At 38.2% G+C, this 116,195-nt stretch overlaps 18 protein-coding genes and 1 non-coding gene across 28 annotated transcripts; 13 read left to right on the forward strand and 6 right to left on the reverse strand.

Moving 5' to 3' along the window:
- Positions 1–5,452: 5,452 nt before the first annotated feature.
- On the reverse strand, positions 5,453–11,212 carry LOC120001320 (lysine--tRNA ligase, cytoplasmic-like). Its single transcript, XM_038849585.1, has 17 exons — positions 10,998–11,212; positions 10,820–10,895; positions 10,544–10,612; positions 10,271–10,436; positions 10,084–10,177; positions 9,415–9,500; positions 8,953–9,071; positions 8,808–8,870; positions 8,601–8,726; positions 8,222–8,504; positions 8,008–8,104; positions 7,707–7,863; positions 6,708–6,851; positions 6,517–6,585; positions 6,274–6,417; positions 6,109–6,160; positions 5,453–5,889 (listed from the first exon to the last, which is right to left on the reverse strand). The coding sequence occupies exons 1-17, from the start codon at positions 11,081–11,083 to the stop codon at positions 5,879–5,881; spliced, it is 1,842 nt and encodes a 613-aa protein (XP_038705513.1). The 5' UTR covers positions 11,084–11,212; the 3' UTR covers positions 5,453–5,878.
- A 4,078-nt stretch (positions 11,213–15,290) lies between these two features.
- On the forward strand, positions 15,291–17,370 carry LOC120010472 (organic cation/carnitine transporter 2-like). The gene is made up of 2 exons (XM_038861289.1): positions 15,291–15,411; positions 15,530–17,370. Exon 2 carries the CDS (start codon positions 15,532–15,534, stop codon positions 17,158–17,160), a length of 1,629 nt encoding a protein of 542 aa, XP_038717217.1. The 5' UTR covers positions 15,291–15,411; positions 15,530–15,531; the 3' UTR covers positions 17,161–17,370.
- A 1,495-nt stretch (positions 17,371–18,865) lies between these two features.
- Positions 18,866–21,624, forward strand: LOC120001342 (7-methyl-GTP pyrophosphatase). Of its 2 annotated transcripts, XM_038849624.1 has the most exons (9): positions 18,866–19,019; positions 19,152–19,223; positions 19,315–19,389; positions 19,586–19,669; positions 20,580–20,649; positions 20,713–20,804; positions 21,053–21,094; positions 21,199–21,279; positions 21,417–21,624. In XM_038849624.1, the coding sequence occupies exons 1-9, from the start codon at positions 18,993–18,995 to the stop codon at positions 21,486–21,488; spliced, it is 615 nt and encodes a 204-aa protein (XP_038705552.1). In that variant the 5' UTR covers positions 18,866–18,992; the 3' UTR covers positions 21,489–21,624. The 2 variants fall into 2 exon arrangements, with proteins under 2 accessions (XP_038705552.1, XP_038705546.1); XM_038849618.1 differs by having other exon boundaries at positions 20,580–20,804.
- A 6,981-nt stretch (positions 21,625–28,605) lies between these two features.
- Positions 28,606–28,712, forward strand: LOC120004300. The gene has a single exon (XR_005469493.1). It is a non-coding gene; the product is annotated as a small nucleolar RNA R71 (small nucleolar RNA).
- Positions 28,713–34,640: 5,928 nt separating this feature from the next.
- Positions 34,641–37,500, forward strand: LOC120001356 (60S ribosomal protein L6, mitochondrial-like). Its single transcript, XM_038849635.1, has 3 exons — positions 34,641–34,867; positions 35,140–35,230; positions 36,029–37,500. The coding sequence occupies exons 1-3, from the start codon at positions 34,722–34,724 to the stop codon at positions 36,371–36,373; spliced, it is 582 nt and encodes a 193-aa protein (XP_038705563.1). The 5' UTR covers positions 34,641–34,721; the 3' UTR covers positions 36,374–37,500.
- A 1,166-nt stretch (positions 37,501–38,666) lies between these two features.
- On the forward strand, positions 38,667–39,816 carry LOC120004087 (DNA-3-methyladenine glycosylase 1). The gene has a single exon (XM_038853331.1). The coding sequence runs from the start codon at positions 38,739–38,741 to the stop codon at positions 39,660–39,662; it is 924 nt and encodes a 307-aa protein (XP_038709259.1). The 5' UTR covers positions 38,667–38,738; the 3' UTR covers positions 39,663–39,816.
- Positions 39,817–45,796: 5,980 nt separating this feature from the next.
- Positions 45,797–47,548, forward strand: LOC120004096 (zinc-finger homeodomain protein 5). Its single transcript, XM_038853343.1, has one exon. It carries the CDS (start codon positions 46,690–46,692, stop codon positions 47,488–47,490), a length of 801 nt encoding a protein of 266 aa, XP_038709271.1. The 5' UTR covers positions 45,797–46,689; the 3' UTR covers positions 47,491–47,548.
- Positions 47,549–51,362: 3,814 nt separating this feature from the next.
- LOC120008794 (transcription factor bHLH63-like) lies at positions 51,363–63,134 on the forward strand. 3 transcript variants are annotated; one of them, XM_038859247.1, is made up of 11 exons: positions 51,363–51,628; positions 55,576–55,677; positions 57,808–58,479; positions 58,937–59,008; positions 59,160–59,420; positions 61,370–61,599; positions 61,910–62,089; positions 62,191–62,325; positions 62,422–62,493; positions 62,598–62,804; positions 62,898–63,134. In XM_038859247.1, exons 6-11 carry the CDS (start codon positions 61,399–61,401, stop codon positions 62,961–62,963), a joined length of 861 nt encoding a protein of 286 aa, XP_038715175.1. In that variant the 5' UTR covers positions 51,363–51,628; positions 55,576–55,677; positions 57,808–58,479; positions 58,937–59,008; positions 59,160–59,420; positions 61,370–61,398; the 3' UTR covers positions 62,964–63,134. The 3 variants fall into 3 exon arrangements, with proteins under 3 accessions (XP_038715175.1, XP_038715242.1, XP_038715111.1); XM_038859314.1 differs by having other exon boundaries at positions 57,984–58,479; XM_038859183.1 differs by having other exon boundaries at positions 55,576–58,479.
- On the reverse strand, positions 51,898–53,726 carry LOC120008976 (protein RADIALIS-like 3). The gene is made up of 2 exons (XM_038859424.1): positions 52,905–53,726; positions 51,898–52,118 (listed from the first exon to the last, which is right to left on the reverse strand). Exon 1 carries the CDS (start codon positions 53,180–53,182, stop codon positions 52,925–52,927), a length of 258 nt encoding a protein of 85 aa, XP_038715352.1. The 5' UTR covers positions 53,183–53,726; the 3' UTR covers positions 51,898–52,118; positions 52,905–52,924.
- A 1,997-nt stretch (positions 63,135–65,131) lies between the features above and the next one.
- LOC119998173 (anaphase-promoting complex subunit 10) lies at positions 65,132–67,220 on the forward strand. Of its 3 annotated transcripts, none has more exons than XM_038845427.1 (7): positions 65,132–65,291; positions 65,437–65,647; positions 65,739–65,799; positions 65,938–66,030; positions 66,159–66,229; positions 66,514–66,618; positions 66,706–67,220. In XM_038845427.1, the coding sequence occupies exons 2-7, from the start codon at positions 65,469–65,471 to the stop codon at positions 66,773–66,775; spliced, it is 579 nt and encodes a 192-aa protein (XP_038701355.1). In that variant the 5' UTR covers positions 65,132–65,291; positions 65,437–65,468; the 3' UTR covers positions 66,776–67,220. The 3 variants fall into 3 exon arrangements, with proteins under 3 accessions (XP_038701355.1, XP_038701363.1, XP_038701349.1); XM_038845435.1 differs by having other exon boundaries at positions 65,184–65,291; positions 65,419–65,647; XM_038845421.1 differs by having other exon boundaries at positions 65,204–65,647.
- Positions 67,221–67,524: 304 nt separating this feature from the next.
- Positions 67,525–70,366, reverse strand: LOC119998162 (tubby-like F-box protein 5). Of its 2 annotated transcripts, none has more exons than XM_038845401.1 (5): positions 70,032–70,366; positions 69,403–69,781; positions 69,225–69,312; positions 68,533–68,662; positions 67,525–68,436 (listed from the first exon to the last, which is right to left on the reverse strand). In XM_038845401.1, the coding sequence occupies exons 2-5, from the start codon at positions 69,754–69,756 to the stop codon at positions 67,764–67,766; spliced, it is 1,245 nt and encodes a 414-aa protein (XP_038701329.1). In that variant the 5' UTR covers positions 69,757–69,781; positions 70,032–70,366; the 3' UTR covers positions 67,525–67,763. The 2 variants fall into 2 exon arrangements, with proteins under 2 accessions (XP_038701329.1, XP_038701335.1); XM_038845407.1 differs by having other exon boundaries at positions 68,533–68,656; positions 70,032–70,365.
- A 2,314-nt stretch (positions 70,367–72,680) lies between these two features.
- Positions 72,681–75,791, forward strand: LOC119999169 (putative glucose-6-phosphate 1-epimerase). The gene is made up of 10 exons (XM_038846684.1): positions 72,681–72,821; positions 72,910–73,029; positions 73,174–73,287; positions 73,632–73,683; positions 73,872–74,009; positions 74,188–74,286; positions 74,517–74,614; positions 74,851–74,958; positions 75,090–75,171; positions 75,462–75,791. The coding sequence occupies exons 1-10, from the start codon at positions 72,748–72,750 to the stop codon at positions 75,528–75,530; spliced, it is 954 nt and encodes a 317-aa protein (XP_038702612.1). The 5' UTR covers positions 72,681–72,747; the 3' UTR covers positions 75,531–75,791.
- Positions 75,792–76,574: 783 nt separating this feature from the next.
- Positions 76,575–78,731, reverse strand: LOC119999185 (syntaxin-112-like). Of its 2 annotated transcripts, XM_038846685.1 has the most exons (4): positions 78,397–78,730; positions 78,111–78,188; positions 77,869–77,942; positions 76,575–77,780 (listed from the first exon to the last, which is right to left on the reverse strand). In XM_038846685.1, the coding sequence occupies exon 4, from the start codon at positions 77,752–77,754 to the stop codon at positions 76,858–76,860; it is 897 nt and encodes a 298-aa protein (XP_038702613.1). In that variant the 5' UTR covers positions 77,755–77,780; positions 77,869–77,942; positions 78,111–78,188; positions 78,397–78,730; the 3' UTR covers positions 76,575–76,857. The 2 variants fall into 2 exon arrangements, with proteins under 2 accessions (XP_038702613.1, XP_038702614.1); XM_038846686.1 differs by lacking the exon at positions 77,869–77,942 and having other exon boundaries at positions 78,397–78,731.
- A 1,790-nt stretch (positions 78,732–80,521) lies between these two features.
- LOC119999149 (transmembrane protein 53) lies at positions 80,522–83,438 on the reverse strand. 3 transcript variants are annotated; one of them, XR_005468345.1, is made up of 6 exons: positions 82,772–83,438; positions 82,575–82,674; positions 81,510–81,715; positions 81,053–81,341; positions 80,859–80,910; positions 80,522–80,783 (listed from the first exon to the last, which is right to left on the reverse strand). XR_005468345.1 is itself a non-coding variant. In XM_038846675.1 (5 exons), exons 1-4 carry the CDS (start codon positions 83,419–83,421, stop codon positions 81,077–81,079), a joined length of 1,221 nt encoding a protein of 406 aa, XP_038702603.1. In that variant the 5' UTR covers positions 83,422–83,438; the 3' UTR covers positions 80,710–80,910; positions 81,053–81,076. The 3 variants fall into 3 exon arrangements, 2 of the variants coding, with proteins under 2 accessions (XP_038702603.1, XP_038702596.1); XM_038846675.1 differs by having other exon boundaries at positions 80,710–80,910; XM_038846668.1 differs by having other exon boundaries at positions 80,710–81,341.
- Positions 83,439–84,346: 908 nt separating this feature from the next.
- LOC120000550 (protein RER1A-like) lies at positions 84,347–87,147 on the reverse strand. The gene is made up of 4 exons (XM_038848672.1): positions 87,026–87,147; positions 86,037–86,415; positions 84,829–85,009; positions 84,347–84,705 (listed from the first exon to the last, which is right to left on the reverse strand). The coding sequence occupies exons 2-4, from the start codon at positions 86,375–86,377 to the stop codon at positions 84,664–84,666; spliced, it is 564 nt and encodes a 187-aa protein (XP_038704600.1). The 5' UTR covers positions 86,378–86,415; positions 87,026–87,147; the 3' UTR covers positions 84,347–84,663.
- A 3,015-nt stretch (positions 87,148–90,162) lies between these two features.
- LOC120000523 (auxilin-like protein 1) lies at positions 90,163–96,109 on the forward strand. Its single transcript, XM_038848638.1, has 8 exons — positions 90,163–90,669; positions 91,072–94,456; positions 94,524–94,596; positions 94,703–94,806; positions 94,888–94,953; positions 95,050–95,139; positions 95,421–95,597; positions 95,914–96,109. Exons 1-8 carry the CDS (start codon positions 90,278–90,280, stop codon positions 95,947–95,949), a joined length of 4,323 nt encoding a protein of 1,440 aa, XP_038704566.1. The 5' UTR covers positions 90,163–90,277; the 3' UTR covers positions 95,950–96,109.
- Positions 96,110–96,880: 771 nt separating this feature from the next.
- On the forward strand, positions 96,881–102,090 carry LOC120000532. The gene is made up of 5 exons (XM_038848650.1): positions 96,881–97,286; positions 97,946–98,760; positions 99,492–99,923; positions 100,710–101,407; positions 101,638–102,090. Exons 2-4 carry the CDS (start codon positions 97,950–97,952, stop codon positions 100,889–100,891), a joined length of 1,425 nt encoding a protein of 474 aa, XP_038704578.1. The 5' UTR covers positions 96,881–97,286; positions 97,946–97,949; the 3' UTR covers positions 100,892–101,407; positions 101,638–102,090.
- Positions 102,091–103,436: 1,346 nt separating this feature from the next.
- Positions 103,437–105,625, forward strand: LOC120000542 (mannan endo-1,4-beta-mannosidase 7). The gene is made up of 5 exons (XM_038848660.1): positions 103,437–103,924; positions 104,031–104,225; positions 104,338–104,460; positions 104,547–104,749; positions 104,874–105,625. Exons 1-5 carry the CDS (start codon positions 103,601–103,603, stop codon positions 105,328–105,330), a joined length of 1,302 nt encoding a protein of 433 aa, XP_038704588.1. The 5' UTR covers positions 103,437–103,600; the 3' UTR covers positions 105,331–105,625.
- Positions 105,626–113,083: 7,458 nt separating this feature from the next.
- Positions 113,084–113,842, forward strand: LOC119996617. The gene has a single exon (XM_038843317.1). It carries the CDS (start codon positions 113,084–113,086, stop codon positions 113,840–113,842), a length of 759 nt encoding a protein of 252 aa, XP_038699245.1.
- The last annotated feature ends 2,353 nt before the right edge of the window (positions 113,843–116,195 follow it).

The raw sequence follows: 116,195 nt of genomic DNA on the forward strand, positions 1-116,195 counted from the left end.
AGGTGAAAAGATGCAAGAATAAATAATTCCAAGTGCATTATATTAAATGTCATTAATCACAAAATACCTTTAGCATGTGGTTCATCACGTACGGGGATGCTAATTTATCTGTAGAATCGTCTTCTCTGATGCCTCTCCCAATTGCAAGAAAACAGGATTTGCTCCCATAGGATTTATTCCCAGGTTTGAAACTTTCTTTGTTTTTTTTTTTTTTTTTATAAATTTGATTTAGTAAAACTTATCTTCAAAACTAAATTTATAATTTTTATTTATTTTTTGAATTAATTACAACAATATTTTGGTATTTGATACCACAACAAGGCGGATTTAGCAACATTGGAGCTGCCTCGTTTTGAGTCAGGTAAGTCAGAAAGTAAGTCAATAAATGGTGAAATGATTGAACATGAGCTGACTCATCCTAATTCAATCGAGCTAACAAATTTTCTAAATGACGAAACTATTCCCCCTTCGGTAGACGATAATAGAGAAAAATTTGGGTGGTTTTGGTTGGTCACAATTGGTTCAAGCGTTTCGAGTGGCTTTGTTATCCTTATTTGATCCAATACAAACATTCGCTAGTATCTTCACTAATGCCCACCCCAAATGACACTGCATCAACAATAACTATTCAATATGCAACCCACACTCCAATATTTGCAACATCCCAAGTCTTCAAGCTCTACTTTTCAATTATCAAGAAAGGCAAAACACTTGAAGGTATCTTCAATGGAGCATTTAGTGTAACACTCAAGTAGAGATTCATATCTAAGTTTCCAACTCCTAATGACATACAAAAATACCCCAAACCGATACAAAATTCCGGCATTAAGGGGAAAAAAAAAGCATTGAAGTGGATGGTGGCACTATAAGTACCCGAATTTTGTATTATTTTGGTATGGCATCAGAAGTTATAAACTTAGACATGAATATATATTTGGGTGTTACACTAAATGTGCTCTATTTGATAGAAAAGTGGAGAATGAAAACTTGGGATGTTGTACATGTTGAAGTGAGGGTTACATATCTAAGAATTGTTGTTGGTGCAGTGCCATTTGGAGTGGGCATCAGCAAAGATATTGATGAATGTTTGTAGTGAATCAAATAAGGATGACAGAGCCATTAGAAACGCATGAACCCATGTGGTCAACCAAAATCACCCAAATTTTGCTCTATTATCTCGTCTACCAAAGGAGGGTAGTTTCATCATTTAAAAAACTTGAAGGTTTGACCGAATTAGATCGAGTCGGCTCATGCTCAACTGTTTCACCGTCTATTGGCTTATTTTCTGGCTTAGCCGACACAAAATGAGGCAACTCTAACCTTGTTGAATCCGCCATATTGTGGTTTCAAATTGTAGAATATCACAACTTAATACTATTTCAAATATTAAATAGAATCCAAATACAAATTAAACTCTATCCTAAAAGATCTCTATATTAGGACGGTTGAAGAGTTTTTGACGTACACTTCTAAGAAGTACGTTAGCTGAAGAATTGGATACTTCCAATTCTTGAAACAGAGAGATCAAACACTTGTGAGAAGAGTGTTTATCAAGCTAACCTGTTTTATTGTTTAGGGTATTTGTGCTGTGTAATCGGTGACCGATCGAGTATTGAATCACCACAACCTGAAAGTTCCTGACAATTCACGCTACAAGAGGTATGTAAATTCCGCTGCGTACTTAAGTTGTGATATTCTACATTGGGGGGTGTTGCGAGAGGTCGCGAGTTCGATTCTCGCAACACCCCCCAATGTAGAATATCACAACTTAAGTACGCAGCGGAATTTACATACCTCTTGTAGCGTGAATTGTCAGGAACTTTCAGGTTGTGGTGATTCAATACTCGATCGGTCACCGATTACACAGCACAAATACCCTAAACAATAAAACAGGTTAGCTTGATAAACACTCTTCTCACAAGTGTTTGATCTCTCTGTTTCAAGAATTGGAAGTATCCAATTCTTCAGCTAACGTACTTCTTAGAAGTGTACGTCAAAAACTCTTCAACCGTCCTAATATAGAGATCTTTTAGGATAGAGTTTAATTTGTATTTGGATTCTATTTAATATTTGAAATAGTATTAAGTTGTTATTTACTGATAAGCTCAATTCAAATCCAATTAAGAGATTTGAGCCTTATCATAAATAACAACCTTATGGGCCAAATCAAATTACATACCCTTATTGGGTGCTCCTTATATTGAGCCATTTATTTGGGCCTAGCCCATTTATGATTCCCATATCTTCAACACAAATACCATAATATTGCTGTAATGAATCAAAATATAAATAAAAATTATAAATTTATTCTTGGAGTTAAGTTCTAATAAATCAAATTTTAAGAAGACAAAGAAAGCTTCAAAAACCTGCAATTAAGCCTGACGGAGCAAATCCTGTGCTTGTGATTGGGAAATGCGTCAGAGAAGGATCTATGGATAACCAATCCCCCAAAACCAGTTGGCGACAAACCATACTCGAGAGCTGCTCAATGCTACATCACATGCTGATAGGTGATACCTTTAATTGTTCAGCAAATCTCTGGCGAAAACTGCAAGGTTGCAGAACAATTATACAGGAAGCATAAATTGGAGGCGGAAAAAAATGTGGGGACAATATTTGGCAAAAAACAGAGAAATTAATCGCGAAGTTTCATAAGCTTATTATGCAGACAATCATCTCCAAGAGTCCCTACCGAAAGAGGTGTCTCAACGATAACAAAACAACAAAAAAGACAAAATTCAATCACATGAACCACTAGCAACAGTGAGTCCTGTCCTTTCTTATTCCTATCAAAGTAGTACGTACCCCTCTTTTTCTCCACCGAGACAATCTCCACAGCCCGTGACAAATCCACTGAAGGTAACAGTCGGTTGTTTCGTTTAGATTAATGCAAGCTATGTGGATTTCGTTTACTTGTGTGGATTAATGATTATTGTGAAAATTTGTTTGGTGAGATTGTGGCTTTAGATATAAGTGAATTTGGTATTATTGGAATGATAATTTTGGTTAGGCACTGTACAATGGACACGAGTAGGCTTTAAATTGCTGCCAAGTTTGACATAGGTTATTGGGTTTTTAGATTTGGTTCAGGCTTAACTTTAAATTGCTACCAGTTTTGATATAGGTTTTTGGATTTTGTTCAGGCTTAGACTTTCAATTGCTGTCAGGTTTGATACTTGATTTGTGGGATGATAGCCTAGTTGATATGTTAATTCTGGTATGTTTTGGTGAAGGTGATAATGACGACACCATGGAATCAAACATTTGCACCAATGGTGTGCGTTGAGGATGCTCGAGTATGGAGATCGATCGTTCCCTTGATATGCTTCGAGATAGTCAAGCTTCATTGTCCTGATCGTGTTATGAGACAGTTCGGGCTATCTCAACATATACCTGATCCAGTGGATACCGTTGACAAGTTACATGAAATGACCATAAGGGGTCGCGGGGATGTTAATTGGGTTGACCAGAACGCGGAGTGGCTAGTCCAATGGGATGATCGGTTAAATAAAGTAGTACAAGAGCGGTTCCCGTATACGAGTCTCGAGGCCTACATGTTGTGGTATTCATCTATCACATGTCGATCTATTATAGCTATTGCTACAGCCCCTAGTCATCCGGTATTGGAGTATGAGCCTCACAGAAGTAGACTACAGCGGGTGACAAATCTTTTATCATTTATCTATAAATAAAGTAGTGCATTGTTCCAAATAACTAATTACTTTATCTTTCTTTTGTATGCATGCAATTTTGGCATTGGCGGGTGCTAGGAGAGCTGTTGCATCTTTGAGGGATGCGGTTAATGATGCTACTGACGTTGTTGCCCACAACTGGTTCGCAACTTGTCGCGATATTCCGGATGAGCTCGGCGAGGGACATCGTCTTGCTGATGTTACAACAAATGTTGGGGAAGGTAGAACACCACGAGTACCTTGGTGTACATGAGGTCGAGCACGCGGACGCGGACGTGCTGGATTTGCTACCGACTTCACTATTCAGCAATCACAGTTGACACAAGAAGCTCAAGCTCCAGCACCTGCACCATCTACTACCCCTAGCACTTGACCGCCATGTACCCGGAGGATTGGCATGTAAACCGCTTTGATTGTATTACTTAACTATAGTGTGTGACTGAATTAGAAACCTGACTTGGTATCATATGTTATATGATTTCATGTTGTTCATTAAGTGTTAATCTGCCACAAAATGTTGGTTTTGTTTATGTTTTTGTTACAGGTTTCTTTGTGGTTCTCATAAATAGTTTGTACATTTCAAATTGAAACTAGAATGACGTTGTTTTTAATAACGTCATTATTGTTTTTAAAAATAACGCTATTATTAACAGCGTCTTTGTTGTTTCCAAACCATTATCGCCGTTATTAAAAACGTCATTTGTAAAATATAATGAAAACGCTATTACAAACAACGTCTTTTACTTTAAAAAACTATTAACCTTAGTAACACTACTACAAACAACGTCATTTTTTATGACGCTGTTTGGAACAACGTCAAATATCATTTTTAGTAAAAAATTGTATCTGAGTCCTATAATGGTATTTAAAATCTCTCATAATCCCTCTACGGGAAAAAACTCATTTTTCTTTAATTATTTGCGCAAATGGTGTCTTATTGAATAGACACGTTCCAGTATTGAGATAGGTGAGGTCCCTCGAGAGGGGAATCATACTTTAGACTCGGTGAAATCAGGTCTCCCTAGGCATAGTAGCTAACTAGCGTCTACTCCTCTGTCCTTCCCTAGGGCTTTATGACTCAAAATGTGAAGACTCTTCGTAAGGAGAACCTGAGGGGGAAGATCTACGCTTGGGACTGTAAGCTTTTATTAGTTGACATCACAAAAATATCACAATACTAGTACCATTAATATTGTTTATCAAAAAAAACACTAGTATTAATATTACATGGCGGTGATTTGAACTTTCTTCTTCTTTGTTAATTTTCATTTTAAAAAGATGACAACCATGTGAGACTACCAAATGCAATTGACAAGTTCAATGAAAATTTTAAAAATATATATATCTAAAAAAAAAAAAAGTTGAAATGTCTGAGTTTGGTAGCCCACTCATATTTGGCCATTGGATTAGGTAGTTCAATCACTTCCATGAAATGTCTCTAATTGACAAGCCCATTGGCAGATGTCCTTTTTTTTTCCACCCTCTTTCTGTAGCTCTCTGCCTCTCTCTCTTTGTATTCTGTTTTATTTTCCTCCTCCTTTTGTTTATGCGATTGTACTCCTTGTTCAGGAATGAATCGAGGAAAATTAGGGCCCACGGTGTTTCTCGGACCGCCTGCATATAGGCGACACTCTTACACGAGAAGGCAAGCACTAACATATTTTTTTGCAAAAAAGGTTAACTAAATTTAAAATTACAATTGATTCTGCAAATAAAATCTAAAAAAAATTTCAATAAATTATCTTCTTAGTACCTTGGCGTAAAAAATTAAATTGAGTAATATAAATTGGGTCAATCCAAAAATTGTCTCAAATTCATGACTACCAAAAAACCATGCAAATAACTCAAATCAACTAAGAGTTGGTTCGAATCTGATGACATCACCTATTAGCCATAAAACCTCACCATGCCACATAATCTACAACCAAATATTTCCTCCCGCAAGGATTAATATTGAGATTGCCTAATCAATATGCAAGGTAAGGCAGACTAAACCATTCGGTATCTTTTAATCACTCAGTTCTTGGTAATTTGCACCAGTAAACAATTTCATCATAGATGAAAATGAAGCAAGAGAATATGATACGCCAATAATAAAGCTGGGCAGGATATTTCAGAGGCTAGTCTGTAATTGAGAGCAAAGTTCGGTCACTGAAGCCAGACAGCAAGCTTTAGCCAATCGAAAATCACTCGGTTGCTGCAAAGACCAATGAAACATCCAAGAGCTTGCTAGTTAGGGGAATCCAATAACTTAAAACAAAACAGCAAACATGCAGCTTAAATCCAAGTTGCATGCAAAGTGAACAATGATCTTCAATCCTGTACAGAGGAGAAAGCCCCACACAGAGATGGAAAGATCAAAGAAGCAAGAAGAAATAATTCAAAGTGCATCATATTAAAGGCCATTACAAAATACCTTTAGCAGGTGGTTCATCTTGGGGTTTCATGGCAGGAAAGAGAAGAACTTCCTGTAACAGAAAAACATAAAACAATAAGTAGTTGCCAAAACATTACATCTTTGTTCAACACGTGGATGCAAATATATACGGAGCAAGAGACAGTGAGAAAGAGATGTGCAAACCTTGATATTCTGAGAATCAGTCAATATCATGGCAAGCCGATCGATGCCCAATCCCCACCCACCAGTTGGAGGCAAACCATACTCGAGAGCTGTGCAAAATGTTTCATCCAAGGCCATGGCCTCATCATCACCAGATTGTCGATCCTGATATTCATACAATTTTTAGAGAAAAAATTCCAGATAAAAGACCAAAAAAAAAAACACAATTCCACACTTGCTCAATGCTACATCACATGCTGATACCTTTAGTTGTTCAGCAAATCTCTGGCGTTGAACTACAGGATCATTTAATTCGGTATATGCATTGCAAAGCTGCAAGGTAGCGGAACAATTATGCAGGAAGCATAAATCATTAAATTGGAAAGATAAAAAAAAAGATGGAAAAATATTTGGCCAAAAGCTGAGAAATTAATCGTGAAGTTGCATAAGCTTACCTCATGTTTGTTGATAAACAATTCAAACCGCTCAGTGAGGCCAGGTCTATCTCTATGCCACTTTGCCAAAGGACTCATTATCTCCGGATGGTTAATGATGAAAGTTGGGTTAACACACTTTTCTTCCAAAAAGTGCCCAACAAGCTGCACAAACACAAGTAGGAAGAAAACATGAGAAGGTAATAAAATGTTTCAAAATCCTCTTCTCTACAGGTTAGGTAGTCACTGCACTTCTTTCATAAATGCATTAATCTAATTTTATCATAAGCCTTTATCCCACCATAGTCCACTAATTTAGAGTCAGGTGCACTAATCTGTTAGAGAAATGAGTTGAAATCTACTATTTTATTTTTCTTTGACCCAAAATCCAAATGAGAATACATTATACCAATTCACTTCAATAAAAATTATTAATTGCCGGAGGTGGATGCATAGACAATCATTTACATCATTCAGAATCCCATAGCCTGACACCCCCCAAAAATGCCCAAACAACACATATGGATGGATTTCATCACTGCATAGAAATTAATCGGTATTGATTGATCTAAGAAAAGTCAAAAATCACCACAATCTCCATAATTCAGCCCTTTACATACCCGCCGGCTTATTCCCAATTTTCATATCATTTTTCAGCACTACAGCAATAATTCATACTTTCTACGACATCCTTACAATTCTCCACTATATGAATAGGACAATGGCGAATTTAGGATAAACCATAATTATCAAACAATATTCCCTAAAGCATTCATCAATTCAAAAAGAACGCATCAATCCTGCTTTCCTGTCTGCCTACAGTCATGGTTTCCCTAGCTCTCAACCTCTACGTGCAACTCTCACTTTGTTACTTCAGCAAGTGAAATTAGACAGATGCAACCACAACTTCATCGGCAATATATCACACATGATTAGAAAAAGTATCATCCCATCAAATAAAGTTTCTAAGATGATAGATTCATTGCAAAGGAAATGCATAGTGGGAAGAACAAAATTTACTTTGTCCAATAAGCGAGTTGTTGTTTGAGGAAGGGGGCATTTGATATCAAACTTTAAGCATGCATCTGCCAAATACTTCTTAGTTTCCTCACTTGACAAATCCTTTGGTATATTAAGATTGGCCTCTTTTTCCAAGTCTTCTATCATATCAATCCTCCTACAACAGTCAGAATGCCCATAACTTAATACAAAAATAAAATGTTAAGATGTTCAATGGAATTCCTTGCTACTAATAAGAAATACTCAGGTATGAGGTTTTCACCTCTGAATGTCCAAAATTATAGAATAAGTAGTTGCAAACCTGAATGGGGGAGTGAAGTCAATCTCAATTGGATCCTTGTCAAGGCCATTTGCATGATATTTTATCTTATAACCACCTGTAAGCTCCTTAACCATACCTACGTCAAATCAGCCAGGTCATGAAAACATTTCAAATACTCCTCAAAAGTCCAAACCAAAGAAAATGAGACAAGTGGCATAGCCACCTTATGCAACATCCATCAGTTGACACTTACCACTTAACATTTTCTCAGTGAGACCCATCAAGTCGTCGTAGTCTGCAAAAGCCATATAGAACTCACAAGTGGTGAACTCTGGATTATGCGTCAAATCAATGCCCTCATTTCTGAATTGTTTCCCAATCTCATAAACACGGTCTAGTCCACCAACAACAAGCTCCTTCAGATAGAGTTCAGGTGCAATACGCATGTAAAGCTTCATGTTTAGCTCATTGTGATGAGTCACAAAAGGACGGGCAGCAGCACCACCAGCAATCATGTTCATCATAGGTGTCTCAACCTGGCAAAGATAAATGGACCAGATATTAAAGGCCAAGCTACAATAGCGAGGTGCTGACAGCACAAACTTAATATCAGCAGCCAAAGAAATGCTAACCTCCAAAAAATCTAGGTTGTCAAGAAATCTCCTAACATATGAAATTATCTTTGATCTTGTTTTGAATATTTGTCGAACTTCCCCATTCAACATCAAGTCCAAATAGCGTTGACGATATCTTGTTTCCTATAGTAGAGAAAAAGAAAACATCACTTAAGGAGAATTCTAAATGCATGCAAGAACATCATCATCGCCATCAACAAGTACCTGATCTTTTAAAATATATGTTTCAGGATTACGGGTACTTCCTGGGACCCATGCATTCATTTTCTGCTCAACAATAAAAAAGATTGACATAGTGAAACGACTGCATCCAATTTCAAATTCTTTAAAAAATTGGAAGTTCATTCACCTTCATATTGGCATTCTCAGAAGCAGGAGCAGCTTTTTGCCTTGGCATCATGTGCAGACAATGGGATAAAACTATGAATGTTCTCGGGAAAATGCTCAGCTCCCCTTTTTTAGTTTTTCCTGAAAGAAGTATTACAGATATTGAAAGGTAAAAAGAAAAAAGTAAACAACTCTATGCACAAGGCCCGCAGTGGGCAGGGTCGGGAACTTACATGATGTAAGCAAATCTTACCCCCACATAATATATGTAGAGGTTATTTCAAGGAATTGAATATGTGACCTCTAGGTTGCACATCTGCAACTCTACCTTTGGGCCACATGATATTACAAAAGATGATAGAAAACATCCAAAAAATAAATTATGATAATACAAGAGTCACGTTTCAACAAAAAGGAAACAAAGGATACGAAGACAAAGCATAGGCCTTGCCTAGTAGCATTCCAACTGCAAGTAAAAAATTACCTGGAAACCCTGTAACACCAACAATATCTCCACGCTTGACACTGGCATGGAACTTAGAAAATTCAACTTCATCCATGCCCGACTTGCTACAGTAACAGAAACTTATATCTTGTTAGTCACAGATTAAGATGTGCCAGGAACCATCAAAATACAAGATGATCCATATCAATCCCAGAGATGGAGAAAATAATTAATCAGTACCATCTAAAGTGAAGTAGTGACACCAGGTAATCACCCTCCCTGGCAAGACATGGCTAATAAAGGCTGGGGAATCGATGAAACAATACTCACATATACAAGCCTATGTAATATTTTAGTTTAGCTATGTAGTTGGCAAGCATGAAGCACTTGAAAAAACAGATTCTATTGACAAAACAAAGGTAAGCCATGCCAATGGGCATAAAAGTAACGCCCTGTTCATCTAACATACAAATCATAAAAACCAATATATGATGATATTGTATTTGTCCAAAAATTACTTTGGTATCAACTATCAATTTCTATGTCCCTGTCACAAGATGATCCGCATCCCATGGAAGCACTCACACTCAGAAGCAAGCATGTGCAAATAAACTTGCAAGTGTTAGTAATCTGAAAAAACCAAAGATATTCCCACCACCTCCCCACCTAGACTCATGAGAATTTTGATTTTTCTCCGTTCAAAGATACCTTGCATCAGCCATAACTTGAACTTTAGCACCTCCACCATGTAAATCGTAAAAGACCAGCTTTGAGGAGGAAGATCGTTTACTCATAATTCGCCCTTTCAAAAACAAAGAATGAAATAGTTCAACTTAATGGAACATTAATTCAACATATAACATGCATATGACTAGAAGCTCATGATTCGAAATACCAGCCAAGGATTCTGAGATATCCTCAAGATGCTCTCCATTACTTAAGCCTTCATATTTTTCCAAGTAGTTTAGAATTGACATTGTAACAAAGAACTTGTGAGGATACGGATTCTTCCCTTCGGTCTTCTGGGTTCCAAGATACTTTATCCTGTTCTCAAAGTATTGCTTCACAAGCAAACATAAAATATCCACAACCAGCAAACGATTAAGGTTATAATCCACAAGTCAAATAAAATTCGACAAACATGAAATAAGGGAGAATACACATATACCGTTGGATCCATATTATCGTCATCAGCAGCAGCAGATTTCTGAGCCTGGGAGCTGGGCTTTTCAGCATCCTGACCAGTAAATACATAGTATATCAACGCCAGTGCTAGAAGATAACAATAAATGGCACACCGTACTCAATTTTATCCATAGTTCAACAGAGATAAAGCATGTAGGGAAAAATATAATACAGAATTAAACCGTGACAGTCTCTATCCCAGTTTCATGAAACAAAAGCAGAAAATCAGCGCAGTAGAGGGAAGTACAGTGCATACTACCTTCTTCGCCTTCATCTCATCTTTGAGCCTCTTCTGTTCTTCCCTCTTCAGGTTCTTCTCTGCCTTCTTGAGTGCGCTATCACCCACAGAAAAAAAAATCACAAAGCAAACAAAAAAATAAAGCCAAATCAATCAAGCAACGCATGTAAAACGAAAGAATGTGATAGGAGTCGTTTACTTCTTGCTCATCTGTTGTCCGGAATCAGAGCCTTCCATTGCTAGGGCAGCTACTCCTTTCGCAGCCTCATCGGCAGAGCCTTCCATCCTGTAAGGCCCGAAGATACACGAGTGAAATGTAACTACGATAGAGAGGCAGGCGTTCGCGAACTAGGGTTTTTTGTGTTGGCCGTCGCGAGGGTCTTTGTTCGCTCACTTGGACCGCACTCCTGTTACAATTTATTCCTTTTTCATTTATTTATCAATTTATTTATTGAACTCTTTGCCCGAGTTCCTGAAACGGGCTTTATTCAGTCTTTCTAATTGGGCTTCACGAATTATAATTATGGGCTTTCTTGCAGGTCTCACTTGGCCTTTATTAAGCGAAAATAGGACACAAGTCCAATATGATGAACAGAGAAAAGTCTATGTTGAAGCGGCTTGGGCCCAAGTCCAATCCTTCAAAATGAAGCCCAAACCGCTAAAAACTTGATGGACTTGTGCTTTGGGACAGAAGTGACCAGTCATGCCCATAGAACTAGGCCCAATTTAAATAGTGGCTCGGTACTGGGCTCTTCAATCAATATCACAGAACCCATTTACAGATTTTTCTTAACAAAAATACACCAAGAGACAACCCACATCATTTTACATAAGGGTGGCAAAAAATATGTTCCGAGTCGATTCTGGATCGGATTTCGGACCCGAACCCGGATTAAATTTCAGGGGTACTTAATTGACCAAATCAGGATTTGTTTAAATCTAGACAAATAAATCGGATAATAGCTTAATCAGAGTTAGGGTCCAGACAAGTAAACCGAACAAGATTATGTATTTGGACTCGGACCCTGTTTTAAATCGGACAACAATTTTGTGTTTGAACCCAAATTTCAGATATATAACTTATGTTTAAATTTGATTTAATCTAAATCAGACAAATTCAATTATCCAAATCGAACAGAGTTTTACCGTCCCTATTTTAGAGCCCATGGGGCCCTTGCCAAGGGTATTCAAATTCCAACGGCAAGGGTACCAAGAGCTTACATTGAAATCTGTGATTTTTTTTGCTTTGTTTGCTTGTGTAGAAAGACAGGAAAATTATAGTAATCTGACATAATCTGCCAATAAATTTCTCTTCTAAAGTCATGGGGCTTCATCGAGACATATCATTGTGCACCTTCTTCTTATGAATTATGTCATTGGTCGTGTAAGATATTGGTACTTAAATTTTTGCCAGTTTTTTAAAATTTTATAATTCATTCAACTATTCAAGTCTCTTCAGTTGACCCATGAATGTGCAGCTACCAATGAAATCAGTCAATCGTGTCTCCTGTATTACATAATTGGCATTCAAAACAGTCAACAAAAGAAAGATTATATATATCCTAGTCAAAATTCAACAACCACAAGAAAAGAAATAGTGTTCAAATGTACAAAACAATTGTATATATATGTATGTATATATTGTCGAAGAAGAGTCGTGAATTAATACTATTTTTCTATGGTTTTTCATTTGTCTTCACAAATCACAATATCTTCACGATATATTCTTAGTAAAATAAATTAAGATGGGGTTTTGAAATTATTTTATATCACAAAGGGAATCCGTTAATATAATGAATAAATTTAGTTGAATATCACTTCCTATCAAATCTTTGACGATTTGATTTGATTCTCCCCCACCCCCACTCCTTAAGTGGTAGTTTGAAATTGAGATACGAATCATATGCTTCGAGTTAATTTATACAGTTAATACTATGAACCGATACTCGATCAGACAAGTAGGAGGCACATCAATTTATTTGAAAAATATCAGAAAATATTCAAACACTACAAAAAATATTGTATGTTTTGGGCCAAAGGCCCGCACGACTTTGTTCTTCTTGAGTTGTACCCATTGATTCTTAGGTCAAGAAGACGAGTTGGTTGTGTGAGAGGGCATGAACCATTGCTTATATACCATTTGATTTGGTCATGCCAATTTGATAGGATATGCAACTTTTTAGTCACCAAAAAGAGTTGTCAATTTCCAACTCAACCACCGAATGTTCACATGTTTTAACTTGGGAACCGAAAATTCCAATATACACACACATGCAACTTTCTAATTGTTTGGACAGACTTCTTATGTTCATTTTTTTATGCCACATCAGTTGTTTACTGTCTGAATAGTTGAAAATCTATTCGAGTGTGCATATTGAAACAATTTTTAACTTTGGGTTCTCCAGTCGAAACATTTGAACATGACCGAGTTGGACATGGTTAACTCTTTCACTAACCAAAGTTACATTACCCCAATCTGATGGGATAAAAAAATTTAAAGAAAGAAAAACTAATTAATCATAAAAAAAAAAAAAATATATATATATATATAGGGGCAGTGATATATGTGCATCAAATCAGTCAAGACCTGAAAATCATTCTATAAATTCGAATTTTAACTCTACAAGAAAGTACGTAGAAGAACAGACGAGAAGTTCAAACTTGAAGGGTATTAGAAAATGAAGATCAAACTAACTTTCTGAGATCGAAATGACTATGGAAGATGTTCCCAAGTAAAAGACCACGTGCAAATCGTTTTGTTGACTTGCTAGTCAAAAACAATAGGCTGTGTGTTGTGGCGCCCCGTATATTCGCCAACCTTCGCAATTGTTGCAAGGCAAGTCAACAGTTCACACTCTGCTTTGCTATTGTGGTCCTGGTCTTTGTGTCACGGGTGTCGGGGGTATGCTGTAGTAAAAATTACAGCAGACCCTACAATAACTCTTTTGGAGCACAAAGAATTTTTTTAAAAATTTTTAAAAATTGTAAATGTGTAGTATTTGGTCTAACGAATCCAACAACATTTTTTTGTTCGAAACAAAAATCAAATTCATCGCTATAGAGACATCGAATGTTTTGTGTTTATATCCGACGGTCTAAAATTGTCATGTATTTTTCATGTTTAATATGATTTTTGTTTCGAACAAAAAATATACCGTTGGATTCATTAGGAAGAATACTACACATTTATTATTTTTAAAAATAAAAATAAAAATTTTTGCTGACTTAAAAATATATTACAGCGGGACCTGCTGTAATAAAAATACAGCAGGTCCCCGCCACCCTTTGTGTCACCATCCAGACTCTGTGTGTGTGAAGCTTTCATTATGTGGTTCGAATTTTGCCTAATTTAGAATTTAGATGTTGTGTGGACAGAATGGATTATTCTACTTTGGAAATCGGTTCGTCATATTGACATTTCAATACCACGTAAGGGGTAAGTTGGGGGATTAGAGAATTTAAGTTCAATTATCTCCATTCACAGCTTAGGTATTGTTCACGTTATGAGGCTCAAGACTTGCGTGACTTCGTCTTTCAAAAGATACATCAAGTATTTAAGGGTTGACTCACACTTATAAACTACATCGTTGGTTTACATCAAACCGATACGAAACATTTTAGGAGTTTTAACAACTTAAGGGTTTGGCTTGATAAAAGAGTTAGATAAATTGAACAGGCTACTTCTTAAAAAAATTAATGGAGATAATCTTATGTAGCAATTGTAATCCCAAAGATAACATAATATTATACAGTAGTGACCTTTTGAGTCTGAATATTTGACATTTACCAGAACCGGATTGAACAAGCCACTTGGTAGTAGCATCCTTAATTGAAATCTTGGTTAGGCCTCCATGTTTTTTTAGTGAAAAAGGTTGTTTTATTTAATTTTGGAAAGATCAACATTTAAGAATACAAATATTTGTCTTTTACGTTAATTGCATCGGTAGATGGAATGTTGACTTGGGTACTCATTTATTCCCCTCCAATCATGGATTCAAGTGAGCGAGGCGGAATTGTTTCCTCAAATAAAACTCACAATACCTTACGTTGAGCGTACGTATGTCGACCATCTATATTTCGCCCCAACAATTGGGCATAAACGTGTGCAAGGAGTAATATAGATAAATACAAGTGTATCAACTATTAAGAAGTTAAACAAGTGGGCTATCATAGCCGACCTCAAAACATGCGCACAGCACATGACATGTAGATATTGTATTATTTTAACAGATAACACGTAATCTTATGTGGAACAGTCCAACCCCAAGCCCTTTAAGTGGGCTACATTTATTCATACGTAGTCTCCACGAACTTCAAATAGTTAAGTGTGTAAGTGTATTCCAACCTCAAATTTAGTGGCCAATTTGCCCTTGCACATGCACTCGCCAACTTTGAGTGGACTACCTAAGCCAACTTTGAGTGGACTACCTAACTTCTCGCTGGCCAACTTTTAGTGTCGCACACGTCCATATATATATATATATACCATACCCCCGCTGGCATATACTCACATCCTAACACCTTCAAACTTTTGCATTGCTAGTTTTTCTATAGAATCACCTTCTCCAATCTCAACAAAACAGGATTTGCTCCCTCTGGCTTAGAATTCCCAGGTTTGAAGATTTCTTTGTTCTTAATTTGATTTATTAAAAGTTATCTTCGTAAATAAATTTATAAATTTATATACTTTTTGGATTTATCACAACAATACTTTGGCATTTGGAATCACAGTTATGACGGATTCAGTAATGTTGGAGCTGTCTTGTCTTGAGTCAACTAAGCCAGAAAATAAGCTAAAAGTCGGTGAAACAGTTGAGCATGAGCCGGCTCAAGCTAATTCAGGCGAGCCAACAAGTTTTCTAAATGATGAAAGTACTACCATCCATTCGGTAGACAAAATAATAGAGCAAAGTTTGGGTGGTTTTGGTTGGGTACAGTTGGTTCAAGCGTTTCTAGTGGCTTTGTCATCCTTATTTGATTCATTACAAACATTCATCAGTATCTTCACTGATGCCGATCCTAAATGGCACTGCACCAATAGTAACTCTTCAATATGCAACCCAAACTCAAACATCTGCAACATCCCCAAGTCTTCCTGGGCTTGGAATGGGCACTCATCAGAGACAACTGTGTCCGCATGGGGATTAGAGTGTTCTAGTTCATTCATGACGGGACTACCCGCATCATCATACTTCATGGGTAGTTTGTTAGGCGGGTTCGTTCTGGCTGTATTTGCTGATTCATCGATCGGTCGCAAGAAATTGTTATTCCTATCATGTTTGGCAATGTCTTTTACATCTGCTATCACCGTGTTTTCGACGAATATTTGGGTTTATTCGGCTTTGAGATTTGTCTGTGGCATTTGTCGCGTGCCGATCGGAACATGTAATCTAGTATTGCTAACGGAGAAGGTAGGGAAGGAATGGCGTGGAAGAGTTGGGGTCATGGAAGAGCTGTTTTTCACTTTAGGGTACTTGTCCTTACCTGGTATTGCGTATTTAACCAAAGGTTCTTCGTGGAAATCACTTTATTTGGCCACTTCAATCCCAACATTTTGTTACTGTTTGGTACTTTTATTTTTTGTTAGTGAGTCTCCTAGGTGGCTTCTTACGCAAGGACGTCATGAAGAAGCAATTGTTGTACTCAAAACCATTTCGTCTTCCACAAAAAGTAATCCAGCACTACTAAGCCAGCTCAGCAAATTAGATAAGCCTCTTGAGGGAGAAACTTCAAAACCTAATCATTGGTCAATGATCAAGAAATTGTTCAAGAAAAAATGGGCATTGCAACGGATGGTGGGTTTATTAGTGCCTGGATTTTGTATCGGTCTGGGGTACTTTGGTATGGCATTAGGAGTTGGAAACTTAGATATGAATCTCTACTTGAGTGTTACACTAAATGCCCTATTGGAGATACCTTCATGTGTTATGACTTTCTTGATGATTGAAAAGTGGAGCAGGAAAGGTTCGCTAATCACACTTTGTGTACTTGGTGGGATTTTTGGTATAATGACTCCATTTGCAAGAATTGGAGGAATAGTGATTGGATTGGAATTGGCAGCATTTTTCTGTGCATGTACTGCATACAATGTAATTATGATATACACAGTGGAATTGTTCCCAACTTGTGTGAGGAACTTTGTTACAACAGCTGTAAGACAGACCTTGATGTTTGGTGCGGTGTTTGGTCCAGTAATTGTTTCCTCCTGGAGGAATAATGAGTTGCTGTCTTATAGAGTGTTTGGTGCTCTGTTGTTGGTTTCTGGGTTCTTTATGGTGAGACTGCCAGAGACAAGAGGTGTGGCCCTTTCTGATACAATTGATGAGCAGGAGCAAAAAGACAATAATACGATGCCGGTTTGAAGCTTCAGAGATCCTTCGTTAGTTGCAGGATAGATATTTATTTCTTCAATGTCATCTTGTGTACGTGCATAAAAGAAATATCACTTTGTATACGTTGAGATACACATACGTATATATATGGTGGGTTGAGAATCATGCACGTGATCAAGTGGCCTGCTGCCATGAATTGACTTTTTGTCTCTCGTATAATTAGTTATATTTTTCAATTCATTTAGAAGAATAAATAATTTAGAAAAAGGTCATGAGTATTGATCATATGAGCTGTGGCGCAACGATCAATCTATTCTCAGCAGACATCGATGTTGTCATATTATCAGTAAAAACTCATTTAAATTCCCAATTCAAGATCACAAAAACACTAAATTGAACATATAAAATTGAATAAATTACCACAAAAACCAACACAAACGTCACTAAGTTGAAAAGATAAAATTGAACAAACTAAAACAAAAACACTAAATTGTTGAATATATATATAGTTGAACAAATTACTAAAAAAACTACACAAAATACTAAATTGAACATATAAATTGTTGAATGTATAAAATTGAACAAATTACTACAAAAACCAACACAAAATTGAACAAATTACCACAAAAACTAACACAAAAATACTAAATTGAACAAATAAATTGTTGAATATATATAATTAAACAAATCACTGAAAAAACACAAAATTTAATATATAAATTGTTGAACGTATAAAATTTAACAAATTACCAGAAAAACCAATACAAAAAAAATTGAACAGATAAATTGATAAAAATTTACAAATTGGATATAATGTGAATTGACTTAATTATGTTCACTAAAATAGACGTATCTTTGCCATTGGTGATCCATTTTGGGCCCATAATATATCAAATTGAAAATTGTTTCAAGTCCTATGATGTGGTTTTGATGCATTTTTTGGCCTAAAAAATGGTTCAAATGATTTTCGAGCACTCTATAAGTGGATTGTTCAATGCACATTGGCTGCACTAGTAACTGAATTAGTTGATTACTTTATCAGACCGGACCACACCTTAAATATCTAAATTGAGTATTGTGCATATTTAAATGAGAATGTTCAATGTGCTTTGGCTGTATTAACAACTAAACAAGTTGATTAGGCCAGACCACACCTTAAATGTCTAATTGAGTATTGTTCTTATTTATAGGGTGTGTTTGGCTTGATTTTGACGCCAGATGAACCCATTGTCCCTTTGTTGAATCAAAAATTATGTTGTATGGATTTTATTATATATATGGTACTAATCCAGTTAAGCTCAATTTTCAAGCTTAAAAGTTAAAATAGATGTATTGTCTGTCGTTGTTGCCAATTTGAGCTAAATAAAAAATGCAGTCAAAATTTTTAAGAATCCTTGTCCACAACTTACATATGAAGGCGAAATTCACTATAAGAATAAGGAAAAGAAAGTCAAGATCAACAGCATATCACAATTGAACAATATATAATGGATCTGCCATAACAGAAGAAGCGGAGAGCTAGAGAAATCGCAATTGCTGCTCGCGAAACGAAAATGGCAGTGATGTACGGAGAGAGTCAGAGACACACACCGATCGATTTGAGCGGGAATTACGCGAGGGAAAGTATTTACAAGATTGGAAAAGGGGCAAGCGGATAACGACGTCGTTTGGTTATGCTAAATAAAAGGGTTTGGATCTTTTCTTTCTAAACGACGCCGTGTGTTGTCATACGACACGTGGACTGCTTGGAACCCCATAGGACACGTGGTGACTGCTGATAAGTTTCAGGCTACTACACGCTTCGCTTCGCTCATCTTCGTCATCAAGGTAGCAGCTCCACGAGAGAGCTCTGAAGGAGCGAGATGGCTGCGAGAGAATCTCCGTTCAAGGTTTGTTTCATCCATTCTCATGCTCTTAATGTTATTATTAATTTCTCATGGAAGAATCATAACCCAGAATCTCCTATTTTTAATGGTGCTATTGCCTGTATAACCTAAATCGAGCTTCATATTTCGTTACAGATAATTCTGGGTTCGTCGTCAATGGCTCGGCGACAAATATTAGCTGAAATGGGCTATGATTTTACAATAATTGTACGTACTTGACCAACAAATTTTTTTTTTCATTTTTGTTCTCTTATTGTCAATGAGTGATATGTAATTGAACTGGGTTTGTGATTCTCAGACTGCAGATATAGATGAGAAGCTTATTAGGAAAGAAAAGCCAGAGGAATTGGTAATGGCTTTAGCAGAGGCAAAGGTATGACTTCTTCACTACCAAGTACCAACACCTACTTGTGGATATCCTATTGAAGTTTACTAGTTTAGTCAAGCAATGCTGGGCCTATTAGTGTTTCTGGCAATCTCTTTTTCGTATTTTCGTATTGGAAATTGTCTTTTAAAATTTGTGATTCTTGTATTAATATGGCGTGTTATCTCGATTCTTTTTCCACTAGGCAGATGCCATCATCTCGAAGATTTGTAATATCGGGAAATTGGAAGAGAATGCTCACGCGACACTGTTAATTACCGCAGACACTGTATGCTTCTATTAAAATTGTTCTTTCTGAAATTTACCTCCATTTAATTTCATGGTATAACTAAATGCTCCAAGTAGACATGGTTTATCTAGAAAATCTGCATAAGCATTTAGAATTCTATGGGAATGAGGTTATGACAATGTTGGAGTTTCTTGCTCTCTTAGATAACGGCTAAAGCACAGAATTCTTGTTCGTCAGGCTCAATTTGGAGGGTTAGTAATTGGGAATTTCAAGTTGTTTGGTGATTCTACCTCAATAAATGATTGTCTCTAGATTCTATTAAAGATTGCATTAGATATTAGTAGTTGACTTAGTTGTGAATCCTGTTCTTACTGTCCAGGCAATCCCTTGCTGGTTATATGTTTCCATTTACCTAATTACCCCCCTTCTTGAACTATAATATGATCATTAACACATCTGAAATGGAAGTGGTTGATGATATATTTCTGGCCAATACCATGGAAATAATGCAGCTAATCTATCGCACCCATCTATGAAGAATTTCTTAAAGAGGAATTTCCTTGGTCAACACTTGTACTGATTTGACTGTTGCACATTTGGTTACTTTTAAATTCTCCGCATTTTGCAGCCTTTTCTATCTGATGAACCTCTTGGAATCATCCAATGATCAGTTGTCAAACAAAAAATGTGAAATTTGGCTGAATAGTGATGTCAAGCACTAGTGTCCCTCTTATTACATGAAGTAGTGTTCTTATATCCTGTGGCCGGTTGCTGGGTCGGTCTGTTAGATGTATCACTTTTATACCTCCTTTGATTGCGCATATACATGCCAATAATAGATGGAGCGGAAAATATTAAAATAACTTTTCATCATTTGGCAAAATTGTCTTGGTTGACAAATTAACTTATATGAAGTTATTTCTTAATGCTATATCTAGTGGCTTTTTAGGTGGTGGTATATGAGGGGATAATTAGAGAGAAACCAGGCAACAAGGAAGAAGCACGGGAATTTATCAAAGGTTTGCTGCTGGATCTTTCTTACACCTCATTGCATTGCCATTTGTGTTCACATCTATTTGCAGGTTATTCTGGCGGTAATGCAGCAGTTGTAGGATCTGTGCTTGTAACCAACCTCAAGACCGGGACAAGGAAAGGGGGATGGGACAGAGCAGAGGTACTAATTGTTTTGCTTATAATTGTCTTGTGCTTTTCTGATAAATTTCTTCAATATGGGATATATAATTCCATATCCACGTAAGATATGTATGACGCACAGCTCTGTTATACATCTCACTGTTGTCGATGAACCCCATTGGAACTGATTTATCTATTGTCGTTAGTGCATGCATGATTTGATTCATTGCTGTGAGCCAATGTTCATAAGGGTAGCTTTTGAAGATAAGATTGGTTCTCTCTTTACAGGTATATTTTTATGAAATACCAAATGAGGTCATTGATGACTTGGTAAGTTTTGTACATAAGCTCACTTCTTAGATGTTGTTTCGTTATTGTACTCTTTTCTAAATATAAATTATGAGTTTCTTTGTTTGGTGATGAGCTGTGCTCAGATTGAGGAAGGAATCACCCTAAATGTTGCTGGGGGCCTGATGCTGGAACATCCTCTGACATTGCCCTTTGTTGAAGCAGTGGTCAGCTCTCTCTCTTGAACAACGGATTTTGGTTTATCTGGTTAAAATGCCCCAGGCCAACCCCTGAATCAGGAATTTGAGACTTACCTTCCTTCCTTCACTTCTTTTAACGTAGGCATTGCTTCGATCTTTCGCAGGTGGGGACAACAGATACCGTGATGGGACTTTCTAAAGCTCTTACCGAAAAACTTATACGGGCAGCTCTGTAGCTGTTGTAAATTTGGTGGTGAGATTCCAATGGCTTAACTGTGTCAACAGTGGATCGATCTCCCTGCTATAGAATATTTTTCAGTCATCTGCTGGTGATTGCGGTCTCAAATCCTCTTTTGTTGATTGGCTTGGCCAATGTAAAGAAACGTAATTGTTGTAAAAAAATAAAAAGTGTGTTTTCATTATGATGTAAACCGATGTTATATACAAGAGTGAGATCATTCTAACTCCTAGAAATTAGCTTCCATGACATACGTTTTCCTATTCTAAGTATTACAGTCAACGTATATGATTACCATCAATCAAGGTCTGGTCACTCCCCTTTAATCTGGTGAATCTTCCTTAACTGGCAAATCTTCCTTAATAGATAAAATTGCCAGCTAGCGGTTCTGTCCCGTTGATCTAGTCATCATAATCAGCTGCTTGATTAATGGAGGAATATTAGTATAAAGTTGCCAGCTACGTTATAGGCAAGAGTCAAGCAACAACAGTAGGAGAATAATCCTTAATACTCCCCTTCAAGTTGGAATAGATATTGATCATTCCTAACTTGCATAATAAATTTGAAAATTGCGGGAGACCCAAAGATTTGGTAAATATATCTGCTGGCTGCTTCAATGTAGATATGTGAAAGGTTTTAATTGTTCCAGTTTGTATCTTCTCTCTCACAAGATGACAATCTATCTCTATATGCTTGGTACGCTCATGAAACACAGGATTGGAGGCAATGTGAAGAGCCGCTTTATTGTCGCAATACAATCTGACCGCCTGTGGATGTCTTACTCCCAAATCATGTAGAACATATTTAAGCCAAGTTATTTCACAAGCAACTGATGCCATAGATCGATATTCTGCTTCCGCACTGGAGCGTGATACTGTGGTTTGCCTCTTAGTTTTCCATGAGACGAGTGAGTGACCGAGGAAGATACAAAAACCTGTTGTAGATCTTCGTGTGTCTCGGCATCGGGCCCAATCTGCATCACAATATGCATTCAACTGTAATGAACTATTTGCAGCAAGAAAAATTCCTTGTCCTGGCGTGTGTTTAAGATAGCGTAAGACTCGGTGGGCTGCTTCTAGATGTGGGACCCGAGGCTTGTTCATAAATTGGCTAAGGATGTGCACTACATACACCAAATCTGGCCGTGTGATGGTTAAATATATTAGCCTCCCAACAAGTCGGCGATAAGAAGAAGGATCTTTAATGTACTCGCCTTCATCCTTGCTAAGTGATAGATTTTGTTCCATTGGTGAATTTGCAGGCTTGACTCCCAAGTATCCAGAATCATCTAATATTTCAAGTGCGTATTTTCGTTGAGAAAGAGCAATTCCTTTTGTGGATCGCGCTATTTCCAATCCCAAGAAATACTTCAGATCACCCAAATCTTTTAACTTGAAATGTTGCATGAGATGAGCCTTTGTGTCTTCGATATCTTGTAAATTATCGCCAGTTAAAATAATGTCATCCACGTATACAAGTAGGGCAGTGAGAGAATTCCCACGGGTTCGGACAAACAATGAGTGATCTGATCGGGAGGAATGAAAACCGGCATGTTTGAGAGCAGAGGACAGTTTGATAAACCATTGACGAGAAGCTTGCTTGAGGCCATATATAGACTTGTGTAGCTTGCATACTCGTGTCTCCCCTTTTTGTCCGAAACCGGGAGGAAGGGACATATAAACATCCTCGTCGAGATCACTGTTGGGTCTAAATTAACCTTACTAGCAAGTGTACTAGTCGGCGACTACAGCACAATGATAAGCAAGGGTCGAATCCACAGGGACGGTGTTATATCTAATCCAAATTTATATTTGTATGTACGTATGGACAATGCAAACAAAAGTAAAGTTCAACTCAAGATTGTTTGGTTGGGTAATTAAACTAAGACAAGCAAATAGCAAAGTGTTTTTGGTATTTTCTTAGAATAAAGATGCAACTAATGCAAATGAGATGAATGAGATGAACACCAAGGCTTTGGAATCCCCCTTGGGAAATGACTTGCAATGACACAAATTCACACACATATTTGCTAATTCGGGCATAACGAATCCGTACCTAAGTCGGTTTTAGCGCACTTAAGCCAAATCTCCCTAAAATCGATTACTAGCCATCTTATTGGTCTAGGTCGGATATTCCTAAATACATTCTAGCCATCTTATTGGTCTAAACATGCATAGGAATTCATGGAGTTCTATGGAGATTAGAATTCATACAAATTGTCACCTAATTAAAGGGAGACACATTCATAATCAAGTGTTTCAAGAAGCATAATCTACTTGACATATTATTGTCTAAGCAAATTCTCCAAACAATTTCATCCAAAAACCTAAAGTGTTGGCCAAACACCACAAGCATGAAGAAATTGCAATCAAACATAGAAACACAAGATTTATACCCAAATCAACTCATATATATGTAAATCAAGTCATAAACAAAGTCATCAAACCCAAGGCTTCATCCTAGCCTTGGCACAAGAGGTTTAGTTACACATAATGAGAGAAAAACACAAAAGGAGAGATGAGAAAATCATGAATAAACCCAATTAGTTGAGTAGATCCAAGTTGAGCTGAAGAATCTCTCCTCCTAGCTCCAAGAGTCGCCTCCCCCTCTGCTTTCGCTCTCCAGAAACTCAGTTCTAGGTCTAAAAACTCCTGCGGCTCGGCAAGTTCGCGAATTAAAACATACCAAAAAACTGTCTTGTGCGCCTAGGCGCGTTGTATTCACGCCTAGGCGCACCACGCCTAGGCGCACGCCTAGGCGCACGCCTAGGCGCAATCCTAGGCGTGCACAACTTCAAATTCACGCCCAACTCGCTGGACTGGGCGTGCACAAGTGATACTGGGCGTGCACAAATATTGCGCCTAGGCGTGGAATGATTCCACAATCTCCATACGACGTCCGATTTGCACGATTTTAGCGTCTACGGAAAGCTTGAGATGTCTAGTTTCCAATGCCTTTTATTTCGCTTGATTCCGATAACGTGACAAAAAGTTATAAGTATTTGAACACACGAAGGTCGGTGGACATTTTCTTCAGTTCAGCCCTTTTTTCATCACTTTTCATCCAAACCGCAATCAACCTATCAGAAATACAAATCAAAACATAAATACACTCATTATTTATCAAAAGAAAGCTTAAGAGGGGGATATTTCTACCAAAAACAATAGGTATTATCATACCTATCAAACACCCCACACTTAAACCTTACTTGTCCTCAAGTAAAACTAAACAAAGTACATCTACCAACTAACATCCTAACTCACTAACGCAGGAATCGCGATTGCATTTAGCATATGCAACAAGCCGTTAAACCCCTAGGTGTCCCTAGTGGAGGAGTTTTGTCTCCTGAGGGCTTACAAGAACGACACCCACAAACGTTTCAAGATAACTCAAATCAAACATATGTGAGGGAAATTGCTAGAATCGAAACAATATACATCAATGCCATGCAATCAAAAAGATGTGGAGACCCCACACTTCATCCAAACATATACTCAGTGAAGATTATCCGTCTACTCAATCACTTCATCTAAATTAAGTGCATGCAAAGAAGAAATGTATAAATATTTGGCTTCCAAAAGTTCATAGGCGCCAAACATAGTCACATTCCAAGAATTCCAAGAACAGTCAAGTAGTAATACCAAGGCACTTTTATTTATGTACATACTTCTCTTCTTCTTCTTCTTCTTTTTTTTTTTATTATTTTTTTTTATTTTTTATTATTTTTTTTATTTTCATCTTACTAGGCCCGTGCAATGCTCACTCCTTTAAGCTTTCTAGTCAACCCATGTAACAAGTTCTCAACCAATGACTCCCAACCAGTTGGTTTAGGGCATTATGTGATAAAGCACACCTCGGATCAATCACTCGAGTTGAAAAGGCTTCGAAGTTAAGCTAGCCTAGTATGTTCATCAAGATTGTCTTACCTTTTTACGCGAAACTCGAGTTGGTTAGACAAGAGCCCCGGTTACTCAGCAAGATCACAAGAGCGGAACATGCTTTTATTCATCATCAATTTTTTTTTTAACATGCATGTAATTAACTAGTGCCAAGAATATCACTAACACGGTGTTCTAGATCATCTTAAAGAAAGTCCACATTCAACATCTATTCACCCAAGTCATACCCCACAAGCATACATTCTTGTGCAAGTGAATTCAAGTGATTATCCAATAGAGTAGACGTCAAGCATATAGAAGGATAAGATGGGTTCCACAAACCAAGATCAGCTGCATTTCAATATAGCACTCAATTCAACAGAAAATTCCCATAAATATGCAAGATTCCAGCACTGAATTTTTTTTTTTTTTTTTTTTTTTTTTTTTTTTAAATTCAGCTACAACAAAAATCATGTGAAATTTGGCACAAGATAATCCATATGCAGTCCACCACCCCACACTTTAAAGAATGCATTGTCCTCAATGCAAAACATAACAATGTAATAATGCACTAAAAAGAGGACAAGTTGAAACAATACAACCTGGGGGTTGGAGTCATGCATCGAGTGGATTGGGGTACTGGCCTAGCCACAATTCTTCAATGTCTTCATGAACCCTTTCTTGCATATGACCTTTTTTTTTTTTTTTTTTTTTGTTTTTTTTTTTTGTAAACACACACGCCTAGGCGTGTATAAGGTGCGCCTAGGCGTGCACAATACGCGCCTAGGCGTTCACAATACGCGCCTAGGCGTGGTCTGGCTGTAAACATAATGCCCAGAAATTTAAACTTTCCTGCAGCCAGATTCCAACACATTCAAACTAACATCCACACAAGATTTTGTCAATAAAAATGGAATAATGAAGAACAAAAGGATACACAAAAGGATATACTTCATTGGGTTGCCTCCCAAGTAGCGCTAAGTTTAATGTCTTCAGCCAGACGTAGTTGTACCTACAAAATCAACCATGTATGCATCAACACTTAATAATTTAAGCAAACTCTCACCCCAAACTTTAAGAACATGCATGGTCATCAATACAAATAAATAAAGGGAGGGAGAAAGCTTAAACACAACACTCGTTTTAGATAAGGAGAGAGACAACCTGATTTGGAGAAATCACCACAAGCCTCAACACCTTCACAACAATTCTTGGGAAACAAATCAAGGAGGATGGTGCACAGGATACTTTCCATTCAGAATCCCCGAAACATTTGGCCCACAGAATTGAAATTGACGAGCCACAAATTTCCACCCTTTTTCTATCTTAGAATTCGTTATCGTGAAAGTACCATGGATAGACAATTTCAATGTCTCAAAAGGAGCACACACTTTACCTCTCAACATTGTTTTGGACCGTGCCTTTTTCAACTTCCTTGCTCTTGTCCGCATGCCTTTCAAAGTTGGAGATAGCTTGCTAGTAACAAGGGAAGTAGCCATGAGCTCGTTGGATATTGGTGATGATGGGGTCTTTTTGCCTTCATTGCTATCACCATCCACATATTCAACAACCTCATCACTTGAAGCCGTTTTTGTCAATAAATTCACTCTCTCATGGCCTACCATATCAACATGAAGGCATTCTCTAATGACATCCGGACTCTTCATAGCCTTAAAAATTTTGAACTCAATGGTCTTGTCAAAGACTGTCATTGTGAGCATGCCCTTTTCCACATCTATAATGGTCTTTGTGGTAGCCATAAAACCACGGCCTAGAATGAGTGGTACATCTCTTGTCGGATTAGGTTCACCCTCCATATCAAGCACCAGAAAATCCACCGGAATAACAAAATCACCCACCTTTACTAAAACATCTTCAACTAACCCAAAAGGATGCACTAAAGAGCGATCAGCTAGTTGGAGAGTGACTGAAGTTGGTTTCAACTCACCTATCTTCAAAGTAGTGTAAACAGAATAAGGCATGATATTTACACTTGCACCAAGATCCATCAAGGCCTTTTCAATTTCTTTCTCTCCAATAATACAAGGAATGGTAAAGCTACCCGGATCTTTTAATTTGGGCGGGAGCTTCTTTTGTAAAATAGCACTCGTTTCTTCGGAGAGAAATACTTCTTCATGATCACCTATCTTCCTTTTGTTAGTGCACAACTCCTTCAAAAATTTTGCATATGCGGGAATAGACTTAATTGCCTCAATGAGTGGAATATTAATCTCCACTTTCTTCAAAACTTCAAAAATATCCCGATTATACTTGCTTTTCTTAGCTGGGGCAAGACGAGATGGAAAAGGCACTTTTGGAACATACTCTTCTACTTCCGGCTTTTCCTTCTCAACATGAGGTATTTTGGAAGCACTTGGCTCCACCACTATAGGCTCATCATGATTCTCACCTTCAAGCTTTTTATACTCAATTTTGTTATCCACATTTTTCCCACTTCGCAAAACAGTAATAGCATTAGCATCCTCATACTGCTTAGGATTTACCTCAGGTTGACTCGGCAGCTTTCCTGGCTGTCTTTCACTCAAGGCATGAGCAAGTTGTCCTACTTGCATTTCAAGCTTTGCGATAGATTGAGTATTACTGGAAACAGTTTGTTGCAACTGAGTCATTGACTTGCTCATCTCTGCTTGGGAATGTTGCATTGTGACTTGTGATTGAGCAAGCTGGGAAATAAGGTCCTCCATAGTAAACTTCCTTGCATCTTGAGAAGGTGCTTCTTGTCGTGGAGCTTGCCAAGGTCTGGGCCCTTGATTGAAATTCTGGGGTGAAGCATAGGAGAAATTGGGATGATTCTTCCATCCTGGGTTATATGTGTGAGAAAAGGGATCATTCTGCTGCCTATGAAAAGGTTGAACTGCATTAACTTCCGCTTCAGGAAATGTCCCACTTCTAGAACATACATGAGTAGGATGATCGGTGCCTCCACAAATGCCGCAAGGATCCAAATTTCTGCTCAGCAAAGTCACTACCGCATCCAATTTCCTAGCCACAGATGCCATCTCTGTATTTGAACCACTAGCCTCATAAACCATGTGTCTAGGAGCATCAAGATCACGATTATCCCATTGTGAGGAATTTGCCACCACAGTCTCAATAATTTCATTGGCTTCAGTTGGTTCCTTAGCCATAATATTTCCTCCAGCAGCTGCATCTAACCTATGGCGGCATTCATCAGCCAGATGTTGGTAAAAGTATGATATAATCTGCCATGGCAAGAATTGATGATGTGGGCAACCAATCAATAAAGTTTTATATCGCTCCCAAGCCTTAAAAAGTGGTTCTCCCTTGTTCTGCCTGAAATGGAAAATCTGATCCCTAAGCCTCTGTGTCCTTGACTGAGTATAGAACTTCTGAATAAACTTAGCAGAAAGTTGTTCCCAAGAAGTGATAGAATTTGGTGGCAGAGTCTTGAACCAGATCTTAGCACTTTCCTTAAGAGAAAAAGGAAATAGCTTCAACCGTATGAACTCTTCAGATATGCCTTGAATTTTTTGAGTGCCACAAATCTCCAGAAAATTATCAATGTGATCACTAGCATCTTGATTTTCCGCTCCTGAGAATGATGGGAGCATGTTAATCACATGACATTTAAGCTCATAAGATAGATTTGGCGGAATGGTTGGTAATATGATGCAAGATTGTCTAGTAGAGAATTGTGGCATAGAGTAGTCCATGATAGTAACAGGAGCATTTGCATTGTTGCCAACTTCTTCACGATTTTCAGCCATGCTTGCTTGTTCAGAATGTTCTCCCAAAATTTTGTCACTAGACGAACTAGAGCTGGATGTAGGAGAAATAGAACGAGTGGAAGATTTCTCCTCAAGAAGATCCTTGTCTCTCTTGTTCCTTCGTGCACGTTCCAAGTCTAGATCAACAGGAAGAATTTCTGTATCTTGAGAACGCCTTCCTTGCATGAACTACAAACAAGAAAGAAAAGTATAAAGATCACTAATTATCAAGAAAGAAAGAGCTAAACTAAGTATGTAAGTATCTATGTATATAAACAAGAATGGATCAAATATAAGCAACCCTCCCCGGCAACGGCGCCATAAACTTGTTGGGTCTAAATTAACCTTACTAGCAAGTGTACTAGTCGGCGACTACAGCACAATGATAAGCAAGGGTCGAATCCACAGGGACGGTGTTATATCTAATCCAAATTTATATTTGTATGTACGTATGGACAATGCAAACAAAAGTAAAGTTCAACTCAAGATTGTTTGGTTGGGTAATTAAACTAAGACAAGCAAATAGCAAAGTGTTTTTGGTATTTTCTTAGAATAAAGATGCAACTAATGCAAATGAGATGAATGAGATGAACACCAAGGCTTTGGAATCCCCCTTGGGAAATGACTTGCAATGACACAAATTCACACACATATTTGCTAATTCGGGCATAACGAATCCGTACCTAAGTCGGTTTTAGCGCACTTAAGCCAAATCTCCCTAAAATCGATTACTAGCCATCTTATTGGTCTAGGTCGGATATTCCTAAATACATTCTAGCCATCTTATTGGTCTAAACATGCATAGGAATTCATGGAGTTCTATGGAGATTAGAATTCATACAAATTGTCACCTAATTAAAGGGAGACACATTCATAATCAAGTGTTTCAAGAAGCATAATCTACTTGACATATTATTGTCTAAGCAAATTCTCCAAACAATTTCATCCAAAAACCTAAAGTGTTGGCCAAACACCACAAGCATGAAGAAATTGCAATCAAACATAGAAACACAAGATTTATACCCAAATCAACTCATATATATGTAAATCAAGTCATAAACAAAGTCATCAAACCCAAGGCTTCATCCTAGCCTTGGCACAAGAGGTTTAGTTACACATAATGAGAGAAAAACACAAAAGGAGAGATGAGAAAATCATGAATAAACCCAATTAGTTGAGTAGATCCAAGTTGAGCTGAAGAATCTCTCCTCCTAGCTCCAAGAGTCGCCTCCCCCTCTGCTTTCGCTCTCCAGAAACTCAGTTCTAGGTCTAAAAACTCCTGCGGCTCGGCAAGTTCGCGAATTAAAACATACCAAAAAACTGTCTTGTGCGCCTAGGCGCGTTGTATTCACGCCTAGGCGCACCACGCCTAGGCGCACGCCTAGGCGCACGCCTAGGCGCAATCCTAGGCGTGCACAACTTCAAATTCACGCCCAACTCGCTGGACTGGGCGTGCACAAGTGATACTGGGCGTGCACAAATATTGCGCCTAGGCGTGGAATGATTCCACAATCTCCATACGACGTCCGATTTGCACGATTTTAGCGTCTACGGAAAGCTTGAGATGTCTAGTTTCCAATGCCTTTTATTTCGCTTGATTCCGATAACGTGACAAAAAGTTATAAGTATTTGAACACACGAAGGTCGGTGGACATTTTCTTCAGTTCAGCCCTTTTTTCATCACTTTTCATCCAAACCGCAATCAACCTATCAGAAATACAAATCAAAACATAAATACACTCATTATTTATCAAAAGAAAGCTTAAGAGGGGGATATTTCTACCAAAAACAATAGGTATTATCATACCTATCAATCACCATGAAGAAAGGCGTTGCTAACGTCGAGTTGGCGAAGAAACCAATTCTTGGTGGCAGCAATGGCAAGTAAAAGACGGACGGTGACCAACTTGGCAACCGGTGCAAAAGTTTCCCGATAGTCGAACCCTTCAATTTGACTATAACCCTTGGCAACCAAACGAGCTTTGTAGCGATCAATAGTGCCATCATGAAGGAATTTGATTTTGTAAACCCATTTGCAGCCGACAGCTTTCTTGTTTGAAGGTAAGGATTGAAGAGACCAAGTACCATTTGCCGTGAGGGCATGAAGTTCGTCATCCATGGCAGCACGCCATTTGGGATCCTGAATTGCTTGGGCAAAGGAAGTGGGTTCCCTGACAGCTGAAATGGAAGCGACAAAAACACGGTGTGCAGGAGAGAGTCTATCATAGGTAATACAGGTAGATAAAGGATAAGAGATACCTTTGTGTTCAGTCGACACTGAGTTGGACGAAGGGAGAGACCGAGACGGTAAGGAAGCCTCTACGTGGTAATGCTGAAGGTAGCTGGGTGCTTGAGTTGATCAGCGCAACCGTGGTGCAGGAGAAAGAGAGACTGGAGGAGAGGGAGGCAATGTGGGAGGGGAGGCAATAGGTGGTGTAACGGCAGAAGAAGAAAGGTCAGAATCGGGGATGGGGGTTGGTGTGGGGACAAGAGTAGGAGGAGAGGTTGGTTCAGGTGGGGAAATGAGTGGGGCAGGTGTGTGTAAAGGTGTCGAAGAGGGAGAAGAGGCAGCATGTGTCCAATCTTCATAAGGAGGAGTGGATAGAAGTCGGGAGGGTGGATGTGTTTGGTGGGGAATTGAGGGATAGTGAGGGAAAATATGTTCATGGAAAATGACATCTCTTGAGAGAAAAATTTTTCCTGTATCTAATGCATATACCCGGTAACCTTTGGTGGCATAGGGATAACCAAGGAATAAACAGGGAACAGAGCGAGGGTCAAGTTTGGCTGGACGGTGAGGGTAAGTGGAGGCAAAACAGAGACAACCAAAAACACGAAGGTGAGAGTAGGTTGGTGGTTTGTTAAAAAAAACTTCAAAAGGAGTGCGGCCGTGAAGTACTGGCGTGGGTGTTCGATTAATGAGATATGTAGCAGTGAGGATTGCATCACCCCAAAAATGCTTGGGTAGATGGGCTTGAAAAAGGAGAGCTCGGGCAACATTGAGGAGGTGTCGATGTTTACGTTCAACGACTCCATTTTGTTGTGGAGTAGAGACACAACTGGTTTGATGGAGGATACCCTTGTCAGAAAAAAATTGGGGCATGGAAAACTCAGGGCCATTGTCACTGCGAACGATTTTTACTCGAGATGCAAATTGCGTTGCAACAAAATTAATGAATGTAATGAGAGAATCACGGGCATCGGATTTTCGATGTAATAAATAGACCCATGTGCATCGCGAAAAATCATCAACAATGGTAAGAAAATACTTTGACCCAGTGAGTGTGGGTGTATGGTAACCCCCCCATATATCAACATGAATTAATTCAAAAACTGCATTTGTATTGATAGAACTCAAACTAAAAGGTTTGCGAGTCTGTTTAGCAAGGGGACAAATTGAACAACTATCAACGGAACAAAATGGAATAGTCTTGGTAAGTAAAGACAGAGCTTGCAAACTTTTATTGGAAGGATGACCAAGACGTTGATGCCAAAGATCAGGATTGGTGGAGACGGCTGCCGAAACAGAGAAGCACCCAGATGTCTTTGTGATATCCAAGTAGTAGAGGCCTTCTAGCTCAACGCCCGTCCCAATCGTCTTCCCCGAGTGTCGGTCCTGAATGAAACAAAGATGATTAGTGAAGGTAGCATTACAGGAGGAAGTCTTGGTAAGATTTGCGACAGATATTAAATTTAAGCGAAAAGAGGGAACACAAAGCACATTATATAGGATAAAATTTTCGGAGAACCGTATTGTGCCTATGTGGGTGACACGAGCAAGAGCTTGGTTTGGCAAATGTACATGACGATGGGAAATGGGAGTGCTGGAGTGCATAAACCGGGTTGAGCATACCATGTGATCGGTTGCTCCTGTATCAAAGATCCAATCAGTTTCGGAACTAAAAACATTGACACATGGCGCAGTACCTGAAAGGTTGCTTATTGTTGAGGCTGAGCTCACTTGATTTGCCATGGAAGTTGTCTTGGTCTGATCAATGAGAGCAAGTAAATTATGATATTGATCTGCAGTGAGGTGGTAAGATGGAGATTCTGATGTAGAATTGTCAGGCTTGTATTCAGCATAATGGGCTTTGGAAGAAAAACCCGAGTTCCCCTTTTTGTCTCCATGGAAGTTGGCTCGCTTTAATTTACGGCATGCATCAACAGTATGGCCTTTAAAACCACAATAGTCACACTTTAGATGTGCTCGGCAGTTATCAGTAGTGTGTCCCGTGATATTGCATCGGTCACATTTGAGATGGGCGTTCCTTGGGGCATATGATCTGTTAGAATGGGATGTTCCATTCTTGACAGCGAAGGCCACAGATTCTGGTGTCCTGCCCACAACCTGCGAAGAAACAGCCCGTTGTTTTTCATCCTGAGTAATGAGAGAGAATACCTTGTTGACCGACGGTAGAGGATCCATAAGTAGAATTTGTCCGCGAGCCGGGGCATAAACTTCATTAAGTCCCATGAGGAACTTTATGGTGCGCTGCGTTTGTTGATATTGGAATAGCGCCTTTGCTGTGTCACCAGTGCAAGGTGGAAGAGGGCTTAATGCATCTCGCTTATCCTATAGAGTTTTTAGCTTGGTGTAGTATTCACCAATATTTGTGCCACCTTGGACATAGTCATGAATTTCTTGTTCAATATGAAAGAGATCCACACTGTTGTTTTGAGAGAATCACTCTTGAAGCTCGTTCCAAAGTACTAAAGCGGTGTCATTGTACATGACACTTTCTGCAATGGCCGGGGAAATTGTGTTGAGAATCCATCCTTTGACGAGTAGATTACAACGAGTCCACTGTCGGACTGCTTCTGCTGTTCCAGAAAGAGGTTTTGTGATAACACCATTGACAAACCCGTCTTTATTCTTGGTGGTGAGAGCCATGAGCATGGCATGGCTCCAGATAGGGTAATTGTTCTGAGTTAAGAGCTGTGTAACAAGGATCAATCCTGGTTGATCCGAGTGATGGAGGTACAAAGGATTGTTCGGATCATCGAACTTGTTGGCAGCGGAATTGTTGAGTGTCTCGGATTTCTCCGGTGTCTTCTCACCGTCGGTGGCCATTGAAAAATAGGATGACTGAAGAATGATGATGGTGTTTTAGGAGAAAGAGAAACCTAAAACCTTTGATACCATGTAAAGAAACGTAATTGTTGTAAAAAAATAAAAAGTGTGTTTTCATTATGATGTAAACCGATGTTATATACAAGAGTGAGATCATTCTAACTCCTAGAAATTAGCTTCCATGACATACGTTTTCCTATTCTAAGTATTACAGTCAACGTATATGATTACCATCAATCAAGGTCTGGTCACTCCCCTTTAATCTGGTGAATCTTCCTTAACTGGCAAATCTTCCTTAATAGATAAAATTGCCAGCTAGCGGTTCTGTCCCGTTGATCTAGTCATCATAATCAGCTGCTTGATTAATGGAGGAATATTAGTATAAAGTTGCCAGCTACGTTATAGGCAAGAGTCAAGCAACAACAGTAGGAGAATAATCCTTAATAGCCAATGTACTACGAATGGAAAATTTGTTAGATTCTGTTGTGCACTGAAAATTTGATGATTCATGCAGCTGTTACCGGCTTACCGTCATGAGTTCACAAGCTTCTTATGCAAATGCCATGGCATGTAGACATACTCCCATTATGAATTCAGGATTGTGCTTCAAGACTCAAGTCAATGAGCTTCTTCAAATGCAATTTAGGCTAATTGTGCAAGTTCATGTGCCAAAAGCAAGGTTAATAGCAGCTAAAAACCCAAGTATTTCACTATTTCCCGTAATTTTTTGATGGGCTTTAGAGGATAAGCGCATAGCCCATGTGTTAAAACCCAATGGACAAACCCACTCAATTGGGCTTAAGAGAATAAATTCGCTTGGCTCATATATCAAAATCCAATGGGAATTAGAAAACTGATCTTTGTATATTTTAGTTATTAGAAAATATTCAATAATTGTTCCTAAAATATTAGTAAAAAACTAAGAACTAAAAACTTGATTCATCGAACCAGGAGAAGAAATCCCTTGCTTCAGCCTTCCGATTGCACAGTAGAGGAGCATTCGAGACCTCCATCTTCCGCCTTCAATTGGAACGCCTACCAAGTATGAGCGTAACTCTAATTTTTTTTTTCTTTAGCTTCACTCTTTCCCCGTTTCAGTTAACTGGTCCATGGTCGTTTGATCTAAATGAAGTTTTGGGTTTCATTTCTTTTATCTGATTTAGTATATTAATGGCGTTGATTCAATTAAATGAAGTAGTCTTCGTTCGAAATGTATCATTTCAAGATTAATCAGAGACTCTGTTTACTTTGGTTGCGTTGGCAACATCAGAACAGCAATGATGTGTGTGTATTTTTCCATAGTCTAATGAATTTATATCTTGTTAGCTGTGGTACCATAGAATTTGGTATGAATTTCGTTTGTGACAGAGCTGGTGTTAGTGCTCACGAATAGTTCGACGAAATGTCTGCGCTTGGAATACCCTAATAATTTCTCTTAACATTGTCTTGTTACAAAACTCTCTTCTGTTTGATGAATGAATGTATCTCGACCACTTTATCAACTTGTTCTTTGAGTGTGTCCCTTCAAATTGGATACCGGAAAGACCTGTTAACACTTGACTTCCTACTGATGGTGGGATCTTTTATTGGTTTCTAATTTGAATCATGATGCAGTGAATAAGTGGACTTTTTTGTTGTTCATGTTGAGTCCCTTAATTCAATCTTTATTTAAATTATTTATGTATCTTCTAGTTTAGAGTGAAATATGTCTTTTCATCTGATTTTACAGTTTCTTAGTTTATGACTGCCTACAAGAAATACCATGTTTGAAGAGATTGTGTTCATTTGAAAATAAATATGCAATTCTCCTTTCTTGTAACTGATTCTTTTATTCACTCAGGAGAATCCAGGATTTCAATTCACACTCACTATAATAATGGAATCCAATTTCTTTCGTTTTCTGAAGATTGTTGGTGTTGGATATAAAGCCAGGGCTGAAGCCGAGGGAGGCCAATTATTTCTCAAATTGGGGTACAGTCACGAGGTTGAACTAACCGTTCCTCCTGCAGTTCGCGTTTTCTGTTTCAAGAACAATGTAGTTTGCTGTACAGGAATAGACAAGCAAAGGGTGCACCAATTTGCTGCCGCTGTTCGTAGTTGCAAGCCTCCTGAAGTTTACAAGGGCAAGGGTATAATGTACATTGATGAAGTTATCAAGAAGAAACAAGGGAAGAAGTCAAAATGATGGAAAATGTGTATGCTACTGCCTGCAAATTGCATACTTCGATGGCAATAAGTTAAGGACTACCTGCATCCTCATACTTTATGGGTTGTTTGGTAGGTGGGTTTGTTCTAACTGCATTTGCTGATTCTTCTATAGGTCGCAAGAAATTGTTATTCTTATCGTGTCTGGCAATGTCTTCCATAGAAAAAAAAAATTTAGCACCACTAAGCCTGCTTAGCAAATCAGATAGGCCTCTTGACGAAGAAACTTCAAAGCCTAACCATTGGTCAATGATCAAGAAATTATTTAAGAAAAAATGGGCATTAAAACGGATGGTGGCGTTATTAGTGCCCGGATTTTGTATAGGATTGGGGTATTTTGGTATGGCGTTAGGGGTAGGAAACTTAGATATGAACCTCTACTTGAGTGTTACTCTAAATGCTCTATTAGAGATACCTTCAAGTGTTTTTACTTTCTTGATGATTGAAAAGTGGAGCAGGAAAGGTTCTCTGCTCACAGTTGGCATACTTGGTGGGGTTTTTGGTCTAATAAGTAATAACTCCATTAATAAGAATAAGAGGAATTCAGATTGGATTGGAATTGGCCGCATTTTTTTGTGCAAGTACTGCATACAACATAATCATGATATACACAGTGGAATTGTTCCAAACTTGGTTGAGGCACTCTGTCACAACGGCTCTGAGACAGTCCTTGATATTTGGTGCGGTCTTTGGGCCAGTACTTGTTTCCTCCTGGAGGAACGATGAGTTGCTGTCTTATAAAGTGTTTGGTGCTCTATTGTTGATCTCTGGATTTTTTATGGTAAGTTTGCCAGAGACAAGAGGTGTGACCATTTCTGATACAATTGATGAGCAGGAGCAAAAGGAGAATAATACTATGGCGGTTTCTTTCAACAAAACAGGGCAAAGGGGTCCGGTAATGCGAACACCAACTGTTTGATATAATTACGGTTGTTCTGCGGAAGAGGTGAGGAGGATCGGTTTTTCTGTTAAGGACGCCGATGTTGCAATAAAATGTCTTGCGTGTCTCCCAGCCAGCGGAGACAGAATCCTCATTGGAAGTACATTTGTTGTTATCCATTTCTTTTATTTGTTCTATTTTCTATTGTTAAACAGGTTAACGTGAAACAGATTTTTTTGTTCTTCCTTATCATGTACTCTTTTAATACATTTTGGGGACCAAAGAAAATTCAACCAGGAACAAGAAGATATAATTTTAAATAACTATTCCTTTTCATCTATCATAATTCTAAATCTACTATTGTGAAGACATTTTAGCGACCATAAGAAAATTCAACGAGGAACAACAAGATCTAATTTTAAACAATTTTTCTTTCTCATTTATAATAATTCTAGATGGACTCGATATGAACATAAACTCGGGTTGATGATCAGCATATGTTGGGGGCTCCATAATTCGTTTAAAATTATAGATTCTAAAATTTGAATACAATAGTTTGGGAGGTGTGCAATATCACACCACATTTTTTTTTAAATTTGTATGACTTTTTCTTCATTATTATATGTGAATTGTAGATTTATGGGAATTGTAGAACCCCAAATTCGTTGTTTTCAGTGAAAATCAAAATTGAACCCAAACTTTTCAAGTTCATACAATTTGGTCTCATAGAGATTCATCATTAAGCAATCACCCAAATATTTAAGTTTAGTTTTATAATCCACCAAAACGCTACAGAATTATTTTACAAGGAAATCAAATCAGACTACTTTCTCCTAGTCCACATAACATCAAATAAAAAAAGATGGTAAAGAAGTTTCATCTAGTCAAAGGGGATAGGGGGCTGGAATTGCCCATAGGTGAAATTCTTAAACTTTTTAAAATCTGAACCATTGGTTCAATCTTGTGGCTAAGATTAAAAGATACTCTCATATTTTCTCTCTCCAGACCAGGGTTCTCTCTTCCCTCTAATCTCCCAAAATTGGTTTTCCACCAAATGTCAACAGATAACTGGATATGCTATTTGAGGAAGTATAATACTGGAATTTGCTCCCAAACGAGAGTACAGAATAATCCAAACACAAGAATATGTTCCCTTAGTGTCCTCGTCGTTGCTGCCGCTGGTGAGAGTAGTCGTTATCGTCGTCTTCTCTGGTGAGAGTGATCGCCGTCGCCGTCTCCTGCTGTGCCCTTACTCCCTTAGTGAGGTTTCGATTTAAGAGATTGATGGGAGAGAGTGTTCTCTTAACAGTTTGATTTAAAGATATTAAATCTCAGCCATTAAATGGAATGGATGGCTGAGATTTACTTAATTTCACACAATACCACCAAAAATATTCCAGCCCCCCCTATCCCTAGTCAAAGTATTTGAAATGGTAAAAGCTGAAAACCGTGGACTTCAAGAATCATGCGCATAAACTCACTCATAGAGGGTCGATTGTGCAGCGCCTGCAGTCGCTTCTCTCATTCAATGGCAAAGCGTACTCGAATCAATCCTCCACCGCGCTCTCCACCGGTAGCCGCCGACACCACCTTTGCATCTCACAACGCCCCCTCTTCCTCCACAATCTCATTCCGATCCCGAAAAATCCGCAAAGTCATCAACCCCGCAATCACCAGTAAGGAGCCGCCGGTCAACGCCTCCTCTGAGTCTTCTCCTCAGCCTTTGGCAATCACAAAGCCCTCGTCACTCGAACCCGAGATTAATCAGGCTCTGCAACATCTTCGCAACTCAGATCCTCTCCTCGCTGCCCTAATTGATAAATACAACCCACCCACATTCGATTCTCAATCCCCACCATTCCAATCCCTAGTAAAGAGCATCCTCTACCAGCAGCTTGCCACGAAAGCCGCCAAATCGATCTACGACCGATTCATCACCCTCTGCGGCGGCGATTCTGGTGTCTCCCCTGAAACATTACTTGCCCTCTCCGCCCAACAGCTCCGTCAAGTAGGGGTCTCCGGTCGAAAAGCGAGCTACCTCCACGACCTATCTGAGAAATACACAAAAGGGGATTTATCGGATGCGTCGATTCTCGCAATGGACGATGATATGCTTTTAGCGAGGTTGATTATGGTGAAGGGGATTGGGGTTTGGTCTGTGCATATGTTCATGATCTTCTCTCTGCACAGACCGGACGTGCTGCCGGTTGGGGATCTTGGTGTGAGAAAAGGCGTGCAGGTCTTGTATGGACTTAAGGAGCTACCGAAGCCATTGCAGATGGAGCAAGCTTGTGAGAAGTGGAGGCCGTACAGGTCTATTGGTTCTTGGTACATGTGGAGGTTAATGGAGGCCAAAGCATTGACTGGACCTGCAAAGAAAAAAAAGTAGTACCATCGACCATCGTAATAAATTCACAAGGTGTGAACTTCCATTGATGCTCTGTAATTTGTAATTTTGAGGTTTCAGTTCTTGGATGTTTCGATCCCTGTAAACCCTTTATACGTTAATTCAAGAGCTCTGGTTATGGCCCTTTTTACGTTGATAGCATGGTTTATTGCCTGAAAATGGTGAATTAAATCATCATTTTGAAGTTTAAACTTGAAACTAACCATACGAAATGCCCTTTGAAATGAAATGTAAACTTGTAGATCGAAGATCGGTGCCGATATTTACACACAAATTTGGACTCAATACACACATATTTTTAAAAAATATTTTAGTTTACCAATTTATTCTTAAATGAAATTACTTTAAAAGCTATCTACTTTTTGCACCCATATTTTTTATTCAATACAATACAATTAAATTTAACTTTGTAACCCAAATCTTTTAATTAAATTTTTATACGAATGATCTTCTCCTCTCGTCTCCTATCTTCTCTTAGTCTTCCATCTTTTTCCCAATATTGGATATTCATGGATTACAAGAACAATATTATGACAGAGAATTCAATGTTTTCGCCTAGTTACATTGAAGAAAAGAGGAAACTTGCTGAAAATTATGAAAAAAAAACAACACTACAAAGAATCTCGTAAAAAACAATGAAGAGAGCGATATTGGACAAAATCCCCCCAATAAAGTAAGTATATAATTTTTTATTTTAATATTGTTAATATGATATTGGTAAACCCTTCCATGTTTGACGGCGGAGGACATAAGATTTATCCTCCAATATGGAAATTTTAACTACCATCCTTTTATTTTCGAGTGTGGTGTATATTTAAGAATAGATTGTTATCGTAATTTGACATTCCCTTTGTTGTTTCACTGCAAAAAAGGTATGCAAGATTTTATTAGAATTTTTTCTAATAATATGAAGTATTTTTTGTCTATTTATCCTTAATATAATTCAATAATATCAAGTCTTTTGTGTCTATTTCTCCACTTTCTAAACTTAATCTATAGAATTGATTTTGAAATAACTGTCGAAAATATTTTAATGATTATTAAAGGAAGGAAGTTGAGATATATATGGATGGAGAAAGGGTAGTTTAGGATATTAAATATTATATAATTAATATGTACGAAAGGGTTTTTTAGGAAACTCAATGTGTGTATTGAAAACCAATTAAAAGTGTATTAAGTAATTATGTGCGTTGAGTTCCATATCGTGTGTAAATATCGACTCCCATCAAAGATTCCAAATTCGTCTACCCTTTTTCTGTGGGAAAAATAAATCTGAACATGTGAATTTGGCAATGACGCATTACGCAGCTTTGGGCCCATGGGCTTTCTCAAAAAATAAGCTTTGGGCCCATGGCCTCTTTTTGCCCTCTGATATTTCCCTAGGTTGGTATTTGACTATTTGGTTACTTGGTTCTCGCAAACTCAGTAGTTGGGCCTGCTCTTTGTTTTCTTTCTCCAAAGTTGGGCCTAGCTACTTAAGCTGAGCCCAAAGTTCATATAAAGTCCCTACAAAGTATTAGGAGTTTGGGCCTGGACTTCTGGCCCGCTCTTTCTATTACACGCTGGCTTGCAGCAGCACATCCGAACAAAACATTAGTAAATTAGTACTGATATATGGTAGGGTGATTGTTCTAGAAAAAATAAACAAAAGATAATAGTAGGGTTTGGACAGTTATTTTATGAGGTCTACGCAATACTAAATACAAAGAAGCGCATAATAGATCGATATAAACATCATGAGTTGTCCCCTAATAAATCATGTTGCTTCTATACCTTATACTCGGTTTCTTTTTCTCCTTCCGTTACCTGAACTCATAAAAGGAAGAGATAAAAGGGTTGTGTGAAAAATATGGTCAAAAATACATAGTAGAGTCCGACCACAACCACCGAATTGACTCTCTCATGTGAAACGTTACTTATTCCAAATCAAATTGGAGCTTGTCAGCTTGATATACAACATATGTAAAGTTAGTTATTGACCTTGAGAGCAATAATAGAGGTTCAGTTCGTTACATCTCATATCAGAGTGTCTGAATGTCTGACAGACCATTTAAGTGGACAAGACTTTAGACGTCTCCCATTACATTTCCAAATCATTCTCTAACAAGGTATAAACCTTCACTTTGAGAGTTGTTCGTTGTAATTAAGATTAATTTGTCTCCTCGTTGGTCATCTCGAGTGGCTAAGGGACCTAATAAGTGTCATACAGTTTTCCGCCTAACTAATTCAACCTAACCACTTGATCATAACTTAGTTGATTATCTCTCCGGACTTAAGGTGTACGGTGTCCGAGGTCAAGAGTTCGAACCAACCAGTTAGGATATTTACTTGTGAAGTTCTAGTTCCATGGACTTGTCCCACTTCCAAGTCCCTATCCACATGGGCTTCAACTCAATTTTATCTGTTGTCATTGTAGTGTGTGACATGTTCTGACGACTTGAGATTTAAGCCCAATCAATTCTCCAAATGACGTGTTGAACTGGTTGACTCCTCAATAAATAAATAAAAAAAACCTAATTGAAACTGTTTTGAGTGGAAAAAAAGGTTCAGGACACCCAGGTCTCCAAAATACACAACAAAGTCGTGGTTTAATCACAGTAAACATCAAAATCAGAACAGGAGATTAAATATTGGAGGAGGAGATTCGATAGAACAAGTTTTTGATTTTGGATGGAAGCTATCTCCCATTATGAATATATGCAGAGATGGACCACTTTTTTTTCCACTGTTGATTTTATGTGAAGTTGAATAAATCTTAGTATTTGACATGACAACTCAAGGTATTTGTGCAATATTTGGTGCTCCTAATCTAGTTTTATTGATACAAGAGTTGACTCGCTCACAGCTATTTCACTAGTGCGCGCATTCCTTCGCATGCACCAAGCAATGAAATTGCTACCTTTACAATGCCGACTTAAGGAAATCAAGAGGGGGATTTGGGGTTAGTCTTTTTAGCTTGTATTTCAATTCATTCGTTTTGAAAGTTTCAACTATTATATTTTGCATTTCACTTCCTTTTTTTGGAAGATATGGGATTTAGAGCACTTAACCCTCTCGTCATTCAATAACTCGTCCAATACCATCAAACTTGACACTACAGAGGCTTATGACCCCACCCACTCGAGCGTGATATTACAGGACGGGGTTGAAGACAGGGAAAATGTGGAGAGACATGGTGTACGTAGACTTTATCTCCACATAATCACGAGTCAATCAATTTAAAAAAAAAACACACACATACCTTAATCTATGTGGTTAAGTTAGGAGGTGAACAGTGGCTTTTCTTGGAATGAACAGGGAGGCTTAACTCCCATAGTCCCATTACCTCATGTTTGGCAAAGAATACATATGTACTTATTACTTATTAGACACACATAAAACGTGCCATCCAATAAAGGGACAAGATTATATATATGAAGAGTATTGACACAACCACCATATTACTTTTCATAAACATAAATCTAAAACTGTACTTAAAATCCTTTAAAAGCATGATAATTGGGGAAAAAAGAAAGAAAAAGAAAACTAGTTCCAGTAAAAAACAAAGCATGGGAAAGATAAAGCAAAGGCTTTGTTGGATACCAAAGTTGCTTACATTTGCTGGCAAGTCCACCAGCTATAGAGCACGCACCGGTGTAGTAGGCATAAATCCAGGCAGCGCGTGCATATGGTGATGTGACCATGATCCAATATTAGATTCGCTTGTCTTGATTCTGGTTCGGGAAAAAAGCTCAACCACCCCACCATGTTAACCTTGTACTGTTATATGCCATAGGCCCGTAGCTTCATTTCTTCATAGATGTCTTTTAGCTAGTGTCCAAAGTTAAGTGGGTCTCCCTTCCACTTGGTTTATGTAAAAGATTTGTTCAACTTCAAAATTAATTACTTTTAAGATTTGTTTTTTGGGTTGGTTTTGTGGTGAAACTAAATTAGGACTTTGTGCCCAACTTTAGTCGGCTAGGGTTCTAGAACTATTTTTGGGTATCAAGAATAACTTAGTAGACATGTCCTTTAGACAGTCTACTAAATCTAAACTCAAACTTGGTTAAAAATGCATAAACCTGCCTGACATGTTAAATGAGTCGAGAAACTCTATACAAACTACTTGAAAATAACTACGCATCAGTTAGTTTAGATAGAAATTTCATTATATAAAATATCTACGTTGTTAAAACTTAAAAGCATGCATTTATCTCTTTTAAAAGAAAAAAGTTAAAGTATATTCAATAAAACCAAAAAAGTCCATAACGTTAGCATAATTATTCCACATATCTTTTCCTTCATGAAATTATTCCATTTATATTGTCTAAAAAATTAATCATATTTTCTCTTGAATACTTTCCTTTATCATTAAATTAATCATCGTTATTAATTAATCTATCAAACAAGTACATACCAAAAATGGACAAAGCAGTATTAAAATGTTTATTTAAGATTCTAACAGAACTATCTTACTTGATGACTACACCTTCTACACGTTGGGAAGACTAAATAACACTGATTTAATTAACCGATGATTATATGATAGTCAAAATTAATCTAGATGACTGTGTGCTTGGTTGGGCTTTTTCCACATGTTAAAAAACCCAGATGACACGTATATGCATTAATCAGCAAGGGAACATTTTTTTCGATTGGTATAAAAAATATATTGATTTTGATAGATTATCTTTTTTAAAAAAAATATTGATTTTGATGTTTAATTGCTCGGAAATTGTTCCCACGACACCCAAAAGATGGTTTAGAAGATAATTTAAATAAATAATAGGAAAGATTAAGCAAGATCACGATATGTTTAAATATAGACATTGACATTTTGTTTCCTAATTTGTGACGCTGAATGACCGTCTTTTATACATTGGATTGGGAGGTGATCGAACCCTAAAACTAATGTCTAAGTGTGAAAATATATTACCAATTAAATTGGAGGTCATTCCCGACACTGAACGATCGTTGTGTTAGGAGATAGTAAGAAGTGGAATGCAACTCTCGTACAATAACATAATTAGAGGGAATGGAATGATTAAATTATAATTATTTAATGGTTCCACAATACGTATTCGCATGCCTAGCACATAATTATAAAACATTTATTTCAATTATATAATCTTCATTTCTCAAGAGATAGCAAACCACAAATATGAAATGGCAAGTATTTGATTATGTAATTAAACTATTAACGTTTTCTTTTCTCTCCTATTTTTATAAGCAAATTTTTTTGTGCTAACAGAATTAACGGTCTAAATTTAGGCTTATATTGAATATTTACTTATACGATGGTGTCGTCTTTTCTTTTCTATCTTTAAATTTGGAATTTTTGGTATCTATCTATTATAGTTTCATTTACTTATTCATTTCTACACCTATACCTAGTCAAACCTCCGGTCACAACCCCGACAAAAATTTATGACATGGCTTCCATTCGTCTGGCGACCTGTACACCTATCTAATGACATGACAATGTAATTTTAAAGGGTAGAATAGAATCGAGAAAAAATTGATTGTTTAAGGAGATAAAAAAATATCGCCCAAATGCAAGAATGCTTAGTTAATGATTTAAGTGAAATTCATAGAATTATTAAATTAAATAATTGAAAGAAAAACTAAACAAGAAATGTGTCTCGAAGCCAAAAGTAGAGAGTGGGAGAGACAGACTGAGATAGATGCCAGCCAGCCAGCAATGGTAACAGGAGAGGAGTGCGTCCTTCAGTGATTGGTAAACGTAGACAAAGAAAGATTCTAATTTGCAGAAATTGCAGCAGACGCACAATACAATACAAACACCACCACCGAAATCTTCAATGCGAGCCTAAATTTGTATCGTTAAATCTGCTCGCACAAATTTTGTTTGTTTAACGACAATATAAATTGAATCAAAATGAAATACGTGACCATAACGATCTCAATGGGACTTTCCGAATCTATATAATTCGACTTAAATAAATTTATCATGCTGTGATCACCCAAATATTTAACAGCAACATCACACTTCGAGTAGAGAGAGAAACAAAGAAAGGAGGGATAGAGAGAATCTGACACATAACAAGGACAAATGCTGTGTAGTGGACCATCATTCTCACACTTTTAATTCCTTTCCCCACACACAACACAACAAAAGTCCCCCTCTCTCTCCCCCCACCCTGATCTACCCCTTCTTTGTTCACTAATCCAGGTTTTACAGACCCAAAACCCTAAAATCTAAAACATCAATGGTTTTTTAGGAACTAAAAGAGATTAATTTGGAGAGAGAGAAGGTGGAGGCAGGAGGGGAAGGAGGCAATAATTGGGAGATGGACCATGGACGCAGGGGGAGCTAGGGGGGACTAGGGACTAACATGAGCTTGTCGGTTGTTCTGTGAGAGACCCATCACTGTTTCTTTTGGCAGTACAAACCAAACCCACCTGTGTTCCTTTGATAGATAGTCTTCATTTGGTTAGATTGGATGTTGGGAAACACAGCCTTCTCGCACATCTCTGTCCTCTCTTTTTCACCCCCCCCCTCTCTCTCTCTCGGTTCTGATAATTTAAGATTCTACATCTCTTCCTTAACTGAGATTAGCCTTCTTATATCTCCACATCAAACCTGGATACAGTGCAATTACATCTCTCTCTCTCTGTTACTTCAACTATACTGTTCATACATTACAAGGTAAGTTTTCTCACTTAGCTCTTGTTTCCAGGGACCCAGATAACAAATTTATTCCCTAATTAGGTTTATAGATCTTAGTGTTTTTTCTTTTTAACATTTATAATTTTTTTCTTCCATCGATCGATCACTTGCTCACGCTTGGGTTAGTGGGTTTTGTACTGGTAAACGTCAAACATCAGAATTAGGGCTAGGGGAGAATAATTAATCATTCTGACTTAGCTAGGGTTGAAAAGATTACACTAAAGAGGAGGATTTAATCATGGAGATGATTACAATGATGAGATAGTGAATCCCTCTTGACCGTAGATGAAATAAAAAAAGAAGAAACTTGGATCAAGATTCAGATCGAGCTTTGTTTTAATGGAGGTTGGAGGAGGCGAAGATAAGGAAATAGGGAGACCAAACTCTTTAGTTTATAATGGAGACTCTCCTCCTTCTAGAAGATTCAATCAACCCCAACAACCACAAGATCTGAGCTCACCGCGATTAATCGTGGTTACGGCTGCAACAACCACACCAACAGCCACCGGATCAATAGTAAGATCGCCGACTGCATCAAGCTCAACCACAACCGTCCGATATCGAGAATGTCTGAAGAATCACGCGGCCAACATGGGAGGACATGTTGTGGATGGATGCGGAGAATTCATGCCCAGCGGCGAAGGCAGCTCGGCAGAATCATTAAAATGCGCAGCGTGTGAATGTCACAGGAATTTTCACAGAAAAGAAGTTAATGGAGAGCCCTCTTCAACACAATATGTAACCACCATGGCAGCTCCTCCTTCCCAATTACCTAATTTTGCTCCGCAGCAAGTACCTCATCATCAATTGCATCATCGTAGGCTGCCTACTGCGCCGGTGATGATGGCGTTTGGGGGCGGTGGAGTTGCGGAGTCTTCTAGTGAAGATCTGAATATGTTTCAGTCGGGAGGGCAGACGTCTGTGCGGCAGGCGAAAAAGAGATTCAGGACCAAGTTTAGTCAAGAACAGAAGGACAAGATGACTGAATTTGCTGATAAATTGGGGTGGAAGATTCAGAGACAAGATGAACAAGAAGTGCAAGAATTTTGTTCGCAAGTTGGTGTTAAAAGGCAGGTTTTCAAAGTGTGGATGCACAACAACAAACAAGCCATGAAGAAGAAAACAAGTGTAAGAGACTAATGTTTCTATATCCCCAATTGTTGCTCACAAATATATATATTTGATTAGTTGATGATAATTTAGCAATTTTGATGTGCACAACCTAAAGAACTGGAGGAAATTTTTGGTTTAAAAAATGATATCCGAGTTATGTTGGACGCACATGCCCCACATAATACATATGAAATTATGTGCATACATCTCAACAACTAGGATACCAACTGTTAGGAGCAACTAGGATACCAACTGTTAGGATCATTATTGATATAGGTTAGCTAGGGCACTCTACCATTTTCTGAGTTCAATTTAGAAGCATATTTCATTAATTAACACATTCACTTGATAATTTTACTGGATTAATCCATCACTTAATGACTTCAACTTTCATCTTGTATTGAAACTTGTTGACTTCACACCCTAATTTTGTTTTTCTTCAAGTTAATGTGTTTCATAATTGAAAATACTAGGGGTTTTTTTTTCAAAAAAATTTCAAAATATTACTTTAATTATTATTGACTGAGTAAGTCCTGTATTTCTTCGTCTGAACTCAATTAAGACAAAGGGGGCCAATTTTATTATTTGATGACAGATATTAATTTCAATTAAGGTTTCCTTCCCTACCACACATATCTTATTAATTATTATCGCTAAGAACCTCCATGATTTAGGGATATATAATAGTTCATGTGAGAATGAAATTGATAGATCTGATGTTAACAAATTATAATACATCACTTTCAACAGTTCATCTTTGGACCGATGTTATATATATATATATATATATACATATACACACATATACGTGTGTGTGTGTATGTATATATATATAACATGCATAATTAGAGAGAGAAATAGTGAGATTTGAGAAGATTAATTTTTGTTCCAAGACTAACCGTATGATGATTAAACTGCTCAAGACCATATTAAATTTTTTTTTTTACAAAAAAATAGCTTTATATTTGAATTTAAGTTCCATGCATTTTATTTTCCAAGCATACGTAAAGAGAGTGGAGAAAATGTTAGCTAGAATAACACAAATTGTATCCAAAATAGATTACAATATAATTTTTGTGAAATTTAATAAACTTATGCCAAAAATTAATTATCTAATTAATGGATTCGATCAAAAGTTTGGTCAAAGTTTCACTCTAATTGGAGCATTCAAAAGTAGGCAAAAGTTGATATGATCTGATGAGAAAGGAAGTCGATTGGCTTCAACTTTCGAACATAGCCAAAGGTCTTATACGCAATCCAGAAACAATTATATGAAATAGGGGAACTGCAATATATATACTAAGGAGGACAAGGAAAATAATAATGGACCCTCCAGGGCTCCAGCAGCAAATATATAGACAGCACCGCCTTTTCTTCTTTTCCCTTTCTTTTCATCAGAACAGTTAAAATTATTATGGAACTAAACGACAAAATCTATTGGGTGAAACGACAAAACCTATCTTATTCTTCATTTATAGTCAACATGCTGAGGATTCCTTGCAATAAATTGACTTTTGATTTCTATTGTTTTGTCCACTTAGCGAGTTAGCGTCTAATATATGTCATTTCCTTTCTACTTGCACTCCTAACGATTGCCTAACTCTATGCATGTATATATGTTATCTTTAACTATTTTATCAATAACCTTATATTTTTACACACTAGATACAGTCAAAGTTGAGAATCAGACGTAAATCCACTGGTTAATTACTTTCAAAAATGAGGTTCTCTTTAAGAAAAAATTAAGTAAAATTGGGGGGAAAATGACAATTCCTACAACAGAAGCCTAAGATCCTTATAACAGCAAGTTATTCGAGGAAATTAAGGAATCCATAACTAGGAGTTACAGATTACTTACATGGATGAAGAGCTACTATACTACCTTCGGCACGCAAAGCTCCACGGTACTCTTTCTCATACCAACTCCAATATCTGCTGCTGCCTGCGACACCTTCTCTTTGGCAGCTTCATAGTTACTCTTGGCTTCATCGCTCATGGTCTTCTTGGCCGACTCGTACGCCTCTCCCATCTTCTTCTTGGCCTCATTGTAAGAGTCCGATATGCTCTCTCCCCACCATTTTCCATTGCCTAGCTCACTTGTCTTATCGGATGCCAAATTTGAAGCCAAATTCATAGCATCTTGTGCTCTCTCTTTAATGTAACTTGCCTTGTCCGCAGCCGCGCTATGCCAAGCTTGAAAGTCCTTATCGGAGGGCATAAAGTTCGAAGCCGCATTCATAGCATCTTGTGCTCTATCCTTAATGTAACTTGCCTTGTCCGTAGCCATGCTGTGCCAGGCTAGAAAGTCTTTAACCGAGGGCATATAGTTTGAAGCCTCCTCGTTCCTAGCATCTTGTGCTCTATCTTTAATGTTAATTGCCTTGCCCGCAGCTGCGTTATGCCAAGCTTGATAGTCCTTATCCGAGGGCATATAATTTGAAATCGTGTTCATCGCATCACACGCTCTCTTTCTTCCAACATCCATTATATATACCGATCTATATCTTTAATGTAGTTTGCCTTTTCTGAAGCAGCCGTATACCAGGCTTCGCAATCCTTGTTCGTGGCCATCTTTGAAGCCATATTGCAAGCATCAGCTGCTCTCTCTTTTCCATAATCCATTGCTTCTGACATTGTGTCTCTAGCATCACCAGCCTTGTCAGTGGACATTTGCATACCTTGATTTACCTTCTCAGGACGCATAACTCGAAGCATCTGTAAGTAAATAAATGCAATCAGGGCCAAAATCCTCGACTAGGTTTTGTAAACAATTATGGACATTATATATCAAAGATTGAATATTCCTCAATAATTTGGAGTAGTTTGTTACAAAAGATCACTTTTTTTCATTCAATTTGATCAGAATCTACCATCTATATCATGCTTGCAATTCATCAGTGTAGTGTAGACACTACAATTCAAATTTCTCTCAGTGAATTCAAGCCATTAGATTTGAATTGCAAGGTACAAAATACTATAGCATGTAACATCTATTGAATATTGCCTGCACATTATCCATTTAGTACAATATTTTTGTGAGAAAAACACAATGTACCGTACATTATTTCTGTGGATAATCCGACTACCCAACATGTGAAAACTTAAAGTTTGTTAAGGGACAAACCCAAACATTTGACCCAACTTCTCAATAAAATACCCAAGACCTCTTGTGCCCATATCATCTTAAAATTTTGTACTTTGCCAGCATTACATTATCATTCATACCATATTCTAACAAGTTTGAACAATTAATCAAGCAACTACATACCTGCAGAATTCACGGTCTCTGCTGCCTTACTCGCAGCATCGTCTGTTCTGTCCACTATATTCTGAGCCCCCTGTCTCCATTACCTTCTCCGTATCCAAATCCTCTGACTTTTGAATTCTCTGCAGCCAGATTCATTCTCTGCGCTGCATCCTCTCCCCAGCACCAACACAAATTCACCGACATGGCCAGTAACCACAACGCCACCACCATTACCAGTCTCCTCTCCATCTCTCTTGTTTTCTTGACAATAACTGAAACACCGATCAATTAATCAAGTTGAAGTTTGAAACACTTGGGTGTTTGACACGTGGCGTCGTGGGAAAGCTACGTGGCGAGAATAGGGGACGCTTTTATGGGACTTGCAATGCTAGTCTTGTGAGACGTGTGTTCAAAAGACTATCTGTCAGTGGCCGCGTGATACGCATCGTTTTGAACTAGTACACTGTACACGCTTGTTTTCTTTTCTGCAACCTTGGGCCGAAATTGAGCATGAAGTAAGGCCCATAGCTATTTGTTGGGCCTTCGAAATAGCAGGCCTGAACATGGTCGGTTTAAAGCCCACTCATCTGATGCGGTTTAAAGTTTAAACCAGATTATTACTGAAATGCCAAATGATTGAAAAAACCCCGCCCCCGCCATTCCACCAGCAGCCAACACTTCCCAAAAATTTAAATCAAATCCCGATTTGGTTTTCAATTACAGTCTTCTTTTTCAGTTTCTTTGATTTCCAGTGTCATTCATCTCCTTCTTCGAAAATTCGCTTGCCCTAATTTGCTTTCGAGGCGTGCGTACGTATCTCATTTGATCACAAATTTCTTCGGGAGGGTTTCGGAGCTCCACATCCGTCTTCACGCTTGACTTTGTGGCACGCAATACTGGAAATCTGGAATCTATCAGGTCAATGTTCGATCCCAAACAACTATTTTAATGGTCATCTGTGGTCTGTACGATTTGATTTTGTCAGTCGCGAATTTGTACGATATGAAACGAAAACTGGTCAATCGTGTCTCTCTCTTTGAATCGAAAGATGTTCTGTTTGATTTGGAAAATGTGTCACAAGTTGATGCGTATTTTGTTAGTATAGTTACAATTTTTAGGATTTGGAATCGTGAATCACGGTTTTCTCATAATGCTCGAATATAATTCCGTACGAATTAGGTTTGCAACTCGTCATATTGAAGAACGCTTATACATATGAACATGAATTAGACAAAGATAATAGATAAATCAGACACTTGGATGGACAAATTGAGTAGGAAAGAAGAGGAGTAGCATATATAACTCAGATCTTGGTACATTCCAAGCATTTTACTGCATATACCTTTTTTTTAAAACTATTTTACTGGTGAGGTCAAGTTGCTGGACGTGCTGAGGCCACTGGACTACCCTGCAAACAGTTAAGATAGAAAGGAAGAAAGTGTTTTAGCACAGAGAATTGATATACATGCCAAAATTTGTCGGTCTGGATAATGTAGCGAAAGGCCCAAAAGGTTCAGATATATTGGAAAAGCAGTTGAACCGCATAAAAGACAATCTAGTAAACAGAACAGGTTCCACTTGAATGAAAAAAAATTATAAGATATTGAGTTGGGTTTACAAGAGAATAGCAAGCATAGGACCAATAGTATGTTATCCAAAACAATTAGATCTCATCTGGTCTTTCCTTGGCTTAGGGACAGGATAAGATTGTTTAGCAGATTGTGGTCAGCTAAGTCCTTTGTATTTATTATGTGCAATAAATAGAGAGGTGGAGATGATGGTGGTCCTAATAATCAGTAGTAGAAACTGATGCTCATTTAGAAGTAGTTTGTGTATACATTTCCAGGACGACATCATTAAATACATTCTAAACTCTGGAATGTTGGACCGGTGCATGGTAGATCTAACTAAGGTCTCCACTCTCCAGCTTTTCATGATGAATAACCAATGCCCATTTATTAATGTGGCCTATCACTAACATTTTATTGCAAAACCCTAGCAATCTGAAATAAATCTGGGAACTATTAGTCCAACATTTTTCAAAATCGATGATTCACGCATGATGGTATTCCTACTCACATTTGAATTATATAAAGTGTTTATGTGTAGCTTTTGTACAAGCGGGCTTAGAACAAGCTGAAAATGGTATGGTTTGGCTGTGATAGCAGTTAGAGTAACTAGAGCAGTGCATTACCTCTATTTTTCTTGCCTGCCTTAGTTGTTGTTCACACCTGATCTGTAATTGGGGAATGGGACCCGACCAGACTCAATTTCTCTAACATCCTTAATGAGGATCTCATAATGCCTCTTCACTTCCTCTGGAGATTTTCCACCAACAGCTTTGGCCACATTCTGCCAGCGATCAGGTGTATCCTTGTCATACAAGGCCAAGGCCTTTTCAAATTGTTTGTTCTGCTTAGTTGTCCATGAGGAGCTAGAGCTACAGGAAGAAGTTAGAAAGTTGGATGCCATAGAGAAAAATTCAACTTCAATTTAAGAACTGTTGAATGCTAGATATGCTAATATAGGCTCTAGATGATCACAGGGGAAAGTGTCAAAACCCTATTTTTGAATATAAGAGAGACGAGATTGAATCCCACCAAAAGAGAAAGAAGGGAAAAGACGGGTTGTTACAGTCAAGGAAGATGGGTTTTAGCCAAAGAATGGGTTGGGAGGTGCAACCAAGTGAGCTCCTTATAAACAGGAAAAAGGTGGTGGGGTTGTGCCAGTTGGGGGAATATATCCTCCTAAAGGTTAGAAGAGGGGTGATCCGGCCCCTTAGGAACCATGAGATAGAGCAGGACAAGAACTGTGAGGGAAAGAGAAGAATCAGTATCAAAAGGACATGATCTTTATTTTTGTTCAAAACAAGGAATATTCCTTGATTATCATCAGTGGCAAGTGGGATTTCCTCTGTTATTTATAAGCCAGTCCTACCTTGGAATTAGCTGGAGCTATCCCACAGCCTGTTTTCTCATAGCAATAGGATCGTACACCAATTATCCAGGCTTTGCTCATTGCATCAACTCAAGATATAATCACTCTGTTACGCATATAACGGCACTATTTAGGAGAATTTTGAGGCTTTAAGGAGATAGTTCTGATTATCGATCTCACCTATCAAGTGGGTAGATATTCCTTTCACCCCTGTTGATATTTCTTCGCATGTCAATCTGAAAAAGTGAGACTGCAAAAGGATTTTTTTTCCAATTCTCCAGCTGTTTCATTTAAACTAATGAATTGGACTTCTTGTTTGACTGCATAATGAGTGGCAGCGTGGCACCACCTAGACTCATCCTTATGGTATGAGGAATCAGGGTATTTCATATGAGTCTACAGTAATTGAATGACTAGCTGCAGGTGTTATTGACTCAGCCAATAAGGCAAAATTGTCTGCATAGTTGACATTTGTACTTTTGGCATAATTGGGGTTTTAAAAAATGTATATGGATTATTCAGCTTTGCTATTGGACAAACAGGGACTAAAAGAAAAGGAGTATATAAGAGCAATCTTGGTAATAAAAGTAACAGGACACCCTTCTCGAATTTTGATGGGCAACTGCTCTCGCCTCTTATCAACAAACCTTTCAAGAAACAGAATCATGAACGTCCTTTTTGACAATAGTACAGAATTAAAAAAAGTATGGCAACACTCGGCTAGAATATATTTATGGGATGGGGTCAACTATTATGACATGACTTGATTAAAAAATAGTATCATGTGGTATAGCCCTGTAGAAATGCTAATCTATGTCTGCTACTATTTTGGAGTTTTTATCCTCTAGGTAGGAGGAAAAATTGGCTTTTACTGTGATTCTTTTTCTGGTGGTTTACTTTTACACAGAGAAGGACTTGTTTGGTTTTGCTGTTCTCATAGAAACCTTTTCTTTTATTTTTCTGGATTTCATGCATTCTGTTATCCGGCTCTGCTATTGGTCCAGAGCATGTGTAAGTGTTGCTGATGACTAGGTCACTTGGTTGAAAGGAAATCTAAGCCTCTCCAATGTTGAAAACGAGGTACTATCAGTTTGTTGACTAAGGAATAAGGATGTTCAAGGGACTAATTACTAGGGAAGCACCATGGAGCTTGATTCAAGAGACTAAATAGTGGGGTTGGATCAAGAACAACTTTTTTTTTTTTTCCTGTTTCACTTAGGAAAAGCGCATATCTACTTTTAATTACATTAATTTGTATTGTTGTATTTGTGATTGCCTACTTTCAACTTGGTTGGTTGAGCTAATCCTTGTGGCCTTATCTATAATGTACTCAAAATTAGTAACGAACCTCAAGCAGCATGGTTAGCCTTTTCTTCATGTTCTGTTGATGATTTGACAACCTTTTTTTGATGCTGGCATCTTTCAAAATGCATCATCTTTAGCTGTTAGTTTTCCTGCCAAGTGCCAATTAAAACCTCAATGCATCATGGATAAGATGGATCCACTGATTATGCTAACTAGGATATGATGGTTCCTTTCCGATATTGTTGAAAAATAAAGATTTCTGCCTTTTATAAGTGAATACTCTTGTGATAAACAAAAAATGATAAAGACATTTTAGTCATATACAATTAGGTATATATGCTTTCAGTAAGATGTCATCAAACTCATTTGACTTGTTCTGTGCCATCACATTGACCACTTGAAAGTTCAAAAGATTTTCTTGATGATGACTTTTATAGAGTGTGCCTCTTCATTCTTTAGATTGTTCTTTCAATTTTCCTTTGCTAAAAACATTGTGGTTGTTGGCTCTTCCTCTCACCATAATTCCAACCGATACATCATACATGGACTGAATTCCTTGCTGGAAAGTAAATAGTTGCTTAAAATGTGAGGTATATTCTAAATGTGATATAATATCTTGGCAGATACGAAGAAGCTAATCTGCCAGCCGACCAAGTTGGTTGGTACATTTGCAAGTGGAATTCTGTCATATCCTTTTTCCCCAGATCAAATATGCAAGGAAGCAGGTATTGCGTAGAATTTCTATACAAAAGCCTTTGCTGTCTCCTCCCCATGTTCTTTTTTTTTTTTATCATTGTTATATGGTTCGGGAAATGTAGGATGAATCATGCTGAGTGCCTAATGTTCTTTTAATTTTTTTTACTTATATGCCTGCAGTTAGTGCAAGCCTGCAAGGTCATTCTATTCGTCCTCTATAAAATTAGTTGAACAATGGTTACACTTTTCCATCATTCTGCTTTTATATTTTTGATAGGGTATGGTTTAGTCACTAATGACACATGTTTGACACCAATAATTGCTAAAGGAATTTCATAGCTAGTAGGCTTTTGGAGAAGTGGAATGGGGATTCAAGCAAATCATTGGTTGAGAGAGACTTATGAAAATGTGAAAAGCATATGTGATTCTGTATCCAAAGTGGTCCTTAAGGTACATCTTCCTGCTGATATTTGGAATCCTTCTCTCTTCAAATCCTCATCTCTAAAAGTAATGCCCACAGATTCCTCCTCTTTTTTCTTTTTTTTTTACTTTTATTTTAAAAAAAAAAAAAACTTTTGTGGAGGGTGCTCGTGGACCTCTTTGCTACTTGCTAGTCAATGTCATGTGGAGTACTTGCTACCAGGTTTTCAGAGTTAGATTTCTAGTAGCTCTAGTAAAACTAAGGGTTTATACTTTATACTATATAGTCAGCTTACCAGAGAAATACGTCATTCCCAGAGTGGAAGAAATGAACTATGTACACATATCAGCCAGCTTTTACATTGAGAACCACTTATAGAAGGAATCTTTTTAAAAAAGAGAGGAAAAAAAATGGAAAGTGGAAACCACAAGTATCTATTCCCCGATTCTAAATGCGAGGGCTAGAAGGATCTCAGTGATATGGTTCCCTAAAGATGAGCATATTGATGTATGATGTCCATTATACATATTAATTGGTTTTGTAGGCCGGTGTATCATAGATTTCACTTGTGGGCTGGACAGAGTCCTGATCCTTTGTCGTGTAAGCTTAAAAGCGCAAGGAACTGTTAAAAATATCTCTGAGGTGACAATAGTTTTGTGGCTTGAATTTGATGGATAAGATATCACATAATTGTCATGATGTGAGTTAGGGATATGTTTTGTCATGGAACCAAAATAGTCGGAAGCTAGGACAACTAGCTGTTTCATGTTTAGTCACTGACTCCATAATGACATTAGTCATGGATGTATCTGCAAGAGTGCTTTGGTTTGAATTGATCATAAACAAGTCTGGTTTCTTTCTTATAGCCTGCATGAGAAAGCAATAATTTTTTTGCTGGCAGAATAGTTGTATACACATACATGAATATCATTGCTTGCGCAACTTTGGATTCTAGCTCAGCCAGACCACGATTGGCCAAATATGGCACAGCCCACTCCGACTACTTCTCTAAGAAAATGTGATATGCATGGGCTTATTCTGAAGTTGATGATTTATCAATTTAAGATGGGCTAGGAAGCAACCCAAAAAATGCACGAGGGAGTGCGTTCTGCAAGCAATCCACAACTAACTAGTTGAATTTGCAATCATCCTGTGGAGTCACTATGGGTAGTCGATTCTTGACTAAGGTGAATCTTTTATTATTAAAGTCATCATGGCCTTGGTTATAGTACTAGATTCCTTGTTCCAAATGCCAATTCTCGTGAACTAGTTGGATTCTTAGCCTCTACCCCCACGTTAGTCAATGCTCAATACTGTGTTGACTTCACATTCTCATCATATTTCATTTTTTCTTAGCAGTCATTTCTCATCATATACTAGTATCACCGGTAGGTTGTTTCGCCTTCCGATCAGAAGACAGCTTTGGATCGATTTCTAAAGAAGTATCAAATAAGACTTCTGTAGAATATATCATAACAAAATTGTGTGCATGTTCCTGTTTTCCAACATTAAGTTATGATTATTGCAGTATAAAATTACAAGCTAAAATCACAAAGAAAAAATTAATTTTCTGTAATGCTAGGTTAAAGCTGCTATACTTACACGAGTATAATGCATTGAATTTCACATTTTTTCATTCATCTTCTATAATTGTTATTTCGCCGTTTACATCATTATGATTTCCTGTCATTGTCATCTGTATGCTTAAACTGATTGCTTGAACATGCACATTGAACAGCTGTTCTGTTAAAATCCTCGTACACAAGGGGGTGTGAAATATGTGATAATTGATGGGTCTGTAAATGCAATTAGAAGGGTCCATCTATATTGGGTCTAGCTCCACGTTTTCCATCGATGCGTTACCAATGATATGATACTGATTTATGTTTCATGCGTCGCAATCTCTTTTGAAAGTCTTCTTTGACAATGAGGAGACTAGGGTTTCTATTGCTGAATCTGATGAATGTGTTGCTTCTACTGCTGAAATATTTGAGATTTGAAGTTGTGAGGATCAAGAGCATGCAGTGTCCTTTCTTCTTTCATTGTGCTCAGAACAGGTTCAATATTGTTACACGGTCATGGATAAAGGTGTTATCCCTGCACTAGTTGATCTATCATTTAATGGAACTGAGAAGGTAAGGGCTAGCGCAATTGAACTGCTCCAAAAATTAAGAGATATCAAATATGATGCTGAGGAAGACTGCAAATCTGCAATGGTTCTGACTTTGATGCCTCTCGAGATGTCAATTACAATTCCACGGAAAAGAAATCATCTTCCAAGGCTTCGGGTTTTTTTGGGATGAAATTAGCTGTGTTCTTAAAGTCCATTTCTGTTGCTTCCAAAAGAGACATGAAAGCTTAGATCTTCCTCATTTCATGGGCACTTCTTGACCTAGAGTTCATTATACTGGTGAGTACATTAAATCTGCCTTTCTTGTGTCTGAAGGGCTTCTCTTATTTGTCTAGAATAGGGGGGTGAGATAATCCTACAAGGGCTGATTTACTTAGTGGTTTATTTTCTCGCAATACTGCTTCCTAACTTGTTGCCTGTTGGTATGTATAATTCTTTACTGCTGTATAGATGGTAAATGTATAGTTCAGTTATGTGTAATTGATATGCTGAAAGGATTTTTTTTTTTCATTTTGAAGTATACCTGCAGTCTTTCAGGCGTAACTAATTCTTCCCTGCTGGATACTTACATTCACGTTGTTATACTATCATGATCTTCATATTTGTTTCAGTCCATTGAGGGATCAGTTTCTATGAAACAAGCTAAATGCGTAATTAGTTTATACTTCTTTCCACCTAGTCAGCTCGCTAGTGACATTGTTTTGCTGATGCAAATTCATTGCTTTTATTTCTGCAGGTCCTTTGTGAATAACCAAATATGTGATTTTTACCAGATTGATCAGCCCTCATGTGGAACCAGAAGAGCGAGGTAAAACACTCCATCCTTCATTTTCTTCTTCCGTCTACATTTCTAGGCTCTCGATTTATACAATCACGCGGCAAACTGTTTATTGCTTGGTTAAACTCGATTATTTGGAGTTGGCATTAAACTTGAGAAGAATTTTGATTTGTTGAAACAGATAAGAGTGGTAGGTAAGCGAGTGGTTTTCAGCTCCTAAGCAAATTGGAGACAAAAGCATATGAAGTGGGTGGTGAATCATAAGATCCTCCCAAAATTTGCCAAACTCATGGTCTCCTACCTTTCAATCACTTATCTTCATCCCCATCATTTAATGGATGTCTCTGCTTGTTTTATCCAAATAAATCTAAACTCTGGAAAGACTGGAAAGAGGAGGTACTGGGGCCCTTAGATCTACACACTATATCTTCCTCCATCAAAGGTAATATGATCTTGTCCCTTGATTTGTCAAGTTTATTTTATTAACATGCATTGAGGGCCTATTGTGGGGACTGGTGGGGAGAGACAGACAATGATTTAGATTACCCTTTAGAGATGTCAGAAGTACATTTGATTGAAGAAAACCTACTTTGGTTTGTTTTTCTGCAACCCATAATCTTTTTTGGGGGGAAATGCAAAGAAGGAATTGTGAAGTGCAGTGGAGCAGTTTCTGACAGCTACTTTTGTGGCTTGTGTGTAAGTAATTCTAAGGCAAAGAAGCTTACAAGTTTGCGGTGTGGAGAACTGATACTTGGTATCCCATAAAGAATAAATGTACAGGCTGAGCATATAAAATAATGGTTCCGTATATAAAAAGATAAAATAATTATATATATATATATATATAATGGTTCATGTCCTCCTGGAACCAGGATGCCTGTGACCTCTTTCTGATTGGGAACATAAAAAACCAATAAAACCATGTCTTTAAGAGTGATAGAAAATTTAATTGGGAAGACAAGGAGATGGGTTTGGTGGGTCTTGGCCTTTGTTACCCTAGATTGGTACATATTGTCGGACTGCCCTTGGATCGTCCTTTAAACCTAATAAACTTATCCATAACTTGTCCACTATCCTTTCTTGTAAGAAAATAGACTTTCCTGACAACTTTAAAAAAGAATTATAATTTAAAGGAAAAATTGATTCAACATAATTAAAGCTCTGAGTTTGTGAAGATACGTTATTAGGTACTCTCTATTTTAAAATAAATTAGCAGAAGTTTTGTTTTGTCGCCAATTTCATTTTGGTGCATGAATCTATCTTCATTTTAATAACAAAATGAAGAGTTGCTAAACCTACTAGGTTGTCTAATACTTTTTCTTACTAAACAATGCTATTATAATTAACTAAAATTATAAAACCCTAATAAATTTGGTTCAGTTGTGCAAATGAGAGTGGGGACTGGTTTTGTGAAAGAGACTACACCTCTTTACCATCCAATTCTTTGTATATGTTCCACTCTCCTTTGATTTGAGAATATCTTCTGTGGCCATGATTTCTCTGTTTTTAAAATGGAAGTTGTAGTGTTATCCATTCTAGGTTGACTATCTAGCCTTTATATCGTGGGCACGATAACCGGCGGGGCATGTTTTCTAGTCTTCTCGTACTAGGAAAAAGTCCTCTCAATACTCTTAATACCCACATTAGATATGGAACGAACTATTTTACAATGTTCTGAATCCAACTCACTTGCCACTTTAATGGACGAACAGCCCAACCAAAACAAGCCATGTATACCAGGTACACGACAAGACAGAATGAAAAGTTCTATTTCAATTCCTACTGAAGATCAAATTCATACTCGTCTGTTCATCATGAAAATTCTTATCTGTAATTTCAACATGATAGTTTAGATATATAGCTATATCAGCTAAATATTATGAATTTCATTAAAATTGTTTTCGCATTATTTTATTCGAGTTTTTGTTAACGATCCCTCACATTAAAATAAAATTAAAAAAAAAGTATAGTATCGAATTTTAATTTACAAAAGTAGCCATTATTGAATATCTTTTGACGGCTCGCGAAGACAAGTGGAAAGGTTGAAAGCGTCAAATCCATCCATCCTCTAATGTCGTTTTCGTCTTTTACTTCCGTATCAAATTGTGTCCCAAAAATCCCAAAACGGCAACACCCGACCAAAATCCCGTTCGATGCCTTTTCCCGTTACTCTGCCACAACATTGTCATACAAGTTATATCGTGACCCATTGCTACTGCTCCTATTTAATGCCTTACATTCTTTTAAGTTTTAACTCTCTCTCCCTCACACACACACTCTCTTATCTATCCATTTCAAGCAAAACTTCTCTTCTTTTTTCTTTTTTCTTTTTTTTTTTCTATTGGTTTTGGGACTATTGGAAATATCAACAATCTCATTCTCTCCCAACAGAGCAATTGTTTTTGAGTGCCCAAGAAAGCATGGACAGTGTGGAGATGGCTCTGCTTGAGAGACAACAAGGGTTGCTTCAGCTTCAGAACTTCATGTTGCAGAACCAGTCAGTGCATCAAGAGATGTTCGATTGGCCCAAATTTAGTGATAAAGAATTAGATTTGAACTTACTGGAGAAGAAAATAATGCTGAACCAGGAGAGAGATGGGATGAAAAAGAGGAAAACAGAGGTAGGTTGTTTTGTTTTTCTTTTTCTTTTTTGTGCTTAATCAATTCATGTTTACTACATAGATAAATATGTGGCCCAATAGTATATTTGCAGTGATGAACCTAAAGGCTACATGTTTAATTTTTGTAAACAAACTCTTCACATATTTGTGGGGTAATGTTTACGTAGATTCTGTATGTCCCCGCCTCCGCCCATTGCAACAGTCTTATGCATGGAAGTTGTTTACCGTTTTTACCAATTAACTGAATTGATATCGTTTCTATGAGACTATCAATTGATATCATTGAGTTGTGTGGGTTATTGTGTTTCAGTTTGTTATACCAAAAGAAGCTGATGAAAAAAGAGTTAAAGAAGTGAAATTGGGTAGCAACGAAAACTCACCAAATACTTCAAAGGAAGAATCCAAGACTTCGAAAGCTGAAAAAGCAGGTTACATTCATGTCAGGGCACGTCGCGGACAGGCTACTGACAGTCATAGCTTAGCAGAAAGAGTATGTTCAATTGTTCATACTCCTTTTAAGCAGAATTTTGACTAAAATATGTGGTGATCACAAGAGAAGTTTCTGATTGCGTTTGCAATTGATATGTGCAGGCTAGAAGGGAAAAGATTAGTAACAAAATGAAGTGTTTGCAAGAATTAGTCCCTGGTTGCAACAAGGTTATTGGAAAGACTGGAATGCTTGATGAAATCATCAATTATGTTCAATCTCTTCAAAGACAAGTTGAGGTAATTAAACAAACCCACACACCCTGTCATCCATTTCAATGATACATAAAATGCTATAATTGACAATAAACTAATGAAGTCTGAATTTACTGGCAGTTTTTGTCAATGAAATTGGCTGCTTTAAGTACAAGGACGGAGTTCAGCATTGATTACTTCTTCCCAAAAGAGGTAAGACTACATCTCTAGGAATGGCTAGTTGAATTGAAAATTGGTTATTTGTGAAGTATTTAGTCTCTAAACTAACTTGTGTTTCAATAATTTATGCAATGAAGTTTCCTGCTCACATCGCGGATTTTCCAGCAGCCACTACGTTGTTAGAGGTAGCCAATAATCCCTGCTTTCAGCTTAGTTTGATGAACCAACAAACTGCGAAAACTCAATTGGATGTACAGAATAGTCTTCTTCAAACTGCGCCCGAAAATTCTAACAGCTCTTGTTTGTCTACCCCTGAATTATGTCCCGACTCGTCCTGCTTCCCTGTAATCCTCTCAACCCTGAATGGATTTGATCATTTCAGCAATTTTTCCATTCATCTTGTGATTATTTTTTCTTGTTTTGGAATTGTGTTGCAGCAACATGAAGCTCTTCCAACTTGGAATACTGATTTGCACAGCATTTACAATGTTCGATTCCATTGAAAGGAATCATGTCTCACTTCCATGACATCAACTATGACATTCTAAGGATCATATTCTAAGGATTGTTACTTCAAAATTTCAATTTTTCACACATACCATGTATCTTTGTCTGAACGTATACAGAGACTGTTATTGGCTTATTGCTATACTATGGTTCCTAAATTTCTGTTGCCCGGCTCCAGCTGTCTATGATGTAATGCCTTCTTTCTTTTTGTGTGGAAAAATGTCCCTAAAATTTTCACCTCACAACAACCGTTGATGTGTCTCTGTATGGATGTGGATGATGGAAAGGGAGAGAGGACCACATAAGGAAAGGTCATTTGTTATAGAAAATGACATTCAAGGCAAGTGGAGAGTAGTGAAAGAGAGGGAAGTTAGTTGGTCCACATTTGTTGCTTTATGCAAGGTTAGTTAGGCTCGCACGAACTTAGGTTTCCTTAAACCTTATTCTATACTTGGCATAACAGAGCAGAGCAGCTTCTTCTTCTTTTTTTTCAGAAAGGAAAATCATTTGGAGAAAGTTTAAAACAATGTTTTTGTCCCATAATTGGATTTGGGCATGGCACACTGTCCAGCCGTCGGAGATCTAAAAAAAACAATCTGAGAATCCTTCTAGCTTTGTCACTACAAACGGCCCATTCTGAATTCTGTTTATGGGCCCCGAGCATTTTGAAGTCTGTTTTCCTTCCCTTTTCCCTAAGGGAAACTTTAGTCACACTCCGGTTTTTACTAAAAACACCCCGACTTACATTGACTTCGTGTTGATCAGAGATCTTTTGAGTTTGAGGCTTAAAACACCCCACTTTCTTTGAAGCTTTAGAAGTTTGAACAGAGGAACGTTTCTGTTGAAGTTGAAGATCTGATGGGAGAGCCTTTTCCCTAAGGGAAACTTTAGTCACACTCCGATTTTTACTAAAGACACCCCGACTTACGTTGACTTCACGTTGACCAGAGATATTTTGAGTTTGAGGCTTAAAACACCCCACTTTCTTTGAAATTTTAGAAGTCTGAACAGAGGAGCGTCTCTGTCGAAGTTGAAGATTTGATGGGAGAGCTACGACGTCGTCGATCGAAGATCTGGTGGGAATTTACTACCTCACCATCACCAAGATAAGTCAAAGGTCCAAGAATTGGAATTTTTTAGCTCATTAAGAAGATCTGATGGGTTTTTGGTGTTCATGTTGTGGGCATCTACTTCAAACAACAAATCTAAATCAGGTATATTGAGATTATCTCTTGATGCTGTTGTTTCTTCAATTTGATTTCAATCAAATTGCATCATCGGAGCATTTAGTTTCATTAAAAGTCTTTCCCTTTTCACTTTTTTCTGGGACTTTTCATCACTTCACTTCTCTGTGTCAAAGGACTTTATTTAACCATTTCTGGTGATCTCCATCTTTTTATTTTTTGCAAGGTAATCGCTTCTTTTTTTGTTTCTTCGCGACCTGCTTGGTTGCTACTCTCGATCTATTTTTCCTCCATTGCATGTGTATGTTTAATTTTTCTTGTGAGTTTTGATTTCTCCAATTTTATGAGTTCCGGGTGTTATATTTTATTGGTTTTCGTGTGGGTATTTATAGGAATTTTGTTTTCTAACACCAACCGAACCAAAGTTCGGTTTCTGCATAGGTTGTTGGGTGTTTTCAGATTTAGGTATGACTTGCGTTATTGAAATACATTTTGTGTAAAGAAATGTTGTTGTATTTGTTTATGGTAGATGCAGATTTAGCAGATTTGTGAACATTTCAACTGTTCTTCCCCTGTTTTTGTTCACTATTTTGGGCATGGGATGTAATTCTAAATTGTCCAATATTTTCTATACTTTGGGTGCTATTAAGAAAATTGTAAAAACTTTGGGTTGTTATTAAACTGAGGTGACTTTAGTAAAAATCGGAATGTAACTAAAGCTCTCCTTTCCCTATCCCTAACCCTAACCCTAACCCTAACCTAACCTAACACAGCTCCAGCCCCTGAAACGGAAAAGAGGCCCACGATCAACTAAGATGAGGCCCGCTTGGCATTTTCGGGCCCAAGCATTTTGAAATCCGTTTCTCCTAAGTCCTATACTCCTAACAGGCTAAGACAGCTCCAGCCCGTGAAACGGCCCAGAAGCCAATGAGTTCCAAGATGAGGCCTGCTTGCCATCTTTGGGCCCAAGCATTCTGAATTCTTTTTTCGTAACACAGATCCAGCCCGTGAAACGGCCTATGAACTTCTTTGATGATCCCTTGCCCCGACCAGTTTTCAATTAGGAGGGTAGATGACATTGATGGCCACGAGCGAGTTGGAGACTCGGAGTCGCCTTCTTAAAAGTTGAATTTGAATTATGTAAGCACTGCATCCAACACTTTTTAATTGACCGCAGTTGTATATTTTCATAAATTACAACGAAAATTCACAATCCAGATTGCTAGCTATCCCACAATTAGGGTTTCGAGTGTTTTGGTGACATTAGGGTTTTTATCGTGTGAAGTCCCTTTGCTTAACCGCATTGGAGTTTGAGAAATGGCGACAGAGTCATCAGAAGGAGAAGATGAGGGGAAGATAACCGGAGGGAACCAGCATCTGATTGTGGACGACGATCTTAGAGAGATGGGCAAGAAGGCTGCTTGGAGTGTCAGTTCGTGCAAGCCCGGCAATGGCGTCTCTTCTCTCCGTGATGAAAATCTTGAAACATATTGGCAGTAAGAACACATTCATCCATGTTGCTCTTCAATTTCGATTTTTTATGTTTCAAAATATACTGAGGAGATGTATATTGTTATTTGGTTTCAGATCAGACGGTGCACAGCCTCATTTGGTGAATGTTCAGTTCCAGAAGAAAGTGAAGCTGCAGGTATGTGTTCAAAATTCCACATTTCTCTTAAAAATTGGCTTTAATCAGTTTGTTATTGTTGGGTTTCTGTTTGATTTTGACTTGGTTGGTTAACAAAGAGCTTGTTGGATTTCCTTATTTTTCACTTTTATTGTGAAGTTGGTTGTTCTATATGTTGATTTCAAGCTTGATGAGAGCTATACACCAAGTAAAATTTCCATTCGAGCTGGTGATGGATTTCACAACTTGAAGGTGAATTTCCAAAACTTTGCAGACATTTTTGGATTGTTCAATTGTATGACAACATGCTTGACGATAACAGTTATCTACTGTTTTCCCTTTCTAATAGTGTTTGGCTTTGTTTTCAAATATTCTCATAGGAGATAAAAACTGTGGAGCTTGTCAAGCCAACTGGTTGGGTTTATATATCATTATCTGGAAATGATCCTCGGTGAGTGGCAGAACACAAATTATCCACCTTGTTACTAAATACATGAACGTGACTCTTGAAGCTTGATGACAATGCTTTTAGTTTAATTGCTCCTTTCATACTCAGTAATCTGTATTGCTTATGTGACCCTTTTATGAAGTATTGAGTGAAACTATGCGGGGTTGTTTATTGAAACGTGAAAATAGCTTTAATTTGCCTGTTCTGTATACCTTTGAGGAAACGGTGCACAGCTTGAGAAAATTCATTGGCTAGTTAATCAATCTGTTATCTGCATCATTGGGCAGGGAAACTTTTGTCAATACCTTTATGTTGCAAATCATTGTGATGTCAAATCATCTCAATGGGAGGGATACTCATGTCCGCCAGATTAAAGTTTATGGGCCTCGACCGTATGTCTCTCTTTGTTATTTTCCCTTCTTTCGTTTTGCCAGTATTTGAATTTCCACTGTGACTTATTTTTAATTGCTTCATTGCAGAAACCCTATTCCGCACCAACCATTTCAGTTTACTTCTCGAGAATTTATTACTTATTCTTCTGTGAGATGAGAATGTAGCCTAGTAGACGAGAGCCAGTGTGTCATTCTGGAGAGGATTACAGATTCTGGACATGTAAAATCTGTAACAGCTTAGTGCTCCTATTTCTCTTGAAACTCAAGTCTACGAATTATTCAACAGAAATGTTGTCATCAGCTGAGGAGCTTAGAAATGGGGCCATTTCCTGATTTTGTTCTTCCTAATTGCATTTTCTTTGCTCAAGTGATTTACATCTCCAAGTGAGCATCTAAGCAATTTGCACTGCCACTGCCACTGCCAGATGGTTTGATGTTCTGTGGTGATCTTGCTTTGTTATGTACCTCTTTTTTTGATAAATTGCTTTGGAATGTACTTGCCCTTAGCTCCATGGGGATAAACTATTAATTGGTACTTCAATGTGACTGGCATTATTTCAAAGTGACTGGTTTACATTTTTACCGATGGATTAGAGACCCAAGCTATTGATTGTCATCATTCTTATCATTGTCCATCAGGATTTGTCAGACTTGTATGGATAGAGATGGCCCTTGTGGCACTATTGAAAAGAAATTTAGTCAAAACTTGGAAATTTGAGAGATTTGCCTGGTCCCTTGGAAGGTATGGAGAATCTAGTGCAGATTATGCATGTTAATTATTCCTTGAAAGGTGATTAGACCTGTAATACTTCATAGAAAATCCTACTAAAGTTGTACTGATATGACTTCAAAAAATTATTGTGAAGAAAATCCAACAACATAAAAGCATTTTTAGTTTTCCTTTTCTGAAAAAGAATGAGAACTATGTGCCAATATGATAAGAGCTTCCTCTAAAAGTTGAATAAATAAGTGCCAATATGACAAGGCAACATACAGGTAATTCCAAGATTAGAAAAAGAACTCCCACAGAATGGCTACAAACATCTCTGGATGGCCATATACAGTGCTGTAGATCTACATTTCCATACAAAACAGCGAGGAAGAAAATCAGCACACCAAGATATCTCTTGGAACTTGGTTATCAATCATTCACAGGCCGGTTTGGTATCAAAACTGCTCAGGCAGATGGCAAAGGCTTGAAATGCTGAAAGGGGATAACGGTAATCCATGGTGAAGATATCTTTTCCAATTTTACCAAATTGTAGGATTACCTTTTCTTTCTCCGCAGCAGGGACATTGTGGGATGGCTCAACGGCAGCCACAAGCTGGAAATTCTTTACGGAAGCAACAGTAACACGTCCTTTGAAATTTAGGCACCAGCACTGCAGTTGCTCATGCCATCTAGGAGCCTTATTTTTAAGGACCAGTGGCTCAACTGGGTGCTGAACCACCACTGGTGACCCCAAGGAGCTCACAGATCTGATATCCGTGACTGGTTCCTTTACTTTTGAGCCTGGTAATGCGGAAACATGTTCATCAAATGATTGTGACAAGGAAGTTGGTGTTGGTGCAGTGCCCCCTTCTTCGATAGAAGATACAGGAATAGAATGCATGATGCAATTCATTCTTCTAGGTCCTCTTGTCCGCAAAACATTTAGTTCATATGAGATAGAGCCTACAGCGTAGTTACATGCCGGAACTCTTGGAGACACCTGCTTAGTCTTTATCCTGCGGTTTGTGCGGCTAGTCATTCGCATTGCTGCTTCACAAGGAGGCTGGCTGTCAAATACAGTGAACTTGGTACCAAAAAAGTTAGACCTGTGAAAAATAAGCTTATTAGTTGCAGCTGACAGAAAAGAACAGTGTTAAACCAAATTGAGAAGCATGTGTGAGGTGCTAACCGCCAAGACTCACCTTAATTTACCAACATATGTGTTGCTGGCCCGAGAAAAATCATCAGAAACTAACGAAATCACAAAGTCTGTATGTGTTCCCTTCCTGGTCTTTCTGGCAGCTAACAGCAGTTTATCATTCTCGGCTTCAGTTGTGAATACATTAACATCAGCAATAAGGCGACTTTGTAACCAATAATCTGATGATACACTAAAACTAGACAAACAAATGTTTAATATGGTCAACTTCGTCAACCTATAATCTTAGACGAACAACCAACTCTCTTTTTTCTTATGTAGGAAGAACTAGAAACTTGACTCCATCATAACCCCTTTTTATTTATGCTAATAATGCTCCCAATAGTATCGGGAAATTCGGTCAGCTGACGATTTGATAATATATTTAAAGAACCTTATCAGGTCATCTCCAACTCACCCCCATCTTTTTTCTACCAAAATTATTCCCCGACAGTACCAACTAGAATAAAATAACATGTTCTACCGTGCTCCTGATCAATATTTCATCAGCAGGATCAAAAATCTAGGTAGAAAGTGGTAATAATCAATTATATATTCTCATTTGGAAGAAACCACACAACATTGTAATGGCGCAAGGATAAAATGGAAAAACAAATACAAAGTAACATCAATCATGCCAAGATTCATATGTCTAAATTTGTGAAAGAAATGAAGATAAAGGCAGAAAACACTTACAAGGCACGAGACCATAGTACAAATAATAAGTGGAAGTAGTTCTATCTCTCCCGATAAAGCACTGTATAGGAGACTCACGAGGACCCGGCTGTTTACAAGAGCAAAGAGAGAAAAAAAATTATAAGCAACCATGATAGCGGAGAAAAAACCTTGAAAACTATAGAGAAAAGAGTGTTACCTGCTTTAATGAGATGGGAAACGTTATCTTTCCACATTGCTCTGGAGTCATAACAATCTCCTTTGTAATTTCCCTCCACGACCTACAAACTGAAGCACAAAATGTAACCACGGCACGAGCCGGCCATGAGGTCTCACTCTCTTCTACCCTTTGGATAATGTCCAGAAGCAATTCCGGTGGGAGGTTCGCCCACTGCCCCTGCTCTATTGATTCTACACAGGGTAGTAGTTCTTCGTCAGGCGCAACATATGACTTTGTACGGCCAGTCCAAGGCTTCTTTTCAAACCTTCTTTTTGATTTGCTTCCAATTACACCTGTTATCTCCTTCCAGCGTACAAAGGTTTTGAGAACCATTTTGATGGAGGGTAACAATTATTTCCTGCAATTTCCAACAACCTATTGAGTCCTGCTACCCAAGGTTCTACAGCATTCAAAGAAATAAATCCACCAGATCCCTTAACCAGTTCAAAGCTTCTAAATTTCGGAAAACTATAGATATATTGGCACAACAACTCGACCCAATTAACACAGAAAACAAGTAATCTAGGAAATCCTCAAATCATAGCTACGGTAAAATCAAACAATGACCAAAAATTGTTCAAATTTCATAGTAAAATCAAAAAAAGGACCTCCAATTAGAACAAACTCCACCAAAGCCCTGTAGCCCGAACCAAAGGAAAGACGCCTGTGATAGAGAGAGATTAGAATCGGAGAAACACGGCCAAACTAGAAATCGCCGACCATGCTCTCCGATTCAGCTAGCTTGAAACCCACAATCGCCCCCTCATCTCCAATCTCAAGCCGCCAGGTCCACACCAACGCCTCCGCCGTCACCACAACCACGACGAGCGAGGGTTTCGTTAGCAGTCCCACAATTCTCTCTCCCCAAAAGCGGATCCAAGCGCTTTTTTCATGGCTTTTGCTGTATTTTTAATATTGCAGATCCGAGGAAAGGTATGGTTATTTTAGCTTCGAGAATTTGGAACAACACGTGGCAGTTTGAGTTTGTCAATCAGATGAGCTGGATATGGGCTTTTAAATACTCCGGGTTATGTTGTCCATGGACAGTTCAGGCCCACAAAATTAGGGGCCCATTAAGTTCACGTGAGTGAGGTGTGAGGACTCTTTGAAATGAAGTGAAGTGGTGCCAACCAATGTCGGAAGATGGCGCTCCAATAAAAGTTACTGCAGTAGTCTTCACTAGATATATAAACGGTCGGTTATGATCGAGTTTTTTTCCAGATTTTTCATATGAATTTTACCAAATCTACAATCGATTATCAATTAGTTCTATTAAATAAATATATAAATTTTTTATTGATTCGATGATTATCGATCAATTCTGTTATTCTGTTTATTTTTTTACTACCAAACCTGTAGTTCGTTTAACAAATTTATAAATAGATTGGATGTCTGTGATTAAAACTACACAAATAAAAAAATTTCAATGACTTCTACTATAAGGGACGCTTATTGATTCGATTATCATTACAAAAATGGAGATGATAACAATTTTGGGATTGGATGAATGACTTGCACGCTAAAAGCTCTAAGTGGTTTAGATGATTGTGGAGGGCCATGTCTTTTTTGGGGGTGTGTATAATTTTTTGTAAGACTGGCATTAGTTGGATCGATGGAGACTACTTGTCAATTCGTGAATTGTGGGCTGGCAAGCAATAGCATATATATTTTTATACCGCTTTCTCATTCATATGGCCAAAAATTTATGCTAAAGGAATTGAGTAGCTATTGCGAAAGATAAAATTGTTAAAATCATGAATAAATTATTCATGATTAGTGACTGACAAATGACAAGTGACTGATCTTGTCTGAACCTTTGCGATGTTCTTCTTCTTGTCGTTGATTTTCTAAATGCAACTTTTCCTTTTCCATGCAATCGTTTGTCATTATTCTTGTGTCTTTTTTTTATTTAAATTATTGGCGGTTGATTATAGGTGGGTTGATCAATTTTTCCATAGATTCTCATTAACACACATTTAACAATAACCGATTAAAAGATAAGTGCGGTTTGACACAATGATGTTTTGGATAGTATAAAACTTCATTGGATTGTTACTTGTCAGGGTCTTGTTTTTACCAAGACTGGCTAAATTATATAACTACGTTTGAAACTAAAATCCAAGTAATATTCTGTTTTGTGTTAGCTGTTGTGTGGTCAACATTCAAGAAAGAAGAACGAATGCAATTTGTCTGATCTACATGTCGGACACATCTTAGACTGGCCTGCAGACTGCAGTGATAGAGAAGAGGTATATTCCTATATTTTCGTTCGAAACTAGTGGAAGTAAAATAAAATACTATATTACTATGTGTCTTCTTTGTATATGATGAGAATCCTATGCGATCACTTTTTCTTCTTTTTCCGAATGGTGTAATTGTTAAGAGATAAAATATGTCTCCCATGGCTTGAGGAATATTGAGTGATATGATTTAGAAGCATTAACGTACTTTTAACCATTTGAGAGCCTAGGACAAAACCATACAAGCTTGAACCTAAGGCGGATAATACTTTAAGTAAATTGGATTGGGCCTTAACCTTTATAACTTCTTTCTTTACACGATTACCTTGTGCACATTTATGTGAAGACTTGTTCCACATCGGTTGGATAAAGTCCAGGTGGTATAGTTTATAAGTAAATACCTACCTCTTTTTATACAACCAAAACTTTTTTCTTGGATTTAAGTACTATTAACTAATAAGTGAGATAACCCACGAAGAACAAAGCCGTGTGGATCCGTTGTATCTACGAAAATCGGATAATCCATAACATATAATATTGGTTTGTAGTGTCGGCCTAAGGGGGTGGATTTGCTCATAATTTATAACAGTTGAACAATTAAAGAATCTCTCATTTCCTTCAAATCAAGCCCTAATTCTCGCCTGAACGCAAACTTGAACGCTCCTAATTTAAACAAAGCCCTTCTGTCTTCTTAGTTTTAACCAAAACAAGCTTGCTGAACTGGGCCAAACACTAATAAATGGACTTCCCACGCTCCCCCGTTCATAATTGGGCCCCAATTTCGAAAGATCCAAGCCAATGAAAACTTAAACGAGCCCATCACCAACCTCGGTCTCTGGACTCTGATCACCGTATTATTGGGTGGGCTTAGTTGGGCCAACATTTTGGAAGGAATTGAGTTGAGGTGGGCTCCTCCGCTTTGTAAATGTAATGAAATGGGCCTTGTCTAATGGGCCGAAACCTTTTCAATTCTAAAAAAAACAAAAAGAATATCCGAATTTAGTACAACGGCATAAGCAGAACACAATCGTTAGTTGAAGAGGCAGTGCGAGGAGGTCACTGACCATTTCAAATCGAAGAAAACATGGCGATGGTTTCTATGCAATTTTCGCTCCCGAATCTGAACTCTCAGAGCCTCAAATGGCGGCGAGTCAACCGGTTAAGTTTCTCTACTATTTTATTCTTTAGCAACTCATCAAAATTCAAGCTTGAAAGATAATATTCTGTTTTGCCCAAATTTTTGCAGAAATTCGTTCAGGTGCCCCAGCATGGCGATTGCAAGTGGGAATGCATCTACTTCAGGAGTAAGAGTTACTGAAGGGGAAGGGAATTTACCTAAGGTTGTTCTCTCTTCTCCTAATGGCAGGTGAGCTATCGAGGGTTCAATTACTCCTTTTCTTCTGTACCTATTTATTAGTGTTAATTTACAATCAGGAAGTTGCGAGTGAATCTGTCATCGTTGATATATTATGTAAATTAATTGTTTTTGATTGAATCATTTTGTTTACAGTGAGGCAGAAATATATTTGTATGGAGGTTGTATCACATCTTGGAAAGTTCCAAGTGGAAAGGACCTTCTCTTTGTTCGGCCTGATGCTGTATTTAACAAGAAAAAGCCAATCAGGTCTATTTGGTTCCTAACACCTTCATGTTTCATTCTCATTTGGTTCGATTCTGAATATAATTGTTTGAATCATGTAGTTTACCGATTTCTAGTGTGAATGTGATTCTTTTAGCTTTTCATTCTGAGTATGTTAATGACCCTGGAAACTTCCAAACAAGGGAAAATTGTGTTTAGGCTTACATGGTGGAATTGATATAGCTATATTCTTGCCTATGATACTCATTTTCATAGAATACAAGAAGTCCTGACATCCCGTGATACATATAACGTGTCTTTAGTAATCTTGTTATTGCTGGAAAACATGGCATTTGAAACAGTTACTGATTGTGTCTCTATTGGAATAGCGGAGGTCTTCCACATTGTTTCCCACAATTTGGACCAGGCCAGATTCAACAGGTAGGACCAGTTATCACTGTTCCATTTTCCTTAGTAGCTTATATATTCGAAAGTTTTATACGATTCCTTTGAGGCTTTGAGAAACATGCTACCCTTCACCCATACCTTCAAATTAATTGTTTGTGTTTCTTGTTCTTCTATCCTATTTTTATTTTGTTAAACTAGAGAGAATTCTATGTGAATAACAGCATGGATTTGCAAGGAATATGGACTGGTCCATCCTTGACTCCAAAGATGTCGATGGAAATCCTGCTGTAACTCTTGAGCTTAAGGATGGTCCATACAGTCGTGCCATGTGGGATTTTGGTTTTCAGGCTCTATATAAGGTCAGTAATTGATTACTTACCTTTACAGAAACAATTTCAAAATTGATTGAATCCATGGTCAGTTCGGGTATCAAAAGCATGTTTAGCTTGTATTCATAAAATATGGCTCTTGGCTTGTTTTGTTATTTATATGATATAATTTTACAGACCAAATTCACAGCTATTCAGTTGTTTTCAGGTTATTCTAAATTCAAAGAGCATTACAACGGAGCTAATAATTACAAACACAGACAATAAGCCATTTTCATTCAGCTCGGCATTGCATTCGTATTTCCGTGTAAGTATATTATGATTCCATGCTGGTGGGCAAATCAGGAATTTTCTGAATTTAGTATCAGTCGTGAAATTTCCTTGTCATTAAGATAAATCCAGGATCTAGGAAATATTTCTTGGGAGCTTATGTAAATTTATGTTTTACTGAGAATTTCATTGCAATTGATAGTTTTAATTGCTCACAGAAACAGATTAAGATAATGAATTGAAATCGACTTTCATTGTCATCTGCAGGCCTCTGTAACAGGGGCATCTGTGAGAGGCTTGAAAGGCTGCAAAACTCTGAATAAAGACCCAGATCCTACCAATCCTTTGGAGGGTAAAGAGGAAAGGTACTCATCACTTTATCCTACGTGCTTCTGCTTTACGTCTGGTCTTAACCTGTGTACAATACTCATGTGACTTTGAGGTTTGGGTGACAAAGCAATTGCTTTCACTGAATTAGAAACTTAACTCCGAAACTTGCCATTCTTCTAACTCAATCCTTCTTCACTTTTTTACTTTTTTGGGCCTATTCTTGTTCACAAGAGATTTACACTCTTTTCTAACTGTCATATCCAAAATGCAGGGATGTGGTCACTTTTCCTGGATTTGTAGATTGTGTATATCTTGGTGCCCCTGATGAAGTGCATCTTGATAACGGTTTGGGTGATGTAATAACTATCAGAAATACGAAGTACGGGAGTCAGAGACCTTTTGTTTATTTTTCTTATTCTCTTTGTGGTTTATTTTTCTTTTCTTTTTTTTTCCATTGTCTGATACTTGACATGCACTCATCTGGTTGACAATTCCCTCGTATCTATGCAGTTGGTCAGATGCTGTTTTGTGGAATCCATATCTGCAGATGGAAGCATGCTACAAAGACTTTGTTTGTGTGGAAAATGCTAAGGTATGTAATTACTCAAATTTCTCGTAACGAGGCAAACTTTTTGGAAGCTGCATTGTCTTCTATTTTCCACATTAATGGGTTGCTGATGGCAGCTCATTCAGCATACTGCTTAGAGAAACAATCCTTTATAAACCTTTTTTTGCAAGTTTTTCTTAGCTAAAGGGCAGTATGCCAATTGAACATGTTCCAATTTCCTTATGAAACAGGTTGCGTTGACTGATTTTTCTTGAAGTTAATTTTCTTTTCTTTTCTTTGTGTTTTTTTTTTTTTTTTTGACATGGCTACTCCAGATTGGAAATGTCCAGCTAGAACCTGAGCAGTCATGGACAGCAACACAGCATATTAGCATAGGCCCATAGGCGGAAGTGTAACTATACTGATTTTGAAATTTATAGAATTACTCTATCCCTCTGTTATACCATATGGCTTGATCATTTAGTTCATGACATGAGAAACCTTTCCAACTAGATGAGCAACAACTCAGGCTAGTCCAGAGTACTCTGTAATGTCATTCCTGTTAAAATCTGTTGGATCTTGCTTCTGTCTACTGATTTTTGTATATGAATGATATTATCTCTATTTTCCTTCTTCACCAGTAATTTCCACAATTACATTTTCCATATCTAAAATGGTGAAACCGTATTCTTTCCCACATGATTATCTATTTATCTCCAATCTTGGAGAGTAGCTTTGCCACAGTATGACAATCCTCACAGATCTGAAGATTCTTAACAATTAGAAGAGTTGTTCCTGGTTTCATTCTGCTAAAACCCTAATGCAATAGCCAGTCTTTCACTGTGGTGATGGATAACTGTTTCTTTATCCTCGTCCTCAAGATCAAGCAATAAGCTATATATTGCTGGTTTTATCCTCTTCTCTCAGTCTCTCATAAGGTGTTTGCCATCTTTGGTTGTAACAAGACTAGTAAAATGAAGCAGACAATGCCATGGAGATGGTACTTGAAGTGGTGAAGATAGTATGAAGCTATGGAGAAAATGAAGTGTATGGCTTTTGTTTCAGCACCTTCAGATAGGCACACTTAAGATAAGGTTTTTTATTCATCTTTTTTCCCCTTCTACTTTTTTGTCATTATTTTAGATTTTTTTTTCTTTGGCGAACTTACCCTTTGATAGTGTTGCACGGGTGCAACTTAGAAGTTATAGGTTTAATTTCGGGAGATAACATCTCCCACATAATTCACGTTTAATTCCGGGAGATAACCTCTCCACGTATTATGTGGGGATAAAATTTACGTACATTCTATATATCTCGGCCCCGCTCTTTGTAAACGTTCTAAAATTTGTTTGGATGGGATTTTACTTGTTCCTCCTTTTGGGTCATCATCCAAATGTCCCAGGCAATGGAAAATACTTAAGCTTGGGTAACTCAACACTAGATTAATAACAGAAATCATGTAGATCTATTCAAGCTTTTTGTAAGTCATATTTGCAGAATAACAACGCTCAAAACAGATTGTAGACAAGAAGTGAGAAGAGAAAGAACTACTAAAATGCACCAAAGCATGCATTTTGTCAAAAATCCTAACAAGTCAGTGACCACTGAAGCAGTGAAAAGACTTTTTCCCCCTAGGTTAAACCAAAGCTCATTAGACATGAAGAATCCACAGACCACAAACCTCTCTACAGTTCCAACCCCATCTCCCTCACAGCTGCTCCTCTGAGTCTCTCAGGTGGCCAACATGGAAATAACACAAACCAACAGTATAATCACTGCAACAGCCCAAACCCAGTAAACCCATGTCTTGGTCTTCTTCCTCATCTGATTGGCATAGTAAAGACTGTTGGTTCCACCACTGATGTAATTACTAGCAGTTCCCACATTCTCTTCAATATCATCTATTTGCTCCCCTTGTGCCTCAACAAGCACAGCCATGTCAAGAAAAACTTGATGAAGCCTAGTCAAGCTTCTCTGTATGTCCATTACAGCTTCTTGTCTCTCTTTACTTCTCAAATCCACCTCTGTTTTCCCTTCAAATACTTGAACTCTTCCTCCTCTGGAAACCATGCTTTCAATCATCTCTTCACTTGGTATCTCTCCAGTGGCAGTGTAATATTTTCTCTTGAGATCTTCCTTTTGATCAACTAATATCTTATTTCTTAATGACTGAAATTCATTCATTATCTCCCTAAGCTTGACTCTCAAGCCATTTGTGACCGATGTTCTGGTTCGATCAACTGGACTTTCTTCCTTATACAAGTCTGATTTACGGCGGTTGGTTGCATTGGCTTTGTCAATGGCTGCTAGACTTGCCTTAACAATCTTGGCTTTTCTGAGAACAGAAGCTATGTCTGATTCCATCCGATCTCTTAGGCCACGAAGAACTTTGGCACTGTGAGTGGACTTTGTTTCTTCATTAAGATTCTGAAGATCAAACAAGAGACTGGTTATCTCTTCCATGGAAGCCTTGATTGGGGCAACTTCTTGAAAGAACCGAGAGAGGTTCTGATCATTTGTGGGATTGAGTCTGCCTGCTTCAAGGTCATGTTCAGCTTCAAGATCTTTCTGGGCTTGGTTCTTTAAATCCACATAACTTAAGAACGACTTCGTCATCAAATCATTCATCTTTGCAAGAATTTGCAAAAACCCACCTGCGAACAAATCAAGAAATAATTGAAATTGATCCAAAAGGGCTTAAAGAAAGAAATCGAAGATGGGCTTGTATGGAGAAATTGATGCCTCTGCTCTTGAAAAGACTCTGAAATACCAATGATCCTTCCTTCTCTTTCTCTCTCTGTGACAAAGTGGGGGTTCTAGATATGAACAATCCAAGCGAAAGAGAATCAGGGGAGATAATTCAAGGGAGCTTTTCAGTGAATAAGTAGTAATCAAAGAAGAGATTGGTAATCTCTAAGATTAATGCAAAAAAGGGTTTCAAGAAAAAGCGAAATTGAAAGAGAGTACGCAGAAACAAGAATTACCCTGAAACAGATTCAAAATTTGGATCAACCACTTGAGATTCTTTCTTTGCTTTCTTTAAAATCTATTCTCCGAGAGATCTGGGTGGAATCATATACAGTTGAATGTCAGACAGAGCATTATAGAAACAAAAAACCTCATCAAGAGTAGTAAGCAGAAATGAGAATGCATCAAGAAAAACATGCAAAAAGAGACACAGAATCAAAAGGGTTTAGGGAAGATGAAACAGAGTAGTGTGCAATCTGAAGCCACGACGACCACGAAATAGACCAAAAAAAAAAAAAAAACCTTGGAGAAATCGATGACTCTGCTCTGCAAATGCTTGCGAATTGCCAGTGATTCTCCCTTCTCCTTTTTTCTCTCTCTCTATCGGTCACCGTGTTGTGGGTAATGAACTATAAAAAGCTAAAGAGGGAGAGAAACTCTTGAGAGAGACGATGGAACTGGGATTCTTGAAGGATGAGGGGAGATGGGATAATTGTTTCCGTTAACTTCCCCAGGAATAAAATTCAAATCTTCATTGCATACAATTTTCTAGCCGTTATATCGTTCCACCTCCGTCAATATAGGTAACCGAAAATTCTCCATCTACTAGACGACCCCGTTTTACGTTGACAACACTTTAAACAGTCCAATTTGTCAAGATTGCGCTGAAGTTTTGATCTCAAATTATAGAACCTCTCTACATTACAATATTGACGATTTTTTTTTTTTATCTCAATGTCGTAGAAAATTCGAAATTCTAACTTCGTTAAATTCGAAGAATAGCTAAGGTATAAATACAGAGGTCGGTCTTCTCAAAAAAAAAATACAGAGGTCGGTCCATCCGGATTATGGGGGTCCGATAGGGAAAGTATAAGGAAAAGAAAAGAATTTTTCAATAGAAGTAACATAAAAACATGCGGTAACGTTTTGAATAAAAACAAAGGTATTTAAAAAATAATAGGTCGGGCCTGGTCATTGCAACCCCCTTGTGATGAGATATTTATTCTCCCAGAAGTTACGAGACTATTTTGCCAAGTTCCTTAGAGAGTTTCATATCGTTACACTTTTCGTTTGGGTCAGAACTTACCCAACAAGGAATTTTGCTACTTTACGACTGTTACAGTTACGGTCATCGTTCACCAAAGATTCGATCGCCGACTCCCATGTCATCAAGTCACCAACTTTCTTGACCTTCCAGCACTGGACATGAGTGAGCCCCATACATGGTCTTACCACTTAAAACAGCATGAGATAAAACACAACATAGAATTACATGAAAACATGCATGATTCTAGCACATGTACGAGATTCTATAACTTTGTCCAAGAGGAGAAGCTTTCTCTAGAGAGATATTTTAAATCCTGTGCCATATTATTTAGTTGTGATTTTTCCTGGCCTTCAACTCCACATATTTCATTCACATGGTAGGACTCTTGAGAGGCTAATTCTCTGTTCTTGCTAGCTGTTGCTTTTGGCCTTCTCAGCTTCAAGCTTCCTCAGCGTTGTTGAACTCAGCTCATCTCCGGTGGATCCTTCTGAAACAAGATCAACAACTTCGACCTACGAGACTCACCATAAAGAAAATGCTATGTTTTTCTATGTTCAAAACAGCAATTTCTATTGACACAACACTGTACAAATAAGCTCAAACCTTTAGCTGCGAAAGAATTAATTTCAATATAGTGGTATAGAGAGACAGGAGGAAGAAGGGACCTTGAGGAAAAGGCGATGGCCATCGTGTAACCGGTCAAAGGTTCTGCCGACTACTACGTTGCCGTAAGAGTTTGGAGGAGAAATTGTTGGATTCACCACTGCCTCATCCATCATCACCACTTTTTCGACTTCGAAAAAACAAACTGAGACAGAACAGACGAGTCTCCGACTCTCCGAGATTGCGATCGGAAAAGTTAAGGAAATTACGGGAGAACCAAAGAGAGACTAATGGATGCTAATGGGGGTCGCCCGAGGATAAATGTGGAAGAGTGAGAAACGTTGATTTGAGACAACATGCGGTTCTGTTGTGAGGTGGTGTGCAGTGCTGTGAGGTATAAAATTATGGTGTTGTGAGGTGAGTTAGAACGCAAAAGTTGTTTGACGCATCAAAAATTGTGGTGTTGTGAGGTGTGTTTGACATATTTAAATTATGGTTATATTAGATAACTAATAATATTAATATAAAATCACTTAACGTTTACATTATACATTAATCTAAAATAAAATAATTGACCTAATTTGATTACGTGGGACAATTCAACATATATTGTAAGCGTTTGGGAGTGTTGTGAGGTGAGATGAGGTGCTGTGAGGTGAGTTCTACTGTAAAAGCGTTTGACATGTCATAAAAAACTGTGATGCTGTGAGATGAGGTGCATCTAAACACAGTGTAAACATACTGCCAAACGCATACATTATAACGATGGGGTGTCCTCGTGCGTTTGGGCTTTAGTTGCAATTTGCAACTACAATCGGGTCCACCCAAGAAGCCCAATAAGGAACACTGACTAGGGCCTTGTTTTGGGCTTTCTTGGTCCACATCAGACAAACGTTGAGGGTGGCACAGAAGCATCACTCAAAAGCAAATCCCTGATATGTAATCGACCCAAAAACATCAAGAAATGGAGAACGGTATTAATTCACGGCGGGATATCGGTGACAATGATTCAGAGAACAGAAGCACACTTCACTAGTTCCTACAATGATTCAGAGAACAACAATAAGCTACAAAATAAATTTGATACATTGCCAGTACCTTGTGATAAACTTACAGATAAGCTTTATGCTAACTTAGCCAAGCGTGAGGCCATTCAACGATGCAAACTGCGCAGAAAACACAGAGGTAGTCTCTTGTGTCATTGTGTGATAAAAGGGTACTCCATAATTTATTCCTACTCATATATCTCTGATAGAATGATAGGTGTTGGATATTCAAATTTCAAATCAAATGACAGTTGAACAGAACCTGACGATTCTTGGTTAGTCGGCTTCAGGTTTGCTTAACAGTCGCAAAACACTCTCTCAAGCAGTTATGAAGCTGTGATGAATAAGCGTCAGGAAAAGTTCGATAGTGATCCACATGGGGGGATGACTTGAAGTTGAAGGAAAATACTTTCTTCCCCATCCTTCTTTGCTCCTCAACAAGTGACTCAATTGACCAAGATGGAACAACCCTGTCACCGGAGCTATACAAGTAGAGTTGTGGACAAGAAGGCTGGTTCTTCGAAAGGGTGGAAACAATCTTTGTTAGCTTCCTGCGGAATAACAATAGAAAGTAAGATTATTAGAAACAGGTAAATCAATGTTGAAAATCTACAAATTTAATGCCCAAGGAACAGCCAATTAGTTGTCATTGTCACGGATAAGTATCAGAAAAACCCTTAAAAGTACATTTTGCAAAGTAGGAGAAGCATAATACTTACTGATTCACCTCAGGCAACTTTAGAACTACAGAGAATAGCTTCTCAAACATTGGCAGCAACACAGTTTCTATTCCTATAGGTTCCTCTTGCACTTTCAATTCACTAACTTGACTATCTGATCCTTTAATTTCAGAGGTTTGAACCATGGGTTTTCCTAAAGAGCTGCGTTTCTTGAGCATAGCAGCAGAGAAGCCCCCAGCCCAAACCTACCAAAAATCAAGAAAATTGATCATAAATTATTCATCTGCTGCTGTTAAAAAGTATAACAAAATCCTTAGAGTGCAAATATTGGGGAAAAGATATCAAAAGAGGTCGACAGTTCCAGGACGACTAAAAACTGAAACTTCAAACTTAAAGTTACGGGAAATGAGGTCACAGAAACTTGGTATGATTTGCATTCATGGACTTAACCATGACTTCAAGCAAATGCATTATTCCAAAGGATATGGAAGAGGGAAAACACATGCATGCCCAATCGATTCTTAACTCTTAAGTCTTAACCACAACTTCACGTCTTCAAGCCTACTCTTCACAATCTCTATAACTGGTTAACCCGAGCGCGACTTCGCTTACATGCCAAGAGAACGCCAAATTCCCATCTAAATGAACAACAATTTAAATATCCTAAGGACAAACAGTCTCTCTAGAATGCAAGGTTACATATAATAGTGCATTATAGGGGACTGTATAAAAAAGAATTCCATGCCATTGCGAGCCAGGCCAGGTCACATCCTAAGAAAAGATAAAAACCCAAAGATCATAGGATTTAAGGATCCCTCCCCTCCCCTCTGTATAACAAATGCACCCTTAACATTCAAAACCCTGCAATACAATCGGATATGCAACGTGCACAGCAAAATCAATTTAAGATATCCTGCACCTCTAACTTCACGAACTATAATCAAAATATAAGTACAAAACATCCACGATTACGAATAATGTCGAGGTCAAAAGTAAAAAACCATCCATTGAACACCATAATACATGCTAGCAAATTCAAACGAATTCATCAGCTGCTCTACTTTTACATTGACTGCACATGAAGAATAAAAGCCAAAAAAGTACCTTAGGATTCAAGGGATCCCCTCCTCCTGAATCACAAAAGAATCCTTTAATCTTCTCCGCCAATCCCTCTCTGTGTAGAATATCAAGAATATAACCATACCTGCAAACAACAGTAACAACAATGAAATAACTATACAGCCTATTCTTCCATTAACATCACCGGATCAATCGCCTGAAGAATCTCGGATCAAACTCACGAAAGCCAACCCATGTTGCTGAAACTGTGGAAAACCAAGCACCGCTCTCTCCCATCGTCCTCCCTCTCCGACACCCACGAAGTAAGCTCGTTCGCCAACTCAGTGATCCGCCTCTCCACTTTCTTCCCGAAGTCGAACCCTAATAATTCCTTCGCGTCGACAACGAAGGTAACCGCGTGCATACCCCTCGCATTATACCACTCTGCGTACCGTCTCAGGTGCTTCTTCTGTGCGCCAAGCCAACCCAGTAACACCACAGTAACGACTGGACCGTCATTTCCCAAAACCCCGACATTCGCGCCGTCGACAGACTGTGGAGCTCGATTCCACGAGAAAACGGCGTTGCCGGGGTCAGATTTCAGTGGGTTGGAGATAAAATTGTTAGGTGTTATTGGCGAATTGAACAAATGCGAGGAGGTAAGAGAAATGAAGGAGGCAAATGGGTTTGTGTTGGGAGAGAGTGAAGAGCGGACGCGAGTGAGTGAGAGAGAGTGTTTGCAAGCAACGTCGTTGCGAAGAATTTGTGGGTTTATTACTGATCGGTGAAGATTACTAGGGCAAATGAAGGAACCAGTGCCGGTCATGATTGCTACTTTGTAAAAGAACTGATTCAGATTGGAGGAGTTGAAGATCCTGACCGGTGCTTCCATGGAGGAATCAGAGGAACAATATAATAATCAATCAATAGTAATAATTAATAAATTAATTACTGCGATGATATCGAGGTGGGCAGTAACTTGCATTGGCTTATTCTACGGCATCGTTTAAGCGTTGGCCGAGGCCCGGGATGGAAACCCTTGGGCCTTGACACTTGACAGAGGCTTCTCATGTTAAACCAATAGGCCCAATACTGGAAAAAGGCCTCTTTGGGTTCTATGTCTGGAAAATGGGCCACAACGAGCCAAGCACAAGCCAGAACAAAAATCTCTGGTCGTCTCTCCAAATATCTCATTCTCTGATGATTCTCAACTACCCTATTATGAGAGTTTTTTTCAGGTTCTGTACTTCAACAAAGCACGTTTTCTTCGTGTGCTGTATGAAGCAGTTCCATCTAGTCTAGTTGGTAAATTGGATACTCACTCTCCCACTTCTACGAGGTCATGGTTTTGAGTAAAGGAGGCAGACATCCCGCCTGAAATAAATTTGTGAAACGCTACAGCCTTAACAGACAATTCCTTGAGTGTGAGCGCAGGATCCACGGGCCAAAAAAAATCTCCTCATAGGTTTCACCTTCTATCAGTACTGAGTTCTTTCCCTAGAGGTTCCTTGGACCTGTCATATTAATACATCACCACAGTAAGTTACATACTGCAACCTTGTAGGACCTCTATATCGTTGGAAATGGTACAATTCGATGAAGCTGCTTATATTGAAAAGGCATATATATGTGGTTGAACACCTGAGACAGTTCTGGGATGATAAGCATCAACCTGGCTCCTTGAAATGGATTTACTTGCCACGAACAAGACGCTGAACTTCTCAAACAGTTGTTAGAGAAAATTACTAAAACCCTGTCAGTTGTAGAAAAGCATGCATTCTAACCAACAATTTATGCCAAAGAGAGAGAGACACACATTGACCAAAATTCAACTGCAAGGAAAAATCAAGATTGATAGACGGTCGAGCGTATATGTACACAAGAAACAGAAGCATTTACCCAAGTCACTTTTGCCTAACTATACAGAAGAAATGCATTTCAAAAGTAATAACATTTCTCTAATGGAAAAGGTTCTCAAATCAAATCACTGTCAGAGTTTGCTCAAAAGGACATGTTCGTAGGAATTTAGAAAACCTTAAGCTTGCATTCATCACAGACTCCACCAAATTATGTTTCAACTGCCCAAGTACAGATTAGCAGCCTCCAGTTACAACTGCCAGCAACTTCATAACTTTTAGTCGCTACTACTTGCAGATGATTTCTTACCACCATATGTCTGTCAAAATCAGTCAAAACAATTTTCAATTTCATGCATAGAAAAATCACCTGAAAAGGCGGAAAAGCAACAAAAATAACTTTGCAACAAAAGAAATTTACTTAAAGTAAACAAATTACTGACCTTCTTTCCAATACTGAATGGAACGTACTTGTACTTGATCATGTGTAGAATTTGGCGTTTCATTGTGAGGACAAATAGAACAACCCAGTAAAACAACAATATTGGCCAGAAAACAGGTACATCGAACACAGAGAAGAAGGTCATGACAAATGCAATAATAAAAGCCTTTGTGATGGAATACCTGAAAACCAATAACCAAATTAACATTAGAATAAAATTCGGGATAAAAAATCACTATGCATGGAAAGTCCACAAACCTATTACAATTATGTAAAAAGAGATGCATGGAAGGCGAGACTACTACAGAAAAAGGAATGCTGACAAGGACTTAAACATACAAGTGGATTTGGTTCTAACCCATATTGTAATCGGCACTCCCATAACCATGAATCATTGTGTGAGAAACTCCAAACCCTGTACCACCCCAACTCCCCCGAAAACTATGGCCAAAAATGTTAGCTTCATTCAACCACGTAGGCGTTCATCAAAATTCATCTAAAGTAGACGGTGGACCATTGAATGGGACTCCAGCCACCATAGTGCCTGTGGAGTATCATCTTAGTCCAAAGTTTAAGGGAGCATATTAAGAATCTCGAGAAACAAAGTTTAGAAGCAATAGGGTCAAATTGCATAAGACAATGCTAAAGGTCCACTGGAAAATAGTAAATGCAAATTGTAACTTGAACAAACTTTAGACAAACAAAGGCCATGCGGCCTGTGCCTGTGCCTTACATGAAAAACTCAGCAGACTGTACAAGGAAAAATGAACCCCGGAAACTTTCAGCACAGGCCAGCTAAAAATGAGCATGGACTTGCAACAAACTAATATGCATGCATCACATTATACTATTACCAAAACAATATATAAGCTCATGTGTGATACAAGCATACAACCCATGCCTCCATCAGGAAAATGCCCCTAACGTACGAGATCAAATTTTCTCATTTTCTGAAGACTACCAACATAACAATTGGGACGAGGTCTTTACTAAAAATTCCAATTAATATACAAGAACAAGACTATAACCAAAAAATCCTAGATGCAGTTGGCATAATAGATGTTTCTTCAGGGATGTACAACAACAACATACATTAATGTGAAATCACAACACAACGAATTTGGTACAAAAAATGCCCTGCAGATATATTAGATGAACATGATAATTAGAGCCCAATTGTACTGCAAGGTGAGAGGAAACTCAAATTACCAGAACTTAAATTCAGGAAGGCGACGGATGAAAGGCTTGAAGTCGTCCGAACCTCTGGTTGGCAATGAAGCGCCATCCAAGGCTTCCAGCTCTGGATCAACTCTTGGTGAAAGAAACCCAATCAAGAGATTCAACACATATATTCCCAAACCATATGAGACAACATAAAAGCCTTGAACATAGTAAACTCGCAAAACATATATCATGGCCACCGCCAATGTCCCTAGCCATCTCTGCAGTGGATGAGGCGTAGACTTATCCAAATAGTGCTGAAACAGCATCGAAAAATCACTTCTCCAGTTGGCAAAAGGCGCAGCATTATCATTTCCAGCAGGCTCCATGAAATTAAGGATTGCTACGAAACTTCTATAATAATAACCTAAAAACCAATAAGGTTAAGGAGAAAGTCGGATGAAAGCTATAACTACCAGATACATAAAAGAATACCATCATACAAATCAAAGAAATCAACAATACCCATATCATTTTGCACTTTATGAGATGAGAAGCTAAATTGAAACTCATCCCGTCGAATAATTTATTTGATCTTCTTTTTATTTTCCGTATTGGCTCAGTTTCTTGCAATCCAAATGTAGGGTTCTTTAAATGTATTCGTCCCTCACTCTGATACCCCAGAAATTAGAAATGCAAATTCTCAAATACATTAAAACGAGAGAAACCACTAATATCAATGACAAAATTACAATGCAAGAGGCAGAGGTACTTCAAACTTCAAAGTCGTTAAATGCTTAGGTACGAACAGAAAAGTTCACTGCTCACACGCATCTCTTAGCTCTTAGCTCACTCTCGATTTTTCTCACCAATCAAACGTGAGGTATCCTCTGACAATGTCGACAAGATAAACGCTATGAATCGCAAAACGAACGCGTATCATCAACAATTAAAAGCTAATTAGGGTTCTAAGACACACTAAACAAATATCACGAAAAAGCAACATTATGGAATGGGAGATTTCACCCGAGATGTACCTGCGTTCAGCTGTAGAATCAAGGACGAATTTACGGCTTTTGGGAAATCCGAGAATCGTAGAGGGATAGGGACTAAGGGAGACGGAGAAGTAACCGCGTGATGGGAATGTAACTTAAGGGCGTGTTTGCTTGATAACTATTATATTATTATTATTTTTATAATAGTTATTTAATGTTAGGGCGTGTTTGTAGTCCAAAGCCACAATTTGGGCCGTGGGGACACAGACCAATCCAGCAGCATATAAATGGGCCTGGCCCAAACACAGCCCATGAATTTCTAACCGCCAAAGAAACCCAAAAGAAAAGACGGACACAGACAGCGGATGATGGGGACACGAGCCTTGGATTTTTCTGACAACGGTTGTCACATATGGACACGCCTAATTAAAGTATTGTGTGTTTTGTCTTAGGTTGGCGTCTTTTGTGACTCCGCATGTATTTTATTTCAGGAAATATTCCGTCTCCTCCACTTAACTCATCAATTTTTATTTTTTTTTTGTCAGACTTAACTCATCAATTGTAAGAGGTGAAAAAATGAGTATCAACGGTGATCCCTAACCAATGTCAAAGGTGTTTTTGAAGTGATCTCGTAGTTGCTAGTGGAATGGAGACGCTTCCTAAATAGGCAATCTTACAACTTTCATTTGAACAAAACGCATAACGTATAATTAATTATGACGTACATAAGCAAATGCATTTATTAATCATTAAAATAAGCATATTGATCATAAAAAAAAAATTAATAAGTGAAAGAATGATGATTTATTAAGAGGCTTTTACAAGACGTGACTAGCATAAAGTGGCACACAATGGCCCCAAGCAGAGCTCGTATGGGTTAATCTTTTTTGGTTTTGGTATTTGTTATTATCTAATGAGATAAAAGAGTGGAGCATACTGGAGTACTATTGCTTTATATTTTTCTCTCTCTATTTTTTTTAAAAAAAATGGGTAATCTCTTTGAATCTCAATTTGAAGAAATTAAATAAATATATATTAAAATTTTCAAACCATATACACATAAACAATATTGTTCGTTTTTTATTATTCGGTTCCCGTAGATACATGGGCCCGCATGATTTTATATTTTTAGGAGGTCACTAATTTCAATAGTGTTATCGTAGAAGCACGGTTAACTGTAAAGTTATTACGGAATGTTATCCTCTAGTAAAACGCATTATTAATGGTTATAAATTGAAATTAACTATATATATGACAAATTAAAAGAAAATAGCTCTGTTATTTTATATTTTGGCTAATTGTGGGCTCAACTGGGGACAAACAACAAAGTAATCAAAAGAAGATCTTGTCACTAATCTAGATTTGGACACAGAGAACCTTATTTTGTCCCTTTTTGTTGTTTCCTCCTGAATAAAAGGAGGGATTGTCTTTAACTAGCAAATATTAAACAAATCCAAACAGTACTGCAAACATTGTTCCTTCTGCATGACGGATCCTTAGCAGTAACAATAAGTTTAAGTATTTGAGCATTTTATTCTTTAAATACAAATATCATTTCAATAAATACATAGTTTCTTGCAAATGACATCAGAGGGGGTGTCTAGTTATTCAATTAGTTCGCGATAGCGTAGCTGGTTATATTTTCATATTTAGGGCGTAAAAAATCTCGCTCAAAGTTGGGAGTTCGATTCTAACATAACGTCACTTCAAGTGATTTGTGTTGGACTTTCAGTTAAATTAAATTATCGGACGGATTTGTACGTGTCTAGTCTGACTTGAGTTTGAGTTTACTGAACTGTAAAAAAAAAAGTACATCTACAGAAGTATTATCGGTTAAAAAAAATTATAGTTATTAAATTCTCAATTATGTGAAAGCTCATGACTACTGATAATTATATTGAGAGGGTAGACATGTGTATTGAATCATTGGTTTGGCCAATGACCAGCTCATGACCATTGCATTGCCAATAATTAGGGACGGTTGAGGCTTCTGTTTAATGCCATCAAATCAATCATCCCTATATCAAATCAATCATCCCTATTCCCTAAACACTTGGAGGACAACACCCTCTAAAATACATAATTTAAATTTTTGTAGGTTTCAACTTTCAACAAACTTCTTGCATTATTGCATTGGTGTTTGAGTTTTTTTAATGGTATCAATTGTTCTACATTCGATTCTCATTAAAAACAATATTTTTATGGTCATGTATTGACTTTGACAAAATTTTGTTAAAAATCCCACATCCAAAATATGTGAGGATCCAATATAATTTATAAGGATAAGCCTTCCTCTTGACTAAACAAGCATTTTCCTTGGTTTGATTCGATGTATCTATGAGAATCAATAAATTTAAAATGAGCAATATTATTATTAATGTGAATGGAATGGAATTTATGATAAATTTCTCATTTTGAGATTAAGAAAAGATTTCGTTGAAGTAAAAGAGTTTCTCATTTCTCATCCAATTTGCAGTAAAGAACCACTTGGATGTTCAAGGTCCAAATTCAGACGACTTAGCAACCAAATAGTCCTTTTGTTGGGTCAACTAGGATTTACTTATATAGTCCAAAGAATAAACACCTAATACATCCAAAATGGCAGGCTCTGAACAGTACCAGAGTTGCTTCTGTTGTCCTTATTCTTATTCATCTCCATGTATGGTTACATGAGGACTAGGTGTTAACATTCTCATTAACATCCCTGGTTCCAAAATTCGGACACTGTTGGCAGCGACTTGCCAACCTACAAATTAGATCATAGTCTAGTTAATGAATCTCTCATGAGTTCGATTATCATTATGAACAAATATCCATGTAACTATGTATCGGAGTTCGATCAAATTTATCAAGTCTTCAAATGAGAATTTTTGTGCACATGAATTTAACTATTCAAATTTATATTATATTGAATTTCGAAAAGACAAATATGATTTCACGACTTGAATTGCGAAGCCCTCTAATCCTTTGTCGTAGACACCAATCCCATTGCCGCGTTGTCCCGGTTACCGGCCACACACTTGTTGTTCCTCTCAACAACTTTATTTCCATTTTCAAAATTTAAAACACCGGTAAAATAAAATAAGAATTCGCATGCAGTATTTTGGGCCCTATATTGGTAATTTAACTGATTCGCTCCTTTTCTTCTTGTTTTGATTTCTAATAATTTGAGCATTTATTCTCTCTCTTTTCGTTCGCTCTCTCCTTCTGTCTCGACAGTCTGCAAAGACTCTGCAGAGAGAGAGAGCAAAACGCACTACACGGGTAACGCAGAACCCTAGAGGCGTCATTTTCATGGAAAATTACTCACATTCTCGACAACCAAGCACACTCTCCAAGAAAACCTGCAATGGCGCTGTAGCGGCAAGGAGTATCGCCTACGACGACGTTTTCGGTGACCCGCCGAGGTTCAGGGTGCCTCAGACACTCGCCCCGCGCGTGGAGGACTACAGCGAGATATTCGGCGCTGTTCACGCCTCACGCGCCTCCTCGATTCCCGTGCTTGATCTTCCCTTGGTTGAAGATGATGCTGAGGTGTTCTTTGATGTTCAGAGGTCTGGTTTCGACTATGGGGAGGTCTTCGGCGGATTTGACGCCCTGGACTTTACTGTGTCGTATGAGGACTTGCGGAGGACGGAGGAGACCAACGGTCATGGTGGTAATGGAGATTTTTCTGACGACGACTGGTATGCGCATTTTTAGAATTTTCGTTTTATCTTAGTTTCTAAACCTGTTTTTTTAATGTTTCTTCCTTATTTGCGTTATAATGCTTAAAATCCGTGAAGTGCGCGATTAACCTGGTTGAGTTTCTGTTGGTTTCATTTCGGTGAGTAAGTTACTGTAATGCTTTGTGTGAATTAAGATATTGTGGAGATTCTCGTTGATGAGAGAGTGACATATAATATTTTAGCTGTTTTTCTTTAATTCATGTTGTGCTTCTGTAACTGTTGCGTTTTTTTTTTTTTGACAAACTCTGTACTGTTTCAGTGGGGTTCTATTGCTTCTTTATTGGCCAAAAGAGTAGTTTATTGATTAATTTTAGCCTGGTCTGGCAAGGGTCATATGTTTGTTTGGTTTTCTCATTACAGGACACCAGCAGCATCTGAGACCCTGTCTGAAGTTTCAGATGATTCTGCAAAGAACCTACACTTCTCAAACCAGGAGGTTTACGAGCCAGTTGATGGCAGTACAGAGTTCAGCATATCATATCATATAGCTAATCAAGGAAGCAATGCAGATATCTCGAATGGGATTACTCACGTACCTCAGTTCCATTCTTTCCCAGGATATACTCTTCTTGTTGATGAAAACACTTATCTGAGCGGGGCAGGTTTTGAGAATCCATCTTTGGAGGTAACCGATGATGGCAATCTCAACATGGATTTTAGTGGGGAAATGAAGGGAAAGCACCTCAGAAAAACCATGTCATACTCCTGCAATGGTAGTACAGACATGCTGACATTTGGAAATTACCTTGAATCTCAAAAACGATATAGTAGAAGTGGATCTCTTCCTAAGGAGATGTTTGTTACAGTTTCTGATGTTAGCCTTCGAACTCAGCCCTCGCAAGTGCCTCCTCCTTCTAGACCTCCACCCGCATTAGATTTCAAAAAGGTTGATTCCAGAAGGGCTTCTTCAAGTTCTAAAAGTGTTGTTTCCGAATCAACTCCAGGTGATAATTCTCCTAGATTCTTTGATGTAGAGGTTGATGCAAGCTCATCTGCGGCTGTATCTGCTGCTGCTATGATAGAAGCAATGGAGAAAGCTCAAGCTAAACTGAGAAGTGCAAAGGATTTACTGGAGAAAAAGAGGGGGAATTCTCAAAACTGTGCAAAACCAGGACCAAAGAATGATGGGACTGGAAAGGTCGACAAGACTTTTGAAGTATCCAGTGGTATGAGAGATGAGTCATTGCAGAGTGATTGTGCTGGAGACCTCGGTGGAATGAGATTTTCTGTTAAGGAGAGGTATAAGGCAACACGTACAACTGATGCAGTTCGGGTTTCAGTAGTTGGAGAAAAACCACTAGATGGAGCTAAAGTGTCTTCATTGCCAAAGGCTACCAACGAATTCTGGTCAACCCAAGAGCCTGATAAAATTGATGTTGTGGATGAATGGAAAGAAGCAACACAATTTTTCGAACTAGTGAAGGTAGATAGATTGAGACAGAAATTTGTGCAGATAGATAGTGCAAACATTTTGTTACCAAATTCAGAACAGCAGGGGTGTAAGAAGAAGGAAAAAAAGTCGGCCCTGGAAGCATATGGGCACCCAAAGGAAAATGATGAGAAATCAAACCCAGTTAGCGAGTCTTATGAGTTGGAGGAATATGAGACTAAGGTGAAAGTAATGAAAGGAGCTTATAATCATGAAGAAAACAGTGTCACTTTAGAAACATTCGATGGGATATGCACACAAAAGGAGGATGAAAAGAAGGCAAACATGGATCAAGAAGCTCTTGAACATGGAGAAGTTGACAAGTTGTTCAGAACAGGCCAACAAACTGTTGAAGCTGTGAAGAAATGTACTGGAACTGATGAATCAGAAGAAAATGAGGATTCAGCTGGGAAAGAGAACAAGTATACAGTTCATCAAAGCATGAAGCTGGCGAAAGGGCAGCATCTAAAGGAGGCCAATAACAGTATGGAAGGTGAAAAGAGACGCAAAAAGTCACGTCAAAGACGAGAAAATGAAGATAGGCAACTTCAGGCTTTTGAGGGAGAAGAAAATGAGAGAAAGCTTAACAAGGCTCTCAAAAGAGCGGAGGAGAATAGAAGACTGAAGGAGGTTTCTGAACAGGAGGCAAAAGAGAAGAAGATCAAGGAGGTCCTTGAGCGGGAGGAAAATGAGAAGAAAGAGATACACACTAATCATGACGGAAAGGCTCTGGAGCTAGAAGAGATGGAAAAGAGATTAAAAGAGGCTACTGAAGTGGAAAAGAATGAGAGGACACACAGGGAGGATTGCGAAAGAGAAGAAAATGAGAAGAGAGTAAAAGAGGCTCTTCAGCTTGAAGAGAGTGAGATGAGACTGAGAGAGGCCATTGAATGGGAAGAGACTGAAAGGAAACAGAAGAAGACACGTGAAAGAGAAGAAAATGAACAGATGCAAAAAGAGGCTCTTGAGTGGGTGGAAAATGAGGAGAAACAAAGAGATGCTGATAAAAAGGAGGAGATCACGACCGAGAGGATGCTTGAAAATGCTACTGAGAGTAACAAACTGAAGGGAGGGAATGAAATGCATAAGCAGACAAAGCAAAATAATGAGCAGAAGAAAATAGACGTGGCTCAAGGAATGCATGGGCACTTGGGGGGGGAGGATGTCAGGGTATTCAATGAGAGTTGTCTGCCAGATGATAGTAAAAACCTCAGATCAATTCAATTTACTGTCAAGCATGAGGAGAATTGTATAAAAGTAGAAGCAACTAAATATGCTTTTGATGGCGAGAATAATGGAGGGACACCTGTCAAACCCAGTTCTATACTTAGGAACTCAGAAGCAGTTGAAATGGAGAGTATGATGGTTGATGGAAAATCTAAAGCCTCTCGCTTGTTGGGAGGTGATGTGGTGCTTGAGGGGAATGTATTCAGAATGACAGATGTTGCGGAGGCACTTAACATGGATGACAGTTTGAAGAAGGCAAGGGATGCTGACCTTGGTCTTGGACAACGAATTGTTGAGAAAATCAAAAGTGCCTCTGAGATGGACTTGGATATTAAAAATCAAGGAAGGAAGTTTGTTAATGAATGGGGAGAAAGAGAAAATGGTATCAAGCACACCCAGGTTACAGTATATCAGGTGGACAACAAGGAGAAAGTCATGTCTACTCGAGTGGTGAAAGAGTCGGTTGAAACTGGAAGAAAAATAGAAGCAGCTGAGCCAGCTTTAAGTCAAAGTAAGGGAAGTACACGGGAAGCAGCGCATCAGATTAATATTGGTCAAAGTGCTGAAAGAAGAAAAAAGCATCTTAATGAGGCTTGTGCATCAGAGGAGAAAGAAGCTTTAAGAATGAAACGAGAAAGAGAGCTGGAGCAGGAACGTCTTAGAAGGGTAGAAGAAGAGATGGAGAGGGAGAGGGAAAGAGAAAAAGATAGAATGGCTGTAGACAGGTCAGCACTTGAAGCCCGTGATAGGACTTATGCTGAAGCTCGTGAGAGGGCAGAGAGGGCTGCTGTGGAGCGAGCGACTGTTGAAGCTAGACAAAGAGCATTGGCAGAGGCTCGTGAAAGACTAGAAAAGGCATGTGCAGAAGCTAGGGATAAGATGTTATCAGATAAGACATCTGCAGAGAGCAGGCTCAGGGCAGAGCGTACTGCTGTAGAAAGAGCAACTGCAGAGGCTCGAGAACGTGCAGAAAAAGCAATGGCCGAAAAGGTTGCCTTTGAGGCTAGAGAACGAATGGAAAGATCTACTTCAGATAAGTTCTCTGGCTCCTCCAGAAATCAGGGAATGAGACCAAGCTCTTCATCCTCTGTGAGTATAATTCATTGCTGTTTATAAAATATATTGACAATAGCTTTCTAAAGAATAAAAATTGCAGGATTTGCAAAATCAATTTCAGAATGCCAACCCTTTTGGTGGCTCAGCATATCCATATCCTTATGCTTATGGTGGTATGTGATTCCTGAAGTATGATTAGTTCAACTAATTTTCTGCTAGCAAAATTTCTTGGTTTCTTTACATGCTATTATGTTTTTAAACGGTTGTCTTTTTTCCCAGATAAAGCTTCATATCATGGCAAAAAGTCTGATGGAGTTGAAGGGGAATCACCTCAAAGGTGTAAAGCTAGGTTGGAGAGGCATCAGCGAACAGCTGAGCGCGCGGTATAATTTGAATACGCAGCAATTTACTGATTTATCTGTTTATATTTGCAAATAGACCTTAGCATTCTAGAATTATTGCAGGCAAAAGCTCTGGCGGAGAAGAATATGTGGGATCTTCTCGTTCAAAGAGAACAAGCGGAGAGAAATGTGAGCATCTTCTGATGATATCTCTTGAACCACCCTTAAATGTTATTGTATTCTTCATTCACTATCTTTCTCTCTCTTGTTCTTCTTTGTTTTCAGAGATTGGCTGAAAGTCTGGCTGCTGATGTTAGAAGGTGGTCAAGTGGGAAGGAAGGAAATTTGCGTGCATTGCTTTCGACATTGCAATATGTATGTCTTTGTTTTCTGGTTTTCTTTACTACTGTCAGAAAATTCCATGTTAAATAGCGAACGTCAGCAGTCAGAAACCTCTCCCCTCAATAATCTTAGATACTACACTTTTTCTTGTACTGGTGTCCGTGTCTGAGAGTTGTCATACATCATATGTTCATAGACGTAATAAATTAAGAAAGTACCATATACCTCCATCGCTTGCTGCTATTTCTCAGAGTTCATCCTCTGGTATACCATTCTAAAATAGGTTATTTGAACCAAGTTATCATCATTGGCAGATCCTTGGCCCTGATAGCGGTTGGCAGCCAATTCCGCTAACAGAAGTTATAACGTCAGCTGCTGTAAAGAAAGCTTACCGAAAAGCTACTCTTTGTGTTCATCCTGACAAATTACAGCAACGGGGAGCTAGCATCCAGCAGAAGTACAGATGTGAAAAGGTCTTTGATCTTCTGAAGGTATGTTGCATGGATTTTATTTCTTTGGTCACTTCTGTTATAATCAAAATTTATAAAAAATATACTTGAGAGACGTGCACTTTTTAACAAGGGTAATGCTATACCCCCAAAATATGTTTTCTTCTGCCACTGGCTATGCGGCTCACATTGATGAGGCAGCATTGAGAACTTAGGTAGCAAAAGCAAACTCCATTCTTAGTTCTTACCCTTCCTAATATGATAGGGGGTCTTGTTACCTGTGTGTTGTCTGATAGTTACATATGGTGGCAGAATGCTTGATGGTTACCATATGATTATTTTGGTGGTTGATTCCCAGGATGCTTGGAACAGATTCAACTCAGAAGGGCGGTAGCACAGGCGTATTGCTTTGCTACTCAAGAGTAAATGCATTTTATATTCGCCCTATGATTCTTGTCAAATTTGTAGTTGGTGGGTGTAATCTTCATCGCAGGTAAATAGGTTTTAACCGCCATTATTGAAGGGAAAAAAGGGCGGCTGCTTTATGTTCTAAATCATGAGTTGAATTGATTGATATTAGCCGGTAAGTCTGGGAAAACGGGCTGGGCCTACATGTAACACAGGCCCCAGCCCAGCCCGTCCAAGAATCGAAAATGAGGGTAAAGATCCCCATTTAAAGTTTTAAACTCATTTTCTAATGATCCACAAAGACCATTTTTTTTCCAGAAGGATGAGCAGGGCACCAGTGTTAACAAACCCTCTTTGAATGGTTTGATGTTTGACCTGTCCGTTTGAGGGAGCCTTTCACTACAACCCAACAGAGTACCAATTGACAATAAACTCTTTCCCTCTTTGAGTGGTTTGAAGTTTGAGCTGTCCTTTAGGGGGAGCCTCTCACTACAACCCAATAGAGTACCAATTGACAATAAACTCTTTTTTAGTAATCGAGAATAACTCAGGTGCTTTTTGAATAGCTCACCAAACTCAAATTCGGACCAGCCAATTAGATCATCACCAATGGAGCAATGGCTGGATAAACTCTCCTCCATATAAGTGTTTGTAAGACGTAAAAGTTACCCAAACCGCCAAACGACTATGCTTCCTTTTGCTTATCTTACCTGACAACATCATTCTAACTTCTTTTCCAAGGGATGCTACGTGATCCGACTACATCCGATAAATGGTAAAATCTTCCCAGCCTTGTACGTGACGTTCATTCTCCCAATTGTCGAATTCCCAAAAGTGCCCTTTATTTGACTATGATCTTTACATTCAAATCCCGTGTCCAGCTAAGACTTATTGATTTCGATTGGGCCACCTGTCCATCACAAGACCCAAGAAAATTGGAAAGGACAAAAACAGGAAGAGCAAGGGAGAGGAGGTCGTGTTTCAAATATTGGCGGAGACAAACGAGAGAGAGGGGTTGGCGAGCACTCAGCAGCAGAGGCGGTCGTTGCGATAAAAAGCTTGGGAGAGGGGTTTGGATTTTCATTCCACACTCCCCTTCCTCTCTTTTTGGACGCTCACAGCAGATTCGTGAAGCTATTTCTATCTGTGTTTTCTTATTATCTCTCTGAAAATGGAACAAAAGACTATGCTGTTTCGTCTTCTACCTTGCTGGGTACGCTCTGGTTTCTCCACTTCTCTTCTCTATTAAACGCGATCACAAAGATATTTGCTCTTCGGTGAGGTTACCACCGCCGCCGCCAGAACGTTTATTGTTCAAAGAAGGTAAGAGGATTTCATTGAATTTTTTGTTCATTTTTAGCTGCTTTTTGGTTGCTGAGAAAAATTGAGAGAGGTAATGAATGACTTTGCGACATAACTGTTTTATTTATGCGCGAGATATGTGGACTTTCTGGTTATATTTTCTTTTGACCATTTCTTAACTGCAACACGGATTGTTAGGGTGTGGATGCGGGGAAATTTTGTGATTTCCGATATCATTTTCTGTTAATTACGGAGCTTGTAAAGAAGACTTCAATATTTTTATTGTTTTTGGTTGAATGTTCCAATTTCAGGTTGGTTGGTTTGAAATTATTTTGGTAGGGTTTAAGTTGCATGGAGGTTCTGTTCTCTTATGACCATTTGAGTTTCAGTGATTAGAAGTATTGAACATATGGAGTTCTTTGTTCTTCATAGGTTTGAGTAGACGAAATTGGTTTACCCTGTTTAATTTCCAGACCGGTTGTTTTCTCAGCTGAATAAATTAAAGGCTTGTACATATTTACTTCCTTAACATCAAGCTCACGACTTCGTTTATATAGTTTTTCTCTTTTTCTTGAATGTCAGCTTCTGGTTAGTCATAGTTTTGAACGGTGTTATAATATATAGATTAAATAGTTAATAAAAGAGGTTTGAGTGAATGGTCTGATTTTGTGATGATGCAGTGACATGTCAACATTCACAGCTATAGCTTTGGATAGGTTGTTAGAACCTGGAGCTTCCAGATCACTTGACAAATCTGCTCCTAATTCAAGGCCTATTCCAAATACGAAACCTGCTAACAATTCCAAGCTGGAGAGGGGAAATAGTACGTCAGTAATTGAGAGGAGACCTCCACGCCCCCAGATTTCGCCAGCCCTCTATGCTACTCCTGAAGCAACTCCACTCCCAGATTCACCTTCGTCATTGTCATTCCCTCCTTCCCCATACATCGTCAATCACAAGCGTCGTGGGCCCCGGCTCCTGAAGAGTTCTTCTGAGGTTGATGTATCGTCTCGAAGGAAAACCCTTGATAAGGACAAGGTCAATGGGAATTCAAATGTTGCAAAAACTAACACTGTGGATTCAACTAAGAATGGTGTTGTTACTTCGACAATTCCTGATTCTAAAATTCCAGATAATGTTCAAGAGGAGCGTAAAAATGGAATTTACGATAGCCATATTGAAGAAGAGCGCGATGATGGTGTAATTCGTGGCCCTGTTGTTGTTCAGCATGTTGTGAATGGTGTCCATACTGGTGAAATAGGGAGCAATCATGGGGAACTTGGGGAAAGTAACATGCATGTTGACTTTGACAAGGGAAATGGCATGCTGAAGCCTGCTATGTCAAGTCCTGAAAGAGATCTTGACTCTGAGGATTTCTTTGATCCACAGGATTCAATGAGTGTCACAAGCAATACAGATGGAGAGGATATTTTTGTGGCAGAAAGTTCTCTGAAGCTAGCTACACCGATGTGGGATTTTTATGATGCTTGGGAAGGTACTTGGACTTTTCTTCTTGATTATTTTAATGGATGTCCTTTTTGTTTCTTCTTTTTCTGGAGGTGGATTATATTGTCACTCAATGAGTTGGTGGAGGGTTTATATTATTTACTTTATGTTAAATGTTTCGCGTTTTATCCTCTTGTTGGTCGTGTTGTTGCATACATTAAGTGGTGGTAGTATTACACTGGTCCACTTAGATGAGGTTTCACATTTTCCTTGTGTTGGAATCATTTCCTGTTGGTGTAAAAAAAACACCGGTAGTAAGAGAAGACTTGGACTCTGTACGATTCATTTAGAGTGTAGTATTGGATAGGAAATGGCAAAGGATAATGCATGTTATGAGTTCACACTAACTTCTTATATTGATTCATGCACCCTACCCGATGTTGTTTGGGATAAAAGATTTGATGATGTTGGTCTTAAATCTTAATTGACATATACACATCTATACACGTTATACATATGTATGTTAAATGCTTGTATCCTTGATTTTGGCTTTCCTGCTCGCAAGTCTTGTCATTATATATCCTGTTGTTGTTTAATAACCTAAAATAAAATGTATGTATAAGTATGCAGATGTTCAAAATTTTTGGAAATTTTACGAGTCTTCGTCGCTGCACTGCGAAGATTAGGATGTGTATCATAACGTTCTCCAGTTTCACTTTTGAAGAATAATATGTTAAGCATAAAAAGTTTACTTGTCTGTCTTCATTCTTTTAACTCTAGAACTGTCGTCTGAGAGTGGGCTACAGACCGCTGTTCGCGATGTTGAAGCCGAACTGAGTGACATAAGATTGAGTTTATTGATGGAGATAGAGAAGCGGAAGCAAGCAGAAGAAGCTCTGAATGACATGCGAAGCCAGTGGGAACATATTAGACAACAACTGGCCCTTGTGGGATTGATGCTTGGACAGCCTACTGCTCTAGCAGAAGGGGAGCATACGACTGCTGATCCTGTAGAAGAGCTATGCCGGCAAGTTAATCTTGCACGGTTTGTATCACATTCTATTGGAAGGGGCACAGCAAAAGCTGAGATGGAGACCGAGATGGAAGCTTTGGTTGAGGCAAAGAACTTTGAGATTGCACGTTTGTCGGACCGACTTCAATATTATGAGGCTGTGAATCGAGAAATGTCTCAGAGAAATCAAGAAGCTATAGGTGAGATTTTCTATATGTTGATTATCCTTTACCCCTTGGTTAATTTATAATGTATATGATGTGGGACAACTTTTGAACTTGTTTTGCCTGCGAACTGTTTTGACTTTGTGATTTGTTGGACACACTTTGTGAATGTCCATTATGTCATGCATGCTAACTGTAATTCGTTGTCCCTTTCTGTTTATTTTCCATCAGCATAACCTATTGTATGACATGCTATAGAAATTTGTATGACTTGTAGTCCTGTATTAAACAGGCAAAAAGTGATGGATGGATATTTGCCAGTATGCTTAATGATTCTTCATGCCGTTGATTTATTTAGTAAATTGGTTTTATTTTGCATGTAAATTTGATGGAGTTCTTTTAGTGGGGAATTGTTGCTTTTTTTACCTTCCCTACAAGTAGCACCTCTATGGCTTGATGGCATGGCCACTCGCTTAAGAATTGTGTTATGGTGCACAGTGGTTTGGTTTTCGGTGAAGTTGGGTGATATCAATAAAGCTAGGGTTCCTACTAGCAACATGGGACAAATGTTGTAGTGATAGAATTACGTTAGTGGTCCTGCTATCATATGATTTTATTTTGGAGTTGGATGTTGAAAATAATGCCCATCTTTCAATGTTTGAGTTGTGTTGGTTTGGTAAACAATGCAGGGATGATGAAAACTTGGGAACAATTTCTAGCACCCTTGTTTTACTTGTTAGAATGTTAATTTACCAGCTTCAAGTAGGCCAATCATGGGTAGTCCCTTGATATCCTCTTAATTGTTATACTTGTTTTGTGCAGAGATGGGGCGGCGTAATAGGCATACAAGGAAACTAAGGCAGCATTGGGTCTGGGGATCAATTGCTACTGCCATAACTCTTGGCACAGCAGCCTTAGCATGGTCTTACCTCCCCTCAGGAGATGCATCGGTTTCCAGCAATGGGTCTCAGGCTTCTGAAAGTAATGATGCAGCTAAACAATAAGCAGATACGAAAAAATGGTCTATGATGCTTTTCTTAGAAGAAAAGGAGATAGTAATTTGCCTCATTGTGAATAGCAATGTCTTGCTCTTGTGATTGCATTCTGCGTATTTATTGTTCCGTCTATGTTAGAGCACCACCTCCACTGTGACCTTCAACTGCGCGTGCTTTGGGTGGTCTAACAAGAATGATTAGGTGGAAAATTACTATTATTTTGGTTTACAGGTTAAGTATTTCCATTTTCGGACCGTTGACATCATGCTTTATGTGTTGTTACACATGATAATAAGGTGTTTTCTCCTGGCTCACTCATTCACTTAGAGGCGGCTGTTAAAATATAAATTTTGTCCTGAGAGGGAGTTTTTTCTTGTTAATGATCTGAGATTTAGTTGCTTTGGTAAGCTTTTATCCGACTTCATGTCTGCATGACCACTGCAGTAAGGAAAGGCTTTGAAATTGCTTACAAGAGCTGCTCGGCTCAACATTGAAGACTTCTTACAGAAGAAAGTTTATCTTGAGGTATGTCTTCTATTGTTATTGTTTGTATAATCTATGAGTATGTGATGCTCCATTACTGAACCTTTTCCTGTACAAGCAATGCATGTTTCAGTATGGAAATGTTCTCATTATATCTGGAAGTCGTTAGGGTTCTACCAAATTGTTTGGAGAAACATCATATGAGCATTTATTATACTTTGTTGTTTTAGGATTGGGAGAGATTAAAGCTTGGTAATTTGCTCTTTGAACAGGTAGAAGTGAAAGTAAAAGAGCATTGGAGGCAAGATGAACGGCTTCTGAAGAATTATGGCTATGGGGGAGGTCAAATTCGAGCACTATAACATGACTTCCTCTGAAGTTCAGTTTATGTCCTCATGGGTTGGTCTCTAAGCCACCTCCTCTTTGGGTCTTATCGTTTGCCCAGGCCCAGGCCCAGGCCCAAGTGCTTAGCATAATGGCCAGACGCCGACGTGCACTGCACCTCCTGTTATTCTGTTAAGGCTGTTATGATGCCGACAGGCTCAGGAAGGACCCCCATGCGACGCCTCGTACGAGATGCTTCTTTTGTCGAGTTGGAGATCTCGAGCCTGTGGGCCTAGTTGACCTACCAGAAGTCCTGAGATCGGACGGTAGATCCGTGTTTCACTGCAAACAAATTTCGTGGGCCCAAACGGCACCGTTAGCAATATTAATATTTTTGTTTCTTTTCTTCTGTTACTTGGATCTCGCATAAAGGCAAATCTTAATGCGGGTCCCGTTTTATAAGAGAACATAAAGAAAGGGAAGGTAGGCAGGTCCCAAGTACTAACAGTTCCAAGGAAAATGATAAAAGGTTCTAATCTTCGAATCAAGTTATTCTCGTATACAAAATTCAAATAAATTGGTGAACTCCACAGGTTAGACTTAATGAAATCATATATGTACAGTTGCTGGATTGGATATATAAAATTTAAATAAATTCGTGAACGCCACAGACTTAATGAAATCATATATGTACGGTCGAGTAATAGGGATAAATGGAATAAGCAATGGTAAGGAATCCCTATCATAAATGATGCTTGAATGTATTTTCAGGAGAAGGAGCATTGGCACATGCGGTCACATTATGATATTCAATGAGGGAAGTCCACGAGGCACGAGTGAGGCCATCAAAATAGGGCGAGCGATAGAAGCCGTGCATACAAATTACAATCTCACATGGGATTCCAACTACTAAACACAGTAAGTTGGTGACAAGTGTTGGGTAAGATTGAGACGTGTTTATCGTTTAGGGATTTGAAAGGTAAAGTAAAGACCTAATAGTATGCTTTTGGCCTTTACTTACCAGGTGGGGACTAGGAAGATTGGAAGAAGATGCCCATCTCAACACTCGCCTTACTTTCATGGGTAACAGTCATTACGCAACAATCCCCATTTTTGTTTCTACTTTATGCGTGATTGATGGAACTGAGAGGCTCGAAGCAAATCATGGAAACAAAATAAAGTTGTTTTTCTTCCATTGACATTTTCCCTTTCCCCCCTTTCCCTTTTGGGTTCTTTTAGAGAGCATTGTTTGAAATCTTGAAATGCTATGAGGGTTGGGTGTAACTAGCTTTTCCATTTTGTGGACTGTTCTCAAGTATCCGTACTTTTATAGTTGTGGCTGGCATTAGTCAAAGTGGGGTACTTGGTTCCTCTGTTACAGCCTTATGTTACGGTGAGATTTTATACCACAAGTCGGGTCTCATTAAGTCTGTGTTTATATTTTGTTTAGGGTAATGGGGGTGGAGTTTGAACTCATAACTAAGTTCTGGCTGCTTCTTTTTTCGCATTTAGTGATGTAACCCCACTTGCTTGCCATGCTTCATGGATTATGCATGTCACATGAAGGAGATGGTCTTGCTTTTATGGCTTTAAGGAAGGATAGGAATACTTTCATTGTCGGTTTACTTGTTGATTTTACAGCTATTAGAAGACAAAACTTCATCGCAAGCTGCTTAAACAGCCTCATCTACCTCTGAGCATCTTTTAAACAACAACTCTTGCTTTTATGGCTTTAAGGAAGGATAGGAATACTTTCATTGTCGGTTTACTTGTTGATTTTACAGCTATTAGAAGACAAAACTTCATCGCAAGCTGCTTAAACAGCCTCATCTACCTCTGAGCATCTTTTAAACAACAACTCTTCTATATATATCCATAAAGATTCTTTTCTTTTCTCTCATAACAAGAGAGATGAGGCATTTGGTGTTTGCTCTTTTGCTTGCCATTTTGTTCCACCAAGAGTGTTCCTATACTCAAGTTGAAGCTGGAGATGGTTTCATTAGGACCCAAGGAGTGAAGTTCCTATTGAATGGTAACCCTTACTATGCTAATGGCTTCAATGCTTACTGGTTGATGTATGTGGCCTCTGACCCAACTCAGAGATCCAAAGTTTCATCTGCCTTTAGGGAAGCTTCAAGCCATAGCCTTACAGTGGCTAGAACTTGGGCTTTCAGTGATGGTGGCTACAGGCCCTTACAGTACTCTCCTGGCTCATACAATGAGGAAATGTTCAAGGTCAAACCCTTTCTTTCTTTCTCCTCTTTGGCCTTTCATGTCCATAATTTTTCAAATTTTGCTCATATGGGTTTTTCAATTTTCGAATGCTTTTGCTGGATTTTAGGGGTTGGATTTTGTTATAGCTGAGGCCAGAAGGTATGGGATTAAGCTCATATTGAGCATGGTGAACAACTATGACAGCTTGGGAGGGAAGAAGCAATATGTAAACTGGGCTAGAAATCAGGGGCAGTACCTGACATCTGACGATGATTTCTTTAGGAACCCAGTTGTAAAGAGCTACTACAAGAATCATGTTAAGGTTAGAGGAGTTGTTTAACTTTTGTTCTTGATCATAATCAAGTCTTTCGATGTTGATGTGGCATATATGAGTCCATGGAAATTATATTCTGATTTATCTATGACTTTTGCAGACTGTTCTTAACAGATATAACAGTTTTACTGGACTTCATTACAAAGATGACCCAACAATCATGGCCTGGGAGCTCATCAATGAACCCAGATGCACCTCTGATACTTCAGGGAGGACCATTCAGGTTTTTAGATAATTTTTGTCATATTCCTTATAATAATTCATTCCTCATATGTCTTCTTGTTTGATTCATTGTTACTTGTATGATAGGCTTGGATCTCGGAAATGGCATCGTTCGTGAAGTCTATCGACAGAAACCATTTGCTGGAAGCTGGGTTAGAAGGATTTTATGGGCAATCAACACCACAGAAAAAGAGACTCAATCCTGGTTTTGATATAGGAACAGACTTCATTGCAAATAACCAGATCCCTGGCATTGATTTTGCCACAGTCCACTCATATCCTGATCAATGGTAATAATGTTCTTCATCTATTGCATTTGTCTTACTACAACACATATTAGTTTCTTGAAGAGAACAGCATATAATTTGTTCAATATATGCTTATAATTGCTTTTCATGTTTGGCTGGACAACAGGTTATCTAACTCAAACGATCAATCTCAACTGTCTTTCTTGAACAACTGGCTCGATATCCACATTCAAGATGCACAATATACTCTTCGAAAGCCAATACTTCTTGCGGAATTCGGGAAATCCTGGAAAGATACTGGCTTTAACACCAATCAAAGAGACATGATGTTCAACACTGTTTACTACAAGATATACTCGTCTGCTAAACGAGGTGGAGCAGCAGCTGGAGGCATGTTTTGGCAACTTCTGACTGAAGGCATGGACTCATTCCAAGATGGCTACGGGATAGTACTCAGCCAGAGCTCATCAACTGCAAATGTGATCTCCCAACAGTCTCACAAGCTTTACCAGATTCGAAAGATCTTTGCCAGAATGAGAAATGTTGAGAGGTGGAAGCGAGCAAGAGCTGCTAGGAGGAATCGATGGTCAGGCAGGAACAGAGGCAAGGGTATTGGAAACTAAAAGAATTGGGTTTCCAGGCAAATGGTTCCTCTCTTAGAGATGAATATTGTTCGTCCAGGGGGATTGATAAGAAGATATACTTTATGTGCTCTTGTTGTTTTTTGTTTGAGTTGTTAAGGGAGCTTTGTCTTGCCATGGAAGTAGAATTTGGAAAACTATATATATAGCATTCCCCTGTTTACAGCTTCACATCAGGCTTCTTGGAATATAGGTTGATGATGTGAAATTATGTGGTTTTTGTGTTTTAAACTTGAATGAAAACCATGCACTAAGATTAAATCCAGTTTTTCCTCTTTTCCCTTGTGCTTTGGTTCCTTCTTTTGGCTATACTGGAGTTATCTGTACTTGTACACCAATTTTTAGGAAACCCAACAGGCAATGCAACCTTACTCTACTTGAAAATGTTAAGGATCTCAGTGGTTTTTTGTCCCAATCATTTTAAATGTTGGGATAAATGCACATCATCTAGGTGAAATCGTATCGTGGATTCTAATGTCCCATATCATTCATATGAAATTTACGACAATTTCAATATTTGGAATAGTTGGGATGAATAACACTGGAATCCGACAGTCTCAGCATTTAAGAAATGGTAGAGGCAAGCACTAAATTCTCGCAATTCAAGAAAATGTAAGAACCAGATCTAGATTCAAGCTAGGATTCACGATTTTCTAAAACAAGTCGAGCTTTATTTTCCTTGTTACACCGTTACGGTATGCCAAGACTCTGAGGCTCTGAGCCTTCTCCTGACTCCTGAGGGCCTCATGGCAATAGCCAGCCCAAACATCCCACATGCTGGATCCTATGAATCTATGATTGTGTTAGTTCGGTAGGCCTGTCTATTTTGGGCCGCAACTCTCCATGGGCTCGATTATGGGCCTACATTATATCCTGATTGAAAGTAGTGTTAAGCCCGTCTGTTCTGTTTCCTCTGAGCCTTTACTAGTTTACTCCATATGGGCCCAGTTATTGGACACAATGCGTAACACTCTCTAGGGACAAAAATGTTATTGGGATCCAGTCATTCTATTAATTTATCTTGTCTAAATGTAAGGGCCCGCAAAATCTAGTGATTGAACCGGAGAGTCACATGTAAGTCATTGAGATGACTGAGATATTATTTATTGGGATCCCTATCACTTCTACTCTAACAAACCAGTTCCAATATTCAATAAAAAGTGTGAAAATAATTGCTTTTCAGCTCATATTTTTCCCAATATAAGCCTGAAATTCAGCGTTCGTCAGTAAACGGGACCTTCTTAGGTCCACCCTATTTTCATCCACCCTTTTGTCCACCTTCATCAAACACCATTGGATCTAAAAAATATCTTCGAGATGCTCACCTGAGTAAAGACTATAATAACCTTTAAAGAGTTATTTAGAGGAGGTGGATGGTCCACTCTTTTCATAAGAGTGGACCTTAGTAATTTCCTCAGTAAACCAATGGCGGATTATATACAAAATAAAGGCTACGCAAAACCCAGCAGCCCCTGAAACAACGATGATCCGAACCCACAAAGAGGAAATGAATAATTTGAGGAAAATAGCATTCCACAACCAAAACCAGAAAATGGAGAAAATGGAACCCAAGGTGGCACCCACAACCACTTGCCTGATTATATGAAATTGTTCTGCAACCCGTAAGCCATGACTGCAAATCACAAGAGAACAAGCATGAGATCCTCTTCACTTAACTTTGTGTTAGTGCATAGTGTACAAAATATTGAAATTACAATAAGAATTGCTACAGAATAAACCGTCAAGAACTAAGACGCGGGTATCTCGCCCTCTTCGAGAAGATTCGAGAGCCCTTGGAAATTCTTCTTTGTTCCATGATTACAGTATCTTTAGACATTATAATAATCAAAATAGGGGTTTAAACGGTAAACTAGACAAAAACTGCGAATCAATGTTGTTGAGTAATGAGATGCAGAATCAAAACATATACAATGAACTCATTTTGCTAAGAGGGAAGAGACATGCAACTGGATTATATAAGAGCAGGGGAAGTAAAACGGTAAACTAGACAAAAACTGTGAATCAATGTCTTCGAGTAATGAGACGTAGAATCAAAACCGCGAATATCTATGATGAATTCATTTTGCTAAGAGGGAAGAGACATGTTACACTTACAAGATAAGAACCAATTGTTAACGCAAGCCCGCTAACGCTCATTGTAATTTCATTCACCCCTTGCCGTTCCACAACTGCAGCATCAGGTAGCAGAGGAAACAAGTGAACACTACACATGATAACAAGATACCATGGAACAAAACATCAGTCGATACTAAGAACACCAAACACATAAATTGTTTTTGAATGCAATATCCCATCCCGGAAGCGGATAGAAAAGGGAAGAGAAACAAAACAAAAAGAAGCTTGTGATTGAAAAGATATTGTTTTTCATTTCTTTTGGCATCTAAAACTTGGCACTGATTAGGAGTGTTAGTGGTTGGCTCCTCACCACCTTGACCTCAATAGTATCTGCTACCTACCCCTGGAAACAATACTCTGCTTCCATGTTCTTTACTTTCACTACTGCTACAATTTGATTTATTGACAAGAGAGCGTAAATATGTTCTGTGAAACTCAGCAGTTCGTGAATAGATATGATAAGAAAATAAATTTCGCCGCTCACAATCAAATAGGGGAAGGCAGAATTACTTGATATAATAACAAAAAACGCAGGGAAGAATATGGTTTGTGCATGCGAGGATGGCATCCCAGGGTCAGATCTTAGTGTGGAAACAGGTCGCTCTTGGTTCAGGACCCTTTTGAGAGTCAATGATAGAATAGTATTGACGACAGACCCCGAAGCAGCCCACAAGGCTTCAGCATCATGCCTCCAAAAAATGATGGCCGCAAATAGGCCAGTTACAAGCCACTTACTCTGCAACCAGAGGCAGTTATGCGGTTAATCCAACAATGACATAATTTCCCAAAAATCGGCATGTCTATTAACATAAGCAAACTAAGTAGGCCATTAACGTGATCTTTAGATGTCATCTGTTCAAAGAGAAATATCAAAAGGATTAGGATAAAAGCAATTACTTTAAAAGTATATGGGCAGAACAAGTACATGAAAGGAGACATCCTGTAAGAGTCCACAGACACTCCTGGGCGCCCAGCCGCCCACACCTTAAACCCTGGTGCTTGCTCAAACTAGTTTGAGCACAGGAGAAGCACTTGTTACTAATTTGAAAGTTTGACCGATTCTATATTTTAGATTGATTTGGAACAAGAGACTTAACTCATCACCACTGAATAACTCGCCCAACACCACAAAGCTTGACACTACATAAGTTTGTGGCCCTGCCCGCTCAAGCTGGGTGTTACACAACATCAGTGGAAAATAGCATGGAGAAGAATTTGTTGAGCTATACTAATCAGTTATTGGTTTGAACTTATCAGCAACATAGACAGCGAAATTATAAAAGATTCCGAAGCTATAAAACTTCACAGACAAAAGGAGAAACAATTCACAGACAAACGAGGAAACAAACCAGTAGACTTACTTAAAACGCACAAAAAAACACATGGATACGTTAATTACCAAAAGTTCTTCCTAAAACAATATATATAAATGTTAATTGAACGGGAAAAAGAATCGAGCAATAGCACACAAACCAGGCCATGGACAGTCGATTCTAACCCGTGAGCCGCGAACACAGAAGACCCATTTATTAAATCTTCTTGGTCAAGGGCTCTGTCACAATCATCCCCACTATTACTCCCAAACGCAGATGTTTTGACGAGTTCAGCCATTGACTTTGGAACAGCATTCTTGGAAACAAATCCAGTAGATAAGGTCAAATTCGAAGATGGGGAATGAAGAAACGAAATGGGTTTAAGAGGCCTGATCTTAGAACCATGAAAGCCTAGAAATTTGAAAATGGGTTTGTGAAGGAAGGCCCTAGTTGTTGCCGACAATGACATGCTTGAACAAAGAGAGAGACCTTGGAGATCAAGCCATGGCGACGGGTTTCTTATACAAAGCGAATAAAAGTTTAGTTGGTCAACGTTGCTGGATTATATTCTCTCACATCAGATTTTGACAATTTACAAATTTTATATTCAATAACAACAATTGAGACAGGGTTGCTGTTCTAATCCTTACAATATTAAAATGTTAGTAATTTTTTTAATCATTATTTATATATTATTTATTATTTAATTACAAGTCTTTTATTCGAATTGAAAATGGCCACTTATTAGGCCCTAGCCTTATCAAAACCCCCAAAAGGTCGTCTCTAGGAGTGTTCAAAAAATCATAGAAAATGAACCGATCGAATAGTCGGTTATTTTTTAAAAAATACTAGTAACAAATCAAAATAATCGAAAAAATCATTGATAATTGACCAAATTCATGTAAATATTTTTTAAAAAAACGATTGTAACCGATCGTTTACATTCCTAGTCCTCTCTTTGACTCTTTGTATCATACAACAGAGACTAAACATGTCTCACATACCAAGATGAGAGCCCTTGCACTATAAGTCATTGCAATTGTCATCAAAACATCAAATCTGTTTATCAAATTTAAAAAAATGTGTGGATCCCACACTAACAAACAGACTCTATGTGAATAAAATTACAAGGAAATTGCAATAAACTTCTATTGCGCAACCCTACTTTGATATTCACATTTCACACATAAAATAATATTCCATTGTCCCTTGATAACAATTAAAAAAAAAAAGTAAAAAACTAAACCCAAGTTGTAATGACTTGCCCGTCGACACAGCTTTATTGGGAGTTAAACCCAACCCGACCCGAAGGCTCGAAAATGGGTTAATGGGCTTGAGAGGCCTGATCTTGAAACCATGAAAACTAAAAGCCCAGCCACAGGCCACAATAGTGACAATACAGTATTCTCATTAGTCCATTAGGCCACGTGTCCACTCTGAATGGGCTGGCAAATCTCGTTATAAACTATTTGCAAAGTGGGTTCTCAACCAGCCCATCTACAACGACTTGGACCTTCTACTTACTGTTCTTATTGGGCTTACGAGAGCCCAGCCCAAAACTAATACAAAGAAAGCGATCCACCATTTTTTGTCCAAAATGAGCATGGGGCCTACTGGTGGTGGACCGGTGGTTACCTAAATTATCTTGATTTTTCAGGATTCAAAAGTTCGTTACTCCACATGACCGTTAGCTTGTGCTGAAAATGAACAAGATATAGTCACATTTGATGTTATATTATGCTTTATGATTTTTGGTAAAGCATAGTGTTTAAAGTGTTAAACCACGTAAGCGACAATATATAATATATTTCGAATGTTTGGATAAGATCAAGCAATTCGATTCCAAAACCACAAACGATAGAAAATAAGCAAAACCAATTAGGCGATAACTTAATGGTAAATCTCTATGAGGTTAAATCATATGAACTCGAATGGTCTTGATCCTGAGTTTGATTTCACTGAAGCAATACCCTTGTGACTACGCACTAACATTTGGCTCAACTTGTCTCATTGTCAGGGAAAAAAGTCATGTGCGAGAGCGTTTGATGGTCCGAGTTTATGCCACTATTGAATGTTTAAATGACTAATTTATATGGTATCGTTTTGGTTATCCAAAAACATGTAAGTAATCAACTTTACATCAATAGGATGAGATTATCAATGTCATCTTTTTGTCTAGTTTCATTCAAACCACGTATAACCTTTATCCTCTAACTAGCCCAAAAAACAGTTCATGCCGGAGAGAAAAGTTAAATTAAGTGTGATCTAGCCTTTCTATATATAAACTAATACCCAGTAAAACAAAGCCTGCCTAGTGCCTGCAGCGCTCTTGAAATTGTGTAAAGCCAGAATTGACCAGATCATGAAGCCCAAATTCAAAAACCAAAAATTTATTTATCTTCTCACATCAAATGTGCATATTTGATGTTGTTTGTTTGAACTTCTTGGAATGTTACTTTTCCTGTCAAGACTTGTAGTCGCATATCGTGTTAGTATAACTCAACTGAGTGGTATATACGTAAACTGCATACAAAAACAAATTTGAGAGGGACATGGCGGACAATATTATTTAATGTGTTTGAATTGAATTTTCTAACATTCCCGACAAAGATTAATAAATTTAGGGCCACACAAACAATCGTGTCTGACAAATCACCTCTTTATTTCTCTCTCTCTGTACACCCGCTTTGTTTCTCCATATGATTAAACAAACAAAAGACTATGCTTCATTTTTCAAAAAATAAGGAAAAAACTTAAAAACAATTGCAATTCTGTATTTTATATTTGATTTTTACCCCCTCAAATTAACCAAACCTGGTCCTGGTACAGTGAATTTCAGGGCCACGTGATTATAACGGTACACGCCAAACCAATGCTTAATTTGTACGGGTTTGTGCACGAATGGTTTCTGGTCTCTCTCTCTGTGTTTTATATGCATTCGCACCAGGCTTCCTTCCAAAGCAAATATTTAATTTACACTAATATATGGAGCTGTATAATGTAATGCATGATCAGGACATATAATCAAATCAAATACACACAAGAATTTTTAGCAAAACAAGTATTTGCGTAAGAAACGGAGAAAACCAAGAATCTTAGCTACCTGTCATTAACAACATGGATCCCCTTACCTTACCTTGACTTGCGTTTCCCAATTGATACTAAATATGACGCCAAGAAACCACTATTCAAATGGAAAAGGATTTTCAAGAAATAGAGAAATGTTTGGACCAGCTCAAACAATGACAGTAGATATTTGAAACCGGAAATTTGTGCTGTGCATACACTTCCCGTGAGAGGAAATATGAGCCAAAGGACCAGAATGCGCGTTAGGACTTGGTAGGACTTGTACGGACGCCACACCCACACACACGTGAAAAAACTTACACCTCCGCATCTCATCGATCGAGTCACGCACACGCCATTACCCCCCATCAAAACCCATAACTTACTGCGCCACAATGTATCAACAAACAGACAAACACCACCCCAGATGTCAATGACCAAAATATTTAGAAGAAAACACATTTAATCCACGAGGCATGCCTTAGTAGGTCCCACATAAGTTGCCTGGACCCATGTCTGTTTTCTGACCTGGACGAATCCGGGGCTCCACAATTAGCTTAGAGTATGACAACGTACAATTTTAATATAATGGTTTAACACAGGTGTACAACATTACAACAAACTTCTGTTTTTTCATTTTTTAAATTTATCTGTTATTTCTCTATCGTAATAAACTCTAAGGAATTGTAGATCCCCAAATCCCGCTCAGAGATGGTTAAATTAACTCTTTAAAACTCTTATCATATGTGCGTGGGAGGTCATATGTTCTGACACCCATTGTAACGCGATTTAGAGTTATTTTTGCATTGGGTTTTGACTCAAAACTTAATTGACCCATGTAATTGCGAGTATTATATGTCTTCCGTGAATGTATTATTGGGGTGAAGTCCTTGAGTTCACTCTTCACCAAACCAAAAAAAAAATCCCGCTGGCACCCTTAAAAGAATGATATTTCTCTTTAAAAATGGGGCGTGTTTTCGAGGCGTCTATAAAGGGCAAAGATTTGTCCTCATAGAGGGTTCATTTGCCCTCAGTTGAAATAATTGTTGGTAGAGGAAAAGAAAAGAGAAGAGGGGGCATATTGGCATAGCCTAGTCTGATAGTCTCAGACTGTGTTATAGTGTACGTCGTCGTTTAATCTACACTCTCTGTGACTCTTCCTTTTGAAATTTTCTCTGTAGAGAGATATTTGGCTCTGTTTGTATTTCTGTTTAAGCGAAATGGAGAACGTTAAGGAAGAGAAAACTAGTGCGATAATGCTTACTTACAACCGGCTTCGAAGTGCAGCGAAGCTGTTTCGTTTTGTTGAGCTGTGTTTGGCTCTAGTGTTTTTATTGTGGATCTTTACTAGGCTTCCTTTCGCCGTCAGAATCTCCGGCGAGTACTTCCAGAAGCTTGCGGGGATCGTGACGAGTCCTCTTTTTGTTGTTTTGCTCTGCAACGGAATCATCGGCGCACTCTTCGCTAAGTCCGGCGGATTCTCGGCCGAGAATCCCGCCGAGGCAGAGGTCTACGAGGAGTTCATAGAAAATAGTGTAGAAAATAGTGAGAATCGCGGAGTAAAGTTGTTGTCAGCGGATTCTGCGGCCGTTGCTAATCCTCCTTCTCTTGAGGCAGAGGAGATCGTGTTCCAGGACAAAGAAATCATCTGCCAAGAGAGTGCGATTTCGATTTCTGACGCGAGTGAGAATGACATCGACAAGGAGTCCGAGTCGGATACTCCGAAACCTTATCGGAGGTCAAAATCGGAGAAGCTGAAGAGAGAGAGCTCGGAGATGGCGGTTGAGAAGCTCCGCCGATCGGAGACAGAGAAGTTCCGGAAAAGCAAGAAATCGGATGAGATTCCGGACGAGGATCTGCTTCCGAGCGAAGATCTGAGTGACGAGGAGTTCCAGAAAGCCATTGATGATTTCATAGCGAAGCACTTGAAGTTCCGACGCCAAGAGTCCATAGCCATTGTTGTTCCAAACCAGGCTTAATCAACCCGCAATTACTGAAAAATTAAAAAAGAAGGAAACCATGGAAACTCAGAGTGTTGTGGATAAACAAAAAAACCAAGGCAAAATTCAAAATTTTCTACATCGATGCTATTCTTCCCTTTCATGATATTTATTGCCATGTACAGTCTTTGTTGCTTTACTAGGCAAAAAAAGTGGCAGAAAAGCTTCATGGTGTAGGTATGCTGTGAAAGGGAATCAAATGCTTGTCCAGTTTTTCTTCATGTCTGCTGTGAAAAGGAGACCTGGGGCACATATTTGATATTCCAGATTTAGGGTTCCATTCATTGATGTATTGGAACATGCTTTGTTTCAGTCTTCTGATTAATCAAGCACCAGTACTTTCTAAATTCATGCTTAAAATTTGTTCCTTGATGTTGGGAATATGGGATCTGGGGCACTGGAATTCGTCTGCATCAAACATTTTGAAAGTTTGCCAAATCACTTTGATAGATTATTTCTGCACTGTTAAATACGAATTTAATTAAGAATCTATCGAATTGCAGAGTTCTTCCGTCTGTGAAAATCACCATGAAACATCTAACCAACAATTGTATGTGTGGTTAGGCCATCAATTATGAATAATAAGCTATCTTTCCTTAACAAATAAGGCCACTTTTCTCAAATAATAATAACATGAGTTTACATAGTTTTCTAATCAATCACACCAAGTTTTTTTCTTTATCTATGTGCACCATCACCCACTGTCTCCACATTTTAGAGAGAATTCCCTAGCTTTTCCTTTAAGCAGCAGCACTGTTTTTTAAATTTAATTTGTAGTGGGAAAATTAGCAGCAATCATGACAGCATTATCAGAATTATCAAGGAAAAAAAAGTGTACTTTGCATTCACCATATTTGTAATCAATCTAGCTAGCTAGGAGAAGTCACTTCTAGCTTTATCTATAGTGATCTTCTTTTTTTTAAAAAAATCTTTGTTTGCCTACCCTAATTTTAAGGCCTTTTTGCACCTTATATTCAGCGGTAGTAATGATGATTTCCACCATAAATAACTAATTGGGGTGGTTGATTTGAATTAATTTAGTTATTCTTTTTCTTCATATTTTTTTTAAAAAGGGATTTCAATTTTACCCAACTTTTGTCTTCACTAATGTTGTCTTAAAGAGACATTATTGTCAAGCATTTTGTCCCCTCTTTTCCTCGAATCTTTGTCCATAATTCCTTTTGGTCTTTAAGAAGGGGGAAAAAAAAAAAAAAAACACACTTGTTAGGTTTTGTTCTAATAATGAGGTTGAAGCATAATGTGGCAGCTTGGTCTTATATCCATCTGTTAGATCCTTCAACTTTCACGAGTTCGATGCTAAATGTTCATAATTTTCTCTAATGAAGTAAAAAATGAGTAAAGAAAATGTATATGGAGTTGGAATAAAGATTTCTAAGGGTTTTAATATTAATATAAGCGTACGCATGCACATATTTTCCTCTCTTAGTTCTTTTAAGAATAATTTTTCGTCCCCCAATTTCGTATACCAAATTTAATCCTCGTCCATATGAAATATGAATTGTTGAACGTTTAAGCTTTTAGGGGACCCGACATTCGTGTTCATAACCAACGAGTATCTCACATGTCATATGAATTTAGGGTTAAAATGGGACTATAACATTGTTATTCTTTTAGTCTAATACTAACAATTTTATGACAAGTTTTGAGGTCCCACTAACATGGAAAAGAAGATAAGCTGGCTATACATCCAAAATCCCACTTATATCATTAATTATTTTAACAAACTAGAACTATATATCTACTACGTGTGAGGACCAAGACAAAGCTAAAATTTGACCTTTTGGAGACCTTGTGCCCTTCTCCAAAACAAGATTAAATTACTTTACAATTAATATACTAATTGTACAACATAACATATAGTGATGTTGTAATGATTATAGTACCCACAAACAAACGCATTCATTCCCTTAAAGTCAGTAACCCTCAATTATTCCTAAATAATTATAAGGCACAAGATCACCACTTTAAAAACTTTTTAGTCACCAATGCGTGTCATATATACTTTGGCATAATTTATCATAAATTCACACCCCCATACATGTCAATAATATTATCCGTTTTGAGTTTTTCAATTCTCGAGAATACATTGGGTTCACACTGCTTTGTTCCTCCCAATCTCAGTTACTAAAGGTCAAAGTTACAAACTCACTAGGCCAAAACCCAATTACTAATGGGTCAAAACCCAATTAACTAGGTTTGAGAAAAATGTCTCGTTACATGTAGGGGATGGGTTTTACCTATATAAACCACTTGATTGGTACTAAGGCTAACCGATGTGGGACATTAGGTCTTAACATAATTTATCATGTTG

The sequence above is a fragment of the Tripterygium wilfordii genome, chromosome 1 (genome assembly GCF_013401445.1).
Source record: "Tripterygium wilfordii isolate XIE 37 chromosome 1, ASM1340144v1, whole genome shotgun sequence".
NCBI lineage: Eukaryota > Viridiplantae > Streptophyta > Magnoliopsida > Celastrales > Celastraceae > Tripterygium > Tripterygium wilfordii.

Bases quoted from the DNA above. Each gene is read 5' to 3' on its own strand.
- LOC120001342 (XM_038849618.1), top strand. From the start codon at position 18,993: ATGGCTGCGAGAGAATCTCCGTTCAAG. The intron at 19,390-19,585 runs GTATGACTTCTT...TTTTTCCACTAG, and splicing joins TGGCTTTAGCAGAGGCAAAG to GCAGATGCCATCATCTCGAA. The intron at 19,670-20,579 runs GTATGCTTCTAT...GTGGCTTTTTAG, and splicing joins TGTTAATTACCGCAGACACT to GTGGTGGTATATGAGGGGAT.
- LOC120000550 (XM_038848672.1), bottom strand. From the start codon at position 86,377: ATGGAGCCTGCTGGAAATGATAATGCTGCGCCTTTTGCCAACTGGAGA. The intron at 85,010-86,036 runs GTAATTTGAGTT...ATTGGTTTTCAG, and splicing joins CTTCCTGAATTTAAGTTCTG to GTATTCCATCACAAAGGCTT. The intron at 84,706-84,828 runs GTCAGTAATTTG...TGATTTTGACAG, and splicing joins CATTCAGTATTGGAAAGAAG to ACATATGGTGGTAAGAAATC.
- LOC120008794 (XM_038859183.1), top strand. From the start codon at position 61,399: ATGGACAGTGTGGAGATGGCTCTGCTTGAGAGACAACAAGGGTTGCTT. The intron at 61,600-61,909 runs GTAGGTTGTTTT...ATTGTGTTTCAG, and splicing joins TGAAAAAGAGGAAAACAGAG to TTTGTTATACCAAAAGAAGC. The intron at 62,326-62,421 runs GTAATTAAACAA...ATTTACTGGCAG, and splicing joins CTCTTCAAAGACAAGTTGAG to TTTTTGTCAATGAAATTGGC.
- LOC120000532 (XM_038848650.1), top strand. From the start codon at position 97,950: ATGTCAACATTCACAGCTATAGCTTTGGATAGGTTGTTAGAACCTGGA. The intron at 98,761-99,491 runs GTACTTGGACTT...TTTTAACTCTAG, and splicing joins TTTTTATGATGCTTGGGAAG to AACTGTCGTCTGAGAGTGGG. The intron at 99,924-100,709 runs GTGAGATTTTCT...TGTTTTGTGCAG, and splicing joins GAGAAATCAAGAAGCTATAG to AGATGGGGCGGCGTAATAGG.
- LOC120004096 (XM_038853343.1), top strand. From the start codon at position 46,690: ATGGAGGTTGGAGGAGGCGAAGATAAGGAAATAGGGAGACCAAACTCT.
- LOC119998162 (XM_038845401.1), bottom strand. From the start codon at position 69,756: ATGGTTCTCAAAACCTTTGTACGCTGGAAGGAGATAACAGGTGTAATT. The intron at 69,313-69,402 runs GTAACACTCTTT...TCTTGTAAACAG, and splicing joins TTCCCATCTCATTAAAGCAG to CCGGGTCCTCGTGAGTCTCC. The intron at 68,437-68,532 runs GTGAGTCTTGGC...TATTTTTCACAG, and splicing joins ACATATGTTGGTAAATTAAG to GTCTAACTTTTTTGGTACCA.
- LOC120001356 (XM_038849635.1), top strand. From the start codon at position 34,722: ATGAGTTCACAAGCTTCTTATGCAAATGCCATGGCATGTAGACATACT. The intron at 34,868-35,139 runs GTTAATAGCAGC...TCATCGAACCAG, and splicing joins GTTCATGTGCCAAAAGCAAG to GAGAAGAAATCCCTTGCTTC. The intron at 35,231-36,028 runs GTATGAGCGTAA...TTATTCACTCAG, and splicing joins TCAATTGGAACGCCTACCAA to GAGAATCCAGGATTTCAATT.
- LOC120001320 (XM_038849585.1), bottom strand. From the start codon at position 11,083: ATGGAAGGCTCTGCCGATGAGGCTGCGAAAGGAGTAGCTGCCCTAGCA. The intron at 8,871-8,952 runs GTGAATGAACTT...ATTGTTGAGCAG, and splicing joins CTGAGAATGCCAATATGAAG to AAAATGAATGCATGGGTCCC. The intron at 6,852-7,706 runs GTAAATTTTGTT...GTGTTTGTGCAG, and splicing joins CAACTCGCTTATTGGACAAA to CTTGTTGGGCACTTTTTGGA.
- LOC120000542 (XM_038848660.1), top strand. From the start codon at position 103,601: ATGAGGCATTTGGTGTTTGCTCTTTTGCTTGCCATTTTGTTCCACCAA. The intron at 104,226-104,337 runs GTTAGAGGAGTT...TGACTTTTGCAG, and splicing joins ACTACAAGAATCATGTTAAG to ACTGTTCTTAACAGATATAA. The intron at 104,461-104,546 runs GTTTTTAGATAA...CTTGTATGATAG, and splicing joins CTTCAGGGAGGACCATTCAG to GCTTGGATCTCGGAAATGGC.
- LOC119999185 (XM_038846686.1), bottom strand. From the start codon at position 77,754: ATGAATGATTTGATGACGAAGTCGTTCTTAAGTTATGTGGATTTAAAG.
- LOC120004087 (XM_038853331.1), top strand. From the start codon at position 38,739: ATGCGCATAAACTCACTCATAGAGGGTCGATTGTGCAGCGCCTGCAGT.
- LOC120000523 (XM_038848638.1), top strand. From the start codon at position 90,278: ATGGAAAATTACTCACATTCTCGACAACCAAGCACACTCTCCAAGAAA. The intron at 90,670-91,071 runs GTATGCGCATTT...TTCTCATTACAG, and splicing joins GATTTTTCTGACGACGACTG to GACACCAGCAGCATCTGAGA. The intron at 95,598-95,913 runs GTATGTTGCATG...GTTGATTCCCAG, and splicing joins AGGTCTTTGATCTTCTGAAG to GATGCTTGGAACAGATTCAA.
- LOC120010472 (XM_038861289.1), top strand. From the start codon at position 15,532: ATGACGGATTCAGTAATGTTGGAGCTGTCTTGTCTTGAGTCAACTAAG.
- LOC119996617 (XM_038843317.1), top strand. From the start codon at position 113,084: ATGGAGAACGTTAAGGAAGAGAAAACTAGTGCGATAATGCTTACTTAC.
- LOC120008976 (XM_038859424.1), bottom strand. From the start codon at position 53,182: ATGGCATCCAACTTTCTAACTTCTTCCTGTAGCTCTAGCTCCTCATGG.
- LOC119998173 (XM_038845427.1), top strand. From the start codon at position 65,469: ATGGCGACAGAGTCATCAGAAGGAGAAGATGAGGGGAAGATAACCGGA. The intron at 65,800-65,937 runs GTATGTGTTCAA...TTTATTGTGAAG, and splicing joins AGAAGAAAGTGAAGCTGCAG to TTGGTTGTTCTATATGTTGA. The intron at 66,031-66,158 runs GTGAATTTCCAA...ATATTCTCATAG, and splicing joins ATGGATTTCACAACTTGAAG to GAGATAAAAACTGTGGAGCT.
- LOC119999169 (XM_038846684.1), top strand. From the start codon at position 72,748: ATGGCGATGGTTTCTATGCAATTTTCGCTCCCGAATCTGAACTCTCAG. The intron at 73,030-73,173 runs GTGAGCTATCGA...TTTTGTTTACAG, and splicing joins CTCTCTTCTCCTAATGGCAG to TGAGGCAGAAATATATTTGT. The intron at 73,288-73,631 runs GTCTATTTGGTT...CTATTGGAATAG, and splicing joins AACAAGAAAAAGCCAATCAG to CGGAGGTCTTCCACATTGTT.
- LOC119999149 (XM_038846675.1), bottom strand. From the start codon at position 83,421: ATGGAAGCACCGGTCAGGATCTTCAACTCCTCCAATCTGAATCAGTTC. The intron at 81,716-82,574 runs GTACTTTTTTGG...GATTTTTGGTAG, and splicing joins GGGATCCCTTGAATCCTAAG to GTTTGGGCTGGGGGCTTCTC. The intron at 81,342-81,509 runs GTAAGTATTATG...GTTATTCCGCAG, and splicing joins AAGTTGCCTGAGGTGAATCA to GAAGCTAACAAAGATTGTTT.